This window comes from Mauremys reevesii, linkage group 3 (assembly GCF_016161935.1).
Source record: "Mauremys reevesii isolate NIE-2019 linkage group 3, ASM1616193v1, whole genome shotgun sequence".
NCBI lineage: Eukaryota > Metazoa > Chordata > Testudines > Geoemydidae > Mauremys > Mauremys reevesii.
The window spans coordinates 15,917,712-16,054,540 of record NC_052625.1 but is presented as its reverse complement, the minus strand read 5'-3'; the positions used below and the strand labels follow the sequence as shown (position 1 = coordinate 16,054,540).

General features: G+C 43.4%; 2 protein-coding genes and 1 long non-coding RNA gene across 12 annotated transcripts in view; 1 reads left to right on the top strand and 2 right to left on the bottom strand.

Annotated features, from left to right (window-relative positions):
- Window positions 1-26,415: 26,415 nt before the first annotated feature.
- On the bottom strand, window positions 26,416-90,114 carry AFTPH (aftiphilin). Of its 6 annotated transcripts, XM_039530110.1 has the most exons (11): window positions 89,923-90,114; window positions 89,329-89,366; window positions 68,516-70,419; window positions 54,517-54,668; window positions 53,838-53,964; window positions 53,417-53,473; window positions 49,980-50,102; window positions 44,146-44,206; window positions 42,428-42,511; window positions 36,656-36,779; window positions 26,416-27,535 (listed from the first exon to the last, which is right to left on the bottom strand). In XM_039530110.1, exons 3-11 carry the CDS (start codon window positions 70,385-70,387, stop codon window positions 27,391-27,393), a joined length of 2,745 nt encoding a protein of 914 aa, XP_039386044.1. In that variant the 5' UTR covers window positions 70,388-70,419; window positions 89,329-89,366; window positions 89,923-90,114; the 3' UTR covers window positions 26,416-27,390. The 6 variants fall into 6 exon arrangements, with proteins under 6 accessions (XP_039386044.1, XP_039386043.1, XP_039386045.1 ...); XM_039530109.1 differs by lacking the exon at window positions 89,329-89,366; XM_039530111.1 differs by lacking the exons at window positions 89,329-89,366; window positions 89,923-90,114 and adding an exon at window positions 89,856-89,876.
- Window positions 90,115-96,991: 6,877 nt separating this feature from the next.
- Window positions 96,992-110,358, top strand: LOC120400873. 5 transcript variants are annotated; one of them, XR_005596122.1, is made up of 3 exons: window positions 96,992-97,167; window positions 106,761-106,901; window positions 107,276-110,358. It is a non-coding gene; the product is annotated as an uncharacterized LOC120400873 (long non-coding RNA). The 5 variants fall into 5 exon arrangements; XR_005596119.1 differs by lacking the exon at window positions 96,992-97,167 and adding an exon at window positions 105,564-105,815; XR_005596121.1 differs by lacking the exon at window positions 96,992-97,167 and adding an exon at window positions 105,564-105,815 and having other exon boundaries at window positions 106,694-106,901.
- Window positions 110,359-131,929: 21,571 nt separating this feature from the next.
- The window catches only part of LGALSL (galectin like), a 7,441-nt gene continuing 2,541 nt past the window's right edge, over window positions 131,930-136,829 (bottom strand). Inside the window, exon 5 of the mRNA XM_039532034.1 lies at window positions 131,930-134,781. Coding sequence (XP_039387968.1) covers window positions 134,638-134,781 — 144 coding nt within the window. The 3' untranslated portion in view covers window positions 131,930-134,637. The remainder of the gene's footprint in view (window positions 134,782-136,829) is intronic.

Genomic DNA, 136,829 nt, shown 5'->3' with positions numbered 1-136,829 from the left:
TCTTTGCTGCTTTTATTTGACTGAGTGGCTGGTGCCTGGGCTTGTGGGTGCTACTGGGACGTAAACAATACCTAATGACAACTAACACCTTTATGAATATTGCAAACGGCTGCTGGACAGAGCAAGAGGGGAAATCTGTCTAGTGAACCATTTGCTATGAATTATTCAACCAGCTCCAGTGGTACACCCCAGGCGCAGGCAGACAGGGGCCTCGCTACGTCCCAGAGGGGTTAAGTGACAACTGAGGGGGGAGGGCAGGGGCTGTGCTTAGCACGTGGAAGTGGGACCAAGGCTGGGCTCTAGATGCAGCAAGCCCCCCCGAGCTTTCCTGCCAAAACTCCTATTCCCTCCCTTCCCCTCTGCTGCCTCCCAGCCGCCCCCTCAGGGCAGGAATTGGTGTCAGGGGACCAGCCGGAAAAGAACCAGGATGGAACCCAGAGCTGCTCCATGCAGGAAAGGGGGAAGATGGGGCCAATGGCCCCTGGGGGTGGGGTGGCACTAATGGGTGCATACAGGGACGAGAGAGGGAAGGGAAGGGGGGCTGTGGAGGTGAGTCTCCGTTGGGTTGGGGTGATGAAATAGGCACCCAACGGTGGAAGACAGGGTTAGCACAGCACAGGCTTAGGGCTGAGCCTGGGCGATGCCGAGCGCTCTGCTCTCAATTGCTGGAAGTGGAGGATGCTTAGCCCCAGGCAGCAGGTACTGAGTCGCTCCCAGGCTCGGCCCATACAACGATCAGGGCGATGGAAAAGGTGCTAAAAATCACCAGCCCGCCGTATAGTTAATCACCCCCCAGGCCAGGCTGCAATACAAAGGGGGCCAGAAGGCAGTAACATTTCCATGGGGCTGCTGCATACACACAGCACAGGCTTGAGTCCTACCCCTGGCTGTGTGAACCAAGCCCCTGCTACCGAGGTAAATGCTTGCAGTGCCCACTGGCTTGTAGCACTCCTGCTGTGGCTGGCCTTGCCCCACCCATTAACTTCACAAATCCCAGCATGGAGCAGCTGCACTTTGACTCGGCAGCAGCAGCACAGCGCAGCCACCGCTCCACGCACCCTAACATCTGCGCTGAGCCAAACCCCGTCAGTAAGTCTGTGCTCTGGCTGAGTGTTTCAGGGTAGAGTTCCACTCCGCCTGCCTGGTCGTTGTCCGACGGGAGGGGGAACACAACACGTTAAGCCTGGGGAAGTCAGTGTCTCAAACCTGCTGGGCTGCTTTCAGTGCTGAGTCTCTTCCTCCGGGTCACATCGACAAGATTTCAACCCCCAGGAACCCGGCTCTTAGCAAGTTGTACATGGGTGAGAGTCAACCTAGCAACCTGTACCGGGCAAGCAAAATACAACCAGGCAAGACTGTGGACAGTTTTCAGCCATTGTGTCTTCTCAGTTAACACCAGATTTACCCCAGGGTAACTACCAGCTGTAAGTGAAAAGAGAATTTGGCCCTTTGGGTTCAGAAATGCCCCCACATTGTTACAACCATTTCTCTGCCAGAGACAGGCAGGCTGGTGACAAATGTGTCAAACAACATATTGTAATGACCATGCTGTTAAGTGCTTTAGCAGCCAGGGACAAGTCATGCTATAAAATGTGGTAGTTGGACGTGGTTAACTTTGTGGGTGAGGACTGTCAGCTAATAACCATGGAAAGCTAACACCTCGCCATGCCCAGCTAACAGGTGTTTAAACCCAACGAGCCTTGTCCACACTAAGGGGACAAAGCAAGTTTAACAGCATGTCAGTTAACACATTTTCTAACATGACGCCATGCCCGCCTGTGGACAAAGCCTAAGGCTTACCATGGACCCCCTCGCCATAATGCAGAAGTTGGATGTCACCCAGCAAAATAGTTGACACACAACTCCAGAATAGGATGCCTGAAATACATCTTCTACAGGAATGTTTGTTGCCGCTGTGTTAACATAGGGGATAACCAACAGGCATGAACTCTCTCACAGAACCCCGAGAGGTACCACAGTAACAATGTACCACCATATAAATATGGCGTAGGAGCAGCTGCAACATCTGCATGGTCACTGGGCTGCTCTGAAGTTTGCATGTGAGTATAGTGCTGGGTTTTTATACAGAGATAGACATATGTATATAATAAAAATCACTTAAGCAGAGGCCCCGGCTAAGCCTGATGAAATACAGGCTTTTCTAGCACGATTGCCTTGGTCACTGCAGGAGTGTCTTGAACATACATAAAGAGAAAACAAGCTGAAAACCACTAAGCTCTTCTTGGCTTGGCAGGAGAAGCTTATTAAGCCTCTGAATTGTGTAGCCACAGATTTGGGACCTTGTAAAAATTAAATTAGCCTTACTTCTTATTAGCAAGGCGAGAAAGGAACCAGGCGATTAAGATACAGTAACTTCTATTGTGAGTCAATTTTTCAGTAGGTTTCAGTTTTTTTTTCATGTAAACCAACAATTAGTGAGGAGTCTTACTACTCCCATAAGGAGAATATTATTTTTAATCTCCAGGATGCAGTTTTCTGAATTTCCGTGGACTCGCTGCCATACCGCAGTGGTATTTCAGCTCCGAGTCCCCTCTTAAATGATTGCTCAGCTGTCATTTGCTCCACGCTGCAGTGCTGTATTTACCTATGGACCAGGTAGGTCAAGGCGCAGGACAACTGTCAACAAGGAGAGACACACAAGGGGCAAAAGACACAGCGAGAGAAGAGACACACAGGTGCTTCCAGAAAGTTTTTCCCCTGTACTTTTGATTTGACTCCATCATTGTTTCAGTACAGACAGCTTGATGGTTCTCTGACCTGTTGGAGCAACGTACTGGCTTTATACTTCCTGCTGCTAGGTGGACTGGGCCAGAGGGCAATTTAAGCTTGGCTCAGGGCAGCAGCAAGGATCGAGCACTGTTGTTGCTCCATATCTCAATCGAAGATATATTTTCTCCACAAACCAGAGGCAGAAGAGGGAGTCAATGTAATTTTCAAAATGCTGTCTCTTTAATTGGGTGGCAAAAGTGCATGCAACATAGCGAGACCTAGGGTTGCCAGGTGTCTGGTTTTCAACCAGAATACCTGGTCGAAAAGGGACCATGGCGGCTCTGGTCAGTACCCCTGAGCGGGCCGTTAAAAGTCAGGTCGGCAGTGCAGTTAGGGTGACCAGATAGCAAGTGTGAAAAATTGGGACAGGGTGGGGGGTGGTAATAGGCACCTAAATAAAACAAAGCCCCCCAAAATCAGGACTGTTCCTATAAAATCGGGACATCTGGTCACCCTAAGTGCAGTGGGGCTAAAGCAGGCTCCCTCCCTGCCTTGGTTCTGCATGGCTCTGGGAAGCAGCAGCATGTCTCCCCTCTGGCTCCTAGGCGTAGAGGCAAGCGGGAGTCTCCACGTGCTGCCCCTGCCCCAAGCGCCAGCTCTGCAGCTCCCATTGGCTGGGAACCGCAGCCAATGGGAGCTGTGGCACTTGCGGATGGGGCAGTGCACAGAGACACCTGGTCATACCCCTGCATAGGAGCCAGAGGGGGGACATGATGCTGCTTCGGGGAGCTGCCTGAGGTAAGCACCGCCTGGAGCCTACACCCCTAACCCCCTCCCACGCCCCAATCCCTGGAGCCAGTTGGGCAAAAATGAGCAAGTGAGTGAGGATGAGGAGAGCAAGTGACGGAGGGAGGGGGGATGGAGTGAGTGGGGGGTAGGCCTTAGAGGAGGAGTGGGGCAGGGGGCAAAGCAAGGGTGATCAGTTTTGTGTGAGTAGAAAGTTGGCAACCCTAGCAGGACTGCACAATCCAGGGCCTCCAGTGGCCTTGCTAAGGTCCTCCAGGAAAACAGGAAGGCGGCAAGGGCCAGATATGTTAAAAACACAAACCCCTCCCACCCTCAGTCTTTTAAAACAGTGCCCAGCCAGCTTTCTACTGCACAAGAAAGGGAAGCGACAATTTACAGGGGGAGGAGAAGTTTCTTGACAGTTCACCGTCAAATGACTTTTCAAAGATGGATTTATTTATTTATTGACTCTGCAGTCAAGGAGCATTAGTTCCGTGTCCGTGAGCTGGCAGGTTGAGGGGGATGGCTCACGGCTCCCACAGATCGCAGGGCTGCCCTTAGGGAGGGTAAAACAATCGGCTACTGAATAACAGCATGTGTGCTGACTGCTTTCTTAGGCTGGTGCCCCATACAGACAATAGCACAGACCAGATGCAGAGGGAACCATATCAAATCTTCAGCCTGAGGCAGGTAATGTTTGAGTGGAAATAAAGTAGGAAGATGGAAGAAACAGGCTAGGGATTTCCTCACTCTCAATACACTGCTATGAAAGCTGAGGCTTCTGAGGCCAACCTCTGAAGCAACGTGCAATGGCCCCGGTGGATTTCTAGCCATTCACTTAACAACAGAGGATAGATTCATTTGGACACCACTAACGACTATTTATTTTACATGTATATAGCACCTTTAATGCCAAAGCACTTTACAAGCATCATCATGAAATGCAGCCACCTCTGGGGTGGAGGGCAGCAGGGAGGGGTATATTGGCGCACACAGCAAGCTTTACAACAGTTAGGCAGAAGGGAATGTCGGCCAAGGACATCAGGGCAAACCTGTGCTCCGAGCTGCCAGGGAATCTTTCCTTTCTAATCAGAACAGACAGGACCTCAGTTTCTATGGTCTCGCCCACACAGTAAGCAGCATGGCCCTCAAACGCTCTACCTCTAAGGGAAGCAAGGATATGTCAGGATTTGGGTCCATGCTTCCAAGCAATCCAGCTTTTACCCATCTCTGGGCAGTGTGCCCAGCCCCAAAAGCTCAGAAAGGATGAGGCCCCCCCGGAATCATGAGGTTGGCTGAAAAAGCCCTGAGATTTTTACACAATAATAATCGCTGGGTTCTTTCCCTGGAGCCTGCTGGTTGCTGAGCCTTCGGGGTGCTCTTGGGGCACTCTCTGAAACCGTGAGGGCTAGAAACTTTTTTTTTCAAAGTGAAAGCTGAGATTCTTATGCAGTGGCATGAGTCCAGCTGCTGGGGTTTTAAGAAAAAACACAAACATCACAAGAGCTGGCACCACTAGGCCGTGCTTGGCCCACGAAGCCTTCCCGTCTGGCTGGGGGCTAGCGGCTGGAGACAATTTGCTGACACTTGGGGGACTGCACCCCCTGCTGCGGAGGCAGTGAAGACACAGGCAATGGAGGGCAGCGTTGGCCCGCACGAGGGAGGCTCGGGACGTCCCAAGCTACTGTATGGAGCGCTCTGGTTTTTCATCCTTGGGACGCAGACTGAACACAGGGCTCTATTGTGAGAGATTGGAGCCAGGGAGACTCAGCTACCAGTTCTGTCCCCCAGCCAAATCCAATCTCTCCCCCTGCTCCTGCATTTCTTCTAACCCTCCTCTCCCTCTGAGAGAAACAGAAGATCCACCCCCGGCAGCTGGACAACCTCACACTCCCTCCTCAGCTCGCTTGTGCGGCAACCCTTGCTCCCTCCAAGTGGCTGGACCTGGGCCAGCCCTTCTCCACCCTTGGCCTCTCCTGCTGCTAGCGTGCGCTGCCGCCCTCGCACTCTCTGCTTCCTGGCCTGAGGGAAGTGGGCAGGGCAGGACGCAGCAGGAGTGGGAGCAGGGCATGCCAAGAATGCAGGACAGGCAGGCTAGGAAGGAGCTCAGCTGGCAGGGGTGGGTGGGGCTGGACAGGGCTCCTCCCAGAGATGCATGGCTTCTGTGCCCCAGCACCTCCCAGGGGTAATCCCAGGAAACCGGCTGTGGAGCTGCCAGTCAGGTCTCTAGAGATACGGTTTCAAAACCAAGTTCAGAGCACCAACCTCTTCCTGGGATGGGGGGAATCTGAGCACAGTGCACCAGATCTGAGGAAAGTCACAGTAAAACGATGGATGCTGGCACCACTGCCATTACCACAGTGCCTGAAGATTTTGGAGGGGTTCGGTTAGGCCGATTACAGAGATACGAGATTCAAATCTAGGATTTCAGGCCAGGCCTCCCGCTGTTTCCTAATCCAGAAAGTGGAAATAATCAGGCCCCATGTATTCAGCCATTCCAGGCTGAAGGATGGGTGTGGGGGTTGTATTTTCAATGTTAGAAAGCAATCCAGCTCCCAGGGCAGCTCAGAGCTCACAGTGGAGCATAAGCTGGCCCAGAATCTGATGTTCCTCTCGGAGTTGTGCCTGGCCCCTTTCCAGGGCGATGAGCCTTTGCTGGCTGTGTTGCTTCAGTCGAGGAAAAGGGCAGCGGGTCCCTACCAGTACCAAGGCAGCTGTGGAGAGCATTTACACAAGCTCTCCTCCCTGGAGCAGCTCCACAGCTCCTGTCAACTGAGCTTTGATGCTCCCTTCAGAGCCTTCAGCAAGCTAACCTTTCCCCCGGAAAGACCAAGCCACTGCAGAGCCAGCATGTGCAGCCTTCCAGGACTGGCTGAGCCTGGAAGGCTGCAGATATTTTTGGATGGATCAGGCCCTGGATTTCCTATTCCTCCAGACATAACACCCGCTGCACACCAAGGGGTGAATCCTATAAGAAACAATATAGGGCTCGGATGGTATTTGTTTTTGCTTCCCTGTAGAGGAATAAGAGTCTAGTTGGGTCACAGGTGCACAAAACCCTCTTCGCATCTCAAAGAGAGGCACAGCCCAATCTCGCACATGTTACTCAAGCCCTAAGGAGGACAATCAGATGACACTCACGGTGACTTTTTGTTAACTCTGGGAGCTGATACAAATAGGCTTCTTAAACCCCACCGTGTAATCTTAACTGGACAGAAATATTTATTGTTTTGACTATGACAATACAAGGCAGCTCTCAGCAGCAAAGGCCCTAGATATGAAAAAGGACAGTCTGGAATGCCTGTCAGAAGTGGAGATGATTAAATACGCAGCTATCCCGACACCAGATTAGGGATTTTACTACTGAAACCACTTGGGCACTTCTCAGCCACCTTTTGAGGTGTGGGGAGGGAATTAGGAGGCGCACACCTCGTCACATGTGCAGAAAGTTCACGTATTGGATTAGACCCTTTCATCTCCACTGTTAAGTTTGGTTCAACTCTCCTGGGGGGCGGTGGGGATAGGCTATGAATTATGCTGCTGGTGCCACAAAACCAGCAGTTCTTCCCCCAGGAGCAGAGACTTTTTCTTCCTCTCTGCTGGTTAGCGTGTGGCGTTTTTGTGCCTCCCTGCTTTCTAGGCACTTGCTGGTTTCACAGGAAAGGAACGATGCCAGCTTTATTTTCCTTCTAGCCTGGATTCCCCACTGTATCAGTGGCAGTTCTCTCTATTTTTTTTTTTAACAGTTATGGTGAGTATCCAGCAGCACTTCTATCAGAAGAGGGAAGCAGAGCTAAGCTGAAAGCCTGAAACTAGAGCCCAGCTCCCCTCTATTCCTGCCACAGCTCCCTTGTCTGCCTCAACCTGTTTTGCTTGCTGCAAAGAAACGGGAGTCTATTATCAACCTTCTTTTTTGGTCAAGTGTTTCTTGGATGTAAATTCAACCATGATCCAATGCGCTGATGGCAGCAAACAACAGAGGGGGAGCAAACACACAAACCGCAGAGTGACCTGGAGAGATTAGAGCAGCAGGGGCTGCAGGCAAAGAGCGGAGATTGGGTACAAAGACAAGTACAGTCCTGCACTCAGAAGGAATAAGCAGGCAGCACAGATAGAAAACAGGGGGACAGCCCAGTGACCAAGCAGCCACTCCCACTGCATTGAATCAAGGTTTGTCTGGATTCCTTTGCACTGCCCTAACGTTACTGTCTCAGGGGCACTAGACGTACTCCTGGGCAGGGGCCAAGAGAATCTCTCCTAAGTGCACTCTACTGCACATTTTCACTCTGTTTTACCAATGTCGCACTGCAGAACTAACCCAGCCTGGGGGAGCGGAACAGGTTATTGTCTAACTCTTGCAGAATTGTTAACAGGAGACACCCCCCCCCCCGCCCACATCCTTGCTACTGGAATGGCTCTGCAACCTCGGGGGCTGCAAATAATTTTTCTCCCAATGACAATTACCAGGGCGTGAAAGCACTAGGGTTTCACAGCTGGAACGAAGGGCATTATTATTCATTATTTGTATTACAGTAGCACCTCGAGGCCTCATGAGTCAGGCTGGGGGGGCCCATTACGCTAGGCACTGTAGGCACAGAGTAAGAGAGAGTCACTGCCCTGAAGAGTAGTGACTACACAGGAGCCATCTTTAATTAGGGAAACATTACATCGCTGACACCTTGGTATGGTGTTAGGCTAATGTATTTAGTAGTTCAATTATTTTTCGCCATTCTTAATACTGTTTGTTACAGTAGTGCCGAGGGACAAATCTATTGTGCTAGGTGCTGTACAAACACAGAAGCAGATGGCCCCATGTAACTGGGCAAGACAGACAGGGTGAGGGATGGGGTAAAACACAGATTGTCCTACCTGACGACAGCAATTCTCAGGTTAGTTCCATACTTTTTGGGGGGGGGGGCAGAAGGGGAAGAGAGAGGGGGCTGAAGCAAACGCCAATCGGCACAGGACAGAGGAAGATCTCTGAATGTCCAGAGCTCCCTGCTCTCGCTGCTTCTGCCCCTGCTGGCTGGAGTCTCTGCCATTACTTTCATTTCTACGTGCTGCTGCTATCAGTAACGGTACCTAATCTTCAGGCAGGTTCCTAGGGTCCCAAAGGTCGGCATTGGTGTGGGAGGCCACTTCCCAATAGCAGCAGTCCAAGTCCAACAGACGGTAGAAGAGCATTCGTACCCTGAACTACTTAAAAAGAAATACAGCAGCTGAAAAGAAGCATCTTTTTCAGTAATTCTCTTTTCTGCTGCTAAGTAGGCGGCTTGCTGCCAGGGGCGGCTCCAGGCCCAAGCATGCCAAGCACGTGCTTGGGGCGGCAAGCCGCGGGGGGCGCTCTGCCGGTCACCACGGGGGTGGCAGGCAGGCTGCCTTCGGCGGCTTGCCTGCGGAGGGTCCACTGGTCCTGGGGCTTCGGTGGACCTCCTGCAGGCCCACCTGCCGTGCTTGGGGCGGCAAAATGCCTAGAGCCGCCCCTGCTTGCTGCAAAGCCGGTAACATTCCTGTACTTCAGGTCTTCGCCATGGCTGTGGGCATTAGCTATATTCATTGAGGAACATTTCCAACCATTAGACCTCCAGTACTCAGGCTGAAATCCCCATTTCCCCCTGTAATGCAATCATCAGGCATTCTTCCTGTACCACCTGTACACCAACACAGACCTTCTGTTCACACTGAAAAGGCAAGAAACTATCCTGAGGCCTGCCAATCAAATCCTGCAGGGCAAGAGGTCAATGAAGGGGATGTGGAATTCTGTACACAAGACATGTTATTTATTAATGAGATTTCAGCTGTAATACTCCCCACCCATAACTTTCAAAATGCGTCTCTGCCACTTTAAACACAAATGCTTAGGGAAAACAGACCTCTCCGGTGCCATGCCTGGAGCAACAGTCCTGAACTAAGTATCAGACCGGTAGCCATGTTAGTCTGTATGTGTTAGTCCTGAACTAAAGCCCAACTCCTGAGTTTAGACAATGATGAAAATCCACTGCTCTCATTGACTTCCATTGGGGCTGTGGGTGCTCAGCCCTTCTGAAAAATCAGGCCCCTATTATCCTGCTTTAGTATTGAAGGGAAGGGTGATGTTCTCCTTTATCCTTTTAGATCTGGGTATTGCTCTGTAAGTGGCATTTGCTGTCCAGCTAACGTATTGCACTGTACTAGCATTTATAAATACTAACCATTCATGCTATCTGGAGACCACACGAGGAGCAGAGAAAACTGTAGGATTAAAATCCGACTATGCAAAGCCAGATTCTGCTCTTAGTTCCACCAGCACAAATCTATTGGGCCAGATCCTCAGCTGGGGGAAAGCAGCTGATGACACCAGCTGAGGATCTGGCCCAGTTTGGCTTGAGTAAAATCACTCTATAGTTACACAGGCTTAAAAGAGCAGAATTTGGCCCTTCTAAACTGGAACATCAAGATCTCATACACATTCTCAGCAGAGTGGCTTTACTTAGGGAAGGGAAGTTAACATGCAGACTGCAAAACTTCAGTAATGTGCAGAGAAATAATAGCACCAGAGCTCTCCGTAAGTGTCAGCACAGTCCTTCACCGTACAGTTCAAGTCTGTATCATCCCATAATGGAAACATATGAAACTTGTGCCAGCGCGATAGTCCATGTCGGAAAAGGCTGAACTCTCTACCCCATCGGCCCCGGGCCGGGGAAGAACTGGCTCTTGCAGTCTCCCTGCATGACAGGACAGCCTTCCTGACGTATGAACTCTCACTGCCAACTCGCTAAGGAGCGGCATTGATTTGGAGCCTAAAAGAACAGCTGTTTGGTCCTCCCTCTCCACCCCTTTCCCTCCTCCCCAGCCAAGGGAGGAGGAAGGTTACCAGAGCAGACTCCAGATGGGTGGAGACAGAGAAAACCAGAGAAAAGGAGGGAAAGCTGAACACTTACGTGCACGAAAGCGGCGATGCAACTGCTCACTTTGCCGCCGTCAGAGCCAGTCACAAGGAAAGTTTATTAACTTACAATATTTCTGACAGCTGCGTGATGCCACCGGCAGTTAGACCACCAGCTTTGTGTGGATTTTAGCGGGTTAACTGAGCAACAGGAGAATTGAGTGCTCAATAATTTCACATACTAAAATACTGGAGCCTCACAAACGATCTGGTAGTAGAACTGCCTTGCACAAACAGGGACAAGTCATCTCAGTCCCTTGGATACGGACAAAACGTCTGAAATAAGATTTTTTCCGGGTGAGTTTAAAGATAAGAAACTCTTGTGTTTGTCAGTTTCCATTCTGGTTCTAAACCAGCCACATGTTTGTGTTTGTACTTAGACTCAATCCTGCCTCAGAGTCAAACTGGGTCCAGTGATTGCCTTGGAAATACACAGAACCCCCAACAGCTTCCCTCCTCTAGACGCCTGTCAGCCATGATCACAGGGCTGGGCCGAGGGTGTGGGGAGGGCTCGGGGAGAGGATTCTTTGTGGCTAACCACACCGACTCAAAAGAGTGGGTGTAAGGAGTATAACCTCTGTGCCGGCCCCAGCCTGCTCCTATGAAAGCAGCAGAGTTCAGTCGCTTGCGTCCATTACACAGTTGCCAGCATTTACAAGGGACGATTCCTGAACTAAGATTGGGCCATCACAGGGTGCAGGAACATTCTGGTGAATTTTAGAGCTTTACAAGCCTTCATCACAGCACCACGTCTCAGGGGGACACCCAGGCAGAAGGATTAGGGGCTCAGCTGAAGGTCAGTGAGAGTAAGGGCAGTGCTACAGTTATAATGCATGAGGCCCCTGGCTTTCAGTGCCGGTATTATTTGTATTACCGAAGTACCTAGGAGCCCCGGTCACGGACCAGGACGGTAGGCACAGAACAAAGACAGCCCAGCACCAGACTGCTACTCATTCGTTGAGCAGGCCACACACTGCAGGGAAGTCAATTGGGTGGGAGCTTTGTGACAACCGGAGTGTTGTGAGCAGCCATGGGAGCAGGGCCGGCTTTATGAACTGCGGGGCCTGATTCGAATACCCGGCGGCGGTCCGGGGCTTCGCCGGCACTTCAGCGGCGGTGGGTCCGCTCCGGGTCTTCCGCGGCACCAAAGGACTCCCTGCTGCCAAAATGCCACCCAAGACCCAAAGGGGACCCCCCCCCCGCTGCCGAAATGCCGCCGAAGACCTGGAGCGGACCCCGCCCCCGCTGCCGAAATGCCACTGAAGACCCAGACCCCTCCCCGCGGATGCCGGGTGAGTAAAAAAAATTAAAAAGGCGCCTAAGGCGTGGGGCCCTCTTAGGTGCAGGCCCCGATTCCCAGGAATCAGGGGAATTGGCCTAATGCCGGCCCTGCATGGGAGCAACCCTATCCCCTGCAGCCAGAAATGAGTCTGCTGTCGCTAAGGCCAAGGGCCCTGTGGCCGCGGTCTCCGTGGTGCTGAGGCCAGCCCTGGCTGGTGGTGGTGGGGACTGCGAATGACTCATGATCTTTAGGCCGGGAGAAAGAAAATGGAGGTCCCTAAAAGCAGGAAGTACTGACAACTACAGGCTTCCCCAGCCAGTTAGGGGGGCAAAGCAGTCTCCAGCCCATTTGTGTTCCTGACCTCCTAGATTAGGATGGATTGTTCATTAGGCCAAGAGAACGTTTGTTGGCTATGTCTTCTGCAGTCAGCTCTGCCTGCAGTGGCACAGAAAGGGGGTTGCCTTGCTTCAGAAAAATCCAGCATTCATTGCAGGCTCCCTGTTTCACTCGGGTTTCTGCCATAATGAAGAGCGCTCAACATTATTGTGTTGTACTCAAAGTACAGGATCTTTTCAGTGGGATTAAGGCAAAACACCACATTTATTAGTAATACAGGTATTAATTAATACTCTACAATATCCATATGAGATATCTCACAGTCATGCATTCACACACACACACACACACACAGGCACAAACACACTCGGTCTTGCTGTTGTTACCAACTAGTTGCTCCCCTTAACTGCACTGGCCAGGTGAGTTAGATGGGGGAGGGATGGAGCCGGGCTTCTGCCGATCCGGATCGATGCTCCGATGGTGACAAGACGAGACCCGGGGTTCTCCTGCAAGACACCTCACATTTATAGCAGCTTCCCTCTTATGCAAATCTAGACCAGATTCAAAATCTGGGTCTGTGTCCATTGGTCTTTGTGCTGCTTTTCTCTGGGTGTTGTCCCAATGCTGCTCAAAAGAGGGTGATTTCTAAAGAAGGTGCTGGCTTCTAATCCCTGAGGCCGTCAATATGTCTGTGCTTCTTTGTTGGGCCCACTTGACAAGTTGTATTGTCCTTTGCTCTGGCTCCCATTCCCTCTGCAACTGTTGTAGCTGTCTGGAGGTGGGTGTCTTCCAAGCCTCACTCATTCACACCTCATTCAGTCAATAGGGCAATTGATTACAGAGTGGGAGGGGGGGGAGATCTTATTCTACTTCTAGCAAAAAGGCACGTTTCTTTTACTTTAACTATACTATTCTTAGGGGCTATAACATTTGATATAAAGTTTCCTACCAATTTTCTATATAGGGATCTAATACAAAGTTGTATGAAAATAGAGAGGCACAATGCCAAGTCATATGAAATACAAAATAACATCATGCAAGATGCAATGTCATAAAGATACTTAATACAAAATAACACAATGCAACGTCATAAAGATTTACAGAGATAGTTAATACAGAGATTTCTCTACATTTGCACTAAAGCATTTGGGTGTCTGATGCATTGTGAAACTGTTGTCTACGTGTGGGACTTAAATACAACATGACTCTTCCCAGGTACCAGCCACCTGGGCAACTGGAGCTCAGTTAGAAAGAGTCAGGTGCAACCAAATGAGCCTGCTTTTCACCAATTGTGTAATACCTTCCAATTACTAGTCTAAAGAGCTTAAGGCTCAGGGGAGTTTCAGCACCGGCTGCTTACATCCTGCCAGTTAGAAGATTAAAGCTGTCTTGAAAGCCACACCTGGCCTTGGTAGCAGGGCTGGCTGCAGTTCTCAGTATGTGAGAGACGCGAACACGGAGCCAGCATTTTGTCCCTTAGCGATTTAAGAGTGAATTGGTCACATTTCACTGGAGAAGCTGAGACAAAAGCACAGACAACACACCATTCGCACTATTCAGCATACCTGCTAAACTGCACTGAAATCATCCCTTCCCACGCCGCCTCCAGGCTTTAAAAATCCTAGCACTTTGATAACGTCCAGACTACAATTACAGCCACGGTGGAGAACCCACTTTCATCAAGGGTGGGTTCGGACCATGCTATAATATGGTTTGGGTTTTGCTTGCAAGGACCAGACCAAACCATGTTATAACCATAAGGGCGATAGCATGATTCCCTTAGCGTGGTGGTTAAAAGACACAGGCAAATCCAAACTATGTTATAGCATGGTTAGAACACATCCATGTCATAAATGTGTTCCTTACCATTGTTGTAATGGAGCAGACAAGGCTAATGTGGTTTGTACATCTATTCTCCTTATTCAATAATGCTGGTGATGAAGGGGCAGGGTTGTGGGAAGAATCAGAACAGAGAGCTCCAGATCATATCAACTGCGAAAGCTAATTGACAGTGAAATTTTGATTCCTCGGTTTTGCTTTGTAAAGTGAGTTAGAATTCATTTGAAACCACAGGATCATATAAACGATATTACATGCCAAAAACTACATTGAAAAAAACATTAAGGCAAGCACTCAAGTTAGGAAATGCCAGAAACAAGGTTGCCTGTACAACCTTAATTCAGCCCCCTTATGTGTATGCACGATGATACAGTTTAATTACACGATCACAGAGTTATTCTGTATATTTTTCATCTTCCACATTCAATGTGTGACCCTAGACCTTATTTAACACTGCCGTCCAAACCCTGCACTGCTTACAGAATTATTTCCCCCTACGCATTTCTAAGGTGATATCACCAGAGTGTCTTAGAGCTTCATAAACATGAATGAACTCATCTTCACAATACTATCTTACCTCATACGGATGTGGGCACCCATTTTGCAGCTGGAGAACCGAGGTGCGAGATTAAGGCCGAAAGCGTCCACTAATTTTGGGTGCCTGACTTCTGATTTCAAGAGTACTTGCAGTCCATAAACACAGCTCCCAACGACTCCAGGAGTGCTCAGCACTTCTACTAGTCTGTCCCAGGTGTCTCATGCTGGGCACTCAACAGAGGAACACACAGACAGTGGCCACCTGTTAAAAATTTTGGTTCAAGTGACTGGCCCAGCAACACACAGGCTGTGGTAGAGGCAGGGATAGAAATCAATTTTCCAAGGCAGCATCCAACTGCCTTAACCAGGAGACCATCCTTTCTCTTCCTGCCAAACTCCCCCCCTCCCCTGCCCACATTCACTACACACCTTCCAACACTTCTGCAACTAACAGAGCAGGTGTGCTACAGTCTCCTTCGCAACACAACCCTGAATCATTCCCAAAGTAGAGTCCATCCTATGAACTGAATGAGACACGAATTCTGTAGGAAAAAAAACAGTACATAATCATGTAATTAAAAACTGTATTAGAATGCATTTGCACATGGGGATCAAATTAACATTGCACAGGCATTCTTAATTCTGGCATTTCCAACTTCTGATTGCTTGACTTCCAAACTTCATATTAAAAAAACATTAAAAGAATGTTATTTTCAAATTAAAGAAACAAGAATAAAAAGATTCTATCATGTGGAACCTTATTAACCCCCAGCTTGGATAGTCAGTGGAGTTCTGTCCTTCAGATTCACAGCTCAGATGTCCACTCAGGGGTGGCTCTATGGATTTTGCCGCCCCAAGCACGGCAGTCGGGCGGCTTTCGGCGGCATGGCTGCGGGAGGTCCCATGGCAGGGCCGCCTGGGGGGGAGGGGCAAGTGGGGAAATTTGCCCCAGGCCCCGCAGGGGCCCCCACGAGAGTTTTTTGGGGCCCTTGGAACGGGGTCCTTCACTTGCTCCGGGGGCCCCAGAAAACTCTCGCGGGAGCCAGGCCCCCAGATCTTCTTCCGCTCCGGGTCTTCAGCAGCAATTCGGCGGTGGGGGGTCCTTCCGCCCTGGGACCAGCCACCAAAGTGCCAGGTCTTCGGGGCACTTCGGCGACGAGTCCCGGAGCGGAAGGACCTCCCGCCACCGAATTACCGCCAAAGCAGGGGCCCCTCGCCCCTGAATTCTCTGGGCGGCCCTGTCCCATGGTCCTGTAACTTCAGCGTACCCACCGCCAAATTGCCGCCGAAACTGCGAGACCAGCGGACCTCCCACAGGCATGCCGCCGAAGGCAGCCTGACTGCTGCTCTCACGGTGACCGGCAGAGCGCCCCCCTCGGCTTGCTGCCCCAGGCATGCGCTTGGAGCACTGGTGCCTGGAGCCGCCCCTGGGTCTGCTACTTTAGCCAGTGGAGTAACTGGTAGCCCTGTTAGGCTCTATATGGTTATCATCTGTGTGGACTCCTTTGCCAGTGGGTTTCATATCTCTTTACTGACAGGAGAGGAGGTGTCATAAACAGATAGTTAAGGTCTCTTTTACCTGTAAAGGGTTAACAATGCAGTACCTGATGACCACCTGACCAGAGGACCAATCAGAGACAAGATAATTTCAAATCTCTGTGTTGGGAAGCCTTTGTCTGTGTTCTTTGTTAGAGAGTTCTCTTTTTGGATCTAAGAGAGGCCAGACATGTCTCCAAGTTCTCCTGGAGTAGTTCCTGCTATTCAATAGTGAGTATTAATTAGAAAGGCGGATTAGTCTTATAATTTGATTTCTACATTTGCAATTGTGTGTTTGCTGAAGGAAATTCTTTATTCCTGTTTGCTGTTACTTTGCTTTTACTGAGAAAGAAAGGAGGGGGGATTCTCTCCAGAGATGGATAAGTTTAGACCCTGTATTTTTACATCCTGGTAATACAGAGACAGTTACTTTCTTTTATTCTTTAATAAATCTTTTCTGTAAAGGACTTGGTTAATCTTTCTTTGGGTGGATTCTCAGAGAAAGGGGAGGGGGAGGCATCCCTCTGTAGTTAGATCCCGGTATCTCTCCTAGGAAAAGGGAGGGGGGAGGAAGCAGGGGGGAATGGTTTATTTCTCCTGGGTGTAAGAACTCCATGGATTTGGGGCTCTTGGGATCCCCAAGGATTTTGGGGAAGGACTGTGTCCCAATCCACGTACCTGATTGGGTGGTGGCAGCTTTTACCAGATCTAAACTAGGATTTTAGTTTAGAAGAAGGATTCATGCAGGTCCCCATATTGGAACCCAACAGCTCTAAGTGGGGGTGAGACCTATGACATGGTGGGCAGCGGTGAGGGATTTTTCTGAACCAGACAGCCATTGCTATTCTCTTCTCCTAAAGCAGGACTGCAGGTTAGGAGGGAGAGATACCCCGAAGGCAAACAGACAAGGTTTTCTAACTGGCTTTGTTGGAAGGAGGTTTTTTTCAGCTGGGCTAAGCGGAAGGGAGCTATTCTCTTCTTCTAGAGCTGGAAAGCAACCTGAGAGAAGAAGGGGGGTTACAAGTATTCAGTTTCTAACTGGTATTGTTAGAAGGAATCTTCAGCAAGGTATTCTGGAGGGAATTAAGTTTTCCAGCAGGCTTTGTTGGAAGCAGTTTTTCCTTTCTGGTTGCTTGGACAGGCAGCTTGAGGAAAAGGAGGTGTAGGGTTTTCTAACAAGGCTTTTGTTAGAAGGGAAACCTACTGAGAGGGTACTTAGCAGTTTGCAAGAGACAAGTTACCAAACCAGATTTTCTAGTTTCTCGTGAGCCAGCAAACAAACAGTACCACATTTGCAAATGAAAAGTTTTTGTTTCTTTTCTATTCAGTCTCTCCGGGAATAGAAAGGGGTAGGAATTGGGGTAACCAGTTCACTGACTGCAGAGGGGTGTGGCCAGAACCAGAAAGCACAAAGACATGAGTACCAGTCAAACAGCTGACCACAAGAAAGACATGGAGAAGCAACAAGTCAGAGAGGCTGACCACAGGAGGGCGTTGGAGCTCCAGAGGGAGGCCCACCAGCAGTCCTTGGGATTAGCAAGAGCTAACCCACATGTTCCAGCCAACCCTAACAATCCTTCTCCAGGCACTGTTCCCCATCCCAAGAAATTTCCCACCTACATGGCAGGTGAGGACACTGAGGCCTTCTTAAAAATTTTTAAAAGGACCTGCCATGGGTACAGCATCCCTGAAGACCAGTACAAGGACTGGTCAGGAAAGTGGACTTTTGCTGTCTATGACAATTATTCCATCCCCATGCTACTGGGGGAAAACTTGGCCAACCATGGGCAGCTGGCCAAGAGGGGGGGAGTGTCACCCGCAGCCAGGCCAAACAAGCAGGCACTCCCATCCCTGTTCCTGAGCCATCCACCAGGACCCCGTCTGTGTTACCAGAGACCCAGACCAAGGTGGTGGAACCGGATCCCATGCCAACAACTACAGCAGCCATAGTACATCCAGTCCCAGGACCAGAACTGGAAGAGCAACCAGCGCCAGAACCAGCGCCAGCACTGACGCCAGCGCTTACAACTCCACCGCCAGAGGGCGCCAGCGGGCCTGAACTGGCAGAAGCAGCAGACAACCCTACCCAAGAGGCTCAGCCAGAGCCTAAAATATCACCTTGTGCACCAGCGGAGAGCGGTCCACAGGCAACGGAAACAACCTCATCACCTACATCGCTTCCAGAGGGACCCAGCCCAAGTCCACAGTCTACGGAGGAACTGGTGTCTCCAGCCTCAAGGAAACAGTTCCAGACTGAGCAGGAAGCCGATGGCAGCCTTAAGACGGCTTGGGCGGCGGCACGGAGCAACCCACCGCCTCTCAGCTCTTCTAATCGATCCCAGTTTGTTGTAAAACAAGGACTTTTATATAACAAGATTCTTTCTGGTGGACACCAGAAAGGCCAGAATCCTCAAAAACAGTTGGTAGTTCCAACTAAGTACCGGGACAAGCTCTTAAGCTTGGGCCATGACATCCCAGTGGTCATTCTGGGGTGAACATAACCAAGGACAGGTTGGGGAAGTCCTTCCACTGGGAGGGGATGGGCAAGGACGTTGCCAAGTATGTCCGGTCAAATGCATAAAAAGTGTTCTTCAATGTCAAATACCTTGTTGTTTACATACTTAGTAGTATATGTAAGAGTGCATGTGTTTTGTAAATCTGTTTATTTTAAAGTTCTAGAAGGAAATCACCGCCAGTGTGGGTCCCCCACTGTCTGCGATTTGGGGGGCGTGTCATAAACAGATAGTTAAGGGTTAAGGTCTCTTTTACCTGTAAAGGGTTAACATGCAGTACCTGATGACCACCTGACCAGAGGACCAATCAGAGACAAGATAATTTCAAATCTCTGTGGAGGGAAGCCTTTGTCTGTGTTCTTTGTTAGAGAGTTCTCTTTTTGGATCTAAGAGAGGCCAGACATGTCTCCAAGTTCTCCTGGAGTAGTTCCTGCTATTCAATAGTGAGTATTAATTAGAAAGGCAGATTAGTCTTATAATTTGATTTCTACATTTGCAATTGTGTGTTTGCTGAAGGAAATTCTTTATTCCTGTTTGCTGTTACTTTGCTTTTACTGAGAAAGAAAGGAGGGGGGATTCTCTCCAGAGATGGATAAGTTTAGACCCTGTATTTTTACATCCTGGTAATACAGAGACAGTTACTTTCTTTTATTCTTTAATAAATCTTTTCTGTAAAGGACTTGGTTAATCTTTCTTTGGGTGGATTCTCAGAGAAAGGGGAGGGGGAGGCATCCCTCTGTAGTTAGATCCCGGTATCTCTCCTAGGAAAAGGGAGGGGGGAGGAAGCAGGGGGGAATGGTTTATTTCTCCTGGGTGTAAGAACTCCATGGATTTGGGGCTCTTGGGATCCCCAAGGATTTTGGGGAAGGACTGTGTCCCAATCCACGTACCTGATTGGGTGGTGGCAGCTTTTACCAGATCTAAACTAGGATTTTAGTTTAGAAGAAGGATTCATGCAGGTCCCCATATTGGAACCCAACAGCTCTAAGTGGGGGTGAGACCTATGACAGGAGGACTTCAGGGCTCTGGAGGGGAACGTGCTCTAGGGGTTCTTGTCCTTCTGCCCGTGTCTCAAGCCTATCCTCATGCCCTTCTGCTCCCATCCAGCTCTGTCCCCCTACCCCCCACCCTCATTTCCCCCTTCTCTGCTCCTCTGTGGACCCATCCCACCATCACCTCTACTGCTATCCAGCTCCTCATTTCCTGGCTCCCACCCCCACCACTTATACTCCGGAGTTCTTGCTTCCTCAGCTCCCCAACACACTTTAGCTCCTGCAGCCCTCAGTCCTTCTATTTACCTCTTGTTCCTCCATCCCATTTTCACTCCTTTGCATTCAAAGCAGGCTGTTTTCTCCTCCTCGACACTGCCTGAGCCCAGCAAAGGGGGCACAGAGCCCAGGAGAGAATCTCTCCGCTCTCAATTCCTGTTGCCAGTGTCACAGCAGCCTGTACCTCCCAGGAGCAGCAATTGCAGGGAAAATCCTCCTCCGTCCCACTCTGGCACATGCTAAGACTCTTCAGAGAATTTAGCTGACAAACGCTAATGAGTCTCTACTGAACACGTGCAGAGAAATTTTTCAAACCCGTATAACTTGGGCAAATGTGGGGCTTTCTATTGAGATGACAAAAAGACACATCCCTGACTCGAGGGTGACCCCACCCAGCCAAATTTCAAATCATGCTTTGAAGCAGTGGAGGCACTAGAGCATCTCACTGACATGGGTGTACATTTAAAAAACAAACAAACAAAAAAAACGGGCAAAACATTTCCTCCTAACTTCATTTCTGGAAACGAACCACTTTTGATTACATGTTCCAACAAATTTCAGCTGGAGACACATCCAGCATAGGAAACTTCAGTCCAAATAGTTAAAGTTGGCAAACTACAAACAGGGTCTTATAATGGAAAGTGTAGGGCAACCTTAACTTCAGGTGGCGCCTGCCAGATCTGCCTGCAGTTTGCTTGTAACACACGGCTATTAGCCATTCAGTGCCTGCTTATTCTTGTTTTTGTATTTCCCTCTAGTTTGATCTGCTCCACTTTTTTCACATTTGTTTTCCCAAGTACAAGGTCTCTCTCCCCACAGCATCTCCATTCCACACTTATCCTTTTCCTTGACTTTATTTTCAGTTATTTGAATGTTTAGCTTTATCAATCCACTTAACTGATGTGCAAGACTTGATTTTATGCTTACTCCCATAATTCCTCCTCATGGGTTCTGATGATGATACCCACTAAAGATCTCTACCTAGGCATTTCCAGCCTTGCATTCATATGTTGAAGAAACTCAGAAAACTCTAAACATTTACCCCAAATCAGTTCCAACAAGGCATTGGACCAAAGCTGAGTATTTATATTTGTAACACTTTTAGAGAAGCCAACAGAAGAAATTAAGCCTCCACTCCCAACCAAAAAAACCAAACTTGTGCTTCATTTCATGTCTTCTGGGAACACGACTTCAGAGGTAACTGAAGCATTCCAAATGGTCTACGCATCTGCGGACTGAGATTTCCAAAGCTACCTCATTTGGATACTCAATTCCCATTAAAATCAATGGGCATATAAGACGTTCAATAGGCACCTATGGAAACCTCATCCATAGCACTGAAGTTGACTGTAAGAGACCTAGGCCCCACCACTGCTTCCGAGGCTGTTGGTTCTTTTACTTACCAGTTTCCCGCTAGCCAGGTACTTATCTAGCCGTCCTCCCTCATGGGAGCTGTTGCTCTCAGAACCCCCTCACACAACATAGCTTTAAAGTTTGTAATGTTTTAAAAACATGTTAAAGCTTCACATCACACAGTCCATGGATTAAAACTGTTCTTCCTTCCCCTACTCCCCCACTAGTGGGAAGGAGGTTCACTTATTTCTGAGGCACTTCAAACTCTTAGGTGAGGGACTTCGCCGTTTGAGCCTAGCTGTCAAGCACAGAAGGGTAATGAGAGGCTGCAGGGAAATCTTATTCTGTGAACAGGCTCGGTCTCACCATTGATGTTTGTGAAAGAAATCGCCAGTGTTTTTTTGACACTATAGGTTTTCCCTCCACCCCCAAGATGAAATGAAGCCTTTATGCATAGGAGGTCCATATTTTTGTCCCAAGATGTTTATACCTGACGACAGGTGTTGGTAATCTTAGTTTAAGACTATTCATTCCTTACAGCAGGGGTTCGCGGCCTTTTTCTTCCTGAGCCCCCCTGCCCCCAACACGTTATAAAAACTCCACCGTCCACCACTGCCACAACTGGTTTTCTGCCTACGAAAGCCAGGGCCGGTGGAAGGGAGTTGCTGGGGCCCCACAAAGCTAAGTTGCTCAGCTTTGGCTTCAGCTCCAGGTGACAGGGCTCAGGGCCCCAGGCTTCAGCCCCACATTCTGGGGCTTTAGCTTTCTGCCCTGGGCCCCAGCAAGTCTAACACTAGCCCTGCTCGGCGGACCCCTTGAAAGCTGCTTGCGACCCTGCAGGAGGCCATGGACCCCTGGGTGAGAACCGTTGTCTTACAGAACATGCACCCCCTGGCCAGCAGGTGTCTGTTGAAACGATCCTATCACAACCCAGGACGAACTACACTAGTGCTCCAACCACTAGAGTTGGACTGGTGCAAAATCTGGGCTGGGGGTGGTGGGGGAAGCCAGGACAAGTCCTTAGAATTTCACACAGAAGGACAGGACAGCGTGTCCGATTTTTGACTAAAAAAGGGGAGTAGGAAAAGACCCTAATCTTACAGAAAAGGTGTTAGATGGCTGAATGGAACAAGTGTATAGTTTTACTTATATTGGCAATTGTAAATGCAGAGGGGTTTATAGACAGTGAAGAGACCAGCACTCACATTTTAACTGTGTTGCAGAAGGAATAACTGCTGGTGCTCCGTAGCTTTACTGACATCTGCCAGAGACACAGCCAGCCCTAGCTGATAAAGAAATTTGTTTTTGGCTTTGTTCTGTAAACGTGAATATCGAGAATATTTGGCAGGCTGTACAGAATTTCCAAGCAAACAGACAAACTCCTGTTGTGAAAGGTTTTAGATTGCTGATTATTAGTAACCAGGAATTCAACTTGCTGATTATTAGTAACCAGGAAAGCTAAGACACCAATATTAATAAACACACTGGGACAGATCTGCATTGAATTTATATCAGGGTAAGCCCCAAGTAACTCCATTCGCTTCAGCAAGGGACTGTGATAGAACTGAGATCAGAATCTGACACTGACAAAATCTGATATACTGGATTATCAAGCAGTTGAGAAGTATTTTCACATACAAGAACTGCAGCTCCTGAAAGGCAGAGGAAAAATAAGCTACAAAATAGAACTTCAGACCTTTTAAAAAAAGTAGTAGTGAGCTTTGCATAAAGGAAATGCTCCCGCAACAATTAGTGAAACCAGAGAAGCATCTCTGCTTCTCTAGGCGAAACACCCGCAGAGCTCCACACAATTGTCACTGTGCAGTATGTATCTGGAAGTTGTGTGAGATTTACGTGAGGCAAACTGTTTTTGCAACTATCTTGAACCTTGACAGTATTCTGCAATGTAAATAAAAAGAACCTCCAAAGTCACAAAAGGGACAGAATCAGGCAAAAGGGTTTCTGTTTAAGACAAGTGAGCGAATGGATCAACATCTGACATGTGGCTTGGCTTGATCTGCTTTACACTTGCCCGCCCAGCCCCAATAATATCCTTTGCACCACCTGAAACCCCCTAAAATCCTAAACGTGAGATGCTGCATAAATTAAAGTGTCCATAGATTCACTTGAAGGTATTTGTGAACTTTCCTTTAGTGAACTCAAAGTTATAATCCATTTTTCGATGAAACCTCAGGTGTTGTGGGAAGTCTGGTGTCAGGAATGCAGCAGGTGGCACTGTTCCCTACGAATCAGTAGGGAACGACAACGTGCTACGGGGCCTGTTGTCCTCTCGTGTCTTATCCAAATGAAAGTCCAGCTCTTTTGGTAGCGCTGAAGAGCCTGGGGCACTTTTCACAGTAGGTGTGTTAGACTGGGGTTCATGGCCAAACTCCAATTCAGACAATGGGTTTCCAACAAAAACATCCGTTGCAGTTTCAGTTGGGTATGCACACAAGCACTTCAACTATTAAAACCAAGCAGGCTCTCGAGTGAACCTGGTCCACATTTACACGCCCCTGTAACATTACCTAACAATGTTTTTGAGAAGATAGAAGTGGTCACCATCCAACTGAAATTACAGGCAAGATTTCAATTAGATAGAATATGCTCTTCATTTCAGTAGGCCCTATATGGGTAAACAGCTGTTTGTGTGCAGGTCTTCTCAATGACAGTTGCTACATAAAACATAAGGCAATCTTCTGAGAAAAAAATATATAGACAGCTGTAGGGAAGACTATCTGTCCACTCTACTAGCCAGAGGCAAGATAATTGCAAAGAAAGAAAGGATTAATATAAAGGGGAAATGTGGTTTTGTGTGTGTGTTTTTTGGCTTGTTTTTAAAGCAAGCCACAAACATCTCAGATACTCACCACTTAAATGGATACATTTAGATCGGCATTTTATACATTTCAGCAATGTAAAATTTTGTGCAAAAACCATCAACCAGGTTTTACATGAAGTCCAGGATTAAAGCATCAGTTACAATTAGGGCAACCAGACAGCAAATGTGAAAAATCAGGACAGGGGGTGGGGGGGTTATAGGAGCCTATATAAGAGACCCAAAAATCGGGACTGTCCCTATAAAATCGGGACATCTGGTCACCCTAGTTACAATAGACATTCACCTCCCCCATTGTCTCCCTTCCCCCTCTTTCTGCCGGGGCCACCAGTCCTGCACTTTGAGCTTGGGAGACAAAACGGGCAGCTGCCACTAGAGGCAATTGTGAGAAGACTGAAGATCAACTTGCAGCTGGCACTCCCACCCCCACCTCTCTCTGACAGCTTAGTCCACTAGCCCTCAGCCTAGGATCATGAGTCAGCTCCCAAACATTCTCCTCAGACAATAGCCACAGCTCTCTACTGCAACTATATCACACCAGCCTGGCTCTAATGGACACATTTGTAGGTATGAAAACAAAAGCACTGATTTTAACTACACCAGTCCAGTGTTAGAACAGAATGTTATATTAAGTGAATGTTGCAAAAACAACAGCTTAAACCTCAGAATGAATCCAAATCTAGCACTGAGATGAAGTGTATAGTACAAGACAATGCTGCAATGAAGATTATCTGGAAGAAGGAATTTAAAGAGGTTTTTCAGGCAATAAAGCAGATAGCTTTTACATCAATCCTTTCAGCTATGCAGGGATGTCGCTTTACATGATGACACCGTGCACTGGAACACTAGCCAGAGAGCAGAGGAGCCAGTTTAGGCTTTGCAAACTTACTTTATTGCAGTGGCTAATAGGCTAATAATTAAACCTTGAGTGGCCATCAAACTAACTGGAACTTCCACATTACAAGAGGTAGAACTCAGGTGAATTTTTCTGGAACACTTGACAAAATAGGAACATTTAGATCAGCGATTCTCAAACTTTACTGCACCATGACCCCCCGCCTGGAACCCCTGCCCTGACTGCCCCCTGGAACCCCTGCCCCCATTCAACCCCCTGTTCCCCGCCCTCTGACCATCCTGACCCCTATCCACACCCCCACCCACCACCTCAAACTCCCCTGCCCTCTATCCAACACCCCTTACTCCCCTACCGCGCTGCCTGGAGCACTGGTGGCTGGCAGTGCTACAGCTGCACCGCCCGGCAGGAGCCAGCCACTCCACCACGCAGCACAGAGCACTGGGTCAGGCCGAGGCTCTGCTGCTGCGCTGCTTGGCCCGGCAAGCGCTCGCAGCCCCACTGCCCAGAGCATTGCGCTGGCAGCGCAGTGAGCTGAGGCTGCGGGGGAGGGGCCGGGGGCTAGCCTCCTGGGCCAGGAGCTCAGGGGCTGGGCAGGAGGGTCCCGTGGGCTGGAAGTGGCCCGCAGACCGTAGTTTGCCCACCTCCGGCGTGGGCGCATGTAACCTGAGTCCTGCCGCCCAGGGCTGAAGCCCTCAGTCGTCAGCTTAAGCCCTGGGCCCCAGGAAGTCTAACACCAGCCCTGGCAATCCCATTACAACATGGTTGTGATCCACTTTGGAGTCCCGACCCACAGTTTGAGAACCACTGATTTAGATTTAACAAGCTGAATTTTGTGAAGATGTATTCCAGGACATAGCTACTGGCCAATGACATCAGAATGAATTTACGTGGTTATGACCAAAATTTTGGACAGTCGGACAACAAGGCCCAGGAAGAAGAGGTACATTTGTTGGAGATTTCTCTGAGCTGAATATTAACTGATGAACTGGTGGTTAATACTGGTACTATAAATAGTTAAGTGAAGAACCGAGATTACATGTTTGATGTGGACAGTTTACATCCCTGGTGCATCTCTCAATTGAAGGATGGGTTAGCTCGCTGAGCCCTATCCGATTCCATTGAAATCAGTGGGGGCTGGAACAGACAACCTCCCTCTTCTCACCCCTCCACCAAAGATATTATTCTTGAAAGAGCTACAACAGGACAATGACATTCAATGTTTACATGTCAGAGAAATTAAGGAAATACGACACTAGCATTTTTAATTATTATTCAGAAGTTGGCTGCTATAGTTGGCTTCCCCTGCCAATATACTGTGAAGAGGTCATGTTGTAATCGGACTCACTAACTTGTTTCATGCCACAGTGCCTTAACAGAGAGCAAGTTTGTGTCAGGAGAGAAAAACTGACTAATCTGGACACAATTAAACCATGTTTCGCCTTTCCTTGTGTAGGTCCCAAGAAAGTGTGTTGTGGGCCCCGTGCAGCCCCGAAGCCGAAGGGAGGTTTTATTGTATGCTCTCCTAGTACAGCATATCAAATTGTCCCTTGGCATTATAAAAAACAAGTAAGCATATGTGACAAACTCCGCATAAAAAGATATCAGACGATACACATCTTTTAAATTATTTTATTTTGTGTAAGCTAAAAGGAAATTTACACACTTAAATTTCAAAAGACCTTGGGCATGCACATTAACCTTGTTAGAGGTTCTTCTACATAGCTTTATTTTTCCATAGGAATTTCCCCAAACATTTACAACCCATAGTTTTTACTGTATATACAGCCTAAACCATAGCAATCTATGATTATGTCATTTTACACTGTGCAAAATCAAACATAGGAATAGTGGTACAACAGAACAAAAACTGTAACAGGTAAATCTCATTGTAAGACATTCATAGTTTTGGTCCTTCTTTTCCAAATCAAATTGATTAAATGTAGACAGAGCGTTTAGACAGTGATCCAGAACTTAACACAGAAAGGTACTGACAATATACCTTTCAAAAGGCTATATAGTTTTAGCCATATTGTTAAAGTTTGAAGAGAGAAAAACACAAAAAAATTGAGGTTGATCAAACAGAAGGAACAGCCTGTTTTAAAGAAACAGCTGAAAAAAAACCACAAAAAAAAACCCAAACCCAAACCAAACCCATGTGACCTTTTAGGCTTTTTCAGTTAAAATGAAATATTTTAATATATGCAGAAAAGAAATTAAGACACTTGATACAATCTGAAAACACTGACAGGGGATTTCACGGAGAGTGAAGATTGGAATTTTTTTTTTTTTAATTTTTTTAAGAGTTTTGTAAGAAGGACACCAGTGTATTTCACAAAGACAGAAATGTATACATCTCAGCCCACAACAAAAAGAATAAATCTTCAAAAAGATTCACCCCCAATTATTTACACTTTTTTCTAATATAAATTTAGATTCCAGTATGTAAATAAATATACATTACTATGTATACCTTTCTAGTGCTGCTTACCAACAAATCATCTGAACTTGAAGTTTTTAATTAAAGCAAGATTGCTTTTTATGACCTGGGGAGGGGAGGGGAAATCAATAGAAAGTGTCCAATTCACGTCACTTAGTCTACCTTTTCTTGGCAGCGTGTTGAAGGTGTTAATGTGGCTGGGAACATCAACACCTTGGCATGCATGAAAGTTAAGTCAGGAAGGCTAGAAATCACCTTGGCAGCCTCTTCACTAAGATGTTCTTCCTTTTTAGGCTTCCTGTTAAGAAGAGAAAGAGTGCATTAATCCATTATTTGACATTCCTGGAGAAAGAGCCACTGATTGAGGTAAGACCACTTCTGTAAAGTGATACAAATGATATCCTGCCTAATTGCAACATTACCTCACATGGAACTTTGGCACAGAGTTTCAAACGTTATTGCAATGAAGGAAATTGGTTTCCTACTCAGACGTTAAATTTTTGCAAGTTCCGATGTACCATCATGGGATTGTTCCCTTTATGTGAGAAATAATTGTAACTTTAGCCTTCGGGTAAGCTAGCAGGAGTACTATCATTAACATACAGAGAAATCTTTTAATCCAAAAGAGGAACATCTGAAAGGAAGCTTGGAGGCCTGCTAGATGCAATCCAGCTACATAATTAGTGGCTGCACCCAATAATAACCCATAATATTTTACCAAGTTCTTTTTCTGTAGGAGGGCAGCAGGTACTATTAAGATGCTTCTACTGTTGAATATAATTTAAACAATCACCTTTACATTTCGTATTATGTTCTCAACTCTTTTCCTGCTGCATTGTTCACAAGAGTTATTAAATGGAAATGAATAAAGGCATCATGCCCCATGTCCCTTCACTCCTTTGTCACTGGGCATTTGGCATAACCCTGTGAGAATTTTCCCTTCAAACACCTAATTTACTCTTCAAATAGAATGAGACCTTGACTCTAATTGTTACAAAACATCCCTTACAGAGCCATATTTTATCTTATGGAACACTGACCACTGATAGAAGAACTGAATGTTACTATGGAGCACTGTAGGAGATGTCCCCTGTCAAGACACTGGAACTGCTTTCTCAGTGAATATTTAGCACATCTACAACAAGCAAACTCTACTTCAGAGGTGGCCTACCTGTGGCTCCGGGACCACATGCGGCTCCTTGTATAGGCACCAACTCCGGGGCTGGAGCTACAGGCACCAACTTTCCAATGTGCCAGGGGGTGCTCACTGCTCAACCCTTCCCGCACTCCACCCCTTCCTACCCCCTCCCCTGAGCCTGAAGTGCCCTTGCTCCTCCCCCCCCACCCCAAGCCTCCTGCACGGCATGAAACAGCTGATCTGGAGGTACAGGGAGGGAGGGGGAGGCGCTGATTGGCAGGGCTGCCGGTGGGTGGAAGGCGCTGGGAGCGGGAGGGGGGAGCTGATGAGGGGCTGCTGATGTATTACTGTGGCTCTATGGCAATGTACATTGGTAAATTCTGGCTCCTTCTCAGGCTCAGGCTGGCCACCCCTGCTTTACTTTCAAACTTCGAGGACAGAACAGAAAGGCAAAGGCCTGAAATCAGACAGATTAACTAGAAAATATTAGAGATTTCCTTATAACTCGTTTGTCCTTTCCCAGGCTCAATTTTAGAGCCCATATATACAGCATTAATTCTTCCAATGAGATGGGCTAGATTGGGCTCTTTTCAGCACCTGTCAGTACCACTCCTTCAGAGGTTTGTGAGAAAGCAAGGGTTTTAGTGTGTTGCCTCTGCAGTTTCCCCAGGGCTTCTTAAACAGGAGAGAGGCCCAAGACTCTGGATTCAAACTCATCCTCAACATACCTAGCCACTGTGTTGACGCTGAGCTGTCATTTTGGTTTGCCACCTGAAAGCACCATTTGATTTCAGATCTCTACGTGAGGCAGCCTGGATGCTGACCTTGAGCTTCCTTCACTAGAATAGTGAGATCTTCTGTTCTCTGCTGCAGTGGAATTTCATGAGCCACTGACTAAGCAGATTACCAAATTCTGGAGGATAAACAAAGCTGTGCACTAGATTTAGTGAAGGAAGGAGCAGAAAAACCAATATGTGCTTCCTTCCTTTCCTATTTTACACTCAGGGCTCTACTTGGCCTTGGAAGGCACCTTATCTCGGAGCTGTTGAAATGTGGTCATCAACCAGTATATTATCAGTATTTGGCAAATACAATAGGCTGCTAGACCACCATCTAGTGATGAATTACCACAGCCCACTCAAGGTGCAAACTCCTGTGCTACAGTGGTGATAGCAGATTGGCAGTTGTATCTGACAAGGGACAGTTTGAAAGAGGAAGTAAGCGGGGAGAGGGTTGATTCAAAGATCACAATTACAGAAACTGCTATTGATGCTGGTCTGGCATACACAGAGTTCCCAAACTTCTTGCTATTTATCCGCTTCATTCTCTGCTCAACAGGTTCTACTATATAAGAAATGTCATATAGAAATATGATCGGTGATGCATCTACTGGTGGTGCTCAGTCTCTGACAAGTACAAACTATGCTAGGCAAAAGGACATGGCCACTACCTAGAGCTTTAATGCCTAGTGCCTGCAACATCGCCCCCAAAATGCCACAGACTATGAAGTGCACACATTTACATGAATGCAACAATCTGCTTTCCTCCCAGTTTGCAAGCATTTACATACTTAGGCTTGGTCTATACTAGCACTTTTGTCGGTCAGGGGTGTGAAAGAACCACCCCTTTGACTGATGTAAGTTTCACCCACAGAAGCGCCGGTATGGACAGTCCTATGTCAACGGGAGACGCTCTCACACTGGCACGGCTACTGCCACTCGTTGAGGGTGGTGTAATTATGCCGTCAGGAAAGCTCTCTCCCCCTGGCACAGAGCGGCTATGCAGGAGACCTTACAGCAGCACACCTGCCTTACAGAAGTCTAAGTATATTACATCAATACGATTACCTTTATCAACCAAACTTGTAATCTCATCAAAAAAGGTATCTAGTTAGACATGATCTATTTTTCCTAAACCCATGTTGATTGGTATAATTATATTATCCTCCTTTAATTCTTCATCAGCCACTCCATTATCTTGTCCAGCATTGACATCAGAATGACAGATCTATTGTTACCCAGGTTATCCTGTTTACACTTTTTAAATATTGGCACAACATTAGCTTTCTTCTAGTTTTTTGGAACTTCCTCAGTGTTCCAAGACTTACTGAAAACCAACATTAATGGTCCAGTGAACTCCTCTGCCAGCTGTTTGAAAATTCTTAGATGCAAGTTACTCAGATCCACTGATTTAAAACACATCTAACTTTAGTAGTAGTTGTTTTATATCACCTGAGATACCAGTGGAATGAAAAGAGTGTTCCCATTTAACGTGACATTACTTATTTTCCCCCAAAATATTTAACACATCTGCCATTTCTGCATTATTATTGATAAGTCTACCATTTCCATTTTCTAACGAATCAATACCATTGTTTGAATTCTTTTTGTTTCTAGTATACGTCCTATAAATTCCTTCTTCTTGTCCTTAACTCTGTTGGCCATAGATTTCTCCTTGTGTCCCTTTGCTTCCGTCAATTTTCTACAATTCCTAGCTTCTGATTTATATTCCTTACTATCAGTTTTCCCTTTCTTGTATGTGTTAATTTTAATTTTTTTTAGGTGCCTTCACTTCCCCTCTAAATGAGAGGGTTTTTTTTTTTAAAAAGACAGCCTTCTTCCTCGATTGTGGCTTTTGAGACATCTAGTAAAAGTGTTCCTAAATAATTCCAAATGATCAGTCACATTTTCCTGATTAAATTCTCTCTCTGACTGATTTGGTTTATAATTGTTTTCAGCTTTGTGACAGGTTTAAGAGTGGCAGCCGTGTTAGTCTCTATCAGCAAAAACAACGAGGAGTCCTTGTGGCACCTTAGAGACTAACATTTATTTGGGCACAAGCTTTCATGGGCTAAAATCCATTTAATCAGATGCATGGAGTGAAAAATACAGTAAACACACACCCACACCCACCCCCCACATGAAAAGATGGGAGTTGCCTTACCAAGTGTGGGGGGGACAGTGCTAACGAGGCCAATTCAATTAAGGTGGAAGTGGCCTATTCTCAACAGTTGACAGGAAGGGGTGTAAAAGTAACTTTCCCTCTGCTGATACTCACACCTTCTTATCAATTTTGGAAATGGCCGATGTCTCCTTGATTGCATTGGCCTCGTTAGCACTACAAAAGTAATTTTCCCTCTCTTGATATTCGCCCCTTCTTGCTTACTGTATTTTTTACTCCATGCATCTGATGAAGTGGGTTTTAGCCCACAAAAGCTTATGCCCAAATAAATGCGTTAGTCTAAGGTGCCACAAGGACTCCTCTTTTTTTCAGCTTTGTGTAACTGTCTCTTTTAAAGCACCATATATATCTATAACTATATCTCACCTCTCTTTCATTGGTCTGGACTTTATTCTGGTCATTAAATGGTAGTGTTCCTGGGAATAGGAGAAGTGTTTCTGTACCTGCATTCTTCAGTTCTTCTTATAGGAAAAATGCATGCCTTTCAGCTTGAGTCATAAGATTGACATGAGTGAATGGATCTTTGGTGGTGGTTGCACTTCTCAAGATTTCTGACCATCTCTGAAACCTGACATGGCTGAAGGCAAGTTGACTTCTGGATAGAATTTCTTAAGATGCCATCTGCAGAATGTGTATGTCGCATTTTGTTTCTCTCACAACAATCTCTGTATTTTCTTCCAAGGCACCTCCTAAGGAACAAACAACCTTCCACAAGGAGATATGCTAGGCCACTACCCCTTCATTGTTAAAAATGTGAGGCCCAACAAGAAATTAGTCTGCTAATAATTGCTAGGGAGGAAGGCAACTGGAGAGTGGTTTAACCACCCCCATTGCCTCCGAAGAAATATGGACCTACCAGTACATATTCCAGCCTACAACCTGACCTCTCTGCTTGTATGTTTCATCCCCTTTTCCCAATCTTTAGTATTTATTGACTTTGATATTGTCCAAGACACTGACTGTCTTGTGTGTTTAGAATAAGCATTGTGGATACTATCACAATACCAGCACCAACTGCAACAATGGGCTGATATATGGCACACCCTAATTTTAAAAAGCTAGTCTGCAGCATTCAGCAGTGACCATCAGTAAATATTTTAAGCCTGAATGAGATTTTCAGCCATTTCTTGGCAAGATCTCCACCCTCCATTTTCTTTCATCAAGTCAGTAGATAAAACTTTTGACTCTGACAATTCTATGGTGTTCTGCATGATTGCAGAGTCTCAGCAGTATGCTTTACAGGATCAGAGATTCTCCATTTTAGCTTGTTTATCTTCAAGTTTAATATGCCAATACGTAAGGAACTATTTTGTCAATCCCCCTCCACCCCCCTTTTGAGGAAGTAACTGTATAATTGTGAGCAACCAGGCTGTGGATGAAAATGGTGCTACTTCACGCAAATGAGGGTGCCTTGTGGCTTGAGGAAGTCACTTGACATTGCCACAACAGGTTCCTAAACCTTCCGTTTACCCATCTCACTTGTTCCCCCACAGATCTTGGGTTCAAACAAATTTCAGAAGAAATAAAGGATATTCAGAATGTTTCTTTTTCAGAGGGGATGGGATTAATTAAAAAAACACTAGCAGTTGATCACTGCTAATTATTAAATTCAGATTTAATAGTTGAATTTTGGTTGCAAAATAAAATTAAGACTGGAAACTTCAGATCCCAGCTGCTCCAAACCAGCCCTCACCCATGCACCCAGGATTAACTGCACTCTAAGGTCCCTTTCTTTCCCTCCCCCCCTGAAGCTTCCTCTCATAGCCACCAGCTCCAGGAGCCAGGGAACAGGATAAAGGGAAGGCCTGCCAACCCACACCTTACTCTCCACCACATACACTAATCTGGAGCATCAAACTCAAGCAGTCCCAAATTACTCGCAACATACACCTCTACCTCGATATAACGTGACCCAATATAACACGAATTCGGATATAAAGCAGTGCTCCGGAGGGGGGGGGAGGGAGGTGGGAAGGAAACTGCACACTCTGGTGGATCAAAGCAAGTTCAATATAACGCATTTTCACCTATAACACAGCAAGATTTTTTGGCTCCCGAGGACAGCGTTATATCGAGGTAGAGGTGTATGTTGATTGGATCAGCACATGCAGCTTCTGTGGCAGGCCATAAAAGCCCCCAAACATCAGACCAGAAATTATAGCCTCCTTGTCTCACCATAATCAATCTTTGGATTTGATACTAACTTCCATTTCCCATCACAACCCCTTACCTGTAGCTGGCCTACCCTGCTTATGCCTCTTCATATACCTCTACTTTTCCTCATCTTTATCCTCATCCTCTTCATATACATCCTACCATGTCCTTGTCTTGACCTTCTTGCCTCCAAAACTACTTCCACCACCTTTGTTTCCTTGCTTTTACCACATCATCAATCCCCTTCCCTTCAAAAACTTGAAACAATCTAAAAAATAATGCTAAAGCAATGTGGGTATTATTAAAAACTAATGCATGGCCATGTTACTTCATATTTTGGCACTCTGATGTCCCTTGCTAGTCTCTATCTATGCTTAAACACCAGGAGGCTACTACTTGGGGTGACCTGTTTGCTTGCAAAGTTCCTACCATACTTTGGATGCTGAACCAAAAAGCCCACAATCAAATGTAACAATGTAGTATGCCGACAGACATTGTTTGAATAAGACTTTCTACTACTTTGTAAAAACTGAACTGACATTTTCAAAAGCCTGACAGGTAAACAAGTGTAAATCTATAGAGAGACTAGAGTAAACAGAGACATTTCCGAGCACTACATGCACCTTGGAGTTTGCAAGCTTTTCTGTGAATTTTCAGCTGCTTTTATTAAAATATCTGGAAAACCACTACAGCTATTAGGAAGTGAGCATTGTTCTCTTACATGGGAAGACTAAAATTTTTACTTTTCTATTCAGTGCTTTCAGACCATTTTGAGGTAAACTTTCAAAAAAGTTACTGTATTTCCAAGAAGATGCTAGATTTTCAGCCCTGCTATATACAGTACTGTCAAACAGTGAAGCTGAAATCAGATAAACCAAAACAACTCTGAGGTTTAGGGCTCCCCCTAATGGTTTGCAGTTGAAATTTCATCACTGTAAGTCGGTGGTGGGCAACCGACTTACAGTGGGTAATCCACTGACAGGCTGCGAGACAATTTGTTTACATTCGCACGGCCGCCTGCAGCTCCCAGTGGCCACGGTTCGCCGTTCCTGGCTAATGGAAGCTGTGGGAAGCGGGGGCCAGCACATCCTTGCGGCCTGCGCTGCTTCCCGCAGCTCCCAATGGCTGGGAATGGTGAACTGCAGCCACTGGGAGCTGCAGGCGGCCGTGCAAATGTAAACAAACTGCCACAGGTTGCCTGCCACTGCTGTAAGTTCTTCTTAAAAACATCAGCTTCTGGTATTTTCACACTGTGGAGAAACAGTCAATATATATTCCAGACTCAGAAAAACCTCTGTAGAGAGTGCTTTCAACATCTAGGGTTTGGTGTTTAATACTTTGATTATTGTGTTTAGACTAGGGTATTTTAAACTGTAATACCATTCATATCACAGCATAATTCTACAATAAATGTCATTAAGTGGAGGCACGGAATAAAAGGGTTTTTGCAAAAAATATAAATTAGAAAAAGTTATTCAGAACGTTGCTTAGTCTGTGTTACTACCCTTTTAAACTTAATATGCTTAATACAGTGCTTCTCAAGCTTACTTGATTGGCCCCCACTATGTGTCTGTGGTCGTTTATGCTTCCCCCCCCAAGTAATAGACCACTACCACCCAGCTCTGAAGGCAGCACACACCAGCAGCAGCAAGTAGTAAGGTGGCCGTCACTTTTCACAGCAGACTTAACACCCCATTGCCACCCTTACTTCCGCACTGCTGCTGCCAGCCTGGGGCTGACAGCTGGAGCCCAGGCTGTGCCTCTTGGTGAGGGATTGGGGTGGGAGGGGAGGAGAGGCCAAGCTTGGGCTGCCTCCCAGTGAGGGATTGGGGAGAGGGGGGAGTCCAAGCCTCCTCCCAGTGAGGGGATTGGGGCAGTGAGGAGATCCCGAGCTGGGGTGACTGGGCATAGGCTGTCCCCTTTATCCCCGCCCTTGAATGTGCACGGCCCTTCTGCACAAGCCCCAGTCATCCGGGACTGACAGCCAGAGCTCTTTTATAAAAAAAAAAAAGAAAAAGAAAAAGAAAAAAAAAAGCACACAGCTCACATGTTCCTTGACCATTCCTGTGCCTCCCTTGGGAGGGCCACCCCATGGTTTGAGAACCTCTGGTTTAACAGATATTTTATAAATACATAAGGCATACATGCCTACTCATAGACTTTAAGGTCAGAAGGGACCATTATGATCATCTAGTCTGAACTCCTGCACAATGCAGGCCACAGAACCTCACCCACCCACTCCTGTAACAAACCCCTGACCTATGTCTGAGTTACTGAAGTCTCAGCAACTGGAAGATTTTAAAGGGCCACTCTGAAAGAAAATATTGTTTCAAATGATTCTAGTAAATTCATGAATTTACACATTGTTATCTAAAATTCAAATGGGATCTCTCTGGACAGAGCTAAGATGCACAATCATTGAATAAGCCATGAAAATGTGAACTAGTTCTTATGAATAAGGAGTGCTTGTTCTGCTCTAATGTGACACACAAGTCTTCAGGGATACATATGTAACCAAAAGGTTCTGATTTGGGTCGTACATAAAGAAAAAGCAGTGTCCATGAAGTACATGCTTATTCCTAAATACACTGCTTTTGGCAGGTGCTGTGGAGTGATCCACAGATAAAGCTGGTTTTTAAATGTGCTGTTTGTCCCCTTGCACCCACTTCTCTTGCTTGAAAGCAAGTACAACTCTCCATATTGAGGATTAAGCAGAGTAAGCACAACAAAAATGAGCTTCTCCTACAATGACCTGTTAGAGCTGACTCCTCTCAATCAACGTGAAACCTAACTGGTAAGCACTATAGTTAAGTTTGTCAGGACTCACTTTATCCTCTCATTTTTAGCAGCCAATGATTTTCCTGAGAGATTCTCCTTTTCTGGTTCAGTCATGCTTGGTATCTTTACAAATAATTAAATTCTGATGGAGAAAATTAATATGCACACACTAGCTCATTTTAATTGTCTCCTGATTTGACTAAATCATCACAGATTTCCCCCTATTTTGATGATGATTTTGTGACGTGGATTGGCTTTCATTAATGTATTTACTAACATAAAATGTGTTTCATTCAAGGACTTGGAATCTAAAGGCACGGCCTTTCATTTCTCAGCCACTAACCAATCCTTATTTTTTAAAATTCTTAACTGGTCACCATGATTTACCTTGTAGATGTGCTTGCCTTCTCTACTGTGGACATGAGTCTTGCGAATGCATCAGTCACTTTGCTGCTTGTATTGGAGGTTTCCAGTTTTGAAGTTGTCAACTCATACAACTCTGGATCCACACCTTACAATATAAAATAATAATCAGTGATGGTTGGATGCAAATACATCATAATTAGCAACAGATCAAGATGCTAAAGGCTTCATTTCTGTAAACATCTGAGTGATTTAAAATTTCAACAAAATACTGTAAGAGAACATGACAGAACTTGTCAATGTTTCCAAACCTCTCCTCGCCCCCTTTCAGTGGTTTACAAGTGCACTAGAAAAATGTAGAAAAGTGGACTTAGATTTGGCATAAAAAGGTCTCAGCCTATGGGCAACCAACATTAAGAGTTTGGTTTGCTCATTAGAGTGCATCTTGCACAGTTAACATTTTTGTAGGTGTAATATTTAACATTTATTCATTTTAACAAGTTTTTAATTAAAAAATAATTTAACAAGTGATTGATTGGAACAAGTCAACTTAGCTGCCATTTAGAAGTAGAAAAAATACAAAATCAAGTTTTAAAAATGTTTCATAGTGACAATAAATCAAATAAGATTATGTAGTGTATTGCACAAACTCATTATTAAAACACATGATACCATATAAGTAATAAGAGCTTGGCTTAAAATTGATGAAAGTGAGGAAGATCAATCATTCTTAACTCCACTTCACTGGATCTACAGTACATATTGTAAAGTAGCATAGATTTATAATTATACCTAAATCCTTGACCCATTCTATTTTCTCCTCTCTCACACGTTTAGAGCATACCAATTATTGAAGTAAGTGGATTCTTCAGTCTTAATTTTCCAGCTTTTACCATCTTAAGCCATACCTGTTTTCACATTGTACCTTGAATGAATTTTATATTCTAACAGCAAGCCATTAAATCCCAAAGAATAAAAATACAAACAAGCCTTCTATGAAATGAACAAAACAAAACAAAAAAAACACCACCCAGCATAGTTTTGGGCAAAATTCGGCTGATTGCCTCTTAAGTGGTGGTGTACAACAATCAAAAGTAGTAGCTACAGGACTTTTACACATGACCTTTATTCTTTCTAAAAATCATTGGCAATCAAGACTTATTAAAATACTTCAAGAGGGGGAAATGTAAAAAATGTTTTTCTGCTCATACAATAATTTTAGTCTGAAGACTATTGCAAGTACAGCTGGATAATTTTAATACATCTCTTGTACAATTGCTGAAGTCTACATATACTTTGCCCAGAACTATGAATGCTTATTTTTTTAAAATGTAGTATAGTGCGCATTTAGGGTAAAAATAATCACGGAATTTAAAATGCAAAGTGCTATTAATTTTATATCCATCACTTGTTTAACATATGGTCAGGTTTAGACAAAGGAAAAGGTATTTCAAACTACAATGAAAATTAATGTCAAATAACTAAAGACCGAGCTATACAGTGTACTGTGTAGCTAAACAATTAGGGCTGTCAAGCGATTAAAAAACGTAATTGTGCGATTAATCGTGCTGTTAAACAGAATACCAATTATTTTAAGTTTTTAGATGTTTACTACATTTTCAAATATATTAATTTCAATTACAACAGAATACAAGGTGTACAGCGCTCACTTTATATTTATTTTTTATTACAAATATTTGCACTTTAAAAACCAAAAAACTGTATTTTTCAATTTACATTATACAAGTACTGTAGTGCAATCTCTATCATGAAAGCTGAACTTACAAATTTAGAATTATGTACCAAAAAAACTGCATTCAAAAATAAAACAATGTAAAACTTTAGGGCCTACAAATCCACTCAGTCCTACTCCTTGGTCAGCCAATCACTCAGACAAACAAGGTTGGTTACATTTGCAGGAGATAATGCTGCTGGCTTCTTGTTTACAATGTCACCTGAAAGTGAGAACAGGTGTTCGCACGGCACTGATATTGCAAGATATTTATGTGCCAGATGCGCTAAAGATTCATATGTCCCTTCATGCTTCAACCACCATTCCAGAGGACATGCTTCCATGCTGATGATGGGTTCTGCTTGATAACGATCCAAAGCAGTGCAGACTGACGCATGTTCATTTTCATCATTTAAGTCAGATGCCACCAGCAGAAGGTTGATTTTCTTTTTTGGTGGTTTGGGTTCTGTAGTTTCCGGATCAGAGTGTTGCTCTTTTAAGACTTCTAAAAGCGTACTCCACCTCATTTCTCTCATATTTTGGATGGCATTTCAGATTTTTAAATCTTGGGTGAGTGCTGTAGCTATTTTTAGAAATTTCACATTGGTACCTTCTTTGTGTTTTTTCAAATCTGCTGTGAAAATGTTCTTAAAATGAACACGTGCTAGGTCATCATCTGAGACTGCTATAACATGAAATATATGCAGAATGCAAGTAAAACAGAGCAGGAGACAATTCTTCCCCCAAGGATTTTTTTTAAACAAGCACTATTTTTTTAAACGAGCATCATCAGCATGGAAGCATGTCCTCTGGAATGGTGGCTGAGGGATGAAGGGGCATACGAATGTTTAGCATATCTGGCATGTAAATACCATGCAACGCTCGCATGGCACTTTTGCGGCCAACACCTGTTCTCACTTTCAGGTGACATTGTAAATAAGAAACAGGCAGCAGTATCTCCCGCCAACGTACACAAACTTGTTTGTCTTAGCGGTTGGCAGAAGAAGAAGAACTACTATAAGTGCAGTTACGTAATCAAACCCCCCCCCCCCTGCATTTGTAAGTTACTCTTTCACGATAAAGAGATTGCACTCCAGTACTTGTATGAGGTGAATTGAAAAATACTATTTCTTTTATCATTTTTACAGTGCATATATTGTAATAAATAATATAACGTGAGCACTGTACACTTTCTATCCTGTATTGTAATTGAAATTAATATTGAAAATGTAGAAAAACATCCAAAATATGTAATAAATTTCAATTGGAATTCCATTGTAATTGATGTTTTTGAGTTAATTGCGTGATTTAACTGCAATAATTGAAAACCCTATAAACAATCTAAAAATATTAACTGTTATAAATTGATTGCAATGTTAGGTATTAGCTAATGTCTGGGCATTTTTTAGAAATGCTCTACACATACCAAACTTCAAAACTTCACTAGTTAAAAACCAGCTACGCCTGTTACTCCTCCAATTTCATTTTGTAACTAATAGTCATAACCTTGGTGCAAGTGGATGAGATTAACAGCCCTCAATTGCATCTTGCATAAGCTCCTCACTGCTGGGTCATTAATGCCCAGGAAATGGCCGGCATATCAATCACTGGCATAAATTAAACAGTCTTGAGATGTGCTTAATAAATTAAACTGATGACAAAGTAATTGAAACTGATAATCTCTTGGTTAAGCGAAAGAGGGGGGGAAAAGTATTTGCCTTTGATACTCGTTCATTAGAAAGAAAACTAGGCAGTATGTACTTGTTTTTCCAAGTTCTCATAAAGTGAGGTCTTAGCAGATTTACATACATGGGAAAATGTGCCAAGTTTGAGACCAGTATACCATGCATTTTAAACAGTATCAGATGTTTACAGAACTCAGAAATGATCAAAAACACCCAGCTCCATTGAATGTCCACTTCTAGTAGGGGGAGTGACTTGCAAAAGCTTTTGAGATCCCATTAAGGTGTAAATAATAAAGTTACTTTTAAAAAAAAATGTGATCAGAATGAGCCCTTTGATATGCAGCTCTGACAAATATAACTTGTTAGCTGCAACCTTCAATATCATTTATCAACTAAAGAACTTAAGTATTATTGCATTCACTTGCATCAGAGAACAATTTTTGAAGTTACTGCCCAATTTATTGTGCTACTTGGTAGCTCCTAATGAATTATGTGTTTGCATAGTGCAATGAAGAAAAGTGCTGTATATATAGCATAACAGATGCATCAATTAGAGATGGTAGCCCCCTTAATTTATTGTTAACATTCATTTTATAGATAAAGTTATTTTGGATCCAGATATGACAAGACAGAGGAGTCTAGGCAATATTTAATCACCAAAAGATGCTGAAGTAATCGTCTACTGCTGACATCAATTTTGTTTAACAAATAATTGGCTACTTGTCTCAAAAATAAGTCAAAGTGGATTTTTTTAAAATAAAAACTTGCATTTTCTATATTCCTTTTAAATGATCAGAGAATGGTTGTGGGCAGCACTACAAAACCTTAATGAGATTATCTGAGAAACATTAGCCGACCAAATTCTACATAAAGCCCCTAAACAAAGTTAAACACAAAACACACACAGAGCTGTAAGCTAGGAAACAAATGACTTTCCCAGAAACAAGTCAGGAAAATACCGCAGGCAATGGCGATACGGCATACCAGGGAAGGTGGTAATACCTGCAGTTGGATGATACATTTGTAAACAAAAAAAACAACCAAAACCCAAAAAGCAATAAAATGCCACCAAAGCATCACTTCAAGTGTCCACAACAGCTGGATAATGAGAATGTATATTACCATTCCATCTTATAAAATATCTACTGGTGATATTCACCAGTAGAGTACTGGTGAACTCTACTGAAAGAGAAGTTAATTGATGGATTTAAATTTAGCTATTATTAAAAAACTCTGAAGGAATTATGCCAATGTCATAGCATGCTCTAAACTTCTCTATTTTGGCTCCCAGCACCTCTATAGCAAACCCGTTACCACATTATTCCAACACCTCTGCACAATGCTTACATTATTTGGCTCCTGAAGAGGGGGTTGGAGTGAATTTGAGTGCAAGAGTAAAATTAAAAACCAAATAATTCAGAACTGAGGTGAAAATACTGAGGTGCTGTAAAGTGAAATACAGCAATGGTCATAAAGTGAAAAAATAAATGCATTTTGCAGGAATTTAAGCGTAACTTTCAAGCATAAAAACTTAAAATCCTAGACACAGGTTTTCACAAGCTCACAAAAATATTTGAAGCATGTCAAAACCATATTAAAGAAAATGTAACCCTGATACAAATATGAATTCAATTGTTTTCCCATTTTATTCAAAGTAGAAAGTGACAGGTACTTTCGTCCCTTATCAAGGGAATGAACCATAAAGCATGGCTGAAACTGCTTTCCTTTTACAGTCAATGGTCTAATATTTGTTGAGCTTTCAGTGTCCTAGAAACATAGAACTGCTTATTTTCAACTACGAATATTATTTAAAAACACTTATCTTTTATCATGGCATTAGTATTAACTGTCAAAGAACAAAATTACAATTTTTAGATAGCCGCATGTGTTAGCTATGCCCAATCTCTCAGTACTTAAATATATAGTTCACACATTCAGCAAGTTACTATATATACACATACCTATATTAATTTCAATAATCAACAGTATTGTAATAGTCTTTTGTTTGAAAAGAGGGAAGGCTTCTCACCTTATACTATATTTATATTTTGTTCTAATTGCTTTACATTAATTATTCTGAAAAGTAAGCTTTCCCACTCTGTTTCAAATGAGAAATTTTGAAAGTTTTACATATCTGACGTTTAAGAAATTAAGAGCCATTCACTCCTTAAATGTGCATCAGTACAGACCTGACTACCTTTTAAATACTTAGCACTTAATAAAAATGTCAGAAAATAGCACACATTAAAAAATGTACTAGAAAGACATTTTTGAGAAATACAATATAGAAGATCCTTGTTTATAGGAAAGTCAAGTGATGTGTTCATGCTTTTAGTAAATTATTTAAGACTGTATTTGTGGTTATAACACTCTGCTGACCTGGCATTGTGGTCGTGCTGCTAGAGCTACTGTCATCCACGGGCCCAAAGAAATCAAGGTTCAGAAGAGTGGAACCTCCACTAGCTTGAAATTCAGTGACCATGTTGGTAGGCAGCCATATAGAAGGTAAGCCAAGGGAGGGGTTTATGTGTAAAAAGGGGTAAGACACACACTTGAACATGCAAGTTATAATTAGTACTCATTACACAATTTAAAAATTGACATGAAAACAAGGCTTACAATATTAGTTTGTAATTTCTAAAGAGGTTAACAACTTAATTCAATGTACATTTTCTCATGTACAATGCAGCAAATAATTTAACACTAGTAACTTTATAAGTAGAAAGAAAGAAAGATTTATTTCAGTCTAAAAATGGAGTAGAAACAGCAAGAGAGATCTGCCCAATTAAAGGGAAACAATTCTTAGGCCAATCTGTAGGAGAAGTAGAATGGCTTTAAATGTCAAAGAAAACAAACCATTCTTCTAGCATGAAGATGTAACTGACCCTCTAATTAAAGCACAGAATTGAAAACTGGACAAGTTATATTAGCTAGTTTTAGGTTATGAACTGTCAATATCAGCTTAAAACAATGTAAATACATCATAAAGAATGCCATGATTACATCCAGCTTCTCAGTGGTAAGTTATACTGTTCCCCTTTAACACTTAAACAGAAATCAAACAGGATACATTTTGAAGAAGTTGCTTGTTAAAAGAAAGCAGGATGATTTGACTGAAGTAATAAGACACCGGACAATAGCAAAAGGGCCCATCCAGGCTTTCCTTCATCACCATGGTACTGATATCCAAGCTGTTATTTTGCACAGATCCTGGTAACAATACTATTAGATAGCACTGATGTAGTTACAGATGTAATTTATTTTAGCTAATTTTTTAGCAACTCGTGTATTATGAAACAATTGTTGCTAGCAGAAACCGCATGTTCTTTACAGGTTTCTAACCTGCTATCCAACAAGTTTATTAAACTTGTTACTTTTCCTTCTCCTCCAGCTTACATTTAAGACACACAGTTAGTGAGACAACTCACTTCCCCATTAAAAAAAAGTATATAAAATTCTTTTACGTGAATTTTTAACTATGTAGACAACTATGTTTGTTAATGTATGTAGCTACCTCTAATAATTGAAAATATTTAGATTCTGAGTTTAAGCAAAAGTGTTTACGCATTAAATTATACATTTTCCATTTTAATATATAAAATACTTGTAATCTGAAAACTTCCAGGTCAAGAAATGTCTCTTTTGCAAACAGTTTTTGGTTAAACAATTGTGCTTTGAAGTAGCCACTACATACTTAATTTTGCCATTCATAAGGAAGTCTAAACAGATAATTGTGCATTGGGAAAAATACATGTTTAAGAGTAAAACATGTCAATCCAAAATCCTAAACTATTCAGATCTTCATTATAATCTGAAAATATATAATGAGGTGTTAATATTGCCACTGTGTGCTCAACATAAATGCAGGAAAATAAAATCTTACCTAGTTCTTAGTGTTTTAACATTACAGATTGCTTTATTTGTGGCGGATCTAACCAGAAAGAAAGCCTGAATTTCCAAAGTTAAGAGTAAGAAATAATATATAATTAAAAAAAAATAAAATAAAATAAAAAAAAATCAGCAGAGAGATGTTTGTCTGAACTTTGTAGCTTTCTTAACTCTAGCTCTGGTGCTAGAGGCTCTACGGAGAGACGTACCATCTAAAGGGTTAGTAAGGCCACTGCTACTCCAGTCAAACTGGACAGGTGGTAGAGATTCCTAGAGTTGAAAAGTCAGAAATCAGATTTCAGTTCAGGTTATAACAATGTAAAATGTATTACACAATTTCTTTTGCACCTAAATATTAAGGGGACAATTGAACATAAGACAAATATTTTAACCTTCAGATGTTGTGAGCTATACATTTTCTTAATACACATTAAAAAAACCTGAAGTCTACCTCAAAGACTGGTTCAATTATAAATCAAACAGATGAGATACCCTCCCTAGCCCCAATGGGTTTTTGTTAATTTAATTAAATTATGGCAACGAAAACAAAAAACATTAATACAGCATTAAAATTTAAGAAATTGCTACTCAAATTGGACAAAGTATAGTTTTTGTGCATGAAAAGTTGTGAACACACAGTTTAGCTTAGGTGGCTCTTTATTTTAAATAAGAAGAGTATGGTTTCCACTTCTGTATGCTTTGGCACAATTATATCCAAAAATGAAAGTTACTCACCATGAAGGAACTCATGTTTCCTTTCTAGAGAGAGGCTCCCCCCAGCACACCTGGGGAGTACACTACACTCTGAAAAGAAAGGACTGCCTACAACGACGCCGTGATTTATTATCCTGACCAATAAAGGTTAAGTCCCAAACTTTCTGTCTGATGACAAAGAGATGCTGTCCTACACACACATACACAAAATCCAAGGGCAAGACTCAAAATGGAAACTGGGTCTCCTCCTGGGAAAGTATCCTTAGCTTTCCATTTCCTTTTGTTCAATCCTTCTGCACACCTAAGTTAGTTAAGCAAGATGCAGCGATCACATAGTATGAACAAGTAATGGGGGTTGGGGGGAAGGAAGAATATATTTAGCTTCCTGATAACTAGTGGCAACCTGTAGTGTGACTTGTACATGTATTTGTATTCTGAGGACATCCACAGAAGCAGCATTACAAATACGTGGTATAGGTAGGCCTTGCTTGTTACATTTCTGCTCTGCAGTGAAATTAGCTTTTAGAAACAATGGGAAGGATCTGCCTTGAACTAGGTAAGTTTGGTAGGTTGTATTTTTTTTTTTTGTTTCATTATACTTGAGTCAGCAGGAACGGTTGTAACTTTTGGTAATCAATATGGAATGTCTTACTGGAGTTAAACTTTATTATCAGGTTCTTGGAGGTTAAGACACATTCTGACTATTTCAGTAAGAAGGGGGCTCTTGTTTTAATCAACTATTGCCTCCTTCTCTAAAAGTTGGAACAACTTAATGTTGAAAGGTTGTGCAATTTCACAAAGTAGAGGGTCAGAGGCTTGAGCCAGATCCATACAATAAAAGTTACATTTTAAGAAGCCTCTAGCTTCTTGAAAATTATTATTGGAAACCAAAAAATAAGAGGTGAATGGAAGTTCTGTATTTACTTATGGTAAAAGCTTTACCTGGAGAAATCTTTTCTTCCTAATGCCTTTGCAATGGTTCCAGTACTGATGAGTATGCTTTAAAGCAGTCTCTCACAACCTGGTGTCTAAAGATTTAATCACATCTAATTTTTATTCACTCTTAGTGAAAATACTCAAATTAGTGGCAAAGAAAAATAATGGTGCCAATGCAGAAACTGCAGCTGGTACAGTTATGACAGCCATGCCCAGTATGTTAGGAGTAAGGCTACGGTTTAATCATGAGTATTTTTGGTAAAAGTCATGGACAGGTAATAGGCAAAAAAACAAAAAACAAAAATCACGGCCCAAAGACCCATCCAGGACTTCTACTAAAAATACTCATGACTGAATCTCATTTTTCCATTGAGAGAAATGAGCTCAAATCCAGGCTTTAATCACAAGTGAAAACATGGATTAATGGTTTCCTACCAGTCCCCATTTAGCCACACAATCACCCTGAAAATAGTTTGGAAGTCTCTGTTAAAATGTTTAGATTCAGGACCAGTGTTCCCTCTAATTTTTCCCACCCATGTGCGGAATGATTTTTGTTATATGCACCAATATGGAGGTGATATCTAATACATCACCTCCATATTGGTGCACATAACAAAATGCATATGGCAGATGTGGGGCCAAGGGGTTTGGGATGTGGTAGGGGGCTCCGGGCTGGGGCAGAGGGTTGGAGTGTGAGCGGGTGAGGGCTCCGGCTTGGGGTGTGGGCTCTGGGGCCGAGCCGGGGATGAGGAGTTTGGAGTGCAAGTTGCCCTTGGGCTACGGTGAGGAGAGAGATCCCCCCCCAGCCCAGGTGCTGCTGCAGGGAGAGAGAGCTGGGGGGAGAAGGCAGGGATGGCTCCAGATCCCAGCATGCCAAGCGCGTGCTTGGGGCGGCATGCCACGGGGGGGCGCTCTGCCGGTCACCGGGAGGGCGGCAGGCAGCTCCAGCAGACCTCCCACAGGCGTGCCTGTGGAGGGTCCGCTGGTCCCGCGTGGCTTTGGTGGAGCCGCGGGACCAGCGGACCCTCCGCAGGCATGCCTGCGGGAGGTCCACCGGAGCCGTGGGACCGGCGACCGGCAGAGCGCTTGGGGCGGCAAAATGTCTAGACCCGCCCCTGGGGGAAGGGGTGCCTCTCGCCGCCGTGGCAGCTCCAGGGCCACAGGATAGGTGCCTCTCCCATGGCCGCAGCAGGTCCATGCCGGGGCTGGGTTGGGGCCAGGAAAGGAGGTCTCCCCTGGCCATGGCAGGTCCAGGTCAGGGCTGGGGGAGGGGCATGTTTCCCCTCTCCCAGCCGCCGCCCTGAGCATCTGTGCAGCGCTTAATAGACAGCTGTGCAGCTTAGAGGGAACGTAGTTCAGGATTTAGGAGCACTGGCAGAGCTGTATGGGTAAGATTATACTAGTGCCTACTTGGACTGAGCCTCTTTCACTTTCATGAACACTGAATTTACTCTCAAATGTTGGCAAAAATTGAGAAAAAGTGTTAGATGGACCCTTGTGCAAAAATTGGCTCCAATACAGACTGTCCTGCTTTTGGGGACAAGGAAGTTATTCTGCTGGTTCAGACAGTTTCTGAGCAGCAAGCTGCCAAAAATGTATATAACCTGTAGATAAATGTTGGCAACATCCGCAAAGTGTCATGAAAGATGACTAGTCTCTGAGATAGTTGCTAAAATCAAAGGAAAAGGGGCTGGAGACAAAAGATTCAGATGCAATTAAATAGAAATAATTTCCTGGTGCTCTTGGCTTTGGCCCTTGGATGACTCTGGCAACACTGATAATTCAAAGCTCCGTACAGGTATCCCAGATGATGAAAAACAACAGGAATGTGCATCAGATGTGGGAGTTTAAACTCTGCCAGCCTTACAAGCAGAAAATCCTTTGGAAGCCCTGATGTTTTACAACCATTTTCCAAACAGTAGGTTTTAACTCTAATGAGAAGTGCCGAACAAAAAGTATGAGAAATCTGATTATAGGAGTAGGCTTTTTTTTAGCCTTAGATTAGGACTGTAGGCTGAGGTTTAAAGATACAATTGAGTCGGTGCAATTGTCAGAGAATTATCCTTAGGTATGCTAAGGAAGTGAGGAAGAGGCAATCGAAAAACCTAGTTTTATTGTGCAATATTTAGCTTTCTGGTTTAACATATGAACTGTTTTTCAATTACCTTCTAGAGCACTATAAATATAGTTTATTGCTGTTTCACTGTGTGGGAGCTTTTTTAATTCAAAAGAGACTGTTTAAGATTTAAACATTTGTCTCCACACAAATAACCCACTTAAGAGATTAAGTCTGAACAAAAAGAATTTTGCTGTCTTAAAGCTGCAAAACAAGCTTGCAATGCAAATATACTGGCAACTTTTAAATGTTGCCACAAATACAGCACAGTAAACAAGACATTTGGAAAACTGGAAGAAAAGACTTACTATACAACAGTGTACAATTCATACATTAGATCATAAATAAATATATTCACTGGAAAAAATTTACTATACAAAAGTTTTTGTTTTGTTTTTTTCAAATACTACTTTCCTTTCTAGACTACTACTTCAGAGCTACTTTATCGTACTTAATAAATTCAATTCCATAAAGTGCCCTGCCATCGCTTACTCAAAGACATTTCTGACCTGTAATTCTTGTTCTTAGATCCCATTCTTGGATCATTCACATGTACGTTACTGAAGGGGGTTCCATAGCTGTCTTTGGCCAGTGGCCAATAGCAGGGGAGCATGCATCTGTCATCACCAGCAGTTCTAGTGGCCTTTCATGTAATTAACAGGACCTTTAAAGAGCTCATCTCATTGAGTTTAATCGAAGCAGAATGCCAGCTAATAGCTAAAGGCATAAAATATATTGTCATTACATTTTACCTCCAACACAGTGGGTAAGAGGTGTATGCATGGATCTGCTGTGATAAATACCTTCAGAAAAGAATACCTGGTAATTTTCTCTCTTAAGGTCTGGGTCACAGCAGGTCTCTACTCTTGAAAATCAAACTTCTCCAGGTATCTCAATAAGCAACTAAGAAAGCACAAAGTTATCCTGAACGCTGAGATGGAGGATAACAACTTCAGACTCCAGCAAAGAAGTCAACCGATGTCCATAATACAAAGTAGAATATACTCGAAAAGGAGAGAATGTAGATAGATCCCTAGACGACAACTTTTTTTTTTTTTTTTTTTAAAGGGGAGTCAAGGGAAGGAGAAGAGAGTGGGGAACTGAGGTGCTGAGTCTCGCCATAGGGCTTGGAAACAAAACTAGATGGGGGATGAATTGATCACTTAAACAAGAGACAAATCTGGCCACTTTGAGACTATTGACACTGATGGTGCTGAATACAAAAAGACAGAGATAACTAGATACAAGCATAAACACAGATGCACTTGGAGCACCCAGGGTACTGACTGTTCTGAATGGAGTCAACAGCGAAAAAACACTACCACCACCAGCAGGCCATAGCAGCTCTGTTATGCCCAAGTCGACATGGTAGAACAAGTTGCTAATGGAGATCAATAAGTCCTGAAGTGCTTGATCCAATGGCTTGATTAAGCACCAGAACCACTGGAACTAGAGTCATAGATGTTTTTTCAATCAGAAGTCATGGGCCTGATGCATAATCAAAGGAGCTGAGTGGTTTAATTGACTTGATCAGAACTCTGAGGGATGTTTGTATTGAACCTCATTCTCTGAATCTGTGCTGAGCATAACTGTGGTGACATGCTCATGATTTAGATGCCTCAGTATGTCCCACTGACTCTGATGCCCCAGAATGTTCCACTGACAGATGTTGGAGACAGTCACACGTGCCAGTAATGGACATTTTATGACTACACCCAGGGTATTTCTCTAACTGGCCAGGCTGCTTCCTATGTATTCTGCAAGATAAAATAAAGGGAAAGGGAGAAAGGAAAAACAGTGCAACAAGCACAAGTTTAAAACTACACTTTAGAAAATGTAAGACATGTGTCAGACAGGTAAAAATGGCTCCATACAGAAAATATGAAAACAAAAAGAAAAGGGCACTAAGGATAGGGGAGGTACAAGAAACCCAGAGAGAACTTTGAATGAAAAACATTAGTCAGATGAGGGCCAGCTGCTATGGCACACTTCACAATCACAGCAGGAGCTCATTCACTGTCAGTTGTTAGAAAGCAGCTAACCATTAGAGGCATTAGAGGTCATCAGGGCTCTTCGCAGATGCAGGTCTCCCTGTTAGTGGCTGGCAGCCAGAGACAGCTTCGGGACTCCTTCCAGACACACAAGGGGTGGATCCAAGGGTGGGATTTAATGTGATGCAGAGAAAACTCTTTTATATGTTCAGATTCCTTTGGCCCCAGAACCCTGAACTGTAATATTATAAAGCTAGATCAGGAACCCTGCTTTCCAGTTTTTTACCTGGAACTGATCAGATGTACATGTGCTCATCTCTGGTGATACAGGGGTAGTCTGTCCTATGGAAGCTATTTTTTCTGCAGCAGATATTGGTTTCAGAGGTTCCTTGGTAGGCTCTAGCATACCCTAAAAAAATAAGAGTCATGTGTACATATCCGCCAAGAACTACACAGACATTGAAAGACAGAAAATATGGTACTAAATAGTAATATTCTGAAGTAGGTGGGTCCCAAATGTTATTTCTGGGAATATTTTCATATTCAGTGTTTTAAGACCTCATCCAGCTCTATTTAGTGGATCATAGGGACCATTTTACAGTAAACAATGGAGACCCAAACCCTTTAACTGAGTCTTATTACGATCAGTAACATTACACAAATTAGAAGATACTGTTCCATAATCAAATGACATTTTCCCTCCCTGGTGTAAGTGGACTATCATAAGGATCAAGTGCCACAGGAGAAAGTAATATAGTAGTATTTACTCCAGTTTACCACACAAAATAAATTGGTTATTTATAAGAATTGAGTCATTTTGTAGCATGATTTTGTCTCCAATACCTTATTTTCTGTGGGTATGGCTACACTTGAGAGTTGCAGCGCTGGTGGAGGCTTTCCAGCGCTGCAATTAGTAACTGTCCACACCTGCAGGGCACATCCAGTGCTGCAACTCCCTGGCTGCAGTGCTGGCTGTACACCTGGGTCTGCTTGGGGTATAAGCATTGCAGCGCTGGTGCTGCAGCGCTGGTCGTAAAGTGTGGCCACACACCAGCGCTGTTATTGGCCTCCAGGGATTAGGAGATATCCCAGAATGCTTTTAACTAAATTACTCCCTTTGTTTTGTTATGCTGCCTCTCTTTGTTTTGTTGTGAACTTGGGGCTCCGGGAGCTGCTTATCTAAAAAACAAACACAGCTCCTGTTTGCCGTGATCAATCTGTAACTGACTGAACAATCAAATGAGATAACCCACTACCTTGCTGTGAATGAGGCAGGCAGGGGGATGAGAGTTTGCTTGACGAGAGACAGCGGGGGCAGGGCGGAGAAAGGGAGTCCGTTGGAGCAGCTGCTTATCTGGTCTGCAGGCTGTCTGCAGTTAAGACTAAGGGGTCGGGAAAAATTTCTGATTTTGCAAGGCAGGGAGCTGATACACAGTGTCGGCTCCAAAAATCCACTCTCTCTCTCTCCCCCGGTCCCTGTCACACTGCACCCCACCCCCCTCTTTTGAAAAGTACGTTGCTGCTACTTGAACGCTGGGATAGCTGCCCATAATGCATCACTCCCAACAGCGCTGCAAATGTGGCCACACTGCAGCACTGGTAGCTGTGAGTGTGGCCACACACCAGCGCTTTCCCTACACAGTTGTACGACCAGCGCTGTAACTCCCAGCGCTGCAACTCTCAAGTGTAGCCATACCCTCAGTGATTTGCTATTACTACTGCCAAGGATGTAAATCCAGTTTAAAATCTCAGAGAGGTCAATGAGACAGGGCTTTTCATTCTGAATCAAGTACTCAAGGCCTAGGATAATGATCCGAGTGGGCTTTGAACTCTTAAGCTCTTTTGCACATAAATGAGAAAAATTGGTGTAGTCACAGGCATAATTTGCATTCAGACATACAAAAGACTTCTGTTCACACAGAAGCATGTCCAAACCATGGGTTTGTTCCACATATCGTTGAAATTGTGTAAGTTAGCCACCAAAATTAGCTTGTACAATGATCAAGTGGTTCCACCATATGAGGAAATTAATGTTCAGGACCCAAACTCACTGGATCAGCAAAGAAACCAAATTTAGTTTCAGAATGGAGGGAACATCTGAAGCTGTGTGGTAAGAGGACGCAGTAAGTCATTTTGCATTAAAAGTCCATCTGCATACTGCTTATTTATATTTAACAATTAACTCATATGTGCATATGTATATTATATAAAAATAAAATTTAGGAGAGTGGCTTCTATGATGATATTTTCAAGAAGAATTTTGTAAAAATTTCTATGAGGCATGACCTGATGTGATGGGTGACTAATACCATGTATATTATTGGCCAAGTACATACCTTACTGGTACAATACATGGTCCAGCTCCTAAATATATACACAAGATAAGCCACTGCTTACTAATAAGAGATTTAAAACTCCCTCTGTAATATACAATAGGCAGATCCTGATTCAAAGCAGTGCACAAATAGGGCTTAATAAGTCCAAGTCTGAAGGAACTGCTGTGAATCTTTATATTAAAATGTTTCCTGGTAAATAACAGTGCATAACGTGTACCAGACAGTTGTAATTTCTTCTGTAAGAGGACTACTTATTAACATTTAAAAAAATAAAATTCCCATTAACAGAAAAACCTTTTAAAACTCTGATCAGAAAAATTATGATTCTTGGTCTGTCAATGTTTGTCTTATTACAGATATTGCCAGGTGTCTACGATGCCAGACAGGACAACATGGAGAAATTACTGCAATTCTTAAATGAAAATGGATGAGATCACCAGACAACATTACTTTAGATTTCAAAGAAACTGAAGGGAAAAACCTCCTTTATATATTGTTGCTAGTTTTTAAAGCAACTTTCAGAGCCAAGGCAGGGGATCTATGGTCTCTGTGGAACACATCCTATAAGGACGTATGGCCTGATGTCCACTTTGTACAATGTGTTGCTTGAATGAGACAGGAATTCATAGGAGCCCTTGACTCAATCACTGCAGATATTGTACATACAGGACTTTCATTGACTGGCAGACATGGAATAGTGCATAGCAATACAAGAAGATACACAGGTATCTAAGAAAGTTGAAAAAATATTGTATTTGAGAAACAGCACGTGATCATGTACTCAGACTTATGTACTAGGGATCAGGGTAATGGTTGCATGAGCCAGAAGAGTAATGTTTGATGGGGATAGGTGAAGAAACTTTGCTTAGTAATATCATAATTGTCTACAATAGGTTTTCTTGAACAGCAGCATCTAGTACTAGTTAGTCAGAAACAGTATACTGGACTATATGGATTTATAATCTGATCCACTCTGGCAACTCCTATGTTCACATTGCCATTTCCTGACTGAGGATTTAACCCTGCCACTTTAAACTTCTTAACTGAGGTTTTTTTCTTGAATGTTTTAAAAGCTGTATTCTAATCTCATGGGTTTTCACTAAATATTAAAATGGGATTAAGCTAAGAGTCATTATTCAGCCTACACACACTTTAACATATTGCATTATAATCTTTTCTTCTCACCAAAATGAGATTGGATCATTCAGCATAATTTACTAAACAAATAAAGCAAGTTATTTACATGTTTTGCAAGCTTCTCTCTCTAACAACTCTATTGATTCCCAACAAGTATTTGGGCATATTACAAAAACCTCTTTCAGTTTGTGTGGCACTTTATATATTTGATTATACTCGGTTTTTGTGGGAAGCATACTACGGTACTTACCAGTCCTGCTGCATACATGGGTACAATAACAGGCTGCTTCTTGTTGCCTGTAAAGAGCTAATAAAAAAGATGGATGACTTAAGAAGTTTTCCCATTCTGTCTTAATTATAAATAAAATTAGTATCTTAAAATATGGGTCAATGGATTAGGGTTATATTTATGAGATTCATATCAGAGCAAAGACTATATGAATTTATAACTAAACAAGGTTTTCATTTTCTTTTAAACAACTTTATACTGGAAATATAAATTCTCCTGAATTGTGAAGCTGTAGTACTAAAGTATACTGACACGAAAACTCATTTTAAAGTATGTCTTCTATGAAGAAGTGTGATCATTCAGAAAGAAACATAGGCATGCACAAGTAAATTTACTACAGCTCATCTAAAGAAATAGTTAAAAGTTTTATAGATAAACTCACAATATTTCTTGTGTCAATTCCCAAGGAGCATAAAAGCTTTTTGTTGCTGTGGGAGCCACCCCACTGATATCTCAATCCATACGAATCATGGATATCCTGCAGCTCTGTCCACACTTCCATAAGTTCCCTACACAACCCATGAAAAATCAAATCAACAGGAAGAATCATATGACTCAACAGCTTTAGACACATTCTAATTATTAATGTGACTGATGTTATAAATTCCAATTAAACTTGTGCCCAAACACTAGTACTCAAGGGAGCTAAAATTGCTATAGTGTTCTCAGAACAATTATTATTCAGACTTATAATTGGAAAATGATGCCCACAGCAGACAGAACAGGGCCTACTTAGACTTCAATGCATGAATTAATACAGCAATTTGTAGCAAGTGTAAGTAATAAGCTACATCTTAATTAACTATCTCATTTAGACATCACTTAAAAATAGAGGAAAAACCACCAATTAGATGAAATACTATCAGTACATGTGGTCACTGAAACAGACTACTGAACTACAATGATTAACTTTTACCCTATAATTTCTAAAAACACTTACAGAAACATTAGAATTTGACATACATCACTACATGGTTTTTAAAGTTATAAAGACCTAGGTTTGCTAAAAGCAGCTTTATTCACTTGATTTTCTTTAAGTTTGCCATATTAATGTTTCTTACCCACTGTTAGCCAAAGTCTCCCCTGTTCTCATCTGTTTGTTGCTTGCTTCCAGAAAAAGGTTCAAGGAAATTATCTCTTCTTCTATTTCAAGAACAGGTATGGAAGGAAAGCAAACTTCAAATATTCGCTCCAGACGGCTTAGCAATGTTGTCTAACAAACAAACACCAAAGAAACGTATTTCAAGTTTTCTTTAACTGCTTGTTCCAAAAATAAAGAAAAAATCTGATGAGTGTGACAAATGAGAAATTATACACAGTTCACATTCAAAGAAAATTATAATACACTTTTACATAATAACTTTTGTCAGGGGATCACAAAGCGCTTTGCAACTCTAAGAATCACAACTGAGGGGTAGGTAAGTGATGTATCCACCACTGACAGTACTGCTATACAAGTTTGACACAAGAAGTTATTACAATGTCTAGATGAAACTGCAAGGTGAATGTTGGTAGGAAAAACGTGCAGCAAGTATTCAAAGTGATATTTAGTTAGGGTGTGCGTTAATGTCCCTCATTCTTATGGTAGGTACAGTAAGATCTTTACTCAACACAAGTGGTCAAGACCTTGGTTTTGAATGTCCTCTGAAATACAGAACTGGCAACACCAAAGTTCACCCTGATGACAGGGGACTGGTTCAATATCAATTAACAGGGAATAGATCTATTTCCTGCATCATCTAGGTATTTATCAGGTGTCCATCAAAGTACTGTCCTGGCCCAACCATGTTTAGTTTATAATCTAACAGGCTAATAGTATAAATATGGGCACCTGCTATGCAACAGTTATTCTTTCCATAATATTCCCAAATACAGTGCGCTTTGTAAAGAGTATTCATTATTAGAGATTTAAGTAGCATCCAAATGTGCACTAGGCTTGTTACAAATGAGACAAATCCCTATTTAGCTGAAGACCTTCAATCTAAATAGATAAATAAGGAGGGGAGAAGGGGATGCAACATGAGTTTTTACACATATAATCATTTCAAAATACGAACTTTGCCTATATTATCCCTCCCATTAGTGTATTTTTGTATAATTGTTAGCCCAATTTTCTATTTTTAGCTCTTCTATAAAAAGTTAACTCATATCACTGCTCTATATCTTGGCCTTCCTCCTGGTAACTCCCTTCTCTTCCCATTAACAGCTGACCAAAAGGTTATCTGGTGATTTCTGTTGGCTCGTGAGGCAGTGGAGTGCTTCCTCTACAATACCTTTTGCCTTCCTACAGAAGCGGGGGCATTTTTAGGCCATCCTTTAAAAGGTGCTGGAGTGAGTGAGCCTGACAGTTTTACCTTCAATGAAACGCCTATTTAGGGGCAGAACACAACAAAACCCCACATTTCTCTGTATACTGATCTGCCACCATTATAAGGAACACCTAAGATTATGGCAACTGAAAAATCAGAGAATACACTTCCCAGTTTACTCTATGCATTTGATGTATAGTCACTTTCAGTGTCTCCTTTTCATGTAGAAAAAATTGTTAAACCATGACAAATTTTTGTATTTTTAAAGGACAGGTTTGGGGCTTTTTAAAAAAAACAAAACAAAAAACTATCCCTTCAGGTTTTGTAATCCTTACTACCATTTCATTTACAGTTCCAACACGGCCCTTGCCATGTTGCAGCTGCTCTGCCGTTCCCTGTCCGTCCAACTGCTGCGTTGCACAGCAGGGAAGAGACTAGCATTTGGCTGTTCCATTTCTGATGGTCTATTTGGCTGTGGGAGCCGCATGGCAGGGCAGAAGAGGCGCTTGAGTCACGGGCCAAGCTTCAGGGAGTGCCTAGTAAGGATGGCTCCCTTCCACCACATAGTTAGCCAGGGCAGTGGAAGATGAGAACCAATTATTACTCCCTGATACTCTCCCCCAGGCCAGGTTAGAGCAGCTTGGAGGTAGCTCTAATTTGCACCATCAGGCTAAAGTCCACAAGGGACTATATGCCAACTGAGGATAGCCAGAGCACAACATGCTCCAGCCACTCTCCTGATTCTGACACACTCCTCTGCACCAAGGGCTGAGGCAGGGAGGTGCAAAAGCTGGGTTTTCTTCAAACTGGGGATTCTCCCATATTGAGTGAATCCCCAGCAGGGGACTTGCAAGCGACTTCCACTCCTTTTGAAGCATCTCAGTGGCACAAAGATTTGAACAAGGCAGACAATGTGTCCGTACATACATTTTTTACCCTTAACCTTTTTTGATATACGTCTGGGAGTCAGGATGGACAGGCTTAAAAATAATGTAACACTAATTATTTCCTTTTAGAATTTTTCTGTTAGTGCTTTTACAAGAAACAATCTATTTCAAAATTAAGTATTATACTCTGTGTGAAACTACATCCGTTCCTATGATCTTTTACAAACTACTGACGTTTACTTAACATTCCTAAGATATATGCTACAGTCCATCAGAAATGCACAGCAATAGTCACTATGAAGGCAGCAGAGGTGCCCAGCCGTATTGGTAAAGTAGCACACCATCAAGTTTCCCTGGAAAGAGTCAAGATTTGGGAATATACTCAATCCCATGGTGTAATGGCTAAGAATAGGTTTGCTTAAGTAACAAGCCATCTACAAGAGGAAAGTGCCTGCCACTGTGAATACCTGCCGCCACTCAGAAAACCAGGTCAGTGTCTTAAGTTGGTGGCTTGATTTTAGGGAAGTGCAAATGACAGCAAGAGAAGGAATACAATAGAGAGAGCCCTTAATAGCAGAATCTCATCTCAGGCTATTGCTAGCACCCACATAAAAATTCAGATACAAGTTTGAGAGAGGAAGACATAGTTACTGCAGCCTTGGCACAATATTATTTCATCAAAACATCCTTGGCACATGCTTTTATCTATTCAAGTCTTACAGAAACATTGAGAAGGATCTCCAATTATTTATAGGTGATGTACTGTGGAAAGTAGGCAGGTTTCTATCGAAAATCAGGAGATCTGAACTGGGGAGAATTCCAGCTCCCTGGACTCATGCAACCCAAGTATATCAAGGGAACAATGGCAATAGCTCTAAAGGGAACAACTACACTTGTTCATTTAATTGGAAATATGACACTGTGTTGGCATCTCCTGGGTGGAAAGGGAGTTACCAAAAAAATAAACACTACAAAATTCTGCTGCTAATTTTAGAACTACATCCATTTTGTTTCATAAATCCCATCCAACTGCTTTACTGGGGAAAAATAGTGGAAAATATTTATATACATTGTGTACAACTACCAGGTCTTCCTGGATGATCTAGTTATACAATAACTTACTGTAAAGATGAAAAAAATCACAATCTAATTATTCAATATGAAACATTACCTATAATGCTTTGACAGGGCAGCAAGTATGCTTCTTAAATTTTAATATGCATTGTTGTTGTAATCGTGTTGGTCCCAGGATATTAGAGACAAGGCGGATGAGGTAATCTCTTTTATTGGACCAAATTCTGTTGGTGAGAGACAAGCTCGTCCTCACGAGCTCTGTGTAGCTTAAAAGCTTGACTCTCTCACCCACAGAAGCAATAAAAAAAGATATTACTTCACCCACCTTGTCTCTCTAAAATTTAATGTGACATTTGTTGAATAGAACAAATTGTTTGCACTTTTTGTGGCACTAGATGTATTTATGGCTCCTGAAAGTTCTGCACACATGCACCATTACAGTTTGAGGAGAAAAGAGGGGTTCTTAAATCAACAAGTAGAATTAAGAGTTAGACCATAACTTGTCATCCTGAAAGTTAACTAGGATATTCCATGTGTGTCTGACAAAATGGGTATCTACCCACAAAAGCTTATGCTCCAATACATCTGTTAGTCTATAAGGTGCCACAGGACTCTTTGTTGCTTTTTATGATATTCCAGGCAATCAAAGAAAGTGAAAGATTATGTTAATAAGTGCCTCTTCAAAAGGGTCAAAGCAGTTATATATATTCTAAGGTCATGGGCATTATAACTTAGGCCTTTTGTACCTATTAACTGCATATGGGATATATGCTGGCCAATTGTTTCAAGGTCCTCTTATTGAAGGCTATTTTGCTGCAATAATGCAGGCACTACAAGGTAGAAGATTTTTTATTCTATTAAAGTATTTATATATTAGTTTAATATACTTCTATAACATTTCTTATTTGGAAAGTCTATTAAAGTGCTACCTACTATTTGATTAGCATTAGTATCAATGTTTCTTGAGAGGGATTTTGGTTCATATTGTGTAAGTGCTTCTGAAGGTGGCCACTCATTACAGTTTATTTTAAAATTAGAAGATGAGACAACTGATAGTAGCCAAATTCCAAACACGGGACTCAATTGTATACCCTTATTCAAATGAGCAAGGAGCACAGGATTAGGCCCTTAACCCTAACTTCTTAAAAAAATTAAGGGCCCGGTGTACCCTTCATTTTCTCTCTTTTTACAATGCACCTTATCCATGGGCTATCAATAAAACATTTTATATAATAAATCTACACTGGCCCAATGAAAACACAATACTAATTAATCCAAAAACCACAGTCTTGGAGTTTCAGCGATAATAAATTAAAAATCTTCCCACTCAACACCTCCATTTCCCTTTAAAGCTTGGGTAATGGACAGACCTTACAACTTGCCCTGAAGGGCAACAAATTTGGTCTCCATTGGCAGATGTTACTTTGAAAGTAAAGAGTGGGGGCGGGGGAGAGGGCGCATGCTCCACTGGGCACCAGGTCACAAGCTCAATGACGTACAAATATAAGAAGTGTAAGACTGCCTCCCAGTTGCCATGGTATAATAGAAGGAGAGGCGGGGAAGAGAGAGTCCCGTCTACGTAAAAGATCCAAACAATAGAGGGATTTTTAAGATAAATAACTACAATTCAAGGTTTTAGCTTTAACTGAACAAAAATCTTTTGAAAGACTTAACGCATATACTCGATCATAAACTGGTTTGTTTATAACCCGAACCCCACCAACATGGATAAGTAAAAATGGAAAAATGTTATAACCTGTTCATAAGCCCACCCTATAATTCAGGGGTCAGCAAACCTTTGGCTCCCAGGCCATCAGGATAAGCCGCTGGTGGTCCGAGATGGTTTGTTTACCTCGAGCGTCGCAGGCATGGAGGTAAACCTAAGTAAACAAAGTGTCCCAGCGTGCCAGCTGCTTACCCTGACGGGCCAGGACAGCAACTGGTGGGGAAATTTTTTTGGGGGGGAGAAGCTGGGAGTCAGGAGAGTAACCCCTGTGACCACCCCCCACATGACCCCACCCCTAGCCCGGGACCCCCCTCAACTCTCCCCATCCCATCCCTTCCCACCTCCCCAGATGAGGGCCAGCGGAGGATGTCTCTGACCTGGCTGGAGCTGCTCCGTCAGGCTGGGTAGTGCGGCCGCAGCCTGCTCCAGTGGGCCAGACTGGGCGGCGTGGCCACAGCATGTTCCAGCAGGCCAGGCCGGGCGGCGTGGCCGCAGTGTGCTCTGGCGCCCGGGCAGCGTGGCCACAGCCTGCTCTGTGGGGCGGGGCCGAGCGGCATGGCTGCAGCCTGTCAGCCAGGAGCTGCAGCTGCTTTGGAGGCTGGGGGAGAGCAGCGTGGTCAGAAGTGGAGAGCCTCTGGCCCTGCCTCTTCCCTTCTGTATCTGCTGGCTGCACTGCCTCTCCTTGCTCCCTCTGTTGGGAGGGAGGGGCTGTGTCCCACCTCTCCCTCTCTATACCCATTCATAAAATCAACCCCCATCTCGGCTGCTTCCTTTTTTTTACTAAAACATCTGGCTTATGAACGAGTATATGCGGTACACATTCAGGGCTGACTACAGAGATTAAAACAGCAAAGGCATATGTAGAGAATAGGCACATGAAGAGAATAAAGCAGCTAAATTTATAGTCTAGAAGAGAAAAGTTTGTGGGGACATGATCTGATAACTTCAAGTTCACAAGTTAAATGAAGGAAGAGAATTATTTGGTCTCAGAAGATGGAAGACCAAGGAGCAATGGTCCGAAGTAGGGCTGGCTCCAGGGTTTTTGCCGCCTCAAGCGGCAGGGTGGGGAAAAAAAAAAAAGACGCGATCGCAATTGGCAGCAGCTCCACCATGCCGCTTTCTTCTTCGGCGGCAGGTCCTTCCCTCTGAGAGGGACCCGCTGCCGAATTGCCGCTGAAGAGCCCGACGTGCCGCCCCTTCCCCTTGGCTGCCCCAAGCACCTGCTTGCTGAACTGGCCCCTGGAGCTGGCCCTGGTCTGAAGGCAAGAAAGAGAAAATTTGGATTAAAGTAAAGAATGTTAAAGTATATGTCTGATGATAGACATCTCTCCAGTGCAGTGGACCCAATTCACAAATATTTCTGTCCAAAAGGCAGAAGTTGTTTTGTTAAATAAAATTGGAAGCTCCTGGTGCTGGGATTTATGCTAAACTGACCACGCTGTTACCAATATATTTGCCTCCAAAGAGATGAGTAGCTTTCTGAGACAGCCTTTTGCAAGGACTGGCCTATACAGTTTTTGCACTGACTTAACTAAATAGGTTTAGAAATGGATTTTAAAATTGTCGCAGCTCTCCTAATGTGCACACTCTTGCATCAGTTTAACAGGGTCATAAAGTCAGTTTAATGCAATTGTTTAAACAGAGCTACACACATTTAACTAATTTTTTTTTTTTAAAACACCACCTTAGTTAAGCTGGTGCAACTTGTTATTTAAAAGATGCTCAAAGGATTCTTTACCCCAAGAAACAAACTTCCCTTTAAACACCTTCTAACAATATACCCCTTTCTCTTCAGTGTGGAATCCATCTGGAAGGAAGGGAGTCTTCACAGAAGCACTTCGGAGACAAAAATTTCCATTGGTTATGGCAGAGCAACATATCCTTACCAGGAGAAGCCAAACTTACAGGCAAGAAAACTAGTTTTCCCTTTCTGGTCCCATATTTAAACATTTTAAAAGAAAAAACCTAAACGTAAGATGTCTTTGTGAATTCTTTAAAAGATTCAGCAAAGAGTTATTTGGTTTTAAACAGTGTTCAAAACACTGCAACACTATGTTGGTACATGCAAATCAGAAAGTGAACACATTAGTCTGTTTTCACTGTGAAAACACAAAGGTTGAAAGAGTAAACGGCTAGTATAAATCACAACAAATACAAGTTATACAATTTTTTCAATTATATAAGGTGTTATTAGAAAGAGGCATGGAATATTTTTTCTAAAAAGTGGAATTTTTAAAGTGACACTAAAAAGTTTTTACAACGAACTGCTGAGCAAACTGAAAATTAAGTAAAAAGTTACCCACAAATGGGAACAGGATGGATGGATAACCTTTTTTCTCTGCTTTTTAAAAAAACAAAACAAAAAAACAAACCCAAATATCAGGAATGTCAAGCCTTGTCTTCCTGGTTTGCATGTTTGTTGTAAGCTCTTATTCCTTAATAGAAGAGATTACTGAATCTTTAACAAAAAAAACTTCTCTTCCATCTGTTTAAGTTACATAAGTTTTAACTTATTTGAACAAAAAAACAAAAAAATACATTGAGTAAAATTTACTTTCCCTCCCAATAAGGTCACAAATCCTACTGTGTCTTCCTTTTCAGGTCCCTCCTAGTCAAACTTTGTGTGTTATAAAGTAAAACATTTTTAATTACCTACTTGACTTTCATTTTTAAAGTATAGTTTCCTTCATTCAGAGAAGCCCTTTAACAGCTCATTTGCTGATATACTACTAGCAGACTTTAGAACTTTGTTGTCTGTCAGCAGAGGTTTCTCAGGCCTGGTCTAGGCTTTTCGTTCGGTTTTGTTAGCTAAATTTATTTACCCAACGCCAATCACCAGGCAAGGCATATCACCTTTAATGGCTCTTTTTAATTTTTTAAACTCTACTCCTCCCTACTCTGACTAACGAGAGGAGTAAGAGGATGTAACAAGTTATCGTTTAGTGGTTAGTGTGGGGTGGTGATGGGGGGGTGTGGGGATGTATCCCAGTGACCTAGTGACACGTGGACCCGCCGCCTGAACCGGGATGCGATGCAGTGGTCAGCAGGAAAAGGGTAAAGAACTTTGAAATTTTCCTGTTTTTTCCAGCTGTTTTGTCTGCTTGCTTGTCTGCAGTTTCCAGCCCAGAGGAGGTGACTGACATTTACCCAGAACCACCACAATTTTTTTTTTCCCCCATCAGGCACATCAATTCAAGTTCAAGGGGCGGGGAGGGGGAGGGGCGGGGGGGAACTATGGGATAGATAAGCTACCCCACAGTGCAACGCTCAGAAATCGCTCGCTAGCCTCGACCCATGGGGACCACACACCGAATTTGTTGTGTGTTGTGTGCGCGCTCGCGATTTTTAAAAAAAAAATTTTTTTAAAAAACCAGTTTATGCAAAAAAAAGTCCGTGAGTGTAGGACGTACCCTCACTGAAGCAATAAGCAGCAGTAACACGCACAATTTGTTATGTATGGTTACAACTTACATTGTAAGTAGGGTGACCAGATGTCCCGATTTTATAGGACAGCCCCGATATTTGGGGCTTTTTCTTTTTTTTTAAATATGGGCTCCTTGCTGTCTGGTCATCCTAACTGTAAGTTTCACAAGTTATCGGAACTTAAAACTGTGCCAATGCAACCTTAATTCATCCCCGTGTATGTTGTGATACAGCCTTCAATGACAAGATTACATGCTATTTTTCCATAGAACCCCCACTTCATTCAGTGCAGAGAACTGATGGTGCTCACTGAATGGACAGCTAGTCAATATTTCTTTTTATCCTCAGAGATTCATTGATTCTAAAGGCCAGAAAGGACAACTGTAATCATCTAGTCTGACTGCCTGTGTAACACAGCCCATAGAATGCCTCCAAAATAATTTGTTTGATATAGAGCATATCTTAGAAAAAACATCAATTTGATTTAAAAATGGCCAGTGATGGAGAATCCACCTCACTGTTAAAAATGTACACCACCTTTCCAGTCCCTTTTCTTTCATTGTATCCCCGTGTTTTATTTACTGCACACCATTCAAATTCAGCACTCAGTTCAGATTTACTCATTACCCCCGGACTATTTTTAGGAAACAAAGCACCTGAGAGCTTCACAAATATTAATGAATTTATCTTTATAAACCTCCTGTGAAATTAGGTGGCATTATCCTCATTTTACAGATGGAGAACTGAACCACAATGTCATATCCAAAACTGTTACAAGTGTCCACTAATTTTGGGTGCCCAACTTAATATGCCTATGGCCTGATTTTTACTGAGTACTTAGGAAATTTTATAGCACTTTATGTTACACAGCACCACTCGAATCAACTTTTTGCAATTATGAGTGCTCAGTGACCCAAACTGGGACAATATCAGAGTCATTTCTTAGGAATATTTTGTACCACATGGTTTCCCTGTTCAGTTTTATATTGTATCCTGACTGAATGCAGAGAGTTAAACCAAAGAAGGCTGTAAAGGGGGGTTGTTAAGGAACCCATGAAGGGCAAAACAATGACAGATTAAGGCAGTCTCTCAGGTACCTGCTTTAAGAAAACTAAAACAATGGCTGGGCCTCAGTTGGGTGGAAGAAGCTACTTTGCTGGAACCATCCAGATAAATATATTTTTCTCTTCCCAAAGCTAGAGCTGATATCAAAAGACTCTCAAGGGTTAAAAGAAGCGCCCTGGTAGACAGGGAGAAACAAAGTAGTCAGCTCTGTGGGAAGCTGACAGAGGCCTGGTCTACACTGGGGGGGGGTTCGAACTAAGGTACGCAAGTTCAGCTATGCGAATAGCGTAGCTGAACTCGAAGTACCTTAGTTCGAAGTACTTATCCGTCCTCATGGCGCGGGATCGAAGTCCGCGGCTCCCCCGTCGACTCCACCACCGCCGTTCGTGGTGGTGGAGTTCCGGAGTCGACGGGAGCGCGTTCGGAGTTCGATATATCGCGTCTAGATGAGACGCGATATATCGAACTCCGAGAAGTCGATCGCTACCCGTCGATCCGGGCGGGTAGTATGGACGTACCCAGAGAGAGAGCCAGAGTCAGCATGCAGCAGGGCTGAGACAGGAGAGCCAGAGTCTGCAGCAAGCAAGCGGTAACATGCAGTACTGGGTTTAAAATGGTGCCAATGGCGCCATGCCTACACTCAAAAGGGGCCCCAGCCTGGCCTGCTCCACTCACACTGCATCCCGAGCCACTGGCTCTTCTCCACCCTCTCTCCTTCTCCAATCACTTGCTCCTCTTGGCCCGCAGGCCCAGGGTTTTTCTCCGCCCCTTGGCCCTGCCCACCAACTCCATGCAATCCCTGGCCCCTCCCCCCGCCCACTACTTGCTCTTCTCAGCTGGTGGACAGCCAGCCAAGGGCTCCTCTCTGCCCCCATCGCAGGTAGCAGAGAGAAGCCCTCAGCTGCTACTGCTCTGGGCCAGTGACCTACTGTCTGCTTCCAGTTCCCTGCGGGTGGAGCCCACCTCTCCCTGGCGCTCTGGAGAAGTGGCAGGCTGGAGAAGTTGGTGGCTGCCCCCCGCCCCACCCAGGAAGAAAATGCCTCCTCCGCCACAGGCAACAGCGCCAGGTAGGCAGGGCTGGGTGGGGCCCCCAGGATGCTCTGTGCTCCCGAGCTTCAGCTGTCTTGCCCTGTAGCATTGTACTGGAAGAGGGGATCCCTGCTCTGTGCTGGCTCAGCAGGACCGGTGAGTGCAGCCAGAGGGCAGGGCTTGGAGAGTGGGTCTCTGGGAAGTCTGTGTTTTGGGGTGCTGGGCTGTGAGGGGTATGTGGGAGAGTGCTGGGCAGTGGGCAAGGTCTGTTTTGGGGTGCTAGGTAGCAGGGGTATGTTGGTGAGCACTGGGTGGTGGGGGAGGTCTGTGTGTGTTGGTTTCCATCCTGTGAAGCCATAGTGACCCTCCCATGGGATATCAGTGGGGTTGTCACCTTTAGATCCACAGCACAGACCTCTCCTACTTGAGCTAGTGGAAGAACAAGTAGCAGTAGTAAGCTGTTATTCTCTATGTAGACCAGTCATTGGCAGGAAATAAAACATTTTGTGAGTGGGTTTCACAGATAATTGTTAGACAGAAGGAAGGTGTTGACTTTGGAATTCTGGATTCTATTGAAGTTTCTGGAGAGAAGTGTACTCTAGTGGATACAGATCCTTCTGTCCCTCCCCAACAACACATACAACACCCAGCTTTGTCCCTTTTTATGCCTCTTCCATCTCCTCTTATCCACTCCCCCAAATGTTTCAAGTTTGGCAAATTACAAGCAACTGACTATGTGGCCTTGTAACAAAGTGTTAGCCAACTTTAATTATAGGTGTTGCTGCCAGCTCTTCCTATAATAAATTGCATTCCATCCCTCATCCTTTGTTTTTCTGCTTTCTATATAGTGCCAGATTCTGTGAGCCATTACTCATCTGAATAACTTCACTGAAGTCAGTGGAATTATCTGTGTACAGGCTTGCAAGACCTGGCCCCTAGACTGAGGGCATTTTCAGGATAGGGCGCTTGTCTTTGGAGGTGTCTATAGACACCTACCAAACTCTTAGCATTATTTTTCACCGGTGCTGGGAAGTGGGAGGATTGTTCTTAAATATCTTAAATGTTCGTGGTAACGGATTTTTCTGTATCAGTTAAAAAGAAATAGGACATATCCTGCACCACACATCTCAACACTCAGGGAAGAACAAATGATTTATTGGTTTTGTTGCATAGCCATCAATGAATCAGATTAACTGTTAAGCACTGTCCACGTGCTCAGTGCGTACATGACATGAAAGATGGCAGTCTCTGCCCCAAGAAGCCTATGTGCAGTATCACGTCTAACTCTATATATTAATCACAATAGGACCTTATACTTAAAAAAGCAGGCCTACACTATACTGCAACAACTGTTATTGGATCTTCACAGTTGAAATGAGACGTTACTGGATGCTTTGAAGTTTTTACTATTAAACAGCTTATGTAAAGTTTGTCCATCAGCCTTTGGTTTCGGGGGGGAAGAAAATATTTTTATGTCCCATTAAAAAGGATGTGTCAAAATATTTGTTTTCAGCAAGGTACAGATGAAGTTGTGCAACTTCATAGTCTACTTGCAACAAGCGTGGAAAATCCCCTTCAGAAACTGCAACCTTAGACAATTTATTTTAAAGGGAGGCTGCCCTGATTACAAATTCCAGCAACAATTAAATAATGTTCAAGTGCTTGACATTGTTGATCTGTTTAATACTACAAGAAGTAAATTTCTGACAGAAACAAACATGTTCAGAGCGGAGATTTTCATTTTGTCCTCAAACACCCTGGTTGTGCTGCCTTTGTGATCTTGTTATGTTTACAAAAGCATTGCACTAGGTTACCACTAATAACAACCCCTCCCCCCTCTCCAATTTATAATCTATATTTTACTGGCAAAACTGGGTTACTTCTTATTCCTCTCCATACACAATGCTCACTCAAGCCAGCTTCCCTAGTTAAGCCAACAACAAAACTGACTCCAGAATCATTAAAGTAGTTAGCAGAGATCAGTGCTACATCCCTTGATTCATGCACCTTATGGCTCTGAGACTACATTCAGAAGACACAGCAACCTTGCTGCCTGTTCCCTGTCCAGAATACATGGACCTCAGAGAGAAAAAGGAGTGAAGGACGATTGGTGAAGTCAACATTTGGAAAACTCCAGCTACTGGTAAATAACTAGTTTTCCTCTTCATGAAAGGATCTCCACCATGCCACAATACAGTACTGGCATAGTTTCTGCATTTAAACAGTAATCACGTTGAATGAACACACAAATACAGAATGCTATCAATTAGATAAGGAAATACTTAGCAGCACAGCTAAATGCAAGATGGAACAAATTCTTTAGCATAAGCAGTCTGCTCCACCTTGCAATTAACTGTGATGCTCGGAGTACCTTTCCCAGACCTGAAGAAGAACTGTGTGTCTCATAAGCTTGTCTCTCTCACCAATAGAAGTTGGTCCGATAAAAAAAAATTACCTCGCCCACCTTGTCTTTTTAATATCCTGGGACCAACACAGCTACAACTACACTGCACATGCTCAGCTAAGGGAGATTCAGTTGTTCTGAAGTCAAGAATGTACAACTACAGTCAAACATCTACCCTGGTGCAAGAGAATCAGATGACTGAAGAAAAAGCCCAGCTAGTAAGTTAGAAATTAGTATTTAGTTATTCAATGAATGTTACCAGCATCTTTTGAACAGTCATCTATCCCCATATTCTTGCTCAGGTATAGCAGTGATCAAAAGAAATCACTCTTGAATATTAATATCTTTGCCATAATGTTTAGCCTCCCCCCAAAATTAGTGTCTTACATAGGAGTTTTCGTAACAATTGACTCTTTAATTTTTTAATTAGTGTGACCTTAAGATTTGAAGCATTAGGGAAAGAATTTCATATTTTACTACTAGACCAGGAACAATTTTGTAACAGACTGACTGTGCATGAGAAGGAAGTCAGAGTGGACAGCATGAACAGGAACTAAGTGACAAGTAAAAGTCTTAGGAAAACATTTTACATTTTTATCAGATTTTTAAAAAAAGATTAAGATTGGTGATCAGTTTATCGGTCACTTATCTTAGACTACATTTCAGGGAGTAGGAGACCTATCCGCTTTCAATTACTCTCTTTAAAACAATTTTTTTTAAAAAGTATTGATTTAAAAAGAACACCATTGTATTATTTTGCATCTGGGCATCAATTGATAATGAAAACCACTGAAGCTGTTTCTATACCCCAAAATAGTAAGTAAATCTATGAAACAGCTGAAAGATGACATGTTGGCAAGTCTGTAAGGGCATCTCATAATGGAAACTTCAAAGGAGTTCTACATCTGTCAGAGGAATACATCTGTGGAAGGAATACATTTTCCAAGAACCAAATACAAATTCTCGTAACAAGTATTCTTTGTGAAATACACAAAAGCTACTGCTTTACACATTCAAAAATGTGCATTGGGAAAGAATTGCATGCACAATGGATTCTAAGATAAAAAGTACACTTTTGAGTGATGTAAGCCTTATAAAGCAATTTAAAAAAATCTCCTAAAGGGACAAAATATAGAAAGTTACCTGAATTGAAAGTGCTGATTCTCGCCTACTAGCAGCTTCCTGGAAAGATGCCAAAGCAACATCATCAGTCTGACGGGTCACCGGGCTGTCAATACTAAGAGATGGATCTGTCCTATGTGACTGCCACGTCTCTTTTCTATAATGAGATTCAGCAGCTTGTTCATCTCCAAAAGCAGCCCAACAACAGCTTTCTTTCTGTTCATCTTCAAAAGCATTCCACTCTGCAGCTTGGTTACAACCAGCTGAACTAAAGTCTGCAAAATCGTCAGAGTCCTGAAAAGCACTGCACTCATCTTGAGGTGTTGGCACTGAATCAAACTCTCCAAATTCACTATTCTTTCCATTTTCCAACTCAGCAAGAGGTGGGACTTCCAAGTCAGAAAGCGTATTGGTAGCTCTATATTCTAATGTCTGATTTAGTTCAGACTGATCTAATTTTTGTTTGTCAACAGTTAACACAATATTTATATCCCTAAACTCACCAAATTTACCACTTGGCTCACTGAAGTGTGCAGATTGTTCAGAAGAGTCTTCTAAACTTAAATCATTCGCTGACTCTTGAGTATCACTAATAAAAGCAGGAGATGCACCACTGACTGTGCCAAAATCACCAAAATCATCTTCATTTGTATCACTACAAGACAGAAATTCAGTGCTACTTTCACCATTCTTTACATCTTCAAAATCACCCAAATCAGTTTCTTCTGCAGGATCACTGGTGGGGTTTTGAATTTTAGTAAAGTTGATACTTTCTGTTTCTGAAGAATCATCAGCCCTAGAAAAATCAAGTTCTTTGCTGTTCCCACTGTCACAATATTTTCGCCTTCCAGTGTTTTCTGCATTTTCAGTAGTGCCTATTGAAATCTCAGTTGTTTGAGGTGTGCTACAAACGATGAAGTCATTATGTTCCAGTGCTGTAGAGTCCTGCTCACAATTACTACCGACTTCATTATCTACTAAATTGGTTTCTGAAATGCAAGCCTGCTCATTTTCAGTGCAAGTCTCTCCTTCATATTCGTAGCTTCTATCTGAAGACTCTTCCTTCATAATACTTTGTTCAGCCACTCTATTTATTATATGGTTTTCCTGTACATTCAGTGCTTCTCTTTCATTAAAAACTTTGCATATTTTATGTCCTGGTTCTTCTAAATGGATTGTTTCATTGTCTGAGAATGCAGCAAAATCTGCAAAATCCTCAGCTGGGCTGGGCACAGAGTCTAAACTTAACTCAGTGCTATGAGTGCTAGTAGTTTTTAGTCCCTTTGAGTCACTGACGCTGTCCAGATCTTCTATTCCCTGAGGATTTACAGAATCCAATGCTGCAAAACCATTTGTTAGAATCTCTAGACATGGGAGTTTCTCACCATTACAAGTGTCTATTTGCTGGTCCTGGCCTGTAACTTTCATATCAGTTCTAATGCCTTCAGAGGAGAAACCCTCTGCTTTTCCCATGTTCTCTTTTTGTTCCCCTATTCTCTTTACATCTTCCAGATTAACATCAAAGGACGTACCTGAAGTTCTAGATTTACATTTTTCTTTGCTGGTTTTAGTTGATATATCAGAGAGTTCTTTAGTGGGTTTAGGAAGTTCTGCAATGCAGTCTTTATCTTTACCATTTTTAACAGAGTTAAAGGTTGCAAGGCTATCTCCATTGTCAGAGTAATCATGAATTGGCATAAAATGGTTTGTGGGTATAAATTCCTCCTTTGAATTACTGTAGTCTGGTGCATCAAAATCAGCAAAACCTACGCCAGAAGTGCCAACACCAGAGAATCCACCAAATTCCCCAAATTCATCATCGTCATCCTCATCAGCACCATTGTCTAGTGGAGGAGGGGAAGAAGAGTACATCCGAATTATTTCTGGTTCCATTGTTTAATTCCTTTTAGAAGGTTAATTTATACCTACAGAGGAAAAAAAGGACATTATTACTTTTCTGACATAAAAACCCTGAAATTTATTATGCAGTTTTATAGTTATACTGTAAAAACGTGAGACTGTTAGTGTGTAATATTTTATTCTGTTTCACATTTCATGTAAAGAAAAAATGATATGAGCAGGGTATGGGCAACATTAGAATAGAGAAACAGTTGTATCCTGCCATCAGATAACGTATTCACAAAATGTGCTACAGATTGCATCACATTTATCTCAGTGCTTTAGACAGGAAGTGTCTAATGTAGCTTTAACAAACCAATTATTAAGAGGAATGGCCACAATGTAGACCTTTGATGGCTGTGAAGGACTTTATAAAGGGAGTAAAAATAGCATGAGTGAAACTTTCTAGTGCCCTTTTTTTTTTTAAAATATATTGTCACAAAAGTCACCACACAGTTAAGAATTCCTGTTAACTGCTGGAGGATTACATCAAGATTTAACACCAAAAAGAACCCCGAAGACATGAAACATATTTGTCTTGACAAGCTAAGGAACTCTCCACAGAGGTGGTCAAAATCGGCTTCAGTGGTTCTTAAGGTCTCTTGGCCTGTGACTCACAAGATGTCCAAAAATACACTTGACTCATCACACCCCACAATCTTTTGGGTGTGTAGAGGATTATGGCAAAATATTAAGCCATTTTATGGGTTGTACATCAAAAAAATGAGGAATTCTCCCCTCTTGCATAGCACTCGCCTCACAAAGATAGCTCCACAGGCTCCTAGCTTTGGAATGGTAGGGGAAAGGGGGAGAGGAGCTGACTGGATAACGAGTGGGAACCTAGAGTTCCTTCTCCTCAAACCCAGGCTTCTGTTGGATTCTACAGCCCATAGGATTTTATAGTTCTCAGCCAGCGTGCACCACTTACTAAGCAACTGCTCCAACTCATTTTCAGGTCACAATCCATCAGCTGAGAACTGCTGCTATAGGTACCATTAAAGCCTAATGCAAAAGTAATCTTTTCATTAAAGTTTATCCACAAAAGCAGAAGCTAGGATGATCTTTAAAATATTCAACTGAAAGCCACTAAACCACAGAAAGGTCCAATTTTTTTTTTAGAAGTCTTGTACTCCACATTTTAGCGTTTTCAGTGCCTAGGTACTATGGTGATTGGGTGCTTTATAAATACCTTAAAATAAATAGATTTGTCATTTAATCTTAAACTGTAAGCTACTTCAGTAAGTTATTTCAAAACAAAATCTCAATCTTTACCTTTAAATGGTTTAAAAAATTCAATATTGCATAAGCTGCAAGTTCCCACTGCGTTTATTGCTATTTACACATGGTTAGCTGTATATGCCATTTAATTTGGTGGGAGACAGGGCTCTTCCTTTAGAATGCAAGTTTCAAAGCAGTCTTTACACTTTACAAAATAGGAGTACTCATGACCATTGTTCAACGTAGGTACTGGAGCTGTACATACACTGTAATATTTATTTCCTGTACAAAAATGGCTATCTTGAAATGTGCCAGACAAGAATGGACTTTGGGGCCAATATGTGTTAGATCAAATTCCTGGGGAATGGGTAATGCCCTGACTTTGGTTATGAAAACAAAACACAACACAACACAAAAACACAAAACGAAAACACATTCTGAAGCTACATCATGAGGAGAGGGCCATCAACTGGTGATTACATGTGACTGGAGACCAAAGGCCCAAACTATATAATCAAATGGTAGATCTGCCCAGCCTAGGGTCTGGTTCCTGATCTTAAGACTGATGTGAACTTAGTAACCACTGGAAAAACCCAGTTGTGGGGTCTGAAGGACTGAGGCATACTAAAACCCTATGTTGGAGCTGAGGGTGACCATGAGCTGTTGAGCATGTGTGTAGGTTATTTTATTTTTTATATGCTTTCTCTGTAATGTTTTACCTTAAGAATAAATGTGCATGGCAGCTTGTAACTGCCAGCAATACACTGGCCATGGCCCTCGGAGAGAAAGCAAAGCACAGGCATTGGCCTTTTAGGAAGACTGGTTTGCTGGAGATATCAGAGTATAGGTCGGGGAGCTGCGCAGCCTTAAAACCCTCAGTTAAAAGGGAGTGAGATGCAGGCATCCACGAAGTAGAGGTGATGGTTGGGAGTCAGAAATCTTTAAGTGGGTCCCCTCAAGGGGAACACACAGGTGCCATTACCCTGAAAACGTGACAACACTGCAAACCTCAATAGTAATTTTCCATCACATTATTTCAGGGTTTAATATTTGTTACAAAAGTTACTGGAGCAGCAGCAAACTAAACCCAATGCTACCTATGTGTACTGTAAGTCTCCTTCCCCCTCCACGCCAAGCCATCCAGAGTCAGATCTGTAATGCTCGCTTTCTTTAAAAAAACCACCCAAAATGACTACCAAAATGGCATAACTGCAACAAAGAACATTTACAACATCAGTTTCAAGGGTCCAAGGATTTACTGAAGTAAAAATACTCTTAAAATATTTACGTTAAGCTTTAAAAATACCACCCAAACAGTTCTGCAAAACTTTTTTTAAATTATATATTGTAATGTAGATTGGCATAAACTGTGCTGACATTCTATCTTTCAGTTATCTTGAAACTGAAGTGCCCTAGCCCTAGGAGATCCAAGTAATCTTTAGATTTTCAGTAAACTGTTTTTAAAAAGCTAGTTTACTAGCTATTTCTCCACTTCTTTGAATCCATTCTGGATAATCAGATTGTACTAAAATTGTTTCTATAAAGGAATAATCATCAGGTCAAGAAAGCGTATTATGAAAGTCATTTAAACAAGTTTTATGAAACAGACCAATGGCAATTCTGGCAGTTTTATCACTTCATGCTTTCTGCTCACTGAATTTTCAGTAAGCAGCTAAATCCCTTTACAGTACAATACAGCAAAGTCAGTCCATCAAGCTAGAACATCTATAACCGGAACGAGTTAGATGTGTATGTACCACTGTGCCTTTCATACGTTTTTATCCCAAACTAGCAAAACAGGAATAAAACTGCTAGAGCATGGAAGATAGTTGAAGTGCTGATGTTTATATTTTGTAGGAAAATCCACAGTATGGATTTGATTTATCTGGCCCCAATATGGGGTGGCTCTTTCTTAAAAGGAAGAAACTCACATCATCTCACTCAGCAGGACATATTTCAGTCTTCTGGTGCAGGTGGGGGAAAATGCCATTATTATACAGAAATTGGTGTGGAGTTTTTTGTTTTTTAAGAAAGTCAGTATGCTGTGGGAAACTTAGATTTTTCAAACTTTCCTCTCTAAATAGGTAGAAACTGGAAGTTAGAGTCTGCAGAAGCAGCATGCTCAGCATAGGGGATGGATGGGAGAGGGTTACAGTCTCTCATAAATATAACCTCCACTGATTAGTTAAAGAAGCATTGAACATACTGTCTGAAGGAAAACCTATAGGATGCTGTCCCCTAATACCCACAGAGACAAAGGACTTATCTACACTACAAAATTAGGTTTACACCATTTAGGTCAACCTACAGCCACCGCAATAATTCAATCAGCTGTTGGTGTCCACACTACTCTCCTCACCAAGAGCGCTTGCATGGACTGAAGTGGAGCACTGTGGGGCACTGACAGTCCCACGGGGCTCACAGCTTGAGCCCCTCACCTGCCCCAGGGCGACAGCCTGAGCTGTGAGCCCGGCACCAGCTCAATTTCACAGCATGGAGCCTACTAGCAGGCTTCTCAATGTCAGGGCTGTCCCTGCTCCCAGCAACCTGGCGCTCACAGCTGGAGCGTGAAACTGACAATTTCACTGCTGGTAGTTATGTGGCTGTAGCAGGCCAGTTACTTTAACCACTTACAAAGGTTTGGCCTGCACTACAGTTAGGTCTACCTAAAGCAGCTTACGTTGACCTAATTATGTCAGTGTCTACACTAGAGTGCTGCTTCTGCCAAAGTAAGTGGCCTGCTACACTGACATAAGTTTAGACTTGAAATTAGACGAAGATTTCTAACCATTAGAGGAGTGAAGTTCTGAAACAGCCTTCCAAGGGGAGTAGTGGGGGCAAAAGACATATCTGGCTTTAAGACTAAGCTTGATAAGTTTATGGAGGGGATGGTATGATGGGATAGCCTAATTTTGGCAATTAATTTGGCAATTGATCTTTATCAGCAGGTAAGTATGCCCAGTGGTCTGCGATGGGATGTTAGATGGGATGGGATCTGAGTTACTACAGGGAATTCTTTCCTGGGTGTCTGGCTGGTGAATCTTGCCCACATGCTCAGGGTTTAACTGATAGCCATATTTGGGGTCGGGAAAGAATTTTCCTCCAGGGCAGATTGGCAGAGGCCCTGGAGGTTTTTCGCCTCCCTCTGCAGCATGGGGCATGGGTCACTTGCTGGAGGATTCTCTGCACCTTGAGGTCTTCAAACCACAATTGGAGGACTTCAATAACTCAGACACAGGTTAGGGGTTTGTTACAGGAGTGGATGGGTGAGATTCTGTGGCCTGCATTGTGCAGGAGGTCAGACTAGATGATCATAATGGTCCCTTCTGACCTTAAAGTCTATGAGTCTATAAGTGCTGTCTCTCTCATGGAGGTGGAGTTAATGTCGGTGGAGTTAGGGATAGATGCTTTGCCTTTGTAGACACTGTTACTTACACTGGCTGTTGGCTGTCATACTTATCAGTTTCACAGCTGTCACTGCCTCCCCTCCACAGCCCCTCACTTACAGCTGGAGCCGTGAAACTGACAAGAATGTTAACTTCCATGAGGGGTAGGCTTCCTGATGTAAAACTGAACCCCAGGTGGGGTTCACAGCTCAGGCTGTCACACCAGGGGGGTGGAGGGCTCCAGCTATGGGCCCCACACAGCTGTCAGTGTCCCACACCCGGCTGTCAGTACCCCACAACATTCCACTTCAGTCTGTGCAAGTGCTTCTGGTGAGGACATGCACCACTGGCAGAAGGAGGGTAGCGTGGACACCAACAGCTGATTGAATTACTGCAGTGGCTGTAGGTCGACCTAATTCTGTAGTGTAGACAAGCCCCTGGTTTTAAGTAAGGTTTAAAATACATAGGAGAACAACTGCTGAGGGCATGTCTACACTACAAACTTAAGTCCTATACAGGTCAACTTACAGCCACCGCAACAATTACTGGTTCATGTCCCCACTGCCCTCTTTCTGTCAGTGGTGCACGTGCTCACCAGGAGCACTTCCACTGACTTAAGAGGGGCAGTGTGGGAGCCTGAGAGCCAGGGCTGTCAGTTCCACATGCAGCTCCCTGCTGGGAGCCTGGCAGCTGTCTGGATTCTCAGCTCCCCACTGCACTGGGAGTTTGGAGTGAGGAGCGCGGTGTGCACAGCCCAGCTCAGAGCAGGGAGCCCACTCTGCACAGCTTGGCTCACAGTGGGGAGCCCCCCACCCACCTTGGGGTGCCAGACCACTTTCTTTTCAATTTCAGGGCTCCAGCATGGATGAATGATAGCCAACAGACCATGTAAGTAACCTGCAGTGTCTACACCGATACTGCTTTGACCTAACTACACCGACACAAGCCTACGCCTCTTGTGGAGGTGGACTTATTATGCTGATGTAGTAGGGCACTTACATGGGTGGGAGGAAGGCTGTAGCGTGTACACTGACATAATTAGGTTGACATAAGCTGCCTTAAATTGACATAACTTTGTAATGTAGACCAAGCCTGAGTGATCCGAGGGCTGCCATCCCTCTCTTGGCCCAACCAACCACTGGACTCAAACTGGAAGGAAAAGTGCACAAAATATTTTAATTAAATATTCAGTTTTTAGTAAAGACAAGTTTCTAAAAAGCCACATCAGAACATTTAATGTCATATGTTTCACACTTTTCTTTAAAAACAGAACAATAACTGATATTCATTAAGTTCTTGTCTCTTCTAAAGGCAATGTAATGTAAATAATACAATTCTGAGTATTTTAAAATATGGCATTTTCTACACACGGTTTTTAAGAATAGCTATTTGGCTTCATAACCCTTCTCCCCAAAAAATTAAAGCCTTGAGTGTCATTTCAGACCTGAATTTTGCTCTACCTTAAGATTATTACAAACTCAAGGGAGACTTAAAAGGTTATGAAAGCAAACAGTGAAGACAGTCTTACAGTCATTTAGATCAGTGGTTTTCAAATGTTTTTTTCTGGGGACCCAGTTGAAGAGAATTGTTAGGGTGAACAGACAGCAAGTGTGAAAAATCAGGACAGGAAGTGGGGGATAATAGGAGCCTATATAAGAAAAAGCCCCAAATATCAGGACTGTCCCTATCAAATAGGGACATCTGGTCACCCTAAGAATTGTTGATGCCCATGACCCAACGGAGCTGGGGATGAAGGGTTTGGGGTATGGGAGGGGCTCGGGGCTGGGGCAAAGGGTTGGGGTTTGAGGTTGAGGGCTGCAGGGTGGGGCCCGGAATGAGAGGTTCAGGGTGTGGGAGGGGGCTCTGGGCTGGGGGTTTGGGTGTGGGAGGGGGGTCAGAGCTCTGGGGTGGGGTCAGGGATGAGGGGTTTGGGGTGCAGGAGGGGCTCTGGGTTTGGGGGGCTCAGAGCTGGGGCAGGGGTGCAGGAGGGGGTCAGGGCTCTGGGCTTGGGCCAGGGATGAGAGGTTTGGGGTGCAGGAAGGGGTTCCAAGTTGGGGGGCTCAGGGCTAGGGCAGGGGATTGGGGCGCAGACTTACCTCCAGCGGCTCCTGGTCAGCAGTGCAGCTGGGGTGCAGAGGCAGGCTTCCTGCCTGTCTTGACACCGTAGACCGCACTGCGCCCCAGAAACGGCCAGCAACAGGCCTGGCTCTTAGGAGGAGGTGCGCAAATGGCTTCATGTGACTCTCACCTGCAGGCACTGCCCTCCCCAGCTCCCATTGGGCAGTAACTGGCCAATGGGAGTGTGGAGCCGGTGCTTGGGCAACGTGTGGAGCTCCGTGACCCCCCACCTCCCCCCGCCTAGAAGCTGGACCCGCTGCTGGCCGCTTCCGGGGTGAGGATGGTGTCGGAAAAGGTAGGCTCTAGCCTACCTTAGCACCGCCGACAGGACTTTTAACCTCCCGGTCGACAGTGCTGACCTGAGCAAGGCGACCCAGTGCCTTACATGCCATGACCCAGTACTGTACTGGGTCGCGACCCATGGTTTGAAAAACACTGATTTAGATAATATCTACCACTAAACAAACAACCACTAGCTTTTTATACCATAAGAACAAACAGTTTTTCACCTCTGGTTGTGGCTCTGAAGTAGCAGTTAAGAATGACCTTAAAAAGGTGGAGAAAGTTTGATTTTTTTTTTTAAAAAATACATAAATAACTTTGTAGCCTTAAGTTTACTTTTTGGCTTTCTAACCTCCAGTGAAAACAGGGAAAACAAGATTCGCTATTCCTGATATTTCTGCAAGTTAAAAAAAAAAATCCAAGCAGACAATTCTTTAAACATTTCTTTGATAAATGTGTATTTTGTCTTTCCTTTTAATCAGAAAGTAGTAATAAAAGGGCACACAAACCCCTAACTTATTTCTTTACATTTCACCTTTAACAGAACACAACCCCCAGAGTGGTGCTACCTTCAGTAATGTTGTATGTGACCAAATCACTATGTTTTTGAATAACAAAAGGATTAGAAATGTTCAGCTCTGACTGAAAAGGGAAGTGGGAGGCAGGAGAGATGGAGATGGGAGGGGATGGGACAAAATTTATTTTTCCCCCCAAAATTTAATAAAATACATTAGAATAGATATTGATAGCCCTAACAAGCATGTGGTGTATTGTGAAGTGTAGGTAGCTATGTTAGTTCAGTAATAAAACAAGTCTGGTTTGCTCTTCTCATTCAAGAGGCCATCAAGTTTTTAAAGAGCTGTAAAGGTCCCAGGAAAACAGTACCTTATACAATTCAATGGCCCATCGGGTTGGCAGAGAAGCAGCAAAGGGCTGAGAAGTGGGTACCATCTGCATCATCGGGTACATGGATATAAACAAAGGGAGGGAAAATAAATGACTGGGGGAGAAAGGTAATTAGAGAAACTTTCTAGTTTATGCAAGATATGGGCCAATGTCTTGCTAACGTTTTTCCTGCAAACTTTAGTCAATTTGGTGACATTTAAAAAAAAAATGTCCAGAGATTCCACAAAACATTGACTGTACACAATCTGAGCCTGAGACAACTACATTTTCAATAGCAAAAGGTTAAACCCCTTGTGCTGCTATTTCAAATTTTCTATGTTAATTGAAAGATGCACCAAAATTAATCCTCAAAAGATTAGAGTCAGAAGCCTTGCTTAAACTTGAAAGCTTTTTGTTTAGAAAACATTCTGCCTAGAGTATATCTATTTTGCACTATCACCACATGTGGATAATTTGCCTTTTTTAAATTCAGGGAATTGCATGAAATCAGATTCACTGTTCCTGCTGCTTATACGTCATATGAATTCAATCCTTTCAAAAACCACATTTATCTCCACAGCTAGTAAAACTGTGATGTCAAACACCAAGGATTAGGATTTCAGGTGAGAAATGAACAGCAAAAACCAATGAATTTAAAAGAAACAGTTCTTATTTCTAGACAATGTCCCTACCAAAGATGATTTTACGTGTATATATAGTGTTTATCTCAAAGCTTTTAAAAAACGAAACAGGGATCACTTAATCCACCACTAAAATGGAATAAAATAGATCAACTGTTTAGTAATTAGTACACAGCAACAGAATATAACTGTTTAAAGCATAGATCCTTCAACAGGATCTGCAAATGATTTTAAATGGTCAAGGCTTGAGAAATGTCGTTACGGTGCAATCATAACTTTGCCAATTTGCATCTTGCCTTAGTGTTTGTATGTTTAACTTTATAATCTAGCCCCATGTAAAATAAATGTATTTTAAAAAATAATCTAACTGCATATTCAACTACATACATGTATATCATGTGACTTATTTGGAAGCTCTGATGTTTGAGATCACACATATGTGTTTCAATTGTAACAAACAGAGAAGAGCTAGGGTTACCATACATCCGTTTTTCCCCGGATATTGCCTCTTTATTAAGCCTCTATCCAGGTGGATTTTTCAAACAACAGGCAATGTCCGAGATTTTTTTCGGAGCAGACGCTGGAGCTCAGAAAGAGCCCTGACTGGTCCACTTTCTGATTGGCCCCTCCCCTGCATTGGCAGCTCATTTGTCCATTCCTTGCAGCCACAGCTGCCGGATCCCGCCTACCCAGGCCCCAGCTCCCAACCCATGGGAGGGGGTCTTGCATGGAGGCACTGAGGGACGGCTGTCACTGTGTCTTGGGCTTATGCCAGCCACCCTGCAACTGTTACAGGGAGTGAAACTATCCCCCACCCTCTAGTAAGTACCCTTGATGCAGGTACCTCCCGACTGTTCTCTTCTCCCTCTCCCTCCAACTCCTCCCGCCCTCCCACCTCCGGCAGTGTCCTCTTTTTGAGAATGTGAAATATGGTAACCCTAAGTAGAGCTACATGCATACATAGTATATACTAATGCACAGGGGCATAAGAAAGGTGCATCACTATACATAAAAGGATAAATCAGTTTTTTTCAAGAATTTGAAGAGAAAGTATATTAAATTAAAAACTCAGTGGAAAAATCATGCCATTTTTTTCTAAGGTTGGCTAACTCAAATGGCAAAAATTGAATTTGATGACACTTTTCAATTTAAGAGATGGCAATACTATCAACTCTCACTATGAAATGGAAACAAGCATTAGAATTTTCAGCCCATAGGCTAAATTTCTTTAAAAATTCAGAATCTAAAAGAGAGGAGGATTTACAGTGACAGCTTTCCCCTCCCAAGCCATAAACTATTGAAGTGAATCTACTGTCATTCACTCAGACATTAACATTCTGTAAAATCTGTGGCTTTTCAGCATGACAGCTTTCTTCATTAATTCCTTTAGTTGTTAATCCCTGCTTTTGTCTGACATCTCAAATGGAGTCTAAGAGCTAGAATTGTGGGTTTATCTTTTGTGATAGCGAATTCTATTCTCAGTTTAAACATCTTCTGAGTCACACTCTAGGACAGTGGCTCTCAATCTTTCCAGACTACCGTACCCCTTTCAGGGGTCTGATTTGTGTTGTGTGCTCCCAAGTTTCACCTCCCTTTAAAAACTACTTGCTTACAAAATCGGACATACAAATACAAAAGTGTCACAGCACACTATTACTGAAAAATTGATTACTTTCTTTTTTACCGTATAATTATAAAATGAATCAACTGGAATATTGTACTTACGTTTCCAAATTTAATATATAAAGCAGTATAAACAAATCGTTGTCTGTGTCCCATTTTAGCTTGTACTGACTTCTCTAGTGCTTTTTATGTAGCCTGTTGTAAAACTAGGCAAATATCTAGATGAGTTGATGTACTGCATGGAAGACCTCTGCATACCCCTGGTTGAAAACCACTACCTATACAATCTGGCAAAACAGGTATTCCATCTATCTTTCTGTGGGGTTTGTGTCCACCCAATTAGAGCCATTTAGACACACATGTGCCTTGGTTAACTCCTTGAGAGAAATATATAAAATTATCCCACCCTACCCTTAGAGAAGATGGCTCTGAAATAGAAGTTTAGAAGAGCTTTTTCCAAGATCCAATAATTTGAAAATTCTGGAAACATGAACCCATGAACAGAGCTTTACTGCAATTGGTTTAAAATAAGGATGGATTATTTTCTGTGTACCACTGTGTGAGAGAGAATGTAAGGGAGGCAATTATTTCCATGGGTTGAAGCTTGTACTAACCTGGATTTCTGGCAGTAGAGTTAATTTTTTTTTTTTAATGTGAGGTAATGGAATGTGCCCTTGACTGTTCACCTCTAAACTGTTTGCTTGGACACTTCCACAAACTCACTTTTAGAATGATACTTAGATATATCAGAGAGATCAGGTTCTTCTCAATACAAAATGTATCTTCAACAATAGTTATCCTCCTTCTGAGCAGCTCCAATTCTTTTTTGTACTCAAAGTCAGAAAAATTGAAAGATCATGCCCAATATTGCTACAGTAAGTGAACTGGATTGAAGACTCACATTCCTATCCTCCCCTATAGAGTGTGAATTTTATCTTCCAATGCCTATTCAGACATATACTGAAGAAAAACATTAACTGTCATTAGTGATCTTTCCATATCCATATGATTATAAAAAGCAGTTGTTATATCACAAGCATCATGCATACATTTTTGTTCTAAGTCTTATCTCAGTCTCCAACAAGAAGAGGCAACTGACTTCCCTATGTACACATGCAACTCCCTGAGCGACGTAAGTTACTTAAGCGCCAGTGTAGACAGAGCTTCTCCCACGGACATAGCTACTGCTGCTAGCAGGGGCTGGAGGAAATAAGTCGACAGGAGAGCTCTCTCCCTTCTGCTCACAGCATCTGCACTAACAGCGCTACAGTGGCACAGCTGCGCCACTGTAAGCTCTGTAGTGTAACCATAGCCTAAGAGGAGTGGACTGTTTGGACTATGATGAGGAGTCTAGTTCTCCCTTCTCAACAACCACAGCTTCTGTGTTAAAAGAAGAGGACTGTATTTCCATTTGAATTACATAAAGCTTATTTTGATCCACAAAGGTCAGTGTTGAGTGATGAAAGTCACAGTTTCTCCCAGAGCTGACCTAAGCTAAGTTTTAAAAACAAAATTGGTTTGGGCCATATTCAGTATAATCTATAATGTTTTGCTTTATATATGTATAATTCAAATGGAAATACAATCCTCTTCTTTAAACACACAAGCTGTGGTTGTTGAGAAGGGAGAACTAGGACTCCTCATCAGACAGACAGACAGACTCCACTATTGCTTCATGAAGTGCAAGAATATATGTTTGGAGAACCCGTACAAAGAGCTCGTTTTCCATGAGGACCATTAAAACCTGCAAACTTACCTCTTAGGCAGGTCCATTACTGTCTTTCACCTATCATTCAAAAGAATTTTTATGCCAAGCTTACTTTCTTGTTACATGACTTGTTGCAAACTGGTTTCAAATTTTCAACTTGTAACTTTATATTTCAATGTCTATCAATTATAAAGGCATTGGAACTACTGACAAACTTACTGCTATTGAAAGGATTCACTGACAACACTATGCAAATGAACATTCGTATTTTATTTTAAAGGCAAACAAGAGCAATAATTCTGAATATTTAATTTTGATTAAGGTGAGTTATGTTATACCAGCTCTTAGTTTCATCAGTTTCTAAATAAAAAATACGAAAGTATATACATCTCAAGAAATTTAATCTGAAATACAAATATTCAATGGGAGAGTGAAAACTGGAAAGCAATAATGCTGAAAGAGGCCAGAAAGTGACAGATGACTGGTCTGAGTGGTTCAATGGACTAAAGGCTTGTCTTCACTACCGGGGTAAAATCAACCTAAATTACACTATTCCAGCTATGTGAATAACGTAGCTGGAGTCGACGTAGCTTAGGTTGACTTACCCTAGTGTCTTCACTGTGCTGTGTCGACAGGAGACGCTCTCCGGTCGACTTCCTTTACTCTTCTCGGAGAGCTGGAGTACCAGGGTCGACCGGAGAGTGCTCTGCCATCAATTTAGTGGGTCTTCACTAGACCCGCTAAATCAATCCCTGCTGCATCGACTGCAGCAGTGTCAGTCTCCCTGTATTGGGGACCAGCCCTAAGCATGGGTTTGGGAAGTCCCATTTCCAAATTCAGTTCTGCCAGCGACTGTCTCTCGGGGGGGTAGAATATTCACACCCTGAGTGACAAATTTTGCGGACAGACTGTAGTGTAGACATACCCTCAGATAATTCACAAACTCTAAGAGCCAAATTCAGAGGTGATTTTTAAGATGGTATAAGACAGACATCCTTAGATACCTCCAACCATTCTAGAAGCACTTAACACTGCGTGAGCATAAAGGGAGTGGGAGTTTGTGTAATTTACATGTTCTACCAACTACTTGGAAATGAAGAAAGTGTAAATTAAAGTAGACCATCCCTTGCTTTAAATTTACACATTCATATACTGTTCCCTTAGTTACTTCTCGTTCCTTGGTTTGAGAGTTACACCAATTTAGACACCTTTATATTTAAACAGTGGGCCAAATTCATAGGCAATGTGTAGGAGGCAGGTGGGGGCAGTATACACATTGGGCAGGCTGGAAAACAAAGCATAAGTTACATCAACATCAACTTCCACAGACCTCCTTCTAAGGGCATGTCTATATTAGAAACTATGACGACCTATGTTAGGTCGACTTACAACCAACGCAGTACAGCACAGACCTGCCATGTACTTGCTGCAGCTGGGGGACAAGAGCCCCTCCCTCAGCCCGGCCTAGGCCCACCAGAGCTGCCGGGGAGAGGAGCCCCTCCCTCAGCCCACCGCAGCCCTCCTGGGGCTGCCGCAGAAAGGCACCTCTCCCCCTGCCCCGAGCTGCTGCGGTGAGAGAGGGCTGGGGGGAGTCCTCTCTCCCCAGCGCAGCCCCAGGGCACCCTGCACCCCAAACCCCTCATCCCCAGCCCCACCCCAGAGCCCACACCCCAAACCTCTGCCCCAGCCCCCTCCCACACCTCAAACCCCTCTTCCCGACACACCTCAGAGCCCACACCCCCCTGCACCCCAACCCTCAGCCCTCTCCCACACTCTGAACCCCTCACCACCCCTGAACCACATGAAATTTTGTTATGTGCACCAATATGTCACCCATCACCTCCATATTGGTGCGCACAACAAAATTTATTCCGCACATAGACATAAAAAATTAGAGGGAACACTGCACTTTACCCTCCTTTTGTTGGTGGTGCGTCTCTCACCAGGAGTTCTTCCACCAACTTAAGAGGGGCAGTATGGGGGCAGAGAGCCTGGGCTCTCAACACCACATGCTGCTTCCCACCACCGGAAACCCAGCTGCCTCCTGGAGCTCTCGGCTCCCTGTCACAGTTGGGCTCCCAGCTGCGAGCTCCGTGCCTGGAGTCCGGGTGGCTCCTGGGAGCCTCTGAAGCCACTGGGCTCCCTGTGTGGAGCCAGCAACCTCCAGACAGCTGGTGGGGAGCTCAGCGACTACTCTAAAGCTCCTGGCTCCCTGCAGGGAGCCCAGCTGCGGTGGGGAGCAGGAGCTTCCAGGCAGCACCAAGGACTCCCCGCAGTGGGGAGCCCAGAGCCTCTGGGCAGCACCAAGGCTCCCCATGGTGCAAGTGCAGCCCAGCTCAGAGCCAGGAGCCCAGGCAGCAGCTGGGCTGGGAGCCAGGGAGCAGCCAGACTGAGTGGGGTGGATGCAGCATGGCTGGGAATGGGGAGTCCAGACAGGCAACAGACTCTAGCTGGAGCCCCACACCTGCCCCGTGACAGCCCGGCTTTGTCAACTACACAGCTACAGCTTGTTTGTAATGTGACATGGCAGGAAAAAAGGACCAATGTAATTTTGGGAAACGTACACAGAGGCAGCAAGGGTTTACCTCCTTTTCTATGTAGCTCTTGAAACAATACTCAAAATAGCGTGCTCAGTTCTGAGCATCCAATTTCAGAGGCAGGCTGTAGAAGACCTACAAAATTAGGAGGCCAGGGATTGATTAATAAGGAAAGAAAAGAGCTAAAGGGGAGAAATATTTAAAGGTGTAAATATCAAGGAAGGAGATAACTATTTAAAATGGTAAAAAAGTTTAATTACAAGTAGCTGGAAGAAGTTAAGTGAAAAACTGAAGGTGATTAGCAAGACATTCCAACAAGAAAATGTTGTAACATATTTGATTCTCCCTGGGGGAAGGGAAGAAAGCCTATCACTTGAGACACCTGAAAGCAGATTAGAAAAAAAAAGATTAAAAAATGTGCTGTTAGAAATTTCTTTAGCACCAATCACTAAAATATTTAAGTGCTTTAGGTGAAAAAACCTGCATTGACAGGGAAATTGACTCAGTCACTAACTTCTGTTATCTCCCCTTCCTCAACAGCATTTTATTTCTGCCTTTGCAGGGATTTTTTTTTTTAAATGGGAACAAAGACCACCTCAAGAAGAATGAGATTTGTGAGCCTCAGGGCATCAAAGTGTTGTTTTCTACTGAAAGTCATCTTCCTCTCTTATAACTCTACTCATTACTCGCCTATCAAGCTAAAGCCTCATTTTTCCCCCATGACCCTGAAGATATGGTGGAAGCCTTGAACCAGCACTAATTTCAAGTAATGCAATGATCAACTGCACCTGGGTCAACAGCAGAACAAACATTACCAAAGTGATGCATTTGAGAATAGGAATAGAGAGGAGAGCCATGGCCTTGAATATTTACTTCTAATCCTCTAAATAATAACTTCAGAACATTAGACAATGCACTCGTGATGTGCTAATAATGAAAGAAAAAAATTATTAAAAAAATCAGAGATGCAGTATATAAACCCACTCTTTGTTCTAGAATGATTGGAGTGGACAGGGAGAAAAAAACATCTTCTGATTCCCAACACTCCTACTTACCAAAAAACCCATCCTAGGAAGACAGTTACTGATAAAACTGGAATAAATGAATATTTGTTTCTAAATTTAATTACTAAGCCTAATTTTCTTTTCAGTGTTACAATCTAACACTAGAGTCCACAAGAAGATTTACCGTTGATAACCCGGAAAAATAAATCAATGTTCTCGATTCTATCTCTGTCACAATAGTAAGATTTTCTGCAGCAGGAGTTCCAGAACACCATTAGTGCTTGGACACACTGAACAGTTGAGGAGAACAGCTGTTTTCTAGATCCAATATGGTCATTTTGTCTAAAAATATGAACTGTATTAATCTCTGCTTGTATTTACAAAACAATGTACACAACATTTTTAAATAATCAATACCATTTTCTCTTGAATCCCTTTATAAACATTTTACATCAATTCTCTGTGGTCCAGTAAGCTCTAAAATATCCTGCAAAGCCTTCCATTATCAAGTGCTAGGTTGTAAAAAGAAAAAAAACAAAACTCAAGAGACTCAGTTGTTTAAATTTTAGAAAAAAGTCCTTTCCTGGGTTACTAATAATAATTTAAAATCTAATCTAAGATTTTAAATTGTTTCATGGTTAATACATTTAATTTTTGCTGTTTTACTTTTTGTATTTCATTCAAACTGGGCAATGAAACAAGACTAGAATTTTACTTTAAAGTTTTTAGGAACTATCATTATGTTGGGCTGAGGAATTTTTAAAAATAATAAAATAATTTCACTTAAATTAATGTTTGTAGTCCTAGCAGATTTTGGAAACTTTTAAATATACAATGTACATTTTTGGCCCAGTGTGAATTGACAGTGTCCCCTTAACAAAATCAGATTCAGTACTTTTCCCTAATAATCTATAACCGAGTTTCAGTTGCTATATCTTCTAAAACTTCACTACCAGAGAATGAGTATTTCTATAATTCATATAGCCATCTACAGCCAGTGACTGTGAATAAATTTAAGGTCTAGATTTGCAGTAATACACATTGTATTGTTGCATACAGAGTAAACTACTAATCCATAATATACATAAATATTACAAGATGACTCACAAATGTTAGCATTAACTGCTTCTGAAGTTTCACTTTAGAACGGTTTTCAACTAAGTCAGCAATATTTTTCAGCATGAAACTTAGTATTTAAGTATAAATTTTAGGTGTTCGATTACACCCCATTAGAATTATGTTACTCTGGGTCAACTTTTCTTACAGATATATTTCAGAACAATATGCTCTGAACTACATATAACAAACCCTTCAAACTTAATATGCACTAAAGCAAGAAGCAGATGACAACAGCCCCAAAGGTGAATTCTCATTTGTAAGGTTCACTCAAAGTTTGGTACGTGGAGTACTGCTCCAATAGGCAGAAGAGTCACTGCTGCCTCCGCTTTATTGTTGCTACAGCTCACCAGTTTTAAAGCAAATAAACATTACCTTCAACATACAAAAACATGTATTCACCGGATAACAAGAAAAAAAACCACAAGGCTGTCTTGTGCTATGCTGGCTTAGCAAGAGTAGACTTACATTATTCATCATTTATCAGATGATGTTATCTATATAGCTGGTATATTAAGAACAACCTAGTACTTGCATAAGTCCAGGACTTGAAACAACACACTCTGTTTTCCATTGTCTTCTAATGAAAACATGAACTTCAGGTTTCACATTTCCTTTCCCAGCTACCTGCTTCCTAACACACTAATGTCAATGTGAATGGAGTCAATTACCTTCCTTCTGTTCATTCAGAAAAGGATTCTTAGGTTTTAAACAAATTATTCAAATCATTTAATAAATATTAGAATCATAGAAATGGAAAGACCTATTAGGTCACCTTGCAAATATCCTTGCCAATACATAATTGTTCCCTGTAGCACCAACCCAAACCTTTAAATTTAGAAAAAAATATTTCTAGAGGAAACTACTATAACAAAGAAGTTCACTTAAAAACAAGACACTGTTCAAGCACCTCCTCCTTTACAGGAGCAGCTGAGCACTGTAGTTTGTGTGGAACTGCTATTTTTTTTTTTTTAACGTCAGTCAAAGAAACAAATATACATGTATTGTTTTGGGTGTATGCTTGCTTAGTTACTTAAGTTCAAAGTTTTTCTGCAGATGAAAGTTAATGCGGTTTAAATCTGCTTAAAGTTCTTAGCTGCATTTTATTTACTTTCAACCACACATGAGGAAGAGGTCTACTTAAAACAAAAAGCAAAATGACTTCCCCATTTCCCACCCAAAAATTGTTAATACTGTATTCTTTAAGTTACATCTCTGGTTTCTGGTACAGGCGTTGTTATATTGCGGAATTAAAACAAAAGGTTTTTTAAAACAATCCATCCTAAATGCAAGTTTGTGTGCATATACACACGCTCACATAGCATATAACCCAGCATTTTTTCCTATGCTTAAGTAGGCTGAGTTTTCCAAAAGTCTACTTCATAATAGTATGGCTATTGAATAAGCGAAAATGAAATAATTGGACTCAGAAGAAGTCCAATAGCATTTTTTAATCAGAACTCAACAAGACCACTTTAAAATGAGCTCAACTTCTAAAAAGTAGCTCAAATGAAATGCAGTTCTCTATTTAAACCATAGGAGAAACAAATTACTTACTTAGTAATACAGTGGGACCCTCCTTTAATGATTTATTTTCTACAGAACAACTTATGAGCAGAAGTTCACTGTAACAGGAGCTTTATATTGCAGTACACTGAAATTAAACTGAAACTGCCAAGAGTGAAACATTCAGGCAGGTCCACCAGTAACAAGCAGCCAACCACTGGTCTTCAGTGACCACTTTAAAATAACTACAGCATTACTGTGTTTATTCTTTAGATACCATCTCTAATAAGAAAACAACTTTTTTTAAGTGTGTTAGATAGCCACATATGATACTGAAAATAGGTATATGCTGAAATATAATAAGCAGAATCATTCCAGCATTTTGATAATTTTGTTTTGGCCCACTTCAGAATTTCTCTGCTTGAAAAACAACAGCATAACATTACTTTTAGTACTACTTAATTTGTTTGTGGAATATTAAAACATTGTGTCTAGCACTCCTTGTCATACAAAGACAAAAAGAAAAGTTTGGGTGGTGAACAACACAGCACAATTCAAATTTTCAATAGCATATCATACACAACTCTACCCAATCCTCCAACCATAGCACTTAATGGAATTAAAATGTGCACTAAAAATCCCATTTCTAACAGGAAACCCCTATTTTAAGCAACCACTTTGGAATATCTTCCAAGATAGGTGGAAGAGTTTTGTCTGACCTTTAGTTAGAGACACACGTCCAACAAACAATTGCGTTTTGTTGATGTATGGCTTCATTAGAGTAGAGTGAGAACTAAACAGATAGCAGGAATCTACGTGACAGTTGCCTCTAATAAAGGCGATCTATTGACCCAAAGGACAGCCATCAAGGGAGACAATCTGTTTCACTTAAGATTTTCTACAGCACTTACCACTACACTACCTCAGTGTTGCAGCAGCCTTAACTCATCTGTGGGAGCAAAGTGATATTCAGAAGGTTCCCAACACCACTGGGGGTTAGGGGGGAGGGCAGGAGACATCTAAAACAAAAACCAGCCCTTCAAACCGCCTTCCCCATCTATACCATTAACAGCCAAGCACAGGAGTGGGGAAAGAAACGATTGAGGAACCTATAGGCCCTGGTCAGACTCACTCACACACCAGCCGCTGGGTCAGAAGATAAGAACCTGGCACCGGTCCCAGGAGAAACCGGACCCACACCTAACACAGGACCAGAGGAGCAGGCTCTGGGCTCTCCAAGGGCGATGGGGGGGGGGGCTCCTGCGATCTCAGATGGGGGGGTTTCTTGCCCCCCAGGCTGCCGCCTCACAGCAGTGCCTGTGCCCCCCAGTCTGTGTGTGGTGGGGAGAGGGGGCTATGGCACAGTGGGGAAGCGGGGGCGGGTGGCTCCTGAGTCAACGCAGCGGGACGCTCTCCCCAGGGGCGGGCAGGGTCTCACCTTTCCGCCCTGACCCGGCCGCCTGCCCGCTGTCACCCGAGCGCCGCGGCCCGGCCCCGTCTCTTACCTCCGGCCTCCTGCAGGGGCGGCTGGGCCTGGCATGGCCAGGCAGAGGGTGGCTCCGCACAGGGACCAGGCCGGTGTTATCTGGGGCCTCCCGGGGCGGCCGCCATCAGGGGGAACCCATGTCAAAGCCCGCAGCAACAGGACCCGCCTCGGTCCGACCCAGCCCCCTCCCCCCACCGCCGCCCACTTAGGCCATTTCTCCCAGCATGCAACGCGCCTAACAACCGCGGACACGCCACTTCCGGCAGCGGCTGGCGCTCGGCGCTGGAGCCGCTCGGAAGCCCCAGCCTGTAGCCTAGCGGCTTCCAGGCACGCGCGCGACGCCCTGCGGCCATCTTGGACCCGGGCAAATCGCGCGTCGCATTATAGAGGATAGAGGATTCAACGGCCATCTTGGACCCGGGCAAACTGGCCTTTTTCCTTATGGTAGCGGTAGGAGCCATCTTAGATTAGGGCAGAGCGGCCCGTTTGCCTGTGACGTGCCTCTATTAAGCGATAGGGAAGCCCGAGCGGCCATGCTGAAGTTGGGCACTTTGCCCTTTCCCTGAGAGGGCAACGGTGAACTCACGGGTCAGGCTGGGCCCTAGAGAAGGAGACGGAGAGCCCCACCCCAGGGGAGTCTGGCTGCGCCTGCAGCTGGGAGGGGCGGAAGCTGGGGTGGGGGGTGATGGCCCCTCAGTCAGCCCCATCCCTGCACAGTCTTGGGACCTGGCACAGCCGGTGACTGCCCCCGCACTCCCAGCCCATCGCCCTGCCCTTAGCCCCATCGCAGAGCAGGAGGCCGAAGTCCCTGGTGGCAGCGCCGTGCATTCAGAAAAACCCAGTGAGGCTTCAAGGAATCACAAGATCAGCTTTAAAATCACCAGCCTTTCACAAATACTAATTTGGGGGTATTTTATTTGCCTTTGGGTGGCTTAGCCTTTATGCTCCCCTTTTCAAGTTTTTCTCGACTCCAGCCACGAGGATGGGAGAGTGTATCTTTTTAAAAAATAAAATCTGAGATTCCCCTGTAATCATGTGACTCTAAGAGCTGGTGCTGTAACACACCCACTGGCACAGGAGTGAGGTGCAGAGAGCAGGTGGCTCACCCCAGCCCATGCAGAGGCAGGGCAAATCTCCGGCCCTTGTTCAGCCTTCCTAGGCACTTATCAGCCTCTGCCACAGTAATAGGACAGTGGTCTCCCCAGGAATTAAAAATGAAGGAAAATTAACACTTTGTGGCTATGGGCTTGCTATCGTGAAATTTAAGGCCAAGTGTGTTATGCGGGAGAAGAGTTTGTACTATGTTTCTCTTTCCCCAGATCTATGCTGCTGCTTGCAGAAAAATGTATATGTAGTTGTAATGGAGAGGGGTCAGAGATGGGACCAACAAAATTGAGTAGGGACGTGGAAAGACTCTTATAAAGAGAGTCTGAAAAGATGGAGATTGCTTACCTTAGAGAGGAGGTGGAAAAGAGGAGACATGATAAAAGTATAAATTTTTTTTATTTGGTATGGAGAAGGTAGATTGGAATCTTCTGTTCTACTTGTCTCATAATGCAAGGACAAGCGGAGACATTCAATGAAATTGGAAGGTGGCAAATTCAAAACCAATAACAAAAGATACAGTACTTGTTTACATAATTCATGATTAGCCTGTGGAACTCACTGCCCCAAAATACCATTGAGGTCCAAAGCTTATCAGGAGTCACAAAGGACTGGATGTAGATACAAGTAACAAGAACATCCAGAATTATAAACCCTCGTATTTCATGGTATAACCCAACCTCTAACTTTTGGGAGTTAGATTGAAATTTCCTTGTGGGTAAGCTATTCCATGGTTGTTTTCTGTCAGGTTTCTTGCACTTTCCTCTGGAACATCAGGTTATGGCCAATGTCCTATTTGTGGGTACTGAGACAAGGGGTTCTAGGCCTCCCTCTATTAAAGGCTCACTCCCTCAGCTAAGGGAGAGGAACCACTAAACTCAGTCCACAAGTGACTACATGAGACAATGAAGGAGAAAACAGGAAAGGGGATGAGGTTAAAGGTTAAAAATCAGGGAACCAGAAGGGGACACTGAGCAAAGAACACAGGACAGAGCCCACTACTCCTCAAAGGCATCTAACGAGTCAATGGATACTGCCCAGAGACATGATCAGATGAGGGACCAAAATAGGCCCCACACTCACAGAAGTAACCCTGTCACACTGTCTGCAGTGGCTCACAACCATGAGTGGGGGCAGTGGTATGTTCTATAGCTAGATTTCACCAACTCAGAACCAAATGTGAACTCCCGAAGTACTACAATAGTCTTATAATGGAGTCACAGACAGTCCCCTTAGACATGCCAGTATATCTTGTCACCCAGGCAAGCTGGATGGACTATGTAATAAATGGTCACTTACACTGAAAAAATCACAAAATATTCACATTGCACCCAGTCCCAAGAGACCAGTCACTCACCAGGTTGATCTCCATCTTAGGTCTCACACCAAAGACAATGCTGGTAGCCAATTCTATAGTAAACTAACTAAAGGTTCATTACCTAAGAAAAAGGAATGAGAGTTATTAAGAGGTCAAAGCAGATAAAAATATATGTACAGGTGAGTCACGGATATATGTTCAAAAGGTATGCTGCAAAATCCTACCTCAGTGCCTCATCGTGGTGCAGCGGTGACCCTGGCCGTCTGACAACTATGGTAGCGGGGCGTATGCCCTGGTAGGTCTAACCATGCTACAAAGGTGTTGGACTATCCAATACAAGGAAAGGGATTGTTCTATCAGAGGAAAGAACATTTTTCCTTCTCCTTAGAGGTTGAAGGCTAGCTAAGCTTGAGGAGGTACGTATGCCTGCACGCCTAGCCAGTGGGATGGCTTAAAGTTAACGGCTGAAACAACATGAATAAATGAGTCTTAGTTCCCTGCGTGTCATCAAACCGTTCTTCGGTGGTGGAGTGGAAATTGAGTGATGAGAGGTTGCTAAAAATGTCAGGTGCTAGGCCAACATGGAAAAGGACAACCCTCGCTGTATGTACTTACAATTTGAGGTCGCTGGCAAGAGAGGAAACGTTAAACCATCTAATGGAGGAGAAGAAAAGAATAAGATGCGATAAACTCGGTATCTGCAAAACCCGACCAAAGGAGGAGTTGGAAGTCAACTGGAGGGATGGAAGCACTGTGAGGCTCGGAAAGGGAGATGGCACTAGAAATGTTGGAGGAGTCGGATTTATCGTCAGTAAGGATTGGGTTTTGAAAGTCATATCATGGCAGCTAATATCATCACATATTGGTGTGCTGCATCTTCAGATGGAGTCAAAAGCTATCCTCAAGGTCATCCAGGCCTACGCTCCCACAAGTGCAAGTGAGGATGAAGAAGTGGAAGAATTCTACCAAGAGCTCAAAAGAGCCCTCATGCAAAGGTCCACTTACATTGTCATGATGGGAGATTTCAGTGCTAAGGTCGGGCGAGGGAAAGCTGGTGAAAAGTTCATAGGGAGATACGGCAGCGGCGAAAAAAATGAAAGAGGAGAAAGGCTGGTAACGATGGCAGAAATGAAAGAACTGTACGTGGCAAACACCTGGTACAAAAAGATTGCAAAAAGGTGGACGTGGATCGCGCCAAACGTGAAGAGTAAGAATGAAATCAACTATATTTTAGTCAATAAAAGGTGCATCGTTCAAGACGTCTCTCTGGTGCAGCCCTTCAACACCGGCAGTGACCATCGCCTGCTTAGAGCGAAGTTGATTTTCGATGAAGCAGTGGAAAAGAAAGCTTTACAAATGGCAAACAGGAAACAGTGCTTGAAGACAGTTGATGAAGAAAGCGACTTCTGGGTTTGACTAGAGCCAGGCGGAAAAGTGTGATGAGGACTATAGTATCTTTGCTGACAAGCTGATACATTGCATAAAAGCAGCTGAAATTGAAAAGATGAAGAAGGCAAAGGGAAGAATCTCGAACAAAACTAAAAGCTTGTTAGGGAAGCGGAGAAATATGAAAAGGAGCTCGGATAACAACCTCGAGTACTCCATTCTGTGCAAGCTTATACGGCAAAAACTGAAGGATGACTTTGAGAACTTCCAGAAAGAAAAGCTCCTTAAAACAGCTGAATCATGCAAGAGCCTCAGGACATGCAAGTGGGAATTGGCACAGTATAGATTGAGCATAACAGCATTGAAGAACAAGGACGGAGAGACAGTAATTCACAGAGCAGGAATGGAGGAGGTCTGCAAGGACTTCTATACAGAATTGTTCAAATCAAGAATCAACGTCCCTCTCCCAATGCTCCAAGATTCAGAAGAACGCGTCCCCCCAGTAATCGTCAGTGAAGTCCAAAGCGCACTACACCAGATGAAAAAAGGAAAAGCTCCAGGCAAAGATGGAATAATGTCAGAAATGATTTCCGCAGGAGGCGAAAAACTTTGGAAGGCCCTCGCTTTAAGATTCAGTCGATATCTCGAAGAAGGAAAAATACCATCAAGCTGGAAGGAGTCGAATACCATCTTGCTGTATAAGAAGGGGGATCAAGAAAATCTTAAGAACTATTGCCCTATATGCCTGCTCTCTCATATCTATAAACTCTTTACAAAGGTGATAACAAACTGACTCTTGCAGAGTCTGGATGAACAACAGCTGAGAGAGCAGGTGGGGTTTCAAAGAAATTTCAGCACGATTGACCATATATTTACCCTTACCCAGTTCCTAGAAAGAGTGAGGGAATTACAAATTCCCGCTGTGCATTGCTTTAGTCGACTATGAAAAGGCCTTTGATAGTGTCAAGTTCAATGCAATATTAAAGGCGCTTGCAGAACAGGGCATTAACACACAGTACATCAGTTTGTTGAAGGAAGTGAATACTGGATGTACAACAGACATTACTCTCCTCAAAACTCCCCTCCGTATCCCAATTGAGAAAGGTGTGAAGCAAGGAGATACGATTTCACTGAAACTATTTACCGCCTGCCTTGAAATGGTTATGAACAAGATCAGTTGGAGGAGTGGTGTTAATATAAATGGAGAATGATTATCTCATCTCAGATTCGCAGACGACATCGTACTAATTACTAAAAGCACCAACCAACTGCAGAGCATGCTACGAAGACTCGACAAGAAAAGCAGTCAGGTCGGTCTGAAAATGAATCGTTGCAAAACAAAATACATGCAATCTGACGTCTTACGAAAAGCCCGAATAATGGTAACAGAAGAAGAAACTGAAGAAGTGGAACAGTACATATATTTGGGCCAAGAAGTTAATATGCACCAAGACACGAATGGAGAACTCTCACGAAGGATTCGGGCAGGACGGTGTGCGTTTAATTCCATCAAGGACATCCGCAAAGGAAAAATTGACAAAACCACACATTCAGATATCTTCAATTCAACACTGCTGCCAACCATGCTGTATGGCAGTGAAACGTGGGCACTTACAAAGAGAGAAGAACAGCGGCTGTTGGTATCTGAAAGGGCAATGGAACGAGCTAAGTTGGGAATTTCCCTTCTGGATCGTATCCCAAATGAAATGACTAGCGAACGCAGTGGTGTGAAAGATATTATTGTGGAAAGCAGATATAATAAAATACGATGGGCGGGCCACATAGCTCGGTTCACGGACAATAGGTGGACCGCAATCATTACTGAGTGGTACCTGATCGGCCTCCAAGAAGATGGGAAGATGACATTGTAAAATGTTTCGGATGAACGTGGAGAAGAAAGGCAAGAATGCGAGAAGAATGGTGGACGTGTTGTGATCGGCGCAGTATTAACGACGGCTGAAGATCGATCGATCCAGGTGATCCAGGTGGTACTAGAGATTAATCTGCCAGTTTCCCAAAAGTCTTTTAGGGCTACCCAGAGTAACTTGAGAGACCTCCGTCTTGTTTGGTTATTCTACCCTGTTAGAACCCAAACAGTCCAGAGATAAAGAATTTTCCTTGTGTCCGTATTTATAGCTTCTTCTCACAGAACCCAAGCGGACAGCAACAGTTCCCATGCAGGTCCTTTCTTCATGGAGCGGCTGCGGGAGAGGAGGAATGCACTTAAAGTCTGATGCTTGATCTCGCAGGATGGCACATTTGTGTTTAATGTACAGGATTTAACAACTTCTTGTAAAAGACCATAATTTGCATTACACAAGGTTATTTTCTTGTTTGATGGGTTGTATTGACAGGGTATATACAATGCGTATGTCTGCTGTTATATGGTGTATAGTTGAGTGAGAAAAATATACGGTATGCAGCATCCTACATGCATTTTATAAAACACTAAACACATTCTTATCAACTTAACATCTAATATTGATTTTGATAGGGCTAACACACAGGTAAACAAGACTGGTTTCCAGTTACCAGTATATAATTGTAAGTGTTCAGTGAGGTCTGGAGCCTTGATATAAGCTGGCACCTGGTCTGCCAGAGCCACTCCCCCTGTCCAGCTTCCTCTGGAAGTGATGCATGGCCATCTTGGCCAGCACCAAGAGGAGGTTGACGAGGACATTCTGTGAATCTGTGAGACCACAGATGGGGTGTGCAAGAATTAGGAGGTGCAGGGAAAAGTGTTCTGGACAATGTCAGAGACAGGTTATGGTATGGTCCAGTATGTCAATTTTTATATTCCTGTGTTTCTAAATCTATTCAAGGAAAGGATCCAGGACTCCACTTTCCACCTGGACCCTTTGTGACTTTAGGCACAATACTTAGGCTCCAGTATTGCAAAGAGCTCAGCCCAGGTGAATCCCCGTAGGCCTATGCACACAGAGCTCACACCAGGATTTAGGACCATACACTTCACAAGCAATAGAATCTGCTGGAGCTGCCAGTGTCAAAGAATAAATGGATGCAAGCATGCTATTTGGATGAGGAGGAGAGAAGATTGAAATGTGAAGTTACAAAAAATGCACAAGAGTTTTCAGGATATGTCCAGAGGTTAAGGAGAAGAAGAGGAAGGGTACAAACACCCAGCTGGGAGTACAAGAGTAACTACAGTAATCATGCTGTAATCAGGCTGTAGTTTAGTTGAGTAATCCATGCTTGTTTAGAGTTTCAGTTTTACAATGTTATTTATTTATTTATTTGTTGTCCAGAAAGAATACTGAAACCTCTGTGGAGAAGTGTGTTTTGTGGAGGATAAAGAGTCAGGGAGAGAGGATTCTAGGCTATTTTACTTTAAAATCTTCTATTTTCTCTTTCAGATTGAGAGAGAGATGGAGAGAGAACAACCCTTGGAAAATGAGTCAAAGAGGTAATACATGAAAGAACACTGATGAAAAAACAGTAAGTATTCACACTATGTAAGTAGCAATAAAATTAATATATTCAGATTTTTAAAATTGCAAATCTGCACATAGTATTAGTAAATATTCTCCTAGTTTAAAGTACTTAAAGTTATTTCAACTGCATAGTCTGACTCTAAGTAAAGTATAATGGGAGACCAGTTCTTCTCTGCTGCGACTCTTTTGACTTCAGTGAACTAACTATATATTGTACAGCACCTAGCACAGTTTCCCTGCTATACAAACTCATAATCATAAAAAAAGATTAATTTGGACTATTACGGCCCTGATCTTGGAAAGACCTAAGCATGTGGTTAATTTCAAGTATGAAAGTAATCCCATTGAACTCACATGCTTAAAAATAAGCATATGCATAAGTTTTTGTAGGTTTGGGGCCCATATGTAGAATAAAAAAAATGATAAAATGAATTTAAAAGTAATCCTAATTAATCTACTAAATTTAATAAATAATATAAAATCATTGTAAAAATATGATAAATTACATTCTCAGTTAGGTTAGGAATGTTGTTATTGTAGCTGGAGTCACTAATATGTGATTCATTTGCTGTTTTATTGCTATTATATTTTGCCCCCTGGTGGCTATTCTAGTTTTTTCAGCTAGCTGTCTAAAATCACGTATAAAGTGTCTGTTGATCTGAAAGGAAGAAAATAATGAAATTGGGCGAGGAGGAGAACAGGAAGCAGGATAATTTAACACTCTACAAAAGGTTGGGTAAAACATCTTAGATTATTCTGTTTGGAAGCAAGGAAGGAAAAAAATCTTTTAAGAACAGGAAAACGCAAATGGTTGTAAGCAAACAGACAAGCAGCCCATCTCTCCCCATATCTGACAATGGCTATTAAAGTCTTAAAGGCTCCATAATGTACCTAATTGCACAGCAGTGTACCATGACTGGTTCAGTTCTGACTCCAGCTGTGATCAGTTTATGGCCTCAGCCATAAGTGTTGATAGTTCTTATAATAATTTCATTCTAGCTAGTATAACTACAGGTGCTAATCTAAAAAAAAAAATCCAATCATCTTTTAAACTTACTGTAGGAACTATATGTATTGATAATATGCCATGCCCATGACTTCCATAGGTATGGGCCTGAGCCTATGAGGTGCGGAGGGCCTCCAAGTCAATGGGAGTTGGTAGTGTTTCACGGCTCACACGATCAGAACCATGAATCAGGATTAAACCCATAGCAAGGGACAGACATTTATTTCAGCTGTGCTTCACTTTCAAACTCAGGCCTACAGTGTTGTACTGTTTTCTAACCTTTTGTTTTCCTCTCTTTTTTTTTTTAATATACCAAGGTTAAAAGAAAAGAAAAAAAAATGGGTTATACTGTTAAAAGTATTTACTTAAAAAATGCAAAGTCTGTTCTATAAAGTAGTTATGAATATATTTGTTTCACATTCCTCTATGACTGCAATACCTGGACTACTTATCAGTGCCACATAAAACACTTGATCCAATTCCACCTATAGTGAAAAATGGAAATTAAAGGGCAAGATTTGGTTCCAAACGTCGAGGTCCTTGAGTGCTGCAACATCACAGTTATTGAAGCTTTTATAGTGCGACCACAGCTGAGATGGTGTGGTCATGAGATCTGTATGTCTGACAGTAGAATACCCAAGGCTGTCTTTTATGGAGAATTGCAGCCTGGAGCTCATTTAGGCACAGACCAATAAAGTAATTACAAAGACACTCTCCAGCCCAACCTCTGATTTTACACTGTTGACCTCTAACACCGGGAGCTCTTATCCCATGACAAGATCTGATGGAGGCAGCTCTGCCACCTCGGACAGAGATTTTGAGAGCTCGCAGATTGCTGCAATCAAGGATAAATATGTAAGGCATAAAGCTAAAAGCAGTACTCATTCACCTACAATGGTCTTCACCTGTGGTACTCACGGATGGGGCTGCAGGTATGAAATTGGTCTTTGGTCTCAGCTCAGGATGCACAAGAAGTGACTGTAGCTCATCCTTCAAACTCAATGGGAGACTCCATCAATAAAGATTTATTTTTTGAAAAGAAAATGGGAACACTGTTTTTCCATTTTGAAAATAAAAATCTAGTTGGCTGTTTAGATGTGCCCTTCAGGGTCGGAGAGGGCAGAATCACGATCAGCCAAAGACCACCTCTGCTCTTCTTGGGGCTGCATGTAGCAGTGAGGGGGGACTCTTCACAGGTAATGAAACTAGTGCTCTGTGCTCTCATAACTGTCACTGAAGGCAGGACAGGAGCATTGTGGGATTGCATTAGGAGGACTAATTGTACCATTGCATCTGCTGCACTAGCACATGCTGTCTGCACTCTCATTGTAACAGTTCAGAGTGACATGATGATGGATACAATATTGCTTAGCCTGGCTCAGAACATGTACCATCACAACAGTTGGTTGATCTATTGTATGCTGTTGTAGGCACTGTTGTGAGTGGACTCAAAATATGTTAGAGACTTGCTAGGGGGTTGCCACAGCTCTGGCAAAATGAAAATACTATGGCACAGACAGAACCTCTGTGCCTCTCAGAATTATAAAGTATGAATATAAAGATATATTGCTCTGTCTTTCTTCTCTCTGACCAGCAAGGACTGGACTTTGTTTACTTTTGTTTGTTTGTTGTGTGGTCTTTGTGTTAGAAGGATACCTAGACAAAGTGTGCAGTTTGCTCTAAAGTCTCAGAACTTTGTGGTCATCTGATATCTTCTGGGGTGGAGTTCCAGATTTTGTGGACTGATTGCTGAGAAAGCTCTGCTTCCTGTATATGTGAGTTTTGTTATTGAGGATAATAATTCAGTTGTTCAAGTAGAATATAGTTATTTTGGAAGCACATGAGCATGGAGGGTGAGATGGTTCCTCATGTAATTTAGCCTAATCCCATGAGAGGTTTGAAGATGAGAATTGGAAGCTTGATTTTTGACATGATATGTCATGAATTGCCAGGCAAGACAGCGGAGGACTAAGGTAACATGCGGCCAGTGACCTGGGTTGCTAAGTCCATGTACTGCTGTGTTGTTAAAGGTTTATAGCTTTTTTAAGGTATGTGTTTTCATACCTAGGTGAAGAGAAGCACAATAATGAAGCCTGGACGTCTTGAATTCATGGATCATTGTATTTAAATCCTAACCTGACAGGAGAGAGCTTAGTCTCCTTACCAGCCAGAGTCAAATGTATCTTTTGCAGCTGTTATTTGGATATCTGGAGGCCTAGAAAGTTTGTCCCCAGTAATTCTGAAACTATAAAATCTGCCTGTCAGGCACTGCCTGTGAAAATGGAATTGGAAATGGCAAGGACAAACTGTCATGATTCACCTGCCTAGCTGTCATAAAACCCAACCATTTGTCAGTCTTAAGAAAATGGCAATTTTATATAAAAATCCTGCAGTTTAATTGATGCCCATTTTGGAGCCTGTAACATTCTGGTGTGAATTTAGTGTTCATGAAAGACGATGGCTTGACAGCCCTGGATACTGCAGTCCTCTCTTTCATTATTATAGAATAGATGTGGCACATCAGCTTCCCCCTCTATGTGTCTTAACCCTGACTTGAAGAAACCACCTCTAACTGAAGGATAGATCATTCTTTATCGCCCTTCATTGGCCTCTCTGCAAAGGCTGCAAATAGGACTGGTCAAAAACCAGAATTTTTGTTCTGCAGGAAATTTTGTCCTAATTGGAACAAAAAGCTGAAACTTTCCTGGAATGAAAGTTCCAAAAAATTCAATTCAGAATCATCTAATTGTTTTGCTTTGGTAATGTTGAATGGTTTCATTTCACTAACGTCAAATGACCTGATCCTTTGGGCCTGCAGAGCCACCAAGCATTGTTCTCCTTGTTTTGGGGATCCTTTAAAAATGTCACAGCTAATTTCAGTTGGCACTTAGAATGCAAGTAAATCTAGTAGTTTTAATTGCAAAGGTAACCTTCAAAATGTAAACCAGCTGCTCAAGTTGAAAGTCCGTCATCATTTCCCATAAATATCCAGTGATATTTATGTTCCTGCCATTATTTTATATGGAACCCAGAAGTTATTGAGGGCTGCAGGCCCATGGCTTCCTTGATTTTGGCTCAGATTGATTTTGCCAGGATGGGGAAAAGTTAACTGAAATGGGTTGCATTAATGTTGGTGAGCTTCTTTCTGAATACCAATCATCTGTCAGAGCCTCTACTGAACCATCAGTTCAAGCTGACCACCAGAGGGCAGCCCAGTGGAATAACCATCTTGGGGCCAGCACAAAAGGATAAAAAAAAGTAAGAGACCCATTCACCCTTTCCACATACACAAAGAGGTAGTAGTTATTGATTTCAGAGGAGTTACACTACCGATGAATTTGGCCCCAGTGCATACTTCATCTATTAAGCATCACATGCAAAATGCAGGTTAGTGGATGTTCAGTTGATTAAGAAACGTATAGCTAAACCTACCGCAATGTTGCTAACTCTTGCTATTTTCTCCTGAGTCTCACCATAATTTGCTGTTTTTCTTAAAGCCCCAACTCCTAGAGAGATGGGATTGTGAGAATCTCAGCTTTCATTAAGAAAACAGCACGTTTCTAGGCTGCAGGGTTGGAGAGAAAAGCTTGAAGATGTAACCGAGTGTACTCTAAAGGCTCAAAATCCACAAGACAAATAAAAAGAGAACTCAACATTTATTATTTTTAAGCCAATCTCATAATTTATGGGGCTTGGCTGATGATTTTTGAACACTTGGGGTTGGCAATACTGAAAATGTGGGAAGACAATTGTTCTGTTTTAGTTTTAATTTTCTTATTTTACTTATTAAACAAAACACAACAAATTTCAACCATCATTCTCCTTCTTTATGCCTTGGTTTCTTTATCTGTAAATTGGGGATAATACCTAAATACCTCACAATTCAGGTTTGTATAGAACTCTAAAGATGTAAAGTACTAAATGTGTGTAAGTGATAACTATTATAATGGTTTCCTCCAAATTGAGCTGCTTTGAATAGTAATATAAACCCCCTTAATCTTCATTAACATTTATTTTAATAGGCTTCTTCACATCCTAGAAATTAGACTTTCTGCATAGATGCAGCAGCCATTTAATATTGAGTTTTTGAACTGATTTATTTTTCTTTTAAACATTAAAAAAGAAAAATTAGCAGCCAAATCACATTGTGTTGTGATCCCATCAGGTCTCCCATTATAAATGTGGTCAATAGGGTCGAGATACCTCCTTACTGAACAGACAGATCAGCAGACGATGAGGAAGCAACATGGCCTGGTACAGCACCCAGATGCAGAGACGAAAGATCACTGCTAAAAAGCCTGTTGGAAGCAATCTATCCTGACACTAGGGTTTATAGTAATGTAGACATGTAGGACAGAGCAACTAAACGTGGAGGAATTATAGGAGCTGTATTACCCCTTACATCCCTCAATGAATATCCATCCAGAGTCTCAGATTGACAAGCGGGACACCCATTCCTTTTCTGATTGGGTACCACATGAACCTATCCAGACACCTGATTCATGGCACAGAGGCCAATGTGCAGCAATAACTTGTAATAAGTTTCTAACCATTACACCCACAGATACTGAGATATGTATTAACAGAGGTTGGCCCCAGTTCTAATCATGCATCCTTTTTTGCTGTCAGGAGAACTCCTAATGACGGCAAGACGCTTAGACAAAACTCCCTTGTATAGTGGGATGCCTACCTATTGGTGGAGTAATTTACTTCAAATTGCTGCTCTCCACACTGAAAAATAGAGGGGAGCGTATACATCTGGGCTTTGTAGTGATAGTTTTAGTTTATCTGTGTCAGGCAATCAGATAAATGCATCAGCATGCACAGAAATAGGTGATCAGCCATTACATTGTACATTTTCTAGACATTCATTTTCCTTAGTTCATGAGTATTCTCTTGTCACAGAAGGAGATTTCTGTGGCTGCAACAATCAGTTCTGCCTGGGTTTTGGGGCAATGGAGAAAAGTGTCAGCAGTCTTCACAGCTGACCTTTATGTGCTATGAGCATTCTGAAGACATGGAAGAGCTGAAATTGCTAAAAGTGACTGTGTAAACTGCAGATATTTCAACTATTTAGAAGCTTATTTGAATTTCAACAATACACAGTAATGCTGGCACCATCATCCATTCATTTTCTGAACTTTAAGGGTGTATACATTTTCAAAGCCTAATCTGCCTTTGGAGACTAAAATGCTCTGCTTTGATGTTGATTCACAAGAATATTAATATTGATGTAGAGCTTTTGGACATTCCCCCCCACATCAGTTAGCATTGTGTAACTTAGCCTTGTAAATATCAATAAATCTCATCTGGGAATATGCCATCTACTCCAGCTGTTGTGGAGTCACATCCCTAGCAAAGACCACTGCCCTGAATTAGAAACCTGAACACATTTCCTTGACCTGAAAAAAGAGCTCTGCGTAAGCTCCAAAGCTTCTCTTTCTCTCACCAACAGGAGTTGGTCCAAGAAAAGATATTGCCTCACTCCCCTTGTCTCTCTAATATCCTGGGACCAACACGACTACAACAACACTGCAAACTAACCTAGAAATGGCAGTAAAGGTAACATATTATTGAGTTAGGTCAAGTAAATGGGAGCAAGATCAGCCCAATTTGTAGAGGAAGGGCTTGGGAATAAATGAGGAGAATGGAGCAGCAGTGGAAGGAGGAGAGGATTGAACAAAGAAGATGGAGCAAGGAACAAGCAGGACAATCAAAGTGACACTAAAACAGAGGTTCTGGGGCTGAGAATGATGAAGCAGTGGGGGAAGTCCTGAGCTGAAAGCTTCCCCCACACTTAATGTACAGGATCAATCAACGATTCCCACGGAGTGGCAGAATCACTTGCTGCTGGGGCAACTAGAAAAGACGAGAGGCAGCTGACCCAAGCATTCCAAACATTTTCAAATTCTGTTTTAACTAATCAGTATGTGAACATAAAAAAAAAAAACATTGCACTAAGTTGTAGGACTCCATCTGGGTACTAGAGGGAAGAGAAAGCACATGCTGCTGCATGAGGCTTGGCTGCTCGTGCTTGGTGGGAGGAACAAGAAGTCAGCCAGTGCTTATGGCAGTGTTCCAGGCCCTAGAGAGAACATTTTAGGGTATGATCACAACCCTAGTTCTCCTTACACACTCACTTGCAGCTGCAGAGCAGCACTGAAGGACAGCACAGGCTATATCTGTAGAACTGATGTAGCAACTACCACTCCTAAGCATGCTCACCTCAGCACCCCTGCAACATTACACCTGTTCTCTTCTCTGGGCAGGCATAATGGGCCAGATCCTCAACTATTGTAATTGGGAGCCTGTGACAGGGGCATTCAACTCTCCACCGTGGCACCTCCTGCTGGCCGTCCTGGGAATTAGCTCAGGGTTGCCAGTGCACCCTCCTCAGGTGGAGCCTCACCTGTCATCACTCCTGTCTCCTCATCCAGGACCCATGTCACACCCCAGACCACATCATACTCTTATGGACACAGTCCTCCAGCTGTGCCCCACTTGGTTTTTTCCCCCCCCCCTTCCATGGGATCAACAGTTCTCAGTCCAACCACTTGCCTCAGCAGCAATCTGCAGTCCAGGTTCTAGCCACTTGTCTCAGTGGCAGATTGCAGTCCATGCACTGGCCACTTCCCTCAGTGGCAAGTGGAGGCTAAGGGGGGCGGGGGGAGGAAAGACCCGCTCACTACTCTGGGTCCCAACCCAGGCACCCTATAGCTGGCAGCCATATAATACAGCCCCTCCTCCAACTCCGCCATCTCCTTCCCTGAGCCACTTCCCCACAGCCCCAGCACCTGCTCAGCCCTTGAATCAGAGCCTCAGTTTGGCAGTTGTCAGCCTAGAGCTTCCTCATACTCTGCTGACCCTGCACAGCACTGGTCTGTCTATGATCCTCCTCCCTCAAACTCCAAGGAGTGACTACCTCTGCTTTGCTCAGCAGCCCCTTCTTATATGGGCCAGCCTGGCCCTGATTGGCTCCTCCAATAAACCTTCCCCTCATTAGCTGCCACTACAAGCCTTTTCCTTATTGGCTGCCTCCCTCGCAGCCTCTCCAGGGTTGCTTTAACTCCTTATATACCAGTGAGTGGCAGCTGCCCCATCACAGAGCCATTCTTTTGACTTAGATGAGGCTGTTCATTTGGCCTCCAGTCTCTAGGGACCCCCACTCAGGCAGTGCTGAGCATTCCCAGCAAAGCTCTGGATCCATAGCAGAGCCAAAACAGAGCCCATACGATTTAAAGAGGGACTACTTTTTTTTAAGACATGTCTGCATCACAAAAACGATGAGCCAAATCCAGCTGTCACAGGGCGGCTGACCCCTTTAATGGGAAATAGAGTCAGCTGCACTCATGCCATAATTAATTAGGTGCTTCCCATTCTGAGGAGGGCAGGAGACTAAGGAGGGTCAGATGTTAGCTTAAGGGAGAGGTGGGCCTTATGAAAGGGCTGAGAGAGATCAGTTTCCTCACTGGAACCACAGGGAGCGGACAGGCTCCTGTGGAAGGCCCTGAGTTTAGGGACTGTGTGCTCTATACTGGCGCAGGGAAGGACACAAGTAACAGAGCCCAGCGGAGGCTGAGAACAGAGCTCCAAGAGAATGAATCTGGAGGCTGAGTACTCTATCCCAGAAATATAGACTTTTAAAGGTAGCACAGAAAAGGCCTGGGAATAGGGCCCAGAGGTACAGCTGAAGAGAAGCCCTCAAAGGGAAAAAGAACCTTTTTGTTTGTTGGGACTTTTAGCTGGACTTTTACTACCCTAGAAGCAGCTAAGTTTTGCTTGTGACTTGGCCAGAGGGCTAAGTCACATCTGCAGCACAGACTGGCATGTGTGGAGAACCGATGAAACCCACTACGGGGTAGGGAGACCAGATGTCCTGATTTTAAAGGGACAGTCCCGATTTTTGGGTCTTTTTCTTATATAGGCTCCTATTACCCCCCACCCCCTGTCCCAATTTTTCACATTTGCTGTCTGGTCACCTTACCCCAGGGAAGGAAACTCAGGCAGGGAATACCTGTAGTGCCTCATTTGACCAGTAGGGGTTGCTACAGAGCAGCCCTGCCCCATGATATCATCTCTGGTGTAATTCTATTGAAGTCAATGGATTTACATTAGACCAGGTTTTTTATTTATATTAACTATTTAATTTTTAAAAATCAATAACTATTTGATAATTACAGTAACACACTATTGGTTCATCAGTCAATATGCACATTTCTTATGTGTGATGAAGGCACAGGCATGGTGACAAAAGCCCTGAAGAACATACACTTATGTATTACATATTGTGTTACACATACATTTTTCAAAGAGTAGCTTTGTATTTATTTCTCCATATGTGTTTAAGGAATTATTTACAACTACTATGTATTTTGGCAATATGGTCTTTACTGTTTGCTTGGTCAATGCCCAAATCAGCAGTTCTGTGCATTTAATGAAGTACTAATTGCTTCTGATGAGCAATTTATATGTAAATTGTATTGGTGCTATTTGCATAATTGTGCAATTTGCAATTTTATTTTAGAAGTGCTGGAATGAGTATATCCACAAAACCATTTAGATGTGAAGGACCCTATTGTCTCTTCCCATAGAAAGCCGCATGGAGGAGGGAATGTACTCGTGAAAATTTGTGAAGTTCACTGTGCTTCATCTTCTCAAATGGAGTTTGTTCCCCCGCAGAAGAATCAAGATGCTTGGCCCTCCACCCACACAGTTATGCCCAAGATCCACAGGTAAAACCCATCCTGACAGCACAGCTCACTTAGGAACCATGTTGTTATTTGTGGGCTACCTGCATGGAAAGAATTAATGCTTCTCTGTATAGCACTGATGAGAAATCAGATGGAAATAACAGGGAACGATGACTCCTCCAACCTGACATGCCCCCTAAACTAGAAGGAACTCCTACTGAGAGCTGTTCAGCGGGGTGGGTGGGTGTTTCTGGAGGCTTGAGGACTAGGGAGATAATGCCTCATTGGCTGTCCTTTTGGGGTACGTCTGGCAGAAATTACACTCATTTGATTCCATGTGCACTGCCCAGCAGAGGAGATGATGGGGCCTGAATTAGAACTGAAATAAAATTATTTTTTTGTTATGAATCCTTTAGAGATCCCTGTATTGGACCACTTCAGGAAAAAGTACCACCTGTTCTAACCCATTGCCCCTACGCTCAGGCAACTTGGAATATACTTATAACCTCTCCATGCCTGAAAGAGGGATGAACTCTTTTTGTCTTTTTCCATATCAGCATCTTCAGAGGCAGCACTGCATAAAGGCATGTTGAAGAGATTTTTTCTATTCTGTGGTTATTTCACCATTAAGATGTGGATAAAATCCCTTATAAAACTTCAGAGACACCTGCGTCATTTACACGTCTCCTGACTCGGCTGACTGTTCATACTGCAGTGCTTGCTTACAGCATGGCAATCCCCTTGGAAGCTCATCCTCTCAGATCAATACATATTAAGGCAGACAAAGCTGCAGTTTTGCTGCAACTAGAAAGCAGAGTGTCTCCTACCAACAATGTGTAGCCAATTAGTTCATTTTATCATTTAATTGTGCTGTCTATTGTTGTGGTTAACTCATATGTTATTTCATATGTAATTAATGTGTGATGCATAAAGTTAAGCTGTAGATAAAAGTAAGATAGGATCAGAGGTTAATAAGTATTTAGAAGTGATGAGTGTGTATTAGGTATATAAGTAAAGTAAGACTGTAATACAAGGCCTACAACTAAGATCTGTAAAATTTCAGCTTAGCCATACTAGGTCTCAGGCCTAAGGAGGTTGACATATGTAGGTGACCCAGAAGTAACCCCCTGCCAGCAAAGTTACAAGATTACTGTAAATAATGTGCCAATAGGTGATGTTTGGGAAAATATGCTGCAGTGTACCCATAGAAACCACAAGACCCCTGATTGTAACATCATGGACATTTCTGCTTTCACTGCAGGTTATGGGGTTGTGGAAATACAGATAAGGAAAAGGAGATTGGAACCCTCATGCATATGATAGGGTCATGACACAGGATAAAAAGGGTCCCCTGGGATGGATAGGGTGGGAAGACTCCAGCAGGAATCACTCCTCTATCAATGACAACCTGTTGAGAGTTCCAGCAGACTCTATGCCAGGGTATCTTTGGGTATGTGAGTACGACGACAGCGTTGGCTATTGCATTGGCTCTTTCAGGTTTTGTGGACTTGTTTGTGATTGTAGCCTTAATCATCTGCTTAGCTTTAGTGAAACTTATAATACAGACAAGATTCCTTACTTGTTTGTGGCTGTGTTTGTGGTCACTGTCTTACTTTGTTCTTCATGTGTTCCTAACAGCCTTGTCACCCAAGAGAATCGCCAAGGGTATCTTTCATCGTGTTGATCTTAAAATAAAATAAAAAACCAAATGCTTTTCCCCAGGGGCGGCAGAAGCTCACCTTGACTGGGGGGGCTGAGGTTTGGAGCTGGGGGTGTGGTGCTGAGGGAGTTCAGGCAGCACCCAGGGCAATGGCGGAGGATGGCAGGGCAGGCACTCACGTTAGTCTAGGAGACAAGCAGCAGGCTGAGGAAGTGGCCTGGTCAGGGTGGCAGCAGCAGCGTAGTGTCCCCGCTTCCGCACCCACAGCAGCTGCCTGCCCAGCTCCCTGCCCCCACTGCTGCTTTTGCATAACTGGCAGCTTCTCCTGCCCTGGAGTGGGAACAACTTTCCTTCCATCCCCAAAATGATGCAGCTCCACCCAGCTGCCTCTTCCCTGCCCACCCCCTCCCTTCAAGCTCTCGGGCTGGAGGAGGAGCAGAACCTAGGCTCTCTCATCTCTCATCTCACACAGAGGAAATATTGCAGGGTGGAGACATAGATCAGCCCCCAGAACATTTCCATTGCAGGGGTGCTAGCCCCTATGGCCTCCCAGTTCCACAAAACCTGCTGCCCTTGGCAGCTGCCTAGTTTGCCTATAGCTGGTGTGGTCCCTGCCTGCTCTTCCATCTAACTCCTCATATCAATCCTAAGAAAAGGGCAGAAGGTTCCACCTGTGTTAGATCCAGAGCTCACTCCTAGCACAGATGGGGCTCTACAAAGTGCTATGGAAAATTGTAGCAGGTTGTTGGGGAAGCTCCTTCTAGTGATGCTATGGGGAGTGAGTATGTAATCTGGAAAGGAGCAGATAGTCTCTGTAATCCTGACAGGCTAGCACTACCCACAGAAAATGCATTGTATTTGCCTGAGATTTTGAATCCTGTTTTATTCCTGCACTTCTGTTTATTTGGGCTGATAAATTATTCTTGAATTTGACCATTTCAGTTCCTATGAAGTGAACATCACCACCAGCACACAGAGGTGTTGTTTGCATTTATCACTGCCTGTTATCATTTGACTACCAGAAAAGAAGGTGACTCTTAACCAGGAGATGACTGCTAGAAGAGAGGCCTCCAAGGAGACCTTTACCAAAATATTGTTCCATGATCAAAGAACTCAGCAACTCATCATGCCTATGCTGCAACATCTAACTCACCTCACATACACTCTTGTCCTATTGTATTGATTAAAAGTCAAAACATTTCAAATGTCAGAGATGTGTGGGTGTACACACACACACACACACACACACACATAAAACATGCAGATATATGTATATACATTTAGCCAAATATGGAATGTGTAGCATACTCTTTGTGACTAATTTTGTTTGTCTGTAAGAAAATTCTATCTCCAAGTTGTTGTTCAGATTGTTGTGTGTCAGGGGTTAAAATTAACTGGCTATTTTTATATAAAATGTCTTTATAACTTTACTCCAGAGGGGACCATGTACCTCTCCAACTCAGAAGGGCAACATCAAGCCCTTCCCTGACCCATCCTAAAAGTGGGGGCTTTCTCTTTAAACTGCACTTCTAATATGAATAAAACTGTCTGTCTGTCAAAACAATCATCTTCACTTTTGTGCCTTTAGAGGGTGTAATCCAAACCTAATCTAAGCAGGAATTTGAGGGCTTGATTTTTTCCCCTCACAGATACTAGTATAAATCAAAAATAGTTCCACTGGCAGTGATGGAGTTACAGTGATATGAAATGGGTCAAAGTGGGAGAAGAATCAGGCACTGAATTTCTAAGCTCTGTCCTGCCCCTCCACCATCACCTTGGCAGCATATGCCCAGGAAAGACTAGAACCAGGAAGTAGTGTCTATTTGAAGTGCCTCAGTTTAACAAGTCCTATTAGGTGATCATTACACCTGTATTCACTGGTGTTTGTGACTCTCACAGCCTTTACCCTGAAGGCTTTGCTCAGTCTTTACTTGCACAAAGCTCTCATTGAAGTCAGTGAGAGATTTGCTTGAGTAAGAACACAGCAGGACTTCTGGATTTGGCTTAACGTGTCTATATAAAGAACACAGCTGTAAGAAAATGAAAAGCCTGCATTCCCGATCTGCTGAGTAATGGAGTTCATGCCCATGCTTTTCCCTGGGTGGTGGCAAATGCACTCAATGTAATAATGCACAGACTAAAGGCTGAGTAAGCAATTGGAGTAGCTGTTACTCTTCATTGAAACTGTGGTCCTTTCCCCTTTATTTTTCAGAGGCACTGTAGGTTTTTTGCTTTTTCTTTTTAGTAGAGAGGCTGTTGTGAGTAACTTGCCAATACTTTGCAGTAAGAAGGGAATCATGGCAGAGCCAGTCTGGGTTGATGCTGGTTGATTATTATGAGAATGTGACCTGCACATTGCTCCTGTGACATACATTCACCCCTGAGGTGTCCATCTAATAATAGTAACTGATATTTATACTTTTTAGCTAAACATTCCCAAGAGTTAGACACACAGAGTTATATACAGCGATCACTTCACTCATCACTGATGTTAAGCCACTTCTGAGTGAAAAGGTGGCAGGCTTTAAACAGCACCCAAGAATGCTGCACCCAAAACAGTTCAGGACAAAAAAGAAAGACTGTGGGCAAAATTCATCCCCTCTGTAAACCCACCAACATCAATGGAATCTCAGGGTTGGAAAGGACCTCAGGAGGTCATCTAGTCCAACCCCCTGCTCAGAGCAGGGCCAATCCCCAGATAGACTTTTGCCCCAGGTCCCTAAATAGCCCCCTTAAGGATTGAACTCCTAGAGTCTGGGTTTAATAAACCAATGCTCAAACCACTGAGCTATCTCTCCCTCCACAGTTATGCAAGGGGTGTATTTGACTTTGTCTTATTACATATAAACTGCCAGGGAATTTAGCACAAGAGATTGTAATTCAGTTACCCAATTGGTATTTAGATGGGACATCCAGGAGCTAAAACTCCTGTTCTTGCAAGTGGTGCCATGGACCGACTTTCACCGCTTTCCAGAATATGTAGCATTCTGAGATCTGTTTCTCTTTTCCTCCTTTCAGAGAGTACGTCTACACTACGGGACTATTCCGAATTTGCATAAACCGGTTTTGTAAAACAGATTGTATACAATCGAGTGTGCGCGGCCACACTAAACCCATTAAATCGGTGGTGTGCGTCCACGGTCCGAGGCTAGCATCGACTTCTGGAGCGTTGCACTGTGGGTAGCTATTCCGTAGCTATCCCATAGTTCCCGCAGCCTCCCCCGCCCCTTGGAATTTCCGGGTTGAGATCCCAGTGCCTGATGGGGCAAAAATCATTGTCGCGGGTGGTTCTGCGTAAATGTCGTCAGTCACTCCTTCCTCTGGGAAAGCAATGGCAGACAAGCATTTTGCGGCTTTTTTCCCTGGATTGCCCTGGCAGATGCCATAGCATGGCAATCATGGAGCCTGTTTCGCCTTTTGTGACTGTCACCGTATGTGTACTAGATGCCGCTGACAGAGGCGATTCAGCAGCGCTACACAGCAGCATGCTTTTGCTTTTGCATGACAGCAGAGATGGTTATCAGCCATACTGTACCATCTACCAATCCATAAATTGGTAAAAAGATGATCATGGTTATCAGTCCTTTTGCACTGCACCATCTGTTGCTATCATAAGTGCCCCTGGCTGCTCTTAGCCGGGGCGCAAAAGCCAAAATTGGGAATGACTCCCTGAGTCAATCCCTCCTTTTTGGTATCTAAAAATAGAATCAGTCCTGCCTAGAATATGGGCAAGTGTACTAGAGAACCACTGTATCATAGAACCAGAGAGCACAGCTGCTCTGTGTCAGATCCTGCAGAAATTATGAGCTGTATTCTATTCACATTGGGTGCTCCTGCAACAACCCCACCTGTTGATTCCATTCTTCCCCCAGTCTTCCTGGGCTACCGTAGCATTGTCCCCCCACTTGTGTGATGAAGTAATAAAGAATGCAGGAATAAGACACAGTGACTTGTTAGTGAGAAATGAGTGGAAGGCAGCCTCTAGCTGCTATGATAGTCCAGACAGGACAGTAAGGAGTGTGGAGGAGAGGAGCCCAGCATCCCTCTGCTAGTCCAGGGGCAATTGAATCTTTTCTTTACACATGAAGGATGGGGGCTGATGGAGCTCAGCCCCCTGTTGCTATGATGAGGATGGTTACCAGCCATACGGCACCATCTACCAGGAAAAATTAGGGCCAGGCGCCCTTGATCGACCTCACGGATGCTAGTCGGCATGGTTACCAGTCCTTTTGCACTGCCCCATGTGCCAATAGGCTGATGATGACAATGGATATCAGTCATATTGCACCATCAGCCACCCATGGCGGGGGGGGAGCAAGGATGTTGGTGTTGTGTGCTGCAGCATCGCGTCTATCTGCAGCATTCAGTAAAGATAGGGTGACATGTAAAAGAGTCAAGAGAGGATTGTTTTCCCTTTCACTTCTGGGGGTGGGTGGGGGGTGGGTGCGTAAATTGCCGAGCTATGCCCTGACCCACCGCGGACACTGTGTTTGACCCTAGAAGCATTTGGAGCTCAGCCAAGAATGCAAATGCTTTTCGGAGACTGCAGGAACTGTGGGATAGCTTGAGTCCTCCAGTCCATGAGCGTCCATTTGATTCTTTGGCTTTCCGTTACGCTTGTCACGCAGCAGTGCGCTGAGTCCCTGCTATGGCATCTGTCTGGAGATTTTTTAAAAATGTTTTTTAATTTGTCTTCTGTAACGGAGCGCTGATAGAACAGATTTGCCTGCCCTTACAGCGATCACGTCCGCATGGTCCATGCGGGAGCTCTTTCTTTATTTTGATTTTTAACTGCATCACCACACGTGCTGATCGGAGCTCCACGCTGGGCAAACAGGAAATATTCAAAAGTTCGCGGGGCTTTTCCTGTCTACCTGGCCACTGCATCCGAGTTCAGATTGCTGTCCAGAGTGGTCAGTGGTGCATTGTGGGATACCGCCCGGAGGCCAATACCGTCGATCTGCGGCCACACTAACCCTAATCCGATATGGTAATACCGATATTAGCGCTACTCCTCTCGTTAGGGAGGAGTACAGAAACCGGTTTAAAGAGCCCTTTATACCGATATAAAGGGCCTCTTAGTGTGGACGGGTGTGGCGTTAAATCGGTTTAATGCTCCTAAAACCGGTTTAAACGTGTAGTGTAGACCAGGCCAGAGACAGGAGAAAGACAGTGGTCAGTTAGAAATGGGTATGGTTAAAAATTTCTCCAGTCTGAGCTCAGTCTGAAGTGAGCTATGCGGTCTCTGTAGATACAATTCTGCTTTATCTTTCTCTACAAAGATGAGCCAGACCTTTGGGGTTGAAAACTTCCCCTTGCCTCTTCTGAGGTCTACCTCTTTTTAATAATTTAGGGTCTGATTCAACACCCATTGAAGTCAATGGAAAGATTCCCATTAACCTCAGTGGGTGTTGGATCAAGTTCTTAGACACCTCTGCTTCAAAAAGCAATGAAACAGAAGTTCTGAAGTAAACCCTACATGCTTTAAGTTCTTTCCACATCATATGGAGATTCTAGTTAATAGAGTTGATTGTATTCTTTATGTGTAAAAGGAAGGATTACCATCCGTCTGGGTTTTCCCCCACATGACCTCTTTTTAGGTTCTCCTCTCTCCGTCCGGGCAGATTTTTGAAATAAGAGGAATTGTCCAGGATTTTTCGTTGCGGAGCAGACATTGCAGCTCAGAAAAAGCAGTCTCCACACCCTGATTGGCCCCTTCCCTGCGTCTGCAGCTGCTGGATCTGGCCTGCCAGGTAAGTGGAGCTGCCAAGTGCCTCTCGGCCAGGTCATCTGCCCCATCGTGGAGCCTCAGAGCCCAGTTGGGAGGGGTGACATGGCCAGGCCCTAGGTCCCCACCTTGGGAAGCGGGAGAGGACCGCAGGGAGGTGCTGACTGATGGGCTGGTGCTGTGTCCCTGGCCTGCAGCAGCCTCCCTGCCACCGTGACAGGGAGTACAACACTGCCCTCCACCTCAAGTGTGACTGAGGGCCTCATGTACCCCCCCACCCCTCAAATATCCCCTCCAGCACTACCAAATACCCCCTTCCCAGTACCCCACCTCCCAGTACACACACACCACTCCAGCACCCCCAAATCCCCACTCCCAGTTCACACACCCCGCTCCAGCACCCCCAATACCCGCTCCCAGTACACCACTCCAGCACCCCCCAAATACCACCTCCCAATACACACCCATCCAGCACCCCTAAAACTCCCTCCCAGTACACCACTCCAGTACCCCCAAATACCTCCTCCCAGTACACACACAACCCTCAAGTGCCCCCCAATACCCTCTCCCATCCAGCACCCCCCAAAAGCCCCCTCCAGCACTTTCCAACTGTACCCCCCTCCCAATTACCCCTCCCGCTGCCCCTGGCAGTGTCTTCTCTTTGGGAACGTGAAATATGGTAACCCTAGTAAAAGGTCTTTGCATCTCTCTGTCAGATTGAAAAGGAGGTAGTTTATGTATATATTGCACAGGTAGGCTTTCCATCCATTAATTCCAGGGTTTTTTTCCATTCAGAGCCACCATATTGTCAGAACAGGTGGTCCTCTGTGGAATACATTATGTGAATGATGTATTCTCATTTGCCTTTGGCAGCCAAAAGCTGATTCTATTGCTTACACTCATGTGGTGTTTTTTTTTAACTTAGGTATTTAAGGAGGTGTATCTCAGAGTCATACATCCACCACTAGTTATGGCATGCTTGGTTTTATTCTTCTGTGAATCTTGGACACAAAGTTTTGGCTAGTAGGAGTCACTCAAACAAATTCTCAACTTTGCTCACTAATTTAGGCAGCCACTTGGTATAATCTGAAATGGAGAATTTGGGGCTTAAGCATCAGACTTCACTGCACTGAATAGTCAGAGTTGCTCTTTGAAGCCCTGGCCTTGGGAAGCTGTTGACACATGTTCGAGTCAGGGTGCTATCTTTTCCCAATAAATGCACATGTAGTTTTGTTTATATGCCTTAGTTACATGTTGCTGCTCACGGAAGGAAGTGTTGGCACACTGTTTATATCTGTTTGCCAAACATCACAGCCAGTGGCTCCATGACCATAAATGGAAACTCACCTGTGACGGTATCCAGAGTTTCCCTTTGGACAGGCTTGACGAATAGGATGAATAGCTCAGGTAAAGGTAAACACACCTGACGTGTGTTCAACATCTGTTGCAATCTCTAGGTGAGGAGTTGTCAGCTCTCACGTCGCTCTGCCCCACATTCTCATGAAAGTCATGAATTATATGTCTTCGTTTCAAACTCTCCCAGGAATGGAATGGACTTTTTTGTGTTATGCTCTGGCAGTCAAACACTTAAAAAATAGCAGTAAAACCATTGGCCAAATCTTGCCACACCACTCCAGCATTGTGGGCTAAAAATCTGGCCTCAGTACAGAGGAAGTAACAATGGTTTACTGTACACAGGGGAGCAGGCTTTGGAGAGTTCACACAGTAGGAATGGTTGGAGGCAGGTCAAAGCTAGCTGAGGAGATGCAGGACAGTAAGGTCTAATACCATGACTACAAGGACCCACTGTTTAAAATCCCTCATGTACGTCGAAGGCAAGGACAGAAGCCACTAGTAAAATCCATTGGCTGCAGTAGTAACTGTAGGGATTCCATTCCGTTTTCCCACAAAGGCCCTGATTCAGAAAAGCTCTTAAGCACATGCCTACTGTTGTTTAAATTGTCCTAAGTTGGGGCCAGACACTTCCTGGGCCAAATTAGTTTCCTTGGGCTTTACACACGTGATCAGGATTTGCCTCAATAGGTGGGTCTTCATCTTACATTTACATATCTGAGGTGGGTGTTAGTGTTTAATCTCATGAAATTCACCTTTCTTGGTCCGAGAGACACTTTGTTCTTTTGCCAGTTAACTCGAATTGTGCGGTTTGCATGGACATGATTTAACTTGATTTAAACATGATTTAACTCAAAGGGGAGGGATAGCTCAGTGGTTTGAGCATTGGCCTGCTAAACCCAGGGTTGAGAGCCCAATCCTTGAGGGGGCCACTTAGGAATCTGGGGCAAAAATCAGTACTTGGTCCTGCTAGTGAAGGCAGGGGACTGGACTTTATGACCTTTCAAGATCCCTTCCAGTTCTAGAAGACAGGATAGCTCTATTATCTTATAAAAAGAAAAAAAAAGTTTGCCATCATGGATACACATTTCATGTCACACAACATCCTTCCGTAGATTCTCAAATAACTCCAGTGATAACATGAGTCAATATCTATGTATAGGTCATCAGGAATAGAACAAAATAGAACAGGAGTCTATGGTAAGAGCTTCCATACTCAATGTGTCTCAGAGTCCTTTACAAAGGATCTGGCTATCGCTAGCTCACAGTAAAGAATGGGAGACCCACTGCAAATGATTAACTTTTTCAAATTAGTAAGGGAACATAGGCATAAAAACTCAGTATATTTTGTTCACTTATTTTACTGAATGTATCTTAAGTTATTTATGATAATATCCTCTGGTAAATTGACTTTAAGATATGATGTACAGGTAATGAGTCCTAGCAATATACTCTGCTATTAAGTCTTTGCTGGGAAATGAGATCAAACTGATTTTTGCAGGGAGTGTTGTGGTTTGTGGGTTACTGAAGTGTGGTTCCCTTGCAAGGAGTTGAAGTGTGATTGTGGCAGAAAGGCGACTATATAAAAATGGCAATTTCTGACTCCACATACACCTGTACCCCGATATAACGCTGTCCTCAGGAGCCAAAAAATCTTACCGCGTTATAGGTGAAACTGCGTTATATTGAACTTGATTTGATCCGCTGGAGTGCACAGCTCCGCCCCCCCAGAGCACTGCTTTACCGCGTTATATCCGAATTCATGTTATATCGGGTCGCGATATATCAGGGTAGAGGTGTACATGCTTCCTGTGTGTGTTTGAGTCACAGCTGCTTGCTTATCTGACATGCTTCCTGTGTGTGTTTGAGTCACAGCTGCTTGCTTATCTGACAAAACTGTTAGCAGAGCAGAGCCAGTTCAGGTGTGGAAGACTGAGCTGGAATCTGGTCTGCCTCACTCAAATAAAATTGTCAGCCAAGTTCTGATCGCAGAACCTTAATGACCGAGGGAGACGTAAGAGGCAGAAAGAACCAGTGAAGCCACCAGATTAAAGAAAAAAAGTGAAAACAGAACAGGAATGAGATTGCATTCAGGTCCTGATTAAAATCCACTGGCGTTTTCGATTGGAAGCTCTTTTCGGCAGGACCATCTATTTGTTCTGTGTTTGTACAATGCGTAGCACAGTGGGGGGCCTCATCCAGGACTAGGGCTCCTTGGGACTATGGTAGTAATGCAAATAATAATAATAATAAAGTCAGTAAGAGTGTTTGAGGGGGACATTAACAGGACAGTGTCCAGCAGAGTGTCTCAGCTGTGACCAGGAAGGACTGCTGATTAGGGTAGCAGGCAGTCATTCAGTATCCATGTCCATCCCGTCCTTTGCTGAGACTGCTGAAAAGGGTGCTGCTGGGGATTATGAAAAATCTCAGATGAAGAGAGATCAAAAAGATTGGGATGATTTACCTCAGAGAGGAGATGAATAAGAGGGCACATGATAAATGTATGCAAAATGTAGAATGGTATAAAGAAAGTAGATTGGGATCTTCTATTTACCCCGTCCTCTAATAAAGTGTAAAGGAGCATTCAGCGAAACTGAAAGGTGGCAAATTCAAAACTGATCAAAGAAAATACTTTTTCACACAGTGCAGTTTAGTTTCATTGCCACAAGACATCATTGTGCCGAAAGTGCAGCAGGATTCCAAAGTGAATTAGACTTTTAAATGAAACAAGAATATCCAGAGTTATAACATTAAGGGTATGTCTACACTACGGGATTATTCTGATTTTACAGAAACCGATTTTTGGAAACAGATTGTATAAAGTCGAGTGCATGCGGCCACACTAATTCGGTGATGTGCGTCCATGTACCGAGGCTAGCGACTATTTCTGGAGCATTGCACTGTGGGTAGCTATCCTATAGCTATCCCATAGTTCCCGCAGTCTCCCCCGCCCATTGGAATTCTGGGTTGAGATACCAATGCATGATGGGGCAAAAACAGTATCGCGGGTGATTCTGGGTAAATGTCGTCACTCAATCCGCCCTCCGCGAAAGCAACGGCAGTGTAAACGTCCATTGTTGGGGTTCGCCCCACTCTGGGGTGGCTGGGAGCCAGGCCGCCTCACTACACCGGGCAACAAACGACAGTTCAGGGCTCAGACCCTCAGGCAGGGGCCGAGCAAACAGTTTAGTAGTTTAAGAAGCCCAGGCTCCTGGGCCTGAGCGTGGGGGCGAGGGGGAGGCTGCCACCCGTGAGTGGGGTGGCAGGGGGGGCGCAGGCCCACCCACTCAACTGCGTCCCAGCCCGGGACCCTAACAGTGTCAGGCAGCCTGCTGCTGTGTCAGTGGGGATCCTGGCCGCAACACACTGCCATTGGCTCTGGGTGTGCTGCAGCCAGACTAGGGTCGGCTGCCCCCGGGCTACTTCCGACCTCCCTCTCTACCGGTACCTGTGTCACAGCGTCCCACACCATGGGCTCCTCGGGATACTGAGCGAGGGGTAAACTGGGCAGCTCCTCGGAGTCCCTTTGTACCGGCCGGCCTAGGGGCTCTTCCAGCGCCTGGTCGGCATCCAGGCTCCGCAGGTACGGCCAGTCCTTGGGTCGGTCGCAGGCGGCGGGAGTCTCCCCAGTGGGAGCTAGGGCACCAGTGTCTGGCCTCTCCAGCGGCCAGGCAGCTTCTGAGCCCTGGGGCTGGGCTTTTATACTTCCTGTCTTGCGCCTTGACCTCTGGGGGGCGGGCACAGGCTCCTGCGGCTCCGCCCACTTTGGCATCCATAAGGGCTTGTCCCTCTCTGGGGCGGCTGGGAGCCAGGCCGCCTCACTACAGGCAGACAATCATTTCGTGCCTTTTTCCCTGGATTGCCCAGGCAGACGCCATAGCATGGCAACCATGGAGCCGTTTAGCCTTTTTTCACTGTCACCGTATGTCTACTGGATGCTGTTGACAGACGCGGTACTGCAGTGCTACACAGCAGCATCCCCTTGCCTTTTGCAAGTTAGCAAAGACGGTTACCAACTCTACTGTACCGTCTGCTGCTTTGCAAGTTGACAATGACAGTTACCAGTCATATTGTACTGTCTGCTGCTGTCATGGGTGCTCCTGGCCAGCCTTGGTGAGGTTGGCCGGGGGCACATGGACAAAAATGGGAATGACTCCCCAGGTCATTCTCTTCTTTAAGTATTGTCTAAAGAGAGAGTCAATCCTGCCTAGAATATCAGGCAAGCCTACTGAAGAACCAGACAGGCAAACAGCCACTCCGGGTCAGAGCCCCAGACATCCCGCAGAAATGATGAGCTGCATGCCATTCTAGGGGGTGCCCCTGCAACAACCCCACCCATTGCTTCCCTTCTCCCCCACCCCTCCTGGGCTACCGTGGCAGTTATCCCCCCATTTGTGTGATGAAGTAATAAAGAATGCATGAATAAGAAACAACACTGACTTTATTGCCTCTGCAAGCAGAGATCAAAGTGGGGATGGGACGGGAGGGCAGCCTCCAGCTGCTATGATATTCCAGGCAGGAGTGAATCTCCAGGAGACAAAACTTAAAGAAGAGAATGACCGGGAGTCATTCCCATTTTTGCCCAGGCACCCCCGACCAACCTCACCGAGGCCAGCCAGGAGCACTCACGGGACGATGATGATGGATATCAGTCATACTTCACCGTCTGCCTCCCAGGGAAGGGAAGGGAAGGGAAGGGGATGCTGCTGTGTAGCGCTGCAGCACCACGTCTGCCAGTAACATCCAGTAGACATATGGTGACATTGAAAAAAGGCGAGAAATGATTTTTTTCCCTTTGGTTTCACAGAGGGAGGGAGGGTGGGGACTGATGAAATATACTCTGAACCACCCGCGACAATGTTTTTGACCCCCCCGGCGTTGGTAGCTCAGCCAAGAATTCAAATAGTTTTCAGAGAGTGCGGGAACTGTGGGATAGCTACAGTTGTCAGTTGCCCCTCCCTCCGTGAGCATCCATTTCATTCTTTGGCTTTCTGGTATGCTTGTCTCAGCTCCTTAAGTTTCACGCAGCACTGTGTCGAGTCCCTGTTGTGGCCTCTGTCCATCATAGCCTTGGAGATTTTTTCAAATGTTTTGGCATTTCGTCTATTGGAACGAAGTTCTGATAGAACAGATTCATCTCCCCATACAGAGATCAGATTCAGTATCTTCCGTACAGTCCATGCTGGAGCTCTTTTTTGATTCTGGGATTGCATGGTCACCTGTGCTGATCAGCGCTCCATGTTGGGCAAACAGGAAATGAAATTCAAAAGTTCGCGGGGCTTTTCCTGTCTACCTGGCCAGTGCATCCGAGTTCAGAATGCTGTCCAGAGCGGTCACAATGGTGCACTGTGGGATACTGCCTGGAGGCCAATACCATCGAATTGCGGCCACACTAACCCTAATCTGAAATGGCAATACCGATTTCAGCACTACTCCCCTCGTGGGGGAGGAGTACAGATATCGATATTAAAAGCCCTTTATATCAAAATAAAGGGCTTCGTTGTGTGGATGGGTGCAGTGTTAATTCGGTTTAATGCTGTTAAATTTGAAATAAACTCGTAGTGTAGACCAAGCCTAAATACATAAAACTCAGGAGTTGTGAATAGGATATAAACCCACATGCTTCAGGGCAGAAACTAACCTCTAATTAACGGGGATTAGGAGAAAACTTTCCCTGGGGGTGGGTTATCCCATAACTGTCTACTCACTGCCTACCCCATCCTCTGAAGCAGCTGGTAGGGGCCACTGCCAGAAATGATATTGGATTAGTAGGACCAATTGCTGGATCCAACATAGCAACTCATAGGTTCCTAAGATGGACTGAGATTGTCATCTCTTTTACTTCAGAGAGTAATGGCTTTCTGTTGAGTCTACTGACCTGTGGCCAGACCATGCAGCGGCTGAAGGAGATGCCAGGATGTAGAAATGGAAGATACACAAGTGACAGTCTGACTCCTCACTCTAACGACTGTGGTTGCCTCAAGCATGTATCTCTTGTTACTCCTGCAAGTGTACCCAAGTATCTATGTTTGCCCCTAATAGCTATTACCTTCCAGAGTTTGATGGCCACCTGTGTAAGGAGGCTATCACATGACCACTATCATTCTCCACCAACACCATGATGTATTTTTTGATGTGTTATGGTGCAAACTGAGGAATGTTGGGAGCAGATTGGCTTGACTGCATGTGAGTCATCTCTTTGCTGTGGCAAGTAAGGACCATTGGCTCCCACATCTTTTCCATACTGGCCAGTGCAGGATCAGTGCAGTTTCAAACTGGAGACCTAGAGGTAACAGCTTTGTCCTCGCCAATTGTGAAGCTTCTGAGCTATCCAGCGCCTCTCCAAATAGAACTGTTGGTGGTGTTGCCCATGAATTCTTCCACTGGTGTTTTAATATGCGAGTACATGATCATCCAGTTGCTACAATTACATTGTGGGACTCTGTTTCTAAAAATATTGCAATCTCTGTTACCCTCCAACAATAGCAAAAGATAATGTGTCATGTTTCTTAGTTACCAGTGACATATAGGATGAAACTAATCAATACAGCTGTTAACGTAAAAAACAATAGTAATTGTAGCTGATTTTCCTTTTGCTTCCGCCTTAAAGAAACCCATCGTCATTTATCCTGCAGTATAACACCCTCACTCACACAATGAATTAAAATTCTCACATGGTTCTCTTTGCATATGCTGATTAGAATCTTGTTAGTTTTTTTGCCTGAGAGCATTTCTGAACAGTATAAAGTAATTAGTTTTATTGTGAGTCCCTAAACAAACTCATATTAGATCAGATCATCAACTGGTATAAATCGGTGTCCCTCCATTGAAATCAATGGAGCTATGCCAGTTTGTACCAGCTGAGGATCTAGCCAATCATTTTGTCTATAGGACTGTGCGTCTATGTTGGCTGCATCAACTTCTGAAAGACAGGTGCAGCAAACTACTGCTTGTTCTTGGGCCTGATTTTCCATGCTCTATCTTTAATTCTGTATTCTTTATATTGTATTTTAAAACGTGCTTCAGTAGTGGTATGCAAACACTTTTAACATAATGTCAAAACCTCTCTTTGCAAGGTTTTATCATTGTGTATTTATTTTTTCTAAAACAGTCTGATTTTGAGGGAGGGAGAAAAAGTGCCTTTGAAATTTTGTTTTTTTCATTGTGGACTATTTTTGAACGAAAAAGAAGGTTCTGGTTGGCTCTATTTAGGTATGACATACACAAATATTTCATAATTTTGAACTGACATTTTCTTTTGAACAAAATTCAATTAGAATAAAAATATGTGGAATGTTAAATGTGTTTGATATGAGAAAAGGCCATTTCATGACAAGAAACAAAAATGTGGGGTCACAAAATGGCCCAGAATTAAAGGATAAAATGTTTGCACCAATACCAGCATTTTTGCAGAATTCTAATAATAAAATGTGCATTTCAATACTATGGAACCTTGAGACTGAGTCTATAGAGACCACACTGGCTGAGGGCCAACTTCTGTTCTCATTGTGAGCAGTGCTTTACTCCGCAAATGGTCTCCTTCGTTTTAACGGAAGTACTTGCAGAATATCTTACTACTCAGTAGAAATAAGGGTGGAAGAATCTGGCCCTAAATATTTATCATCATAATGAACAGTGTTGTCTGGTGATTGGAGCCTGCATTCAGAGGTTCACTCAGTGATGGGTGTGCTAAAATATAGCTAGATAAATAGATCTATTCCAGCTCTGTGACTGATGGCTGTGAAAGCCACATATAACCTAATTCCTAAGTTTTCCTGACTGTAAAATGACACAATAAAAATCAAATGATATTTTGTGAATCTTATTAAGGGTTTGTAAAGTGTTTTGAGATTCTTCTGTGAGAGGTGCTATGTAAGTGAACACTGTTATATACATATTCAGGTATGAATGAAGTTGTAAGTGCCTCAGATGCTGTGTGGAGAAAAGAGATGGGTCTGTGTCTCCAAGTTGGGATCCAGATCCAGATCTGAACTCCTTTGGAGCCAGGATTTTCCATCCAGGTCTATCTCTGGTGCAGATCTGTCACCATTAAGAAAAGTATGTGAAGGTGAATGGTGATGAGTGAAGATTTCTATTTATGCTTTCAGTACAATGATACCTAATCACTCCTGGGTTGGCTTTCTCTTTCTGTGCATTTATGTACACTGCTAAAAAACAAAACAAAACAAAAACTCCCTCCACAGCATAGAGTCTCAGAGCCTAGGTCTATGGCCTCAGGCGCACAGGGCTTGCACTATGGTGCTAATAATAGTAGTGTAGACATTCCCACTCTGGCTCTGAAATCTGGTGAGCGGGGGAGGGCTCAAGGCCCAAGCTCCAGTGCAAATGGGAATATCTGCATTGCTATTATTAGTACTGGAGCATCAGCCCTGCAAACCCAAAATCTCATAGACTTAGACTTTAAGGTCAGAAGGGACCATTATGATCATCTAGTCTGATCTCCTGCACAATGCAGGCCACAGAATCTCACCCACCCACTCCTGTAACAAACCCCTAGCCTATGTCTGAGTTATCAAAGTCCCCAAATTGCGGTTTGAAGACCTCTAGCTGCAGAGAATCCTCCAGCAAGTGACCCGTGCCCCATGCTGCAGAGGAAGGCGAAAAACCTCCAGGGCCTCTGCCAATCTGCCCTGGGGGAAAATTCCTTCCCGACTCCAAATATGGCAGATCAGTTCAACCCTGAGCATGTGGGCAAACCCTGAGCATGTGGGCAAACCCTGAGCATGTGGGCAAAAAGCTATAAAATCTGTATAGCTGGGCTATTGTTTACTTTGTGCAGCCCCCTGTGACTTTTTCGCCATGTGCTGGGAGGTAAAAGGAGGCCCGTCTGCACCATCATCTATGCTACCTTTGTGTTTCTTTAATTCAAATATCTTGTTTTCATCTCTAGTAAGTAATGAACCTATTGGCTTGTTTAAAAAATTCCTTTTTTACTATGGGTGAAATACCCTCATGGGCTCCAGTCTGTGGACTTTGAATAGGGTTCATGATGCATAAAGGTAGAGTAAATGGGAAGTTTCTCGGGGGGGAGAGAGAGAGAGTGAGTGTGGGGAAGAGAGAGAATCCTCTGTCCCAGGCTATGAATCAACCATGCAGCAACTTTGCAGCTGCTACTAAACTTGTCATGGATTATAATACTGTGGGCACTGGTTGTTCCTCATACATAGTGGCTTTTGGCCAATGGATCTGTGCAGTCACAGAGCTGCTGGGCGTGTCTCTGAAATCTCCTGTACAATAACTCTGATCAGGTCCCTGCAAAACATTGTTTCCCTGGTACACAGGGGGTGAGGATCACCCACCAGGGGCTGATCTTGGCCCACACACCCACTTTCAGTACAGCAGAACCACTTCTGTTGTGCTGCCTTTTGGATACTGTGCACAAGAGGAGGGAACCAAGCAGGGTATGGCCCTATGTCATTGATACATTATAATCTAGTACTGAAGGCCTCTCTGTACCACTTGAATTGCTGCAACCAAGAGGCGACACTATTCAGCCTCACAGAAAGTTTTCTTTAATTAACCCAACCTTCATTCTACTGGGGCAAGCCAATTCCTTCATGCCATATTCACAATCCTGAGAAGTCCCAAACCTTTACTGCTGCTCCACTCTTGAATCTCTATTTCAAAATTACCATTGGTCAGCCCAGGGAACAGGATGGGGATTCTTTTTGTCATATCAACACAGGTCTTTAATTGGCCAGGATTGTTGCTGCAACACACCTCCTCCTCCTCAAGATCTTTAGTTAGCTTCAGGGGCATTTGTTGAGGTACACCCTCCTGCTCAGAGTCTGGGGTGGCTGCCTCCGCAGCATTCCCTGCCTGTGCCAACAAGCCCTGTCTGGGAATTGAACTCCTGCCTCCTACCTAAATCCCTGCATAAGAGAAGAATTTAGAACCCTTCTGAGGATCTGTACATGAAATTTCAGAGCCAGATTTAGATGAACGGTGAACAGATTTCATACTTTAAAAAATACCTGTCGCTGTATTTGCAGTAAGTAGCTGCATTAATGGTATTTCTGCATGTAAATCCCTCCACATGAATGGGCTTCAGATGCACTCCACCAAAACATGGACTAACATAATCAATTCTCTAGATCACTGGTTCTCAACCAGGGGTACATGTACCCCTGGGGGGACGCCATAGATCTTCCAGCAGGTACATCAACCCGTCTACATATTTGCCTAGTTTTACGACAGGTGACATGAAAAGCACTAGTGAAGTCAGTACAAACTAAAATTTCATATAAAGACTTGTTCATACTACTCTATATACTATATCAGTGGTTCTCAAACTGTGGGTGAGTTTGTTTTAATGAGGTTCACCAGGGCCAGTGTTAACTTGCTGGGGCCCAAGGCAGAAAGCCGAAGTCTGAGCCCTGCCATGTGTGACTAAAGCCGAAGCCTGAATTTTTAAGTGAAGTGAAATTTGGGGCAGGCAACACAAATCAGATTCCTGAAAGGGGTACAGTAGTCTGGAAAGGCCGAGAACCACTGCTTTAGATCGAGACGGGAGACTTCAAGGCTGACGTGGGAGTTAGACACTCAACTATCATCGAGAATCATTGGAAGTTAGACATCTAATTCCCATTCCTGCTTTTTGAAAATCTCCCCCTCCGGGCACTTATATCACACTCACTGCTGTGGTATCGGTTGGGGGCTGCCGCCAAGATATTGGCATTCTCCAAATAGCGTGCTAAGACGGAGACACATTTCTAAAATGTCTGTGCCTGAAGACAACAAAAACGGGGTGTGGACTGACCTGAAGTGGGAGGTTTAGCATCTATACTCCCCCTATCTGTATAATACAAACTGATCAGGAACAAATGTCTTAAGGGTAATTTATACTGGACTTTTGCTGGAATAATCAATGCACAGGAACTGGCTGGCTACATATAATTTGATGTGCCTGTCAATTAAATCAGAGAGCTCAATGCAAAATCCAGCTCTCAGGGGCAGCATTTGAGACATATGCTGAAGAGCACAGATGGATAGAATATGGCCAGTTTTCATCTAGTGCTCCCCTCTCTTCAAGTGCGGAGGGCCCGCAATACAGCAGAGCTACAACAGTCCCACTGCACTGGTGTGAGGATGGTGGACATAGGGAGATGGCCCCTGAGGTTTGTACCGCCTATGAACTAGTGCTCTGCAGGGGCTCTCTGCGTCCTGACAGGTCTGGGGAAAGGAAAGGTGAACCCACACCTATGCAGATCTACCAGCCAACTTTGTCACCCCCTCCCCCTCTTACACATAAGGGTGTGGCAGCCCCAGGGGCTAATGAAACCCTAAGTCTGCGGCTGCTCTGCACTCTGAAAAGGCTACGTTCCCTCCCCTGCCAGCACAGAGCTAATTTACTCCGGAAGTGACTTGGTCCACCATGTGAACCTTGGCATTTAAGGCCAGATCCAAAGCCCACCAGTCAAGGGAGAGCTTCCCATTAGCTTCGGGCCCCAGTGGTAGAATAATTCAGTGCAGTACAAAGTGTCAGGCCACCATATGTGAGAGAAACGTACTTATTTGTTAACAAAGGCTAATTTGTGCACCAAGACTACTTGCCAGTGCCCCTTTCACCTGGCTTGCTGGGGTTTCTTACTATACAAATTCTGTTTAGAACAGTGGGGGAAAGATAGGGCCAGCTTCAAAGTGGGGGCAAGCTGGTAACCCCTTTGATTGCAATGACTTATGCCAGGGGTGAAATTGGTCCACAGCTGCAAACAGGAAAGGCAAATCATCTCCCAGTTCCAAAACCTCCTTTCCATGCCAAAATGTAACATTTTATTGGAAAAGGCTAAGTCTGAATGCAAATTCCCCAGCTGTTCAGTGCTGTTTGGATCTGGGGTTTTGACTTGGACCCATTTCTACCTTTTACAGCACACAGTTTGCTATAGGGCCCAATCCTTCTCCCCTTGAAGTCAACTGGAGTTTTGACAATAACTTTAATAGTAACAGTGTGAGACCTTCGGGCCTGATCTGGGCCCATTTGGGTCAATATGAAGATGCCTAATGGAGTTCAATGGGCACTGAAACAAGCTTTTAATCAGCATCATTCATGTCAAAAGCTGAAATATTGTAGTGTCACTTTTCTGGCATAGACCCAGGGCTCAATCCTGCAGGCTTTACTCACAGAATTAATCCTTATGCATGAACGTATTCCCACTGAAGTCCACAGGACGACATGCATGAGTAAGGACTGCTCATTTGGGTGATGCTTTACAGACTCAGACCCCTAAATCTTACAGCCAAACATCCATATAGAAAACCTGCTGTCCTGGCATTAAGAGCTGAGTCATGCTCATCTTGCATTGCTCGGTGTCAATGGGAATTTTGCATGAGTAAGGCAAGTGGGATTTGCCCTTAAGAATGTTACCTGACTGTCCAGGATGGTGCATTTGAACCGAAAAGTCATTTCACCCAAGCCGCTATCAAAGCTGCAATCTGGAGCAAGTCTCATTTCAAAAACCCACATTGCTGTTTTATTAGGGGAAGAATCTAGAAAATTTTCCGAGGATAATGTTTGAAAGAAATGAAGAGGCTGTGTACTTAGAATAAACCATCCAGGCAAATGACACCACCAATTATAATTACCAGTTTCATGTTTTATTCTTATTAAAAGTTCATTATCAAATTGGCACAACACATAAAAATAGATTTGTGGTGAACAATACATATTATTATTGCCAGATCATCTCATGCACACCTCTTTTTAAACTCAGAATGTAACTTACATGAAGCTTTAGACTGTGCTCACCTCCAAACCACTATTACCGCAGAACGGAAAGGCTGTGCTTTCTAATGGTTCTATTCAAATACATACTGCAGGCAAGAAATATTCCCCTACTCATATTTCAAAGTACATTTAGAAGAATAAAATATATTTATAAACTGATGCTCAAACTTTGTACGTTTCGGGTCAGAATAATAGGACTGTGGCGCAGAAGATAGAAATATCCTCATTCCTATGGGCCTACTCCCACTGAAGTCAAAGAGAATTTTGTCATTGACTTCAAAAGGAGGATGATACAGCTCTGTGCTAACAGACAGATCCAATAGGTCTAGCAATAGAAACTAGGGAAGATGTGTAGTAACGTGGGCGTCTTTATTTTGATGTTGCACACAGTTTTGATTATCATACAGCAGGCAATCCCTAGTTGTACTAATTGTATTTTTCATATAAATCACTGGTTGCTGGGAGGAGCTGAAAGGGTGTATCAAAGCAAGACAAAGTGTCTACAGCTAATTTTTTCCTCCTTTGGGTTGGCCCTAGTTATGAACGCAGATACAACTTTTCTAATTAATTGTGTAGCTGAGATCAGAATCTGGACCTTTTCCTTTAACACATCACACAAGCTACACAGCTCAATTTTCAAACACATCCCTGAAAACAGTTTAACACAAACAGAAAAATATGCACCTGGCACCAAGGAGTAATCTTTACTTTTTCTGCAAAAAGCAGGGAATCCATTAGTAGAGTTCAGTTTAGCTTAAGACATTAGAGTTTGAAATATTTGTTTGCACTCTTCAAAAAGCGGAGGGGGAGGAGATACCTAGATTCTGCCTTGGGACGTGTGTATGCAAATTGACCTATAGGGCCAGATCCTCAGCTGGTGTAATTGGTGAAGCTCTATTGAAGTCATACCTACATGTACCAGCTGAGGATCTAGTTCATATATTTTAAGGAGCTGAGCACAGGTATCCAAGGACAGAATTTGGGCTGTAGTCACCATCAGCCTGATTCTGATGTCACTTACACTGGTGAAATACCACTGATTTCAGGAAAGTTCCTCTTGATTTCCACCTAGGTGAGAGCAGACTCAGGCCTCATGGTGCTGCAGTTCTCTATATAGAAAAGTCAGCGTCACTGACCTAAGTGATCAAGGTACAGTGCACTATGGGTCTGCTCCTAGAGCCATTTGGCACGTGGCGCATCCATGGATTTCAATGGGAGGCCCATACAGGCAGCTGCTACAGGCCCATGTCAGATGTACCATATGACTGTCAGCATCACAGACTACTGCAATAGAATGGCTACCATGCTTTTTTCCCCTAAGTTATCTTCTTATTTACCCTCAGTCCCCGTTTCAAACAAGGAAGCTGGGAATTTAAGTAAGGTCAGGTCTTCCACACTTAAATTCCAAAACTAGCCTCAGGGACATTTGCGCATGGGGGAGATGTAGGACTTACAGCATGTGGCAAACATACCTTCTCAGAAAACTCAGCTTCACTCACTCTCTTATGCTTTGGTGGGCTGTGGGACAGAACTTGAACTCTGCCTTTGAGCTCACTCCATTAGCATTTCAACACTGCGTGCTACCACTGTGCCACTAGAAAGCCAGTGTGATGGCTCCCTGGTTCTCATTTCCTCCTTGCGCACAATTTTAAATAACGGAAGATGAAATCTAACCCTGCTCCTACACATTAACGGTAATCACCAAAACCTCTGGGCCTGCCTCTCCATTCGGTTGCACCACTTTCACTGATCTCAGTGGCGTTACAACGGCCTCAAACTGGCCTAGTGGAATGGAGAATCAGGCTCTCGCTCATGTCACGCACCGTATGTTCAAAACAGCCCTCAAGCAAGACGTTTGCTTGAAGCAGACTTTACACTGAATTGGTTTAGTGACTGCATATTTTTTACAAGCTGGCCATGGAAACGAGAGGAAATTCAACATCTCACACACAATTTGGAGGTTCACTTACACAACATGAGAATATTTAGTACAAAATGTTCTTCTAGTTTAGTGCAAATATCTCTAACTGTGACAGACAAACGTAAGAAGACATACTGCAACATTTTAAGCAGCTTAGCCAAGAAAAAACATTTCCATGAAGGATTTTCAGAGAAACACTATCTCTACATAATGCTGAGTATTTCAAGGCTGTTTCTGAGTAGGCAACATTCTCGGATTTAAAAAACAGTAATGAAATCAGGTTGTGTTTTATCACTGCCAATTCCAAACGTATCAGTGTGGATTTTAAAGCTATACTAGTTAAGAGGATAGCATCGACTCCTACTGGTATTTAATCACATGGGGCTTTATTCATTCAACATGAGGTTCCTCTCATCATAACTGATGGCACTAGGCAGAAATTTACAAGATACATCACAGCAAAATGTTTCTCTAGTAGATTATTAACCTGCTCACCCCAAGTGGGTCAGCTCAGCACCCAGGAGCTCCTATTGAGAACAATACAAGCTGCTAGCAGTGGAACTCTTTGGAAAACCTCCCATTGGGAAGTCCTGAGTCTTTCTGAGAGTCAGACCCACAGAGGCTGCATGGTTTGAGCACTGGCCTGCTAAATCCAGGGTTGTGAGCTCAATCCTTGAGGAGGCCACTTAGGGATCTGGGGCAAAAATTGGTCCTGCTAGTGAAGGCAGGGGGCTGGACTTAATGACCTTTCAAGGTCCCTTCCAGTTCTAGGAGATTGGTATATCTCCAATTATTACTAAAGATAGGTTTAAACAAAACTCCCAGAGCTGAATACTCCCCAAATTCCAGGGAAACTTGAATCCAGACCCAAGCTTTGCAGCATAGTCCCATCTCTAATTAATACTCTGCATTTTCCCATCAAATCACATAAGGGCCTGGTGATGGATTTGGTTCTAAAGCTTACTGAATAGAAACATGTAGGGCCTGATTCTTGTCTGACTTATACCACACATCAATTAGTTAAGAGTAGCTCCTCAACGGAGTTAGCTGGTATAAATCCAGAGTCCAAGAAATCAGAATCTGGCCCTTACTTACACGCCATCTTGATTCTTTATAGCCTGGAACTGCTTAATGACAAAACATGAAAAGGCTTCCAAGAATCTACTGGAGAGACTAATGGGCATGGAAGCTGTAACTGGGGCTTTCTGCAGGTTTCCTCAGCATCAAAGGCTGCAGATCTTTATGTTAAGCTAAGTCCAAACATACTAGAAATAGGTTTATGATCTTCCCTCTCTCCGGGCCTGCTTCTAAACTCATCCCAGTGTCCATCAGGAGGCTAGCCATTGAAGTCAATGGAATTATACTAGGCAAGACTGGAATCAGGCCCTATACGCCTTTTCCCGGGACAGAAATGTATTATATGTTGTAAAGAGGGACCTGAATGCAGTTGAGAGCCATAAAACAGCAGCTTATAAGGGACTGGTACAGCACTAAGAGCCACATAAGGGCGGGAGAATTGGATGGGCCACATCCTGGGGTCTGCTGATCCACACAGAGCACCTGGCAGGGGCATGTGCTTGAAGTTCACCTTTGCACTCTCTGGTCCTGCTGCTGCTCTGTACAGGGCTAGTGCTGGGTCACAGCAGTCTGGGGGCTGCTATAACTTACACCAGCTGCAAGCAGTCCCAAGGGGCAGAAAACGCAGTCAGAGATCAGCTTAGCACAGTGACAGCCCAGCCAAGCCTCTGGGCCCCAGCTATGCAAACAGTGGGGACAGGAAGCGGCATAAGAGCACCTACCCTGGCTCTGTGCTAGCAGAGGATTGTTCTTTCTTCGGCGATAGCCTCCTTGGGCCAGTTACATGAGCAATATGACTGGATTCTGCTGGTGACAGGGCACAAAGAAGTAGCACCACACCCAAGAGCCTGCCCCTAAATGTTCAAGATTGAGAAAATGCTGGACCAGTTGGCTACTAGTGTATCTTCTACCTGCATCTGCCTTGCAACTGTAAACAGTTTCAAAGCTGGGGAATAATCCAGAGGTTTCATGTAAATGCGTCTTTTCCTAGGATTTTATTTTTAAGAATATATTTTTGTACTGAAACACGGCCAGCATTCTTAACACATTTGAAAATGACACAGTCATTTCATTACTTATGTATCATGTAAAATTGATAAAAACAAAGCAAGACAGGAACATTTCATATCAAGAATCAACCTGCAGTACAAACAGAGTCCAATTTACATATAAAGTCACACACCAGAAAAATCACCTGAAAATAACATTTAGGCTCTGGTTTAAAGGGGCAGGGGGTGCAGGGAGGGGAGAAATCACAGAAATTCAAAGATAAGGCTAAAACTCCAACTTTAATTTGCACTGTTTGGCTAGGGGCCCAATCCTGATCTCATTTGCATCAGCAAAACTCCACAGACTTTAATAGAGCTGCTTTTCATTTATATTAGTGTAAGTGAGATACAAATCACGCCTCTGTGGTTTTAGCTTATATGGAGCCTCATCCAGAGGCCAGTGAAGTCAACAGAAGGACTCCCACTGATTTTAATAAGCTCTGGATCAGGGCCATAGTTGGAATTTTAGCTCACTGTCTAAGGCTTCCTGATTCAGGGCCAGATTAGCTCAAAGTGAGGACAAAATGAACTGACTGACAATTGGTGTTCTAGCCTTAACTCTGGATGTTTCAGTTTTGGTTGGCTTAAACCAGATCTTAAATTTATAATAAAAACATAGTTCAGAGAGATTATTCTTCCTTTTTTTCTTTTTTTTTTTATGTTGTACTACAAAAAAAGGCTTCAAAATACGTCTTAAAAAGTCCCTATAATACATTTTTATAAATTGTCTAAATAAATGTTTATTTCACAGACTAGAACAACTCAAAAAGACTTCTTGTAGTCCACTGTGTACATCCAAGGAAAAGTGTATGAAGTCCTACAGAAACTATGAAAAGTTACCGTGTTCATTCGTAGTGTAGAGCAGCTACAGTGTTTAGAGAGCTATACCTATTATTTAAAAAGCTTTGGAAAAGTTATTCATGTGCAGTAGCTGATTTTCAAGTGCTAATAACTTGGCTGTCCACACACTATTTAAAATTTTAATACCAAAGACCAAATTCTGCCCTTCGATGCGAGCAGAGAATTTCCCACTTACCCCCAAAAGGCTAGCGCCCACTATGAACGGATGAGAACAGAATTAAATTCTGCAGGCTAAGTTTCAAAAAGCACAATTAAACCTACAAACCTTCTATATAAGATTTTTTTTTTAAATCGCTTTAGCTCAGACTTAACATTTACAGCAAAGTTATAAAGTCCTGAAAAACAGTCTATAGTGAATACACGAGCAGACCCCCTACCTTTCTGGGTCTAGAGGGCACAATTAGAATGTAACCAATCATTCAGCAAGACACCTGTAGTGCTTCAATACTGATATGTCAAGTTTACCCAAAGAATCTAAGACATTTGTACATTCAAAATACTTATACTTTGCTGTTCTTAACTGTCAGTAAAATCGTTCATTTTTACTAAGAATACATACAGAGATGAGTATAAATAAATAAACTACGAGTAAGCGTCAAAGTCTGTATTAACGTTCCATTGTGCAAAAACTTGTAACAATCTACATTCTATACAAATACCCTGACTAAAATATACAAGCCAAATCCTGAAGCCCTTACTCAATTTTTGCACAGTCCGTGGGTGAACTCTTCCGCTGGCATAAATCAGCCTAATTCCACTGAAGTTAATGGAACTATGCTGATTAACATCAGCTGAGGATCTGCCCCTTTCTTCGGCAAAACTCATAGAAATCAATGAGAATTGCACTCAACTGAAGGACTGAAAGTTTGATCATGAGTCATGGCCCACTGAAGTCAATGGGAGTTTTGCCATTGATTTAAATGGAGACAGGATCAGGCCCTGGATAAGGATGTCAGCATTTGGCGCTGTGCTGTGCTACACTAATCCACTTCAGTGCTGAAACTATTTGCAAAAAAAAAATTTTTTTTTAAATCGTGGATCAATCGCTGGCTTTAGCACTTGTTTCAGAAATTGCCTCTCTCTGAGAAGGTTAATAGCTGCTGCAACTTATGACAAGACTGTAAATCTTTCTGAATCCATTCTAATTTGATTATCCTGCATGGAGGGGCTAGTCAGTCTGAAGAAAAATGGCTCAGTGTCTATAAATCAACAGCTTTCTTCAGTAGGATAAAGATCAGTTCAATTCATCAACATATTCTTTACTGCACACAGGAAAGAAACAGTGAAGCTTGCCTATGATAGTTGTGTCCAAACGCAGCTGTCACTGATCTTCCAGATAGAAGATGGCACCTGAGCCAGTTTGGAATCTACAGTTTTCACCAGGTCAGCCAAGTTTAGTAAGACGAAGATCTCCATTTATCTTTATTGTGTCAATTGCTGACAGTGTTTCAATACGATGGTAAAAATCAAAAAGCTGATGTCCATCCACAAATACTCTAAAACGTGGGTGCTCACAAAGTATTTCAACCTGTAAAAAATAAAAATGATGAACCAGGTTCACAGGGTAACTGGAGTGCTTCATTTCCCAGGGCACAAAATGTCACTCAATTATTCTTTACATGATAACTGTTGGCCATTTTATTACTGAAGTACGTAACAGTGAGGGCATCATGGCCAAATTCTGCCTTCCATTACTCTCAGAGATCTGGAGTTACTTCACAGAGATCCTTGAGGTTACTCTAGATGTACAGTAGTACAGTCAGAAGCATATTGGATCCCAGTCCTATTGTTCTGCACACAAAAGTTCCACTGAGTTCAATGGGAGTTCCCAGTTCGGAATAATGGCAAAAAACCAGGCCCCATATGCTAAGTAACATGTAATTACAGAGGGATAGATGATGCCTCCAAGGTCACGTGTGGATTTCTACTCCCTCCTGTGCAGAAGAAGGGTAGTTGCTTCCACAGCACTGCCCCTCCCTTCGAAGGACTCTCTGGGTGTTGAAATTCATGATAGGGGAAGAAATTAGGGACTGGTTAAGATGGAGCAGGTAGAGGATGGTACCACACTGGGTGTGCCTGGGGTCAGGGAAGGATGCACATCATCTCCCCCTACTGCCCTATGGAGACACCTTGAAAAAGTGCTGTAGCCTAGTGCTGTATCATCTGTTCTGCACAGCATTGTCCATGGTGACTACTCACATTTAAGGGAATCCCTAATCTAGCTGGAGTCGCCGGTAACTAAGCTCCATCAGAGCCATATTGCCAGGAAGCAGGGATGTGAAATTGCTGGGGGCACAGAGTGGGTCCATATGATCCTGGCCATCAAAGATCCCTGGAGATCCTCGAGATATGGTCTAATCGTGATTTTTAAAAGTTAATAGGAGCAAACAAAGCACCCTCAGGCTTTCTGGGGCCTTGTGCAAAATCAGACAGGCAGTGCCTGAAGCATGCTTCCATAGCCTACCCTGTGTGGAAGACACTTAGCTTTTCGGATTGGAGGAGGATTATCTTAGGGCAGGATGGTTTAGGAGGATTTGTTATGGGGGTCAGAGAGGCTTTATTACTAGAGAGAGAGGTGAGGCGTTTTCTGGGTTAGCTGCATGGAGAAAACCGCCTGCCTGCCTTTCTTCTCTGTGCACTTTGAGGTTGCTGAGAGCAAGGCCCTGTGCACAGGCACCCTTTGTTGGCCGTGATTAGCGAAGATGTCTTCATATAATCATAAAAATTAGAGACGGGAAAGTATATTAGGTCAATCCAGTCCATCTCCCTGCCAGTGCAAGATGGTTCCTTAGATATCACTTTCAAACTGCTACATCTTTACATTGTATAAGATTTAACTCCAGGGTACAGAATTACTAATGATACACACACGCACACACACACACACACCCCTCTACCATCGATATAACGCTGTCCTTGGGAGCCAAAAAAATCTTACCACGTTATAGGTGAAACCGTGTTATATTGAACTTGCTTTGACCCACTGGAGTGCGCAGCTCCACACCACCCCGGAGCACTGCTTTACTGCGTTATATCCAAATTTGTGTTCTATCAGATGGCGTTATATTGAGGTAGTAGTGTATATATATATATATATATATATATATTTAATCTATTAACACAATCAACCCTGGAGTAACTCCATTGGGGACAAACAGTTACAACAAGGTGGAATAAAGCCCTCTTTAACTATAAAACTTACAAATACTATGTCCACTATGATTTTATAGCCTGTATGGGAAAATATTCTATAGCTGCAAGTATGAGTGTAGCGGGTTGGTTACCCGCTTCTGCCCTGAGGGGTTTAAAAGCAGCCCTGGAGAGGGCTGCAGCTCTAAAAGCTGGGCTGATTGGGGAAACAGCCGCAGCTGGGCCACGCCCCAATCAGGCCACAGCTGGCCTGTATAAAGAGGCTGGGAGCCAGGAGCCCAAACAGTCTCTCTCTGTCTGTAGAGAGAGAAGGGCCTGGCTGCAGGGAGCTAGGGGCAGGGTACCTGAGTGGAGCAGGGCTGGGGAAAGGCAGAGGAGCTGGGGAGCTCCAGCCTGGAAAGCCCCAGGCTGCGGCCTAGTAGAAGG

Excerpts from the sequence above, each read along its gene's own strand:
- AFTPH (XM_039530110.1), bottom strand. The coding sequence starts at position 70,387 with ATGGAACCAGAAATAATTCGGATGTACTCTTCTTCCCCTCCTCCACTA. Across the intron at positions 53,474-53,837 it reads GAATTGACACAAGAAATATT|CTCTTTACAGGCAACAAGAA; the intron begins GTGAGTTTATCT and ends CTTTTTTATTAG. Across the intron at positions 50,103-53,416 it reads CCATGTATGCAGCAGGACTG|GGTATGCTAGAGCCTACCAA; the intron begins GTAAGTACCGTA and ends TTATTTTTTTAG.